The 130,301-nt window shown below is 41.2% G+C and overlaps 15 protein-coding genes, 2 long non-coding RNA genes, 3 other non-coding genes and 2 pseudogenes across 35 annotated transcripts; 11 read left to right on the top strand and 11 right to left on the bottom strand.

Moving 5' to 3' along the window:
• Positions 1–6,431: 6,431 nt before the first annotated feature.
• On the bottom strand, positions 6,432–12,811 carry LOC115744017 (annotated as a pseudogene).
• A 7,336-nt stretch (positions 12,812–20,147) lies between these two features.
• On the bottom strand, positions 20,148–20,967 carry LOC115744018. Its single transcript, XR_004015769.2, has 2 exons — positions 20,577–20,967; positions 20,148–20,449 (listed from the first exon to the last, which is right to left on the bottom strand). It is a non-coding gene; the product is annotated as an uncharacterized LOC115744018 (long non-coding RNA).
• A 613-nt stretch (positions 20,968–21,580) lies between these two features.
• On the bottom strand, positions 21,581–28,590 carry LOC125314806 (phytyl ester synthase 1, chloroplastic-like). Its single transcript, XM_048278008.1, has 13 exons — positions 27,701–28,590; positions 27,447–27,498; positions 27,245–27,300; positions 26,686–26,844; positions 26,476–26,580; positions 26,270–26,376; positions 25,958–26,079; positions 25,241–25,349; positions 24,348–24,481; positions 23,388–23,757; positions 22,600–22,713; positions 22,155–22,240; positions 21,581–22,011 (listed from the first exon to the last, which is right to left on the bottom strand). Exons 1-13 carry the CDS (start codon positions 28,143–28,145, stop codon positions 21,705–21,707), a joined length of 2,166 nt encoding a protein of 721 aa, XP_048133965.1. The 5' UTR covers positions 28,146–28,590; the 3' UTR covers positions 21,581–21,704.
• An 8,569-nt stretch (positions 28,591–37,159) lies between these two features.
• Positions 37,160–43,878, bottom strand: LOC125314823 (phytyl ester synthase 1, chloroplastic-like). The gene is made up of 14 exons (XM_048278063.1): positions 43,787–43,878; positions 43,146–43,751; positions 42,892–42,943; positions 42,690–42,745; positions 42,131–42,289; positions 41,921–42,025; positions 41,715–41,821; positions 41,403–41,524; positions 40,686–40,794; positions 39,766–39,899; positions 38,918–39,287; positions 38,130–38,243; positions 37,688–37,773; positions 37,160–37,544 (listed from the first exon to the last, which is right to left on the bottom strand). The coding sequence occupies exons 2-14, from the start codon at positions 43,585–43,587 to the stop codon at positions 37,238–37,240; spliced, it is 2,163 nt and encodes a 720-aa protein (XP_048134020.1). The 5' UTR covers positions 43,588–43,751; positions 43,787–43,878; the 3' UTR covers positions 37,160–37,237.
• A 2,331-nt stretch (positions 43,879–46,209) lies between these two features.
• Positions 46,210–59,062, bottom strand: LOC115743930 (WD repeat-containing protein 48). Of its 5 annotated transcripts, XM_048275292.1 has the most exons (20): positions 58,889–59,062; positions 57,136–57,141; positions 56,754–56,863; positions 56,034–56,189; positions 55,001–55,066; positions 54,792–54,881; positions 54,322–54,627; positions 53,915–54,012; positions 53,407–53,442; positions 51,975–52,095; positions 51,623–51,859; positions 50,773–50,868; positions 50,595–50,660; positions 50,379–50,417; positions 50,161–50,295; positions 49,542–49,903; positions 48,724–48,817; positions 48,086–48,268; positions 47,392–47,512; positions 46,210–46,800 (listed from the first exon to the last, which is right to left on the bottom strand). In XM_048275292.1, exons 3-19 carry the CDS (start codon positions 56,850–56,852, stop codon positions 47,414–47,416), a joined length of 2,283 nt encoding a protein of 760 aa, XP_048131249.1. In that variant the 5' UTR covers positions 56,853–56,863; positions 57,136–57,141; positions 58,889–59,062; the 3' UTR covers positions 46,210–46,800; positions 47,392–47,413. The 5 variants fall into 5 exon arrangements, with proteins under 5 accessions (XP_048131249.1, XP_048131252.1, XP_030534804.1 ...); XM_048275295.1 differs by lacking the exon at positions 57,136–57,141 and having other exon boundaries at positions 48,724–48,811; XM_030678944.2 differs by lacking the exon at positions 57,136–57,141 and having other exon boundaries at positions 58,889–59,061.
• Positions 59,063–62,324: 3,262 nt separating this feature from the next.
• On the bottom strand, positions 62,325–68,426 carry LOC115743927 (DEAD-box ATP-dependent RNA helicase 42). Of its 6 annotated transcripts, none has more exons than XR_007198158.1 (4): positions 68,285–68,421; positions 63,165–66,808; positions 62,939–63,131; positions 62,325–62,809 (listed from the first exon to the last, which is right to left on the bottom strand). XR_007198158.1 is itself a non-coding variant. In XM_048277672.1 (3 exons), exon 2 carries the CDS (start codon positions 66,788–66,790, stop codon positions 63,254–63,256), a length of 3,537 nt encoding a protein of 1,178 aa, XP_048133629.1. In that variant the 5' UTR covers positions 66,791–66,808; positions 68,285–68,421; the 3' UTR covers positions 62,325–62,809; positions 63,252–63,253. The 6 variants fall into 6 exon arrangements, 1 of the variants encoding a protein (XP_048133629.1); XR_007198161.1 differs by having other exon boundaries at positions 62,939–66,244; positions 66,293–66,808; XR_007198162.1 differs by having other exon boundaries at positions 62,939–66,233; positions 66,294–66,808.
• A 1,038-nt stretch (positions 68,427–69,464) lies between these two features.
• On the top strand, positions 69,465–71,766 carry LOC115743932. Its single transcript, XM_048285920.1, has 2 exons — positions 69,465–69,965; positions 70,720–71,766. The coding sequence occupies exons 1-2, from the start codon at positions 69,655–69,657 to the stop codon at positions 71,372–71,374; spliced, it is 966 nt and encodes a 321-aa protein (XP_048141877.1). The 5' UTR covers positions 69,465–69,654; the 3' UTR covers positions 71,375–71,766.
• Positions 71,767–74,041: 2,275 nt separating this feature from the next.
• On the top strand, positions 74,042–88,168 carry LOC115743931 (probable RNA helicase SDE3). 2 transcript variants are annotated; one of them, XM_048283546.1, is made up of 6 exons: positions 74,042–74,101; positions 84,680–85,437; positions 85,529–85,699; positions 86,122–87,576; positions 87,719–87,879; positions 87,960–88,168. In XM_048283546.1, exons 2-5 carry the CDS (start codon positions 84,712–84,714, stop codon positions 87,851–87,853), a joined length of 2,487 nt encoding a protein of 828 aa, XP_048139503.1. In that variant the 5' UTR covers positions 74,042–74,101; positions 84,680–84,711; the 3' UTR covers positions 87,854–87,879; positions 87,960–88,168. The 2 variants fall into 2 exon arrangements, with proteins under 2 accessions (XP_048139503.1, XP_048139494.1); XM_048283537.1 differs by lacking the exon at positions 74,042–74,101 and adding an exon at positions 83,665–83,974.
• Positions 76,266–77,389, top strand: LOC115743934 (putative defensin-like protein 184). The gene is made up of 2 exons (XM_030678953.2): positions 76,266–76,516; positions 77,010–77,389. The coding sequence occupies exons 1-2, from the start codon at positions 76,462–76,464 to the stop codon at positions 77,180–77,182; spliced, it is 228 nt and encodes a 75-aa protein (XP_030534813.1). The 5' UTR covers positions 76,266–76,461; the 3' UTR covers positions 77,183–77,389.
• LOC125316142 lies at positions 87,745–88,045 on the bottom strand. Its single transcript, XR_007199462.1, has 2 exons — positions 87,907–88,045; positions 87,745–87,857 (listed from the first exon to the last, which is right to left on the bottom strand). It is a non-coding gene; the product is annotated as an uncharacterized LOC125316142 (long non-coding RNA).
• LOC115743853 lies at positions 88,096–90,281 on the top strand (annotated as a pseudogene).
• Positions 90,282–90,357: 76 nt separating this feature from the next.
• On the bottom strand, positions 90,358–92,676 carry LOC115743933 (pre-rRNA-processing protein TSR2 homolog). Its single transcript, XM_030678952.2, has 4 exons — positions 92,440–92,676; positions 92,179–92,267; positions 91,952–92,065; positions 90,358–90,764 (listed from the first exon to the last, which is right to left on the bottom strand). The coding sequence occupies exons 1-4, from the start codon at positions 92,621–92,623 to the stop codon at positions 90,558–90,560; spliced, it is 594 nt and encodes a 197-aa protein (XP_030534812.1). The 5' UTR covers positions 92,624–92,676; the 3' UTR covers positions 90,358–90,557.
• Positions 90,405–109,605, top strand: LOC115732155 (uncharacterized N-acetyltransferase p20-like). Of its 3 annotated transcripts, none has more exons than XM_048285910.1 (2): positions 90,405–90,409; positions 99,295–100,090. In XM_048285910.1, exon 2 carries the CDS (start codon positions 99,303–99,305, stop codon positions 99,834–99,836), a length of 534 nt encoding a protein of 177 aa, XP_048141867.1. In that variant the 5' UTR covers positions 90,405–90,409; positions 99,295–99,302; the 3' UTR covers positions 99,837–100,090. The 3 variants fall into 3 exon arrangements, 2 of the variants coding, with proteins under 2 accessions (XP_048141867.1, XP_048141868.1); XR_007199821.1 differs by lacking the exon at positions 90,405–90,409 and having other exon boundaries at positions 99,235–99,886; positions 99,917–100,090; XM_048285911.1 differs by lacking the exon at positions 90,405–90,409 and adding an exon at positions 109,436–109,605 and having other exon boundaries at positions 99,235–99,882.
• On the bottom strand, positions 93,824–98,163 carry LOC115732154 (cysteine synthase-like). 4 transcript variants are annotated; one of them, XM_048285882.1, is made up of 12 exons: positions 97,829–98,163; positions 97,079–97,136; positions 96,862–96,971; positions 96,722–96,779; positions 96,341–96,604; positions 96,086–96,223; positions 95,937–95,988; positions 95,535–95,614; positions 95,367–95,426; positions 95,123–95,203; positions 94,831–94,921; positions 93,824–93,842 (listed from the first exon to the last, which is right to left on the bottom strand). In XM_048285882.1, the coding sequence occupies exons 2-11, from the start codon at positions 97,115–97,117 to the stop codon at positions 94,832–94,834; spliced, it is 972 nt and encodes a 323-aa protein (XP_048141839.1). In that variant the 5' UTR covers positions 97,118–97,136; positions 97,829–98,163; the 3' UTR covers positions 93,824–93,842; position 94,831. The 4 variants fall into 4 exon arrangements, with proteins under 4 accessions (XP_048141839.1, XP_030518680.2, XP_048141850.1 ...); XM_030662820.2 differs by lacking the exon at positions 93,824–93,842 and adding an exon at positions 94,494–94,711; XM_048285893.1 differs by lacking the exon at positions 93,824–93,842 and having other exon boundaries at positions 94,494–94,921; positions 96,461–96,604; positions 97,829–98,161.
• On the top strand, positions 98,895–99,058 carry LOC115732157. Its single transcript, XR_004014314.2, has one exon. It is a non-coding gene; the product is annotated as a U1 spliceosomal RNA (small nuclear RNA).
• On the bottom strand, positions 104,052–107,682 carry LOC125312567 (cysteine synthase-like). Its single transcript, XM_048285875.1, has 11 exons — positions 107,468–107,682; positions 106,719–106,776; positions 106,502–106,611; positions 106,362–106,419; positions 105,981–106,244; positions 105,726–105,863; positions 105,576–105,627; positions 105,063–105,142; positions 104,895–104,954; positions 104,651–104,731; positions 104,052–104,449 (listed from the first exon to the last, which is right to left on the bottom strand). The coding sequence occupies exons 2-11, from the start codon at positions 106,755–106,757 to the stop codon at positions 104,360–104,362; spliced, it is 972 nt and encodes a 323-aa protein (XP_048141832.1). The 5' UTR covers positions 106,758–106,776; positions 107,468–107,682; the 3' UTR covers positions 104,052–104,359.
• Positions 108,547–108,710, top strand: LOC125313630. The gene has a single exon (XR_007197289.1). It is a non-coding gene; the product is annotated as a U1 spliceosomal RNA (small nuclear RNA).
• Positions 108,759–109,405, top strand: LOC125312429 (uncharacterized N-acetyltransferase p20-like). The gene has a single exon (XM_048285913.1). It carries the CDS (start codon positions 108,822–108,824, stop codon positions 109,353–109,355), a length of 534 nt encoding a protein of 177 aa, XP_048141870.1. The 5' UTR covers positions 108,759–108,821; the 3' UTR covers positions 109,356–109,405.
• A 2,435-nt stretch (positions 109,606–112,040) lies between the features above and the next one.
• LOC115744020 lies at positions 112,041–112,204 on the top strand. The gene has a single exon (XR_004015770.1). It is a non-coding gene; the product is annotated as a U1 spliceosomal RNA (small nuclear RNA).
• Positions 112,205–112,336: 132 nt separating this feature from the next.
• On the top strand, positions 112,337–112,910 carry LOC115743982 (uncharacterized N-acetyltransferase p20-like). Its single transcript, XM_030679040.2, has one exon. The coding sequence runs from the start codon at positions 112,350–112,352 to the stop codon at positions 112,890–112,892; it is 543 nt and encodes a 180-aa protein (XP_030534900.1). The 5' UTR covers positions 112,337–112,349; the 3' UTR covers positions 112,893–112,910.
• A 3,473-nt stretch (positions 112,911–116,383) lies between these two features.
• Positions 116,384–125,929, top strand: LOC115743894 (5'-3' exoribonuclease 4). Its single transcript, XM_030678885.2, has 22 exons — positions 116,384–116,740; positions 117,506–117,608; positions 117,676–117,752; positions 117,832–118,023; positions 118,183–118,302; positions 118,421–118,483; positions 118,570–118,701; positions 118,779–118,943; positions 119,133–119,210; positions 119,657–119,743; positions 120,028–120,108; positions 120,922–121,017; positions 122,121–122,191; positions 122,566–122,694; positions 122,792–122,868; positions 122,965–123,005; positions 123,087–123,161; positions 123,669–123,820; positions 123,927–124,034; positions 124,108–124,183; positions 124,421–124,503; positions 124,795–125,929. The coding sequence occupies exons 1-22, from the start codon at positions 116,534–116,536 to the stop codon at positions 125,480–125,482; spliced, it is 2,901 nt and encodes a 966-aa protein (XP_030534745.1). The 5' UTR covers positions 116,384–116,533; the 3' UTR covers positions 125,483–125,929.
• Positions 125,930–126,344: 415 nt separating this feature from the next.
• LOC115743896 (rubredoxin) lies at positions 126,345–127,377 on the bottom strand. Its single transcript, XM_030678888.2, has one exon. It carries the CDS (start codon positions 127,168–127,170, stop codon positions 126,553–126,555), a length of 618 nt encoding a protein of 205 aa, XP_030534748.2. The 5' UTR covers positions 127,171–127,377; the 3' UTR covers positions 126,345–126,552.
• Between the last annotated feature and the right edge of the window lie 2,924 nt (positions 127,378–130,301).

The following is a 130,301-nucleotide window of genomic DNA, read 5'->3' as shown; positions in this document are numbered from 1 at the left end:
TTTCCTAGGCTTGAAGACGTCACCATCCGATTCTTGAAACAGACGTGACCACTACTAGTTTTTGTCGAAAGATTGTCGTTGTCCCGTCCAAAACCCCATAAACAAGACGACATATTAAAACTTAAGAGAGATGATGTCAGTTGGGTTGAAATTTTATCTCCTGTGACAATTAACAATCTCGTCTCGTAATTGTTAACGCCTAGCAGCCTCCCTCAGGCGGCCGACTGCAGCATGCACATGAAACTGAAAGTCACTACTATACGGAGAAATTTTAAATAAAGCCCTAAAGTGGGGCCGCTTTTTCATAAAAAAGCCCGGAACGAATTTTCTGTCAAGTAAGGCCCTAAAGTGTCAAATTTAACCTCGAATAAGACCCCGAGCTCACTGGCCAGCAAAAGTCAGCACAAATCTGACCCCAGGAAAAAAACAGGAGAAGCTAGAATTCGTACTATCCCAGTAATGGTTCAGAGGAACAGTGTCCCACAATTTAAATTTTCTGTCTATCGAATCACATGTTAATGCAGAAGAAAACTCCATACATGACCTTTAGGTTTCATTCTTATTTTAGTTTTTCTTGTGTTCTCAATTGAAATTACACACGCCCTCTACCAAAGAAGCTCTCAATGATCTTGTGACGACCCAGACCCGGGAAGTACGGAGAGATGGCAGGAAAGGTTGTGCATCAGCAGTACGCCAGTAAGGCTAAGCGCATGTCTCTTGTCCCATATCACTTAGAGGGGGAGTCTTGGGCTAGTTGATAAGGCTTGGGTTCTCTACTCTGTGTAACGCGTTTTAAAGCCATGAGGGTTCCGGCCCAAAGCGGACAACATTACACAGTGGGGACAAGAGACATGCGCTTTAAAACGCACTACATAGAGTAAAGAAGCTAAGCCATATCAACTAGTCCAAGACTCTCCTCTAAGCGATGTGGGACAAGAGACATGCGCTTAGCCTCACCCGCGCACTGCCGAGGCGCGACCTCCCCTAGTTTCATATGTCAAAATGCCCCGGTTAGGCTCAACCCTGCAAATTACTAATGCTAACTGGCAATACATTCAAAGTTGTTGATTTTCCTCATAAAAACTTATTGACCACATGAAACAAAACTAATGCTACCATATCATAGTCTCGTAATTACTGTTACGAATGTGAAAACTCCCTAAAAATTTTGTGAGCAAATTACTTATTCTAGTTACTTAACTATGACGAGCTAAAAAGGCATACTCATGTGTGATGCGGGAGCATCAGATTTTGCCGACAAGTTCATGTAGATGATGTTGATTCCACAAGAGAGTTGCCGATTCAATGGTCAAGTTACCGATATCATGATTGCCGATTGGCCTACCGTGTTACCAACTAATACGACACAACACGCCACATGTAATACGACACGACACGCCGCCACGTCTTGTCTCAAAAATAGAGAATTCTGGCACGTTGGGGCACGTTGTATATTAAATGTATATTTTTATATGTACATGATAAATTATCATTTTTATGATTATTTCAACCCAGTTAATTTGATTGAAATCCACATATAAATAAGTAATAATAAAAAAGCCTATAATGACTTTACAATAAAAACATTAACCAACCATTTGTTAGCATCATTCATTGTTTTGAATTGACAAATTCAACTACATTCCATTCCAATAATACAAAAAAAGTTGGAGAAAAAAACAATCAATCCACACTCCACCATTAAATTTAACATTTAACAATAAGTCCAACAAAAAAAAAAAAACAATCCTTGTTAAAAGATTATTTATGAAATAAGAAACATTCGTCTTTTCGGTTTTGATATATTTCCACTTTTACCCCCAAAAAATTGAAAATTTTCAAAATTGATGCCGCTTGTTTCGAAATAGCATGTCGGGATTCCCAACTCACATGTTGGTTTGTATCCAGTAGAGTTGACCACGTATCCAAAGTCCGACACACGTTGACCATAAGTCGGATGAGTGACAAAAACCAACACGCGTTCGACAATGACACGGATCCCTTGGGAGAGTGTCCGTACTTCCTAGATACCAATATACAAGTTTATTGTCGCAAGACTCCCTAGTCGGCTACCAAGGATGGTGAGCAGAATTTAAGTCCAAGTTTTATGAGTATTAAATGAGTTACAAGTTTCAAGAGGCAAAGTTCTTGTTTTCAAGTGTCTTAATGCATTTTGTAGTTCATAGGTCTTTATTGTGTTTTCCAGTTCCTATGTCATTAGTTAGGTAGTTTCCATGTCCTTAATACTTTGTCAATTTCTTATGTATTATTTCCTCTATATAAAAAGATGAAATTTCAAATGTGAGACAACGACTTGAATATTGAGAATAGATGAGAATTGTTTCTATGTGAGCAAATATCTACCCTAGCTCGTGTATCCTTGGAAGTTGGATTCTTCCTCAGTGGTGAGCCAAAAAAGCATTGTATCCACAATTGGTGATATTCTGTAGGCCCTGGTAGTGAGCTTCTCCCATCCAAAGTCATGTCTCCTCGGCTGGTGATATTTTGTAGGCCTTGGTGGCCAACTTCATCAATCCTCATCGTGATCCTTGATTGGTGATATTCTATATGCAAGGGGTCTTATCGCAATCTGTCTTGCATTTTCCATTTACCCGTAGAAAGCCATCCCATACATACTAACATAACCTCATTCATCCATCGGCATCACTCAAAACATCTCTTGCACGTTCCGTGTTCGCATCAAATTAGTATCGGAGCTCAAGGTTGAACTCGTTTTGAGTGATTCCTTATGTTAACCATTTCTTGTTTCATCTTATATTTTCATTAAAAAAAATGGTTGGTTGTCGTCAACGTGGACCAAACGTCGCGTCTCCTGCAGCTCGAGAAAGAGACCTACAAGATGTGGAGGTGAATGTTTTAAGGAGACAAGTGCAGCAACTGGAGGAGTGTTTGCAATGCCTCGGACTTCATAAACATGATGTTTTGTATCATGATTCAGAAGAAGCTCTCTCTAACGAAGAAGATGTCAACCTCTTTGCTGGAACTTGAAGTCATGCTTCAAGTAACGAAGAACTTCCTCGACCTCAACATCAAAGACTTCATAAAATTCATCAAGATTCTTATGTGAAGGTGGAAATTCCTTAATTCGAAGGGAAAATACACCCTGAAAAATTTATGGATTGACTACACATTGTCGAAAGAGTCTTTGACTACAATGAAATAGCAAATGATCGAAACGTGAAGCTAGTTGGCATCAAGCTCAAGCAACATGCTTCTATTTGGTGGGAGCACTTGAAAAGGCAAAGAGCTCGTGAAAGAAGAAGTCGCAACACAACTTGAGAGAAAATGAAGAGACAATTGAAAAGAAGATTCTTACCGGAGAACTACCGTCAAGATACATTCCCATGTTTCACATTTCAAAAAATAGGAGTTATTTGTGGAAGAATGTACAGCGAAACTTGATCACATCATGATGAGTTGTGTGATGTTTCAGAGCCAGAAGAGCAAACTGTTGTCCGCTACCTTGGTAGACTTCGATCAGAAATTGATAATGTTGTCCAACTACAATCTTATTGGACTTACAATGATGTTTGTCAACTTGCATTTAAGATGGAACGACAACTTAAAGAAGCGTGTGGTAGTAGCTCTCACAACAAAGAAGGCTATTCCAAAGGTGAGAGTACCTCTACTCTTAATACTAGGGTGACCGATTCAAAATTGCTTCCAAAGTATGATGGAGCATAAAGTTCCAATCTCCCTAACCCTTTCAATTTACACAAGTGTTTCAAGTGCTAAGGATTTGAACATATTGCCTCCTATTGTCCAAATCGCAACATTGTCTCTCTATTGAAAGTAGAGCTCGAAGAAGAGAAACATAAAGACTCGCCTAACTCCCACAAAGGTTCGGAAAAGGGAGAAGAAGTTGCATGTGCTGATCAAGGAGAGTCTCTAATCGTTTGTTGGATCTTGAATGCTACTCCAAGTGAAGAAGGCACATGGCTCCGCAATAACATTTTCACACTAAATACACTTCTCATGGAAAGGTGTGTAGTATTATCATTGATAGAGGGAGCTGTGAAAATGTAGTGACTAGCACAACAGTGGATAAATTGCACCTCAAGATGGAGAAACACCCACAATCTTATAAGCTTTCTTGGCTTCACGAGGGAAATGAGGGCTCCAGCAATCTAGTTTGTTGAGAGGCCGTCCTAGAATTGAAGCCATGACAAGATTTGAGAACAAATATTCTTAACCTGAGGAGATTGACGAGGGAGCATTGGACCTTGCCAATAAGTTCATGTCGAAGATGTCAATTGCACAAGAGAGTTATCAATTCAATGATCAAGTTACCGATATCATGATTGCCGATTGGCTACCGTGATATCGATATACAAGTTTATTGCTGATCACGAGACTCCCTATTCGGCTACCAAGAATGGTGAATAGAATTTAAGTCCAAATTTTATGAGTATTAAATAAGTTGTAGGTTTTGAGAGTAGTTCTAGTTTTCAAGTGTTTTAATACATTTTCTAGTTTCTAGGTCCTTATTGTCATTAGTTAGGTAGCTTCCATGTCTTTAATGCTTTGTCAATTTCTTACATATTGGTTCCCTTATATAAAGAGATGAAATCACAAATATAAGACAACGACTTGAATATTGAGAATATGTGAAATTTGTCTATGTGTGAGCAAATATCTATCTGCAACTTCTATATCCTTGGAAGTTGGATTTTTCCTCAATGGTGAGCCAAAGAAGCATTGTATCCACAGTTGGTAATTTTTTGTAAGCCTTGGTGGTGAGCTTCTCCTATCCGAAGTCCTGTCTCCTTGGCTAGTGATATTCTGAAGGCCTTGGTGGTGAACTACATCAATCTCGATTGAGATCCTTGGTTGATGATACTCTGTATGCCTTGGGTCAAATCGTAGTCTATCTTTCATTTTCCATTTACCCCATCGATATCCATTCCATACATACTGATATAACCTTATTCATCCATCGGCATCACTTAAAACATCTCTGTTCGTCCTGCGCATGCATCAATGCGTGTGCAAAAAATGAAAAATATTTTAATGGGTTAATATCACCAAAAATTCCAAGCGAAATTCGTATCACAAAAAATTCGGAACTAGTAACACTTAGTGCCACATTTACCACAAACTAATTTTTGTATCATAAAAAAAAATCTCAGACTAATGTAATTAGTTCACATAAGTTATTGACTATTTGATGTAATTAATTTTCATGTCATAAAAACAGAGGATTTATTGTATAGTTTCCTGTTTGAAAGTTGACCCAGTATATCTCAAAAGAAAGAGACATGAGCACTCAATTTCTTCTTCCTTCCTCCCATATATAACGCAATCAATTGAAATACAGAACTCGAGATTATATCAGCTTTTGGATACCATTCAGCCCATATAAATGTCCATTTTTTCCGTTTTCTCTGTGCGGTTATTGCAACAGGTGCAAAAGTCCGAAGTCTTTTGTGAAGGAGAGTCATGAGTTTTCACTTGGAGCTTATGCTGTCACATTTCTCGTCAGTAGTTGGTATAAGTTTATCACCTGCCGGAGGAAGCGGAAGGCGTTTATAACGAGTTACGGATCTTGGCCTTGTTCGTGCAGAGTCGTTCCTCATGTGAAGAGATCAAGCTCAGACACGAGCCAAAAGTATGTCAGTGATTTTGTATTTTCATTCAAGGGCTCGGTTTCAGTTAATAGTGCTCAGGTTTGTTCTCTATCTTCTGCAGCGACATGAATCCGAAGATGCGACTTGACGTTTATCGTCTCCAAACTTGCAACCGATTGTTCCCAAACAAAACCAATCTGTCATAATGTTGACCACTTCTGTCACAACATTAAGAACGATATGGCATGCTTTCTCTAGGAATGATAATTACTTTCAATTTCATCTGGTCAGTTCCATTGCTAGTTAGACGTTCATTGTTCCGATTTGGTTAACTTTCAGTAGAACTCAGAGGCGCGCGAAAACTAGAGGTTCCTTCTGACACTAAGAAATGGTAAGAAGGGAACACAAGAACAGCCTCGGTTACCACTTCCCAGCATATTCTGCTAACAACCTAGAGTTCTGCAAACTACTTGTCTGAGCTTTGCTTCCCACAATGCTCGTTTGCAACACAGTTCATATGGGGCAATCACATTATCAAGTGCACAAATATGCTAGTTTACTAGCTAAAAGTGGTAGCTGATCAAACCAAACCTCGCTTTCACAAAAACTGTCCTTTGTACCCGCTTGCAGCCTCCTGACTGTCGGTAGTGGTGACGCAGCTATACCTAACCCACATTTCTTTGCCTGATAAAGATTCCTTCTAGATCTGAAGAAAAGTTCAAAGGACCTTATTCCCTGATTTCAAGGAATATGATACCCATTGCCTAACATGCATTCAGATTTTCCTGCCTTGTTGCTTTAGGAAAACAAAGATTGTTTTCTTTAGGTTACTCCAAAGAGAGCTAACCATCTAAATCTCAACAAAATGTATTGCATTTTCCAACAACTGGAAAACAGATATACTCGAATGTGTTTATAGATGTCTATGTTTGGCTGAGACAAAGGCTGGCCACTCTGAAATGAAAAACATAAGGCGAAAACAATTTCGGCAACCACCACGAATTATCAAGGCTCAAATGCCGGAATTTCATGTAGAGGAGAATTTAACGCTTTATGTACGGTTCTATCAAATACACTTCGATAATTGTCCTCCTCTCGCTTCTTAAGCAAATAGGCCATGCAGCTTTCGACGCTTGATTTTACTTGCAAGTACAACTCGTTTGCGTTTTCTCTGTCCTTCAGTAATTCATATCGCCCCCTTGTCTCTATAGGCTTCCCGAACAGATAGTACAGGCGGCCAGGTATCTTCGGCAACATCCCTGGAATAGAATGTCGTTCATTTGCAACCTCTCCGCTCATACCCTCCCTAACAAACAAGACATAATTCATGTCAACCTCAAAAGAAAATTCAGAGCATGCTAAGTGAATGTATGAGTCCAAAGGTCAGCCATACAAAATCTATACATAGAATCTTTCGAAGGTCATGGTAGGGAGCTACCTCACTCGTATAGCATGGCGATTAATATCTCTGATGTAGTCATTGAGAACCGGGATCTTCATCTGATCATCGTAATCCAGTACCAACTTCCCATTGAGAGTAATAATCACATCACTGTTAGAATGGAATGCTGAAGTACATCATATAAACAAGTTCAAACTTGCTTTATGACTCTTTTAATTCAAACATAATAGACAGCAATGGTCAATGCAAAAGTTCGCAGGAAAAATGTAGCGAAACAGTATTTATTACAGTCAAATTCATACAAACACGCACATATTTAACTAAATTAGCCGAAAATAGTTGAAAGATCACACTCGAACTCCGACCAAGGTATAAAGCAGAATGGGTAGAGGGGTTGAGCAGTATGGGCAATAGTCACGAATCCCCAGAAGCAGATATTAAATGCTCTGCAAGTTTAGAATTCCTAATCTTTGCAGATGATCATGCTAAATACAAACTTTAATGCAGAGTTAGCAAGAGCTTACTTCTACAATATCTTCCTCTCCCACGGTTCCAAATGGTACTATTGTGGCGCCAAACCGTGCAGCCATTCTCACAAATTCTGGTTGTTCTGGCTAGAATAACTTGTATTCTTCACCCTAAAGATGAATTTGATAGCGCTGAGATTAACTTTTCAAGGCATTACTTCATTGAAAAGATGCACAAGCAAAAGCTTTGTACTGATTACAAGTAACTCTTCAATCAATATATGTGAAACCTCTGGAAACAAACAATCTAAGAGGTAAAGGCCAGACCAAATTACTCGTGCTCCCAAATAATGTACAACCAAGAATTTTTTCTCTCTGAAAATGAACTGTCAATTGGTGTTGAACGCCCTTAACTAGAAAAGGCGTACTTAACTACGCATATATTATCATCACTCAAGACTCGCTTAGCTTCTTATTTATCCCCCGACAATAGCATCGGCTAGACCGCTGCAACCACCAGTATTGCCACCATCACACCAACATCTGAGCTAATTGGCTACAGTATCTGACATTGCTAATGCAACCACTGCCCGGCTGCAATTTTTAATTCTCCTTCTCCACATGGATTTATATCTTCACTCATGGAACTTATGTTGCGGAAGATCCTTCTTACATTGTAGCCTCGAGACAACCTTTATTTGAGAATTTATTTTTCACAAAGATTTCTTGAATGATCACATTATGAATAAGACCATTTGGGTTGAAACAAAATCAAATACGATAGTTGCACTGGAAAGGAGAACTAATTGAACTGAAAGTAATGAACTTACACACCTTACGATGAAGAGCCTCGCGTGCACCACCAGGATAGAGTAGAACGTGAGACTTGGTCGAAAACAACTTGAAGAGGTTGCTTCCCGTTACAGGAACTGCTCCAAATACTTTCGTCCAATCCAGGAACCCAAATTCAGAAAATGGATTTTGAATTCTTCCAGAGAACACCATCGGGTGAGCTACCCCGCGCACCATAATGTTCTTCTCTCTCAAGAATTCTTCAACAAGTGAATAAATCTCAAGTCCCATCAACATGTGATAACCAACTAACAACACCGGTCCTTCAGAAGGAACCCCTGAAAGACCTCTCGCTATCTTCCCATCTTCCAACGTTGAGAATAATGCTGAACCAAATGCATTGCGAAATAGTCTGCATTTATCCGACCACAGCATCAGAATGATAGCCTTAGAGTTGGTAATAATAGATCATAAATTGTTATCAACAAGTGAAATTTAAATAAAGAATTTTAGGTATCAATGACATGCTTCTTTTGCAAATCACGGGACAAGATTGGCTTTTCCCTGAGATTTCAGTTATCAGCGGTTGATGAAATACTGCACTAATGCAGCAGACCAATTTTGAAAGAGATGTGGCAAAGTGAAATAGAAAGTGAAGTTGCAAATAATCAGATACCAAAAGCTTGACTTGATAACATTTGCTAAATAATTTAGGTCTTCAAACAGACTTAGAAGATATAGAAATATTAGTTGCAATTCAGAAAAATCTCATTCTATTCCAATCAGGTAAGAGCAATAAAAGACAAGCAGAAGTCTATATTTGCAGAATTACCCCATTATTTGATTGAATGCTAGTGTCTATTCTGACATGCTAGGAGGCAGGAAATCCAAGACATAATCATGCCTCTTCGTCCGACGGTATGTGTTGGTACCTTTGATGATGCTCAGCAAATTAATACCGTCTTCCTGCAATCTCAGTCTAATTACTCGTCGATAAACAGGCAACACCATAAAGAGACATTTATTGACAGAATATCCCAAAACTCGATGCTAACTTTATGAGCAGGGAGTGATATTTTGAAGAGCTATCAGTTTCATCATGACATGTATCCACAAATGAATAAATAGAACTGTGAAAGAGATTGTACAAATTGCAAGATGGCACTTATATTTTGCATATAGTCAACAGAAAACTCAATTTTCCTATGTTCCAAATTTCCAAAGGAGCTAAGCTTAAGATCTGTCATCAGCCGGAAGAATTACACGATGATGTTCTGCTTGCCAACATTATTTTCTAAGTAGACGAATGAATGTGGATGGTATTGCATGCCTTTGGACTTATAAGTGCCCATAAATGTCACAGTCAATTTGGTGCATTGTGACTCAAAGTCTCAAAATACCTCGAGCAGCACTAGAAATATTAGTAATTTTAGTACAACCAGTTCAATTCAATGATATGACAAACTCGAAACTAGTTGATTAAATAAGAGAGGCTGATGCATGATACACACTTAACTTTACTAAACATATTTCCATCTCAGAAAAAAAGTTGTAGTGATAACTTTTACTAGCCAAGCACTGTCAAAGCCTATCATGAGGATATCACCATATAAGTGCCAAAGTACATCTTAAAATGAGCCAGATTCATAGAAAAAGTCTTTTAGCTTAAAGTCTCTTAAAGGAAGCAACTCCTCTAGCTTTACAACATTATAGTGACATAGATTTCACCTACCAATAGAAGTATATGTCCATTGTCCTTGAAGAAACGACCTCTGCAGTTCTTCAATCACTTCATAAGCCTGTGGGCTTCATCCCGACTAGGAAGCATGTTATCTTTGCCACTGAATCAATAGAAGCCTCTGAGAAAATGCAACAAATTGTACCTACGCTTAAACCATAAACTATTGTCTCTCCAGTAGAAATTAATAATCACCTAACCAGTGCACGCATGCATGATGCATTTATCTTTAATTATGTTCATGCTTTTGTATATACATGCATGTTTTGAGGCTCATCCATGGAATATATACTCATGTGCTGATAGAAACTTCAAAACTATTCACGCAAAGAAACAGGAAAATGGCTGCTGCCCATTCTATGAAGCGAAACCATATTTCACACGACTGTTTATACTCACATCTATGAACTGAGAATTAGGCAGCTTATTTTATCCAGCTGTTGAGAAAGAGTCAGAATGACAATATCAACAAAACCCATCTTATAGGACTCATGAGGAGTAGTGCAAAAAGATATTGGCAATGGTTGCTCGTGTATAGGAGCAACCAAATAAAATGGAAGCCTAAGCAAAAACAATTTGCTACTCAATCTGACGATCATGTCATTATCTTGACAAAGCACAGAGGAGCAAAAACCTGGCAAGTAGAAGCACTTCGGCTTTGACAGCATGAAGACGAGAATTAGTATAAGAGGCAGCTGATTTAAGCAACTTCAGTTTCCAAAGAAGAGCTTCCTTGGTTATCATATCAGCCCAACCCTGAAACAGGGAATTGATTATTGGGTCTCGAGATAATCAAGAAACAGCCAGCCTAGTAGAAGGCCTGCTATACATCTATTGTAAAGCTTTGAGCAATTAGGTTAACGAGAAAAGAAAATAAGCACATCCGGCAGAAAACGACACTTACTGAGAGGCGAGGCAGCAAAGAAGTGAGGTTGGCAGACAATTGTTCGAGTGCCACTCTCGGTGGAAGCATGTTATCAATATTGGCTGTTGCAATCTTCAATGGATCACCTGATTCAGAAAGAAATCAAACTTTCTATGGAAAACTCTGAGAGCATTGTGACATATCATCATTTTACACAAAGACTTGAAAGAACCATATCATACCAACAACCAAGCTGAGAAGATAGGGGAGTGTGAAATGGAAATTGTCAGGCATAGCTTCTAATAACAGTAACAGTGGCTGCAGCTGTGAATGGCCAAATGATGTAGCTAACATGAAGGAGCAAACAACAGACTTCCTCAGAGTCTCAAAGAAGGCTTGTAATCCAGAAGAAATATACCCAATTCATGATTTGCTTGTCTATCTGAAAACAAACCTGGATTCACTAAGAAGACTACCAGGTCGATGGTAGGATTACGAGCAGCCACAGCAAGTGCAAGGCATCCACCAAAGGAATCCCCAACAAGATAAATAGGCTTATGTGGAGATGCGGCATGCTCTGCTTTGATGGTTTTCTCAATGAATTTCACCAGACCTAACAAGTATAATACAACAGATCACAATAACTCTGTGTCAAGTTCTCAGTTAGTATTGCATGCTATTTCATTTCTTATAACGTAAGTTGAGTATTTAGAAGAAGTCTTCACCCTTTAAATGGCTTGTAAACCCATATTTTAGCAGTGTGCGTCAACAATAACATCATATGTTTGAGAAAGAATGTCGAGGCTCGAGTATTGAATATAGCTGGAAAGAACAGATAAGGACAATATCCGTGCATATGGAACTAAATGGAGTGAAGAATGATCGTAAAATCACATGAATGCACCACCGCCCTTTGCATATTTACATCGCTCAAAAACATTCTGCTCCACCCTCAGTTGTTGTCAGCATGCACAGCAACTAAAAGGCTTTGAAAGGGAGATACCTTCAAATGGAGTCAGATCATAAACAGGGATATGCAAGCATCGAACTTCAAAAGCCCTGCAGTTTTAAGGTATTCACATTAAATTGCTTGGTCATAAGTACAGAAAAAAAAATCATAGAAACAAACGGGCTTCTCATGCATTATTCCTTTCCCCTGTCACGCAATTCAACCCCAAAATGCTGGAACATACGAACTCACCTCCCCAGTGCTTTATGGTGCAAGATGAGGCCCAATCCAGTGCCATCAATTCCTGCAGAAAGCGGCACTAATGTTTTAAAACATCGGCATATTCTACTTGAGTTCCACAAAATTAGGCTCTTATAGAATATAGCACCTGGGTATCAATTTATGCACGAGTACATTATATTCACTTCTTAAAAGCTACAAGCATATTGTTAAAACTAGAATTCGAGTCATATCCTTATAACCATGCAGTAAAACTTCCAGTCAAGCGAGAAGCCAGGAATTACCAGGCAAAAAAAGAAGAACTGGAGAATCATTCAAAGGCTGTCCACACTCAACAGGGCAAAACCAACGGGGCGGACCTCCGGCGGGCCTGATCATATCCCTTGCGGAGTCAAGATAGTCCTTCACACTCTTAGTTCCATACGCATCATCCCACAACACCTTCAAGCTGTCCAAAGCAACTGCATTTTTTGCTTCCTTCTCCACCTTTTTCTTCTTCTCTACCAACTCAATCTTTGAAACTGCATATCCATTTCCTCCGGTCAAAGGACCGACTTTCTCTTTCTCCTCAACAGGAGGAGCTCCATTCAACACAACCAATTCAGGGGATGATGACACTGTTGAGTCACCACCAACTGAACTGCTTGCTTGCACTATACACAGAGGCCTAGCTTGCCAATTCGACACCAAATAAGGTAACACCCGGAAAACAACTGATGATGTCATAGCAGTGATACAAAAATGACTGCACCCTTTTTTTTCCCTTCTCCAAACTCAGCAACTGAGAAAGTTTGATCCCCACCAAGAACTACACTTGTAAAAGAGCTCCAGAGTCCTATTATGTTTCTGAGGGGGCCTTGGGGAGTTCAGTCAGAAGGTCCCTCGGAACACTCCAAATCAAAAAGAATCCACACATTCCATTCTTTGGCCCAAAACAAGCAACAGAGAAACTGAGAAAACATCCAACCGGAAAAAAGAAAAATTGAAACTTGAGGTGCGCCCTCAAAGCAAAATGGTATTTTGATACTATCTAGGACGTACAATTCTAGAAATCTTTGTGGTTATACGGTAGACAGAACTGGAGCAAATAAATAGTGAGTGAAAATTAATGTGGAAAACAACGCAGCAACAAGAAAATTGAAAAGGGTGACGAGAAAGAGAGAGAGAGAGAGAAAGAAAAGTATATTGAGAGGGAAACCATTGTTTGGAAGTTAGCCGGGTCTGGTTCTTTCTTGTCGCACACCCGAGTGCTGACAGCCAAGGGTCCATCTCGCGATTAAGAAAAGGGAAATCTTTCGATGTTGCTTAGAAGGGGAAGCGCTTATCGACATGGTCCAGACATATCATGGAGATTAGATTCTCCACACGTGCAAGCGATGTCATGCTTGGATCCGTCGTTTGTGTCTTGACTAAATTAAGATTTGGCCTTTTAGTCTTAGAAAAAAATATCTAATGAGCAGATTTATCAACTTCTTGTGAGAACTTGAAACTCATGAAATGTTTCGAGTACGGAAAATAAAATGAGATTGAGGCTCTATTTATTTCATGGGAAACGAATGATTTGTAAAACATTTTTTTTTTCTGAAATTGATGCTTATAACGTTTGAGATAATTAGTTAATTCAAAAATATGTTATCAACAATACTTTATGTCTGGATATTTTTATGGATTGTAAAAATACTTTTCGTTTATTTATTTTTTTCAACAATACATGCTATCATTTTTAAGAAATTATATTTTTAATTATTTATTTTTCGTGGAACAAACGGAGCCTAAGTACTATAAATAAAATAAAGATGAGACTAAGGATAAGAATCCCATCTGTCGGAGAATATCTCAAGATTTGCCAATGAGTCATTGGGTCCTGACTAATCTAAAGTTGGTTTTTCCATCTTAATAAAAATAAAAATAGTAATGAGATCTTATCACCAATACTAAAGAGGGCCCAAACAAAAATAACAGCAAACAAGATATATGAACAAGAATTGAGACCGCCACTTTGAACTATCAATTGAACAAGAATTGCCGACCACAAACTGGTAAAGAACAAACGTAAGCTTGGCAAAACGCATCAACTTTGTCGAAATCGAAAGAGGAATGTAGGAAAAGAGCACTGAAGATGTCGTTTCCTTGGAAGATGTCGCCGTCTGACTCTTGAAATAAATGTAACTTCATTTAGATTTTGTCGAAAGATTGTCATTGTTCCCATCCAAAACCCATAAGGAAACGACATACAACAACGAAGAGAAACAGTATCAGTTGAAAACAAATTTTGTAACTAGTAGCAAATCAACAATCTTTGTTCTGTAATCGTTAACACTCAGAGCCGACGGTAGGCTGGCTGAATGTAGTATGCCCATGAATGTCATCGCCGCGATTTCTTATAAATTTGGGGCTTTATTTGCTTCCTTGTTTTGTGGCTCTGGAATTGCTCTATGTCCTCAGAAAGTCCTTGCAAAGAAAAGAAATAATCTCCGGGAGTTTTGAACCAAAACTAAGTAATAAGAGAACATTGAGATGCTATCATGGTTAATGTTGGAAAAACGTTTTGAGTGAGAGCATGAAAAGGAAACTTTCCTAATTCCTAATTATGTGCGTTTCGTGGTTGGAGTAGGATTTCTAAAAGGATTTTTTTTTTTGGATCCAACTATTGTTTATATATAAGAAGTATCTTGTTGTAAAAAGCGTCCAAGAGGTGACTTCTTGTGAATTACACGCTGTGGCAATCTAAAAATGTTGAACCCATTTGATCTTGTTTGAGATTTGTGAATTCCTTAAATGAATTGTTGGGCTAAATACTGTGAATTATTGAGTTTAGCCGGAGTTGAGAAACACTAAGGCTACATTTACTCGTTCGGATTTCTAGTTGGGATAGAATCGGATAGAATAGGATAAGAAATCCAAATATTTTATTATATCCTATATATTGTTTGGTGAACTGCTAATTTAAAATCAGATAAGCAGAGACAAGGCGCATCCGAGATCGACTCTATTTTACTGAAACATCAGAATGCTTTAGAAATTATTTAGTTATGAGTTCCGATGAGTGAGTTATAGTTGAGCAAAGGTTTATGCCATCTAGATTCAAGCACGACATCGACCAACTAGCCTTACTTGTTGTTTTGTCAAGTGAGTAAACAGGTGTTGAACAATCAAATTATTCAGCCTCTTTACACAAGTTAAAGGTGCACTCATGTAGGTCATCCAAGAGAGCAATCTTGAAAACTGATTATTAACCTCGAGTTCTTCATAACATGTTGAGATCCCTTTCAAACGTTGGAAAGGTTCAAGCGATTACACAACGAAGAACATGATCTCATACCACATTAATCAATAGATTAAAGAATAAGGTCATAGAGATATCTAGCTTCACGGTCGAAGATCCCAACCTGGCGCCGCCGGAGAGACGGCCACACTTGACGATCGACGCCGCCAAAGAAGCAGCCCGATGCAGAGGAGAGGCAGTGATTGTAGGAAAAACCCGGTTTCCATTATATCTGCTCTTTTGAGAAAACCTATCCAACTCTATCCTACCCTCCCCTAAGATTTTTTTATCTGGGTCATATCCCCTTTATCCTTTCATGGACAACTATTAAACAGAGGATAGGATTGAACATATTTAATTCTGACTTTTATCCTGACGACCAAACATAACCCGAGAGTGTTTGATTGACTTGAGTATAGTTGTAATATCCATTGTATTGTTTTATCTATAGTGGAATTTTGTGTTGCTCTCCCGAGGACATAGGTCATACCAACTGAACTACATAAATATGATGTTCAATTTATTTTCTTATTTTGTATATTTGATAAGTTATTTACCTACTTCTTACAACAATTAAAGTGAACAAATTCTGGATATACAGACTAAGTGAGAGGCGCCAAAAAGTAAACAAAGGCCTGCCCAAATTTTTGCTGTTATTGGATTGGTTTGGAGAACTCGAAAACAATAAGTATTCGCATTAGAAACAGCAATTTAAAGATGGTCCGGATGCGACTGGCATCGACAATACCTAATTTACCATTTTATTCTAAAGCCCCACTCGAGTATTCTTAGTCATATAACGTTTCATCTTACATATCTAGTGTATGCCAAATAGCATTCTGCACAATCGAAAGGAAAAACGGAATAAAACAGAAGAAAAAGGAGAAGCTAAACCGTAACAAGTAACACATCTGCTTAGCTACAAGATCAACCCAAATCGGTTGGTGATGATTATGTCTTGTTTGTCATGGAGGATTCATCGTTTGAATAATGAATTATGGGATTTTGATTGTTGTTTCATGCTACACTAGTTTACTATGTATCAACAGTCAATATGATATTGTGAGTGTCGGTGATGTCAAAATCAAAATGCATGATAGTGTCATGAGAACATTAACTGACATGTAAATATTCCATAATTGAAAAGAACCTGATTTTCTCAAGTGCTTTGCATTTAGCCGTGTGTTGGTATACTTTAAAAAAAATGAAGTTCTTAAGGTCATTCGAGCTTTCCTAGTAATAATAAGAAGAATCAAACATAGTGGCCTATAAGCTCCAGAGGAGATGGTGATGGATTTCGCTGTAAAGAGGTCAGATGCATCTGTGCAAGAATCTGAACTGTGGCACATGCATTTGGGGCACGCATGGGAAAAAAGCCTAAAGATTTTAAGTGAAAGGAATTTCTTGTACGGTTATTACTAATGTGTATTTTATATGTTTTATGGGGTCTTTCTTTATTTATGTTTCTATTTGTACCATGACGGTAGCTAATCGCTCTTATAAATGCATATCATACAATCCTAAATCGGGATTAAGCTACCATAAACACTTTTATTTCTCTCTGACTCAAGCATCAACAGTTATGTGGCCGAGAAACTAAATATATGCAGGTGTTATGACTTAAGTAAACAATCGAAAGTGCAATTATGTACAACCACAAACATTTCATAATAGATTCACTTTGATGTTAACGGGCCATCGCAGTTTCCTTTAGGGAAGAGTGCTAATATGATGGCAAGCGAGAGTCAATTTTACACTCCTTTTCTTCTCAATTGGATTCACACACTTCTCTAACAAAAGAAGCCCTTAATGCTCTGAAGTCAAACAAGAATCGATAATTTGCTTGTTGAAATGCTCCAAGTAGATTCACTCGTCCGCTGTACATGGGCATGACACGAGCATCAAGCAAAAACCCCAATTATAGAATTTGGAACACATCATGCATGGCAAGGGAAGATCGGCTTCTTGCGAATTAAGACGTCATTGTTGGATATGTATAGTTCCAACGAGACACTTCATAGGACAAGTCCAATTTGCCCGGTTAAGGAGGCTTAGGGTGCCAAGAGCAATTCCTCAAGAAATATTTAGTTATTCTTCTTTCATGGCATTATAGACAGTTTGAATAAGAATAACTACGACGACTTCCTGCGTCGAATACCAACCCGCCTTGTGCGGTCCGGTCTCATTTGGAAAGAGGCGGGATCTATTCAGTTGTTTTCCATTGATGCTCATGCCCAAGACGTTAACTATGCACTTGCTTACATTAAAAATCAGCTGTGTTGTCTGAACAGTTTTTTTTTTGTTTTTGGGGAGGGCCGGGGATTAGAAGGGAAAAGAAAGGTACATAATTTCAAGATAAAAACTCAATCCCCACAAAGCAAGTAAAAATGAAAATGAATCAAGTTGGTACAGCTTGCAGAGACTCGCTCATTCTACAAAAACGGATTTGTCGTAACATCAAAGTACAACCGGCGACCGATCACCGAATTTCGCATCATCATCTGAACAGTTGAACGGCTGCCTACTTGCACATCATCCCCAAAGTTGAGTAATATGCAGGTGCCGCAATAGGGATTCTGCATATGCTGTTATTTGCTCCGAGATTGTCCCATCCAAAGTTGTAGTTGTCTAAGCCACAAAATAAATACAATTAAGCTGATGAAGCTGTCCTATCCAAACTGCCCCTTGCTAATGTCCCAATACTTCCCATTCCGAGGTTACCTCAGATTATAGGCACAATTATCATTCATATATATGTAAGGAACACACAGAGGATGTTCACAAGGTAAGCCGACCATCACGTTGGTTATGGAAAGGAAATGAGGAAAGACACGAACTTGCTGAAAGTTTCGTTTTATTACATGAGAGAACTGCGTACATGACTTCAAGGTTTCATTTTCGTGATCTTTTGTCTTTGCTTTTTATTTTATGTTAAATTCCCACACTACCTGTACAAAAGGAGCTGTCAATACTCCAATGTCAAACAAGAGTAATTCACTGTTGAAATGCTCCAAGTAGATTCACTCCTCCGTCACGTATGGGCAAGAACATCAAGTTGTTGTAACTAGCAGTGTCACCTAAAAGGGAGTGTACATGTGATTTTAAAGAATATGATAAACTAATGTGAAATTTTGACTATCAAGTTCATAACCATGTTAAAGTCTTAACAGCAACAATGATATAATCAGATTCACAATAGTGATACAATCAGATTCCCGTGTGTGTAATAAACTATCATATGCAGTAAGTAAAAGTTGAGAGATAGAACAGTTTGCACACGATGTTTATAGTGGTTCGACTTAAATCAAACCTACGTCCACTTTCCACGCTAGTCATTAGATCAGAGGTGACAACAAGCGTCACTCGAGTTGATAGATCACACTATCTCACACATAATTACTTTAGCAAAATCTTTCAAGGATTGCAGTTTATAGCTCAAGAAAGACGAGTGTAGGATCGAACCTCTTTTCAGACTTTGGAATTCTAGGTTCTCTCTAGCTCTTCAGCTTCTTAGTTTCCTTTTACACTCCTCCTCTTCCAATCTACCGCTTGGACAGTCTTCAGAGGATCAATCTCTAATCAACCCATTAGAAAGAATAGCCAAAAGAGAATTGAGTATTGAGAGATGAGATCAAAATCTCCTATTGATTTAGCCCATACAACCAAATCTAGGTTTCCATAAACAGAGCTTTTCGTTTGGACATAATCCTTGTCTTTGCCAAGCAATCAGGATGTCTTGCACTAAGATTTGCTTTGCGAGACAAGCTTCATGATTGATACCTTCCAAAATCGAAATCCAGGCCACATCATTAGCGGTTATGATAGAAAAAATTTGCGTGTCAATCTGAGTCTAAATGGACTTCAAATATAGATCATATTGTCTGAGCTTGAATGCTCCTTGAATCTAAAGACATTAAATTCCTTGAAAATAGTTGTGTTCCAGTTTCTTAACATGAAAGTATCCATGCGATATTTAAGATAACATCTACTAAGATATTGCTTTAGAATATAGTTGCGTAATTCAACTCAAAGTTTGAAAGCATAAACGGCATTGAAATATGCTTCTTTTCCCTAGTATCACCAACAAACGAATGCTCGGATGCATTTATCAGATTCAAATGTATTAAGAATTATTTTGTAGCTTCTAAATCTATTGAAAGGTTTTTTTCAACCCAAGCAAAATCCATCATCAGAGACTTGGAACACATTTTCCGCAGCAAGGAAAAGATTGGCTCCTGCAACATGATATGTCATTGTCGGATAAATAATTCCCACAAGACAATTCATAGCATAGGTCCAAATCGCCTAGTTGAGGAGTCCTACGTCGCCAAAAATACTACTGCGATATTGGTTTGTTCGTTCTTCCACTGCATTATAGGCAGTTTGAAAAAAAACATTGTGAGGACTTCATGAACAGAAAACCGTTGGAAAGAAGCAAGATCTATAGGCGCTTTCCATTGATGCAAATGCCCATGAGATTAACCATGTACCTGGTCGTCTCAGAAATCAGAGCTGTTGTCTAGACAACTGATCTAGGATGGCAGCCCATTTGCACATCGTCCCCAAAGTCGAGTAACGTGTAGGTACCCTGATGGGCGTACCTCGAGGGCAAGCAATACAAGGTGCGTCTTTTAGTCTCATTGGCATGTTGTGTAAAGATGGACCTCTTCCCAGGCCTATAGCTACAGATATGGTGTTATTTTCTCCGAGCCTGCACCATATCGCATGTTGTAGTTGTCCAGGCTGCAACTGAACATTGTTTTGGAGAAGCATTTGACAGATCTAATATTCGTAATAGATAAAGTTATCTTATCCCACCTGCCCCTGTCTATAACTTCCGGCTCCAAGATAACTCGTATCATAGGCACAACTATCATTTATACTTATGTAAAGAACACAAAGGGGATCTTCACAAGGTAAGGACCGGTAAACCAGCGGTTTTACTTCTGTCGAAGTTTCCTTGGCTTAAGCAGAAACAAGCAGTGCATCCTTCACATTGCATCCGTGTCATCGCATAGCCAACCATCAGGGTGGTTATCTAATAACCATACCATATGCTAGTTTTTCGAATCTTCTGTCTCATCTATTCTAGGAATTCTTTTCACCGAAAGACAAAATGATTGAGGAAACTTGTTCGAGCTCTCTATAAGGGTGAAGTCCATCAGCTTTTAACGATCAACAAACAAATGTTAAGGAAAGTAGGAGTCCTTGACTGGATAGTCTTGCCAAATCTACCAGATAAGAATATGTAAATAGACAGGATAACTCACCTTTGAACATTCAGCAATCCGCACTTTCAACAAGGTGAGACAGAAGGCTTCTCATCAATCCTATTGCTACCCTCACCTGTGATTTGCTGATATTTATCCAACCCGAAAGAAGGGAAGAGTAGATGCTAAACCAGATGGAACCTCAGGTTTCATTCATGCCTGTGCCTTCCAGAGTGGATAACTCCAAATCTATCACGGATTCATATGTTTGGAATCGAGGTCCAAGTGTTCGGACAGTTAAATTTCTGGTAAATAAACTGAAACTTCTCCAGTGAAATTTATGAAGATGAGGAGATTATAATCAGCAAGTCAGCTTAGAAATTACTCTCAAGATAAGATCAGACTTAGAGGATTTCGTCCGCTTCGAGTTTATGTAAGACTTGTTTATTTGCCACAACAGTGGCTGCTTTGGCTTATGCCTTATTAAGAATTTTCCAATGAGGTAAGTAGCGCAAAGTTAAATGACCGAGACAGTAATCAAGCAGATACTTGTTTCAGAGATGCTATTATACCCAACAGACATTTCTTTGCCCTATAAAGATTCATTTTTCCAGGTCTGAAAAAAAATTTGAAGACTGTAATTCCATGATTTCAAGGATTACGATATCCATTGACTATAATGCTTTCAGATATTTCGGGCCCGTTGCTTTAGGAATATACAGATTGTCTTCTTCAGATACGCAAAGAGCGCTGACCATCTGAATATCCACGAAAGAAGACATTGTATTTTCCAACTGAAAATTAGATCTACAGGAATGGCGTTTACACATGTTTAATCAAGCAGATACTTGTTTCAGAGATGCTATTATACCCAACAGACATTTCTTTGCCCTATAAAGATTCATTTTTCCAGATCTGAAAAAAAATTTGAAGACTGTAATTCCATGATTTCAAGGATTACGATATCCATTGACTATAATGCTTTCAGATATTTCGGGGCCGTTGCTTTAGGAATATACAGATTGTCTTCTTCAGATACGCAAAGAGTGCTGACCATCTGAATATCCACGAAAGAAGAAATTGTATTTTCCAACTGAAAATTAGATCTACAGGAATGGCGTTTGCACATGTTTATGTTCAGCCGAGACATAGGCCAGGTCACTCTGAATGAAATGCATGAGGCCAAAACTATTTCCAGGGCTCAAATGCTGGAATGTCATCTAAAGGAGAATGTAACGCTTTATGTATGATTCTATCAAATATATTTCGATAAGGGTCTTCCTCTCGCTTCTTGAGCAAGTACGCTATGCAGCTTTCGACTCCGGATTTTACCTGCAGGTACAACTCATTTGCGTTTTCTCGGTCCTTCAGTGATTCATATCTCCCCCTCGTCTCTATGGGCTTCCCAAACAGATAGTACAAGCGGCCAGGTATTTTCGGCAAAATCCCTGGAATAAAAACCGCTTCATTCGCAACCTCTCCGCTCATACCCTCCCTAACAAAACAGGATATAATTCATGTCCACGTCAAAAAAATAAAATCTAGATTTCACAGTATGCTAATGATCTTATGATTTCAAAGGTCGTCCACACAAAATTTGCACAGATGATCATTTGAAGGTCATGGGTAGGGAGCTACCTCACTCGTAGAGCGTTTCGACTAGATTCTCTGATGTAGTCATTGACGAACGGAATCTTCATCAGATCTTTGTAATCAAGTACCAACTGCCCGTTTAAAGTACAATCACATCATCAGCTGAACGCAATGCTGAAGTACATCATATGCACGGGTCCATTTCTAGACTTGCCGTATGACTCTTCTAATTTGAAAATATGAGACAACAGCAGTCAATGCAAAAGTTCGCAAGAAAAATGCATCCAAACCATATTCAGTGCTGCCAAATTTATCAACCGTGCATGTATTTTTAACTAAACCAGCTGAAAATAGTTGACAGATTAAACTCGAACTCCAATGGTGTAAAGCAGAAGGAATAGAGTAGAATGCCACGCGAGCATCAAATTCGCAACTTTTGCAGAGTCAAGAGCTACAAACTAAACTTTAATGCAGAAATGGAAGAGCTTACTTCCGCTATGTCATCCTCTCCCACAGCTCCAAATGGTACTATTGTGGCACCAAAACGTGCAGCCATTCTCACAAATTCAGGTTGGTCCGGCCAGAATAACTTATATTCTTCACCCTACAAATGAACATGATGGTGCTAAGGTGAACTTTACGAGCATAATTTTACTGAAAACATGCACAAGCGAAAGCTTAGTAGTAATTACGAGCAGCTCTTTAATCATTACATATGAATCCTCCAGAAACACACGCTCTAAGAGGCAATGGCAAGACCAAGTTACGTGTGCTCCTAAATACTTTATTTAACGAACGACTAAAAATTTGCGTCTCTGGAATGGAACTGTCCATATATATCCTTGACATCTTGCATTTGGCGCCCTGAAGAGAGAATGCGTGCTTAACTACACAAAATGATTATCACTTAAGACTAAATTAGCTTCTTATCCACCCCATGTCACCACCATCGGCTAGACCACTGCCACCACCAGCAGTTGCCGCCGCCATCTGAGCAAACTGGCTTTGGTATCTGGCATCACTACCACAACCACTGCCCTGCTGCCATTTTGAATCTCCTTCTGCACATGGCTTTACATCTTCACTCATAAAACTTATGTTGCAGAAGATCCTTCTTACCTTGTAGACTCGACATATGTTCTATTTAAAAATTATCTTTCATAAGATTTCTTTGATGATTCCATTATTAGTAAGATCAATTGGGTTAAACCAGGATCAGATACAGTAGCTAGACTGCACGAGAGAACTAATGAAACTAAAAGAATGGTGCTTCTACACCTTATAATGGAGAGCCTCGCGTGCACCCCCTGGATAAAGAAGAACATGAGATTTGGTCGAAAACAATTTGAAGAGGTTGCTTGCCGTTACAGGAACTGCTCCAAATACTTTCATCCAATCAATTATACCAAACTCAGAAGATGGATTTTCCAGTTTTCCAGAGAACAACTCTGGATGAGCTACCCCACGCACAATAATGTTCTTCTCTCTCAAGAATCCTTCAACGACGGAATAAAGCTCAAGTCCCATCAACATGTGATAACCGACCAACAACACCGGTCCTTCTGAAGGAACCCCTGAAAGGCCTCTCACTATCTTCCCATCATCTAAAGTCGAGAATAATGCCGAACCAGATGCATTGCGCAATAGTCTGCATTTTCCAACCCCAGCATCAGACTAAGATTGACTAGTTGCAATTAATGGATCAGCATGTAAAATGAGCTTTTGTGGAAAAGAATGACCCATCCATGTTTGTGCTGGGCTTGATGAGGCCACTTATATCATTAGTATTGGTAATAACAGATCATATATTTCAATTAACAAATGACCTTCAAATTAAGAACTTCAGGTATCAAATGACTGGTGTTTCTTTTGCAAATCACAGGGCGAGAATGGCTTCACCCAGAGATTTGAGGCTTCAGTTGGTGATAAAATCATGCACTAATGCCGCAGATCAATTTTGAAAGAGATGTACCAAAAGAAATAGAAAGTGAAGAAGCAAATAATCAGATATGAAAAACATGACAAGCCTACTATCAAGCTTCAAACATCTGCTCAATAATTTGGATCTTCGTAAACAGACTTAGAAGATACATGAAAGTATAGGCTTAAATTCAGAAAGAACAGAGATATTAAGCCGCTAACAAAAATCTGTTTGAGATCAATCTAGAAACACGTCATTCTATTCCAATCAGGAAAGAGCCAAAAAAGACATGGAGAAGCATTTGTTTGCAGAATTACCCGACAACTTGAGTGAATGCTACTTTGTATTCTGACATACTAGGAGGCAGGAAATCCAAGACGTAATCATGCCTCCTTGTTCGACGGTATGTGTCGGTACCTTTGATGACGGTCAGCAAATTAATACCATCTTCCTGCAATCTCAGTGTAATTACTGTTCAAAAACTGGGCAGCACAATATAGAGAAATAAAGCAATCTGTAGATAAAATCTCCTGAAACTCAATGCTTAGTTTCAGGTAGAGTGACATTTTGAAGGCCGTTTCATCATGATATGCATTCAAAGAAAGCACTACCTCACCCAAATAAATAGATAACGTGTGAGAGAGATTATTGATTTTCATGAAATTGCAAGATCGCATTTATATTTTGCATAAAATCAACAGAAATTTTATTTTTCCTCCGATCCAAATCTCGAAAGGAGCTAAGCTTAAGATCTGTCATCAGCCCATATAATCACACAATAATGTTGACCAATAAAAGGTGATGATGTTTCACACCTTTGGGCTTATAAGTGCCGTGGTCAGATTGGTTCATTGTGATGACTCAAACTCTCAAAATATCTTGGGAAGCACTAGAAATGATAATTAATTCTATTACAAGAAGTTCATTCTGTGATATGCCAAACTCGAGATTAGTTGATTAAATAAGAGGGGCAGATGCGCAATACACACACTTAACTGGATTAAACATGCGATTTCCATATCAGCAAACAAGTTGTAGAGTAAATTTTCACTATCCAAGAACTGTCAAAGCCTATCATAAGGATCTCCCAATATAAATGCAATAATTGACAAATGAGCTCCGCTCACAAAAAAATCTTTTAGCATAAAGTCTCTCAAAACAAGTGGCTCCTCAAGGTTTACACAATTAAAATAACATGAGTCTCGCCTACCAATAGAAGTGAATGTCCATTGTCTTTGAAGTGACGAACTCTGCAGTTCTTCAATGAGTTCATAAGCCTTTGGGCTTCATCTCGACTAGGGAGCATGTTATCCTTGCCACTGAATCAACAGAAACTTTTGAGAAAATGCAATAATTTGTAACCATGCTTAAATCCAATCCGCTAATGTCTCTCCAGTGGAAAAACAACTCCCCATTCATAATCACATACCCATGTGCACACAAGCCTGATGAATTTATGTATAATTACGTGCAAGCTTGTGTATAGGCATGCATGTTGTGATGCTCATGCATGGTAGCATATACTAATGTGCTGATTGAAGCTTCAAAACTATTCCCATAGAAACAGGAAATGGCTGTAACCCACACTATGAAGCAATATCAAGCCAAACTAATGCCTGTTCCACTACAATATAAAAGACATGTAGTTGCTTACATAAACTAGAGGTAATTTACAGGACAGTGTATATGCATATCTTGAAGCTGAAAATTAGGCAGATTATTTTTTCCAGCAGTTGAGCAAAAGTCAGAATGATAATATCATCAAGACCCCATCTATAGGACTCATTAAGAGAAATGAAAAGAAGCAATTGGCAATACTTGCACAGATATTGGAGCTACAAAATAAAGCAGAAACCTAATCGAAAGTAATTTGCTACACAATCTAACAATCATGTCATCATCTTAACAAAGTTGGAGGAGCGAAAACCTGGCAAGGAGAAGCACTTCAGCATTCACAGCATGAAGACGAGAATTAGCATAAGAGGCAGCTGATTTAAGCAACTTCAGTTTCCAAAGAAGAGTTTCCTTGGGCATTATATCAGCCAAACCCTGAAACCAGGAATTGATTACTGGGTCTCGAGTTAATCAAGAAAGAGCCTAACAAAGAAAAAAACCAAGAAAATGTCGGGAAGACAAGCCTAGTAGAATGCTGCTATACATCTATTGCAAAATTTCGAGCAAATAAAGATAAATGAGGAAATATAATAAGCAAATCCCTGGCAGAGAAAACGTTACTTACTGAGAGGCGAGGCAGCAAAGAAGTGAGGTTGATGGACAATTTTTCAAGTGCCGCTCTCGGGGGAAGCATATCATCAATATTGACGGTTGCCATCTTCACAGGGTCACCTGATTCAGAAAGAAAAATCAAATCTTATTACGGACAACTCTGAGATCATTGAGACGAAACATCTTTTTCCACAAAGACTTGAAAGAATCATAGCATACCCATAATAAAGCTTAGAAGATAGGGGACCGTGAAATGGAGTCCGTCAGGCATAGCTTCCAATAAAGGTAACAGTGGCTGCAGCTGTGAACGCCCAAATGACGTAGCTAACATGATGGAGAAAACAACAGACTTCCTCAGTGTCTCAAAGAAGACTTTTATGCAGGAGAATATGCCCAATTCATGACTTGCTCGCTAATCTAAAAATTCACCTGGATTCGTTAATAAGACTACCAGGTCGATGGTAGCATTACGAGCAGCCACAGCAAGTGCCAGGCAACCTCCAAGGGAATCCCCAATAAGATAAATGGGCTTATGTGGAGATGAGGCATACTCAGCTTTAACAGTCTTCTCAATGAATATCACCAGATCTAACATGTACAAACACAACAGAGTGCAAAAGATCTTTATCAAGTTCTCGGTTAGTACTGCATGCTATTTTATTTCTCATAACATTAGTCGAGTATTTAGAAGAAAATCTTCTCGATTTAAAAGGCTTATAAACCCACATTTAGAAGTGTGCATCGTTAATAACATAATACGAGTTTGCGAAGAAACTGCAGGGATCGAGTATTGAATATAGCTTGAAGCAAAGGATGAGTATAATATCACATGTATGTGGGACTAAACGGAGTGAAAAGCGAGGAATGCAAGATGACGTGAATGCACCACCGGCCTTTGCATTTTTACGACACAGTTCAAAAACACTCCACTCCACCGTAAGTTGTTGTCATCATGCATTGCAATTAAAAGGATTTGAAACGGAGATACCTTCGAATGGAGTCTTATCATAAACAGGGATATGCAAGCATCGAACTTCAAAAGCCCTGCAGTTTTATGGTTTCTGCATTAAAATTCTTGGGCATAATAAGTACAAATTGAATCACAGAAACAAACACCGCTATTTTTGCAGCATTTCGTTCTCTCGCAATGTGGTTCACAACCCCGGTAAAGATGGTACATAGAAACTCACCTCCCCAGTGCTTTATGGTGCAAAATGAGGCCCAGTCCAGTGCCATCAAGCCCTGCAGGAAACAGTAGTTATCTATAAAAAAATTCGGCTATCCTAGTATTATTTTGCTTAAGATTCTCATAATTAGGCTCCACTATAAAATAGCACGGGGGTATCAATGGATGCACATTAATCACTTCTTAGGAGCTACAAGAATATTGTTGAAACTAGAATTCCAGCTCTGCACCCATTTCAAGCGAGAAGCTAGGCATTACCGGGGAAAAACAAAAGAACCGGAGAATTATTCAAAGGCTGTCCACACTCAACAGGGCAAAACCAACGGGGCGGACCTCCGTCAGGCCTAATCATATCCCTTGAGCAGTCAAGATAATCCTTCACACTACTTGTTCCATACGCATCATCCCACAACACGTCCAAGCTTTCCAAAACAGAGGTAGCTTTGGCTTCTTTCTCCACCTTCTTCTTCTTCTTCTTCATCACCTCAGTCTTAGAAGCTGCATACCCATTTCCTCCATTCAAAGGACCAATTTTCTCTCTCTCCTCCACAGGAGGACCTCCATTCAACACAACCAGTTCAGGAGATGATGACACCGTTGAGTCACCACCAACTGAACTCCTCGCTTGCACTCTACACAGCGGCCTAAATTCCGAATTCAACACCAAATAAGGCGACACCCGGAAACTAAGCAACGATGTCATAGCAGTGACGCAAATACTGCACCTTGTTTTTTTCACTTTTCCAAACTCAGCAACCTAGGAAGTTTGAACGTCACCATAGAACTACACTTGCCAAAGAGCTCAGGAGTCCTATGAAGCCACTGAAGGGCCAAGGGGAGTTCAGTCAGAAGGTTCCTCGAAACACTCTCAACCAAAAAGAATCACGCGTTCCATTCTTGGTCCAAAATAAAGCAACAGAAAAGAAAACTGGGAAAGCATCTAAAAAGGCAAAGAAAAAATTGAAACTTGAGGTGCACCCTCTAAGCAAAATGATATCTTAATACTGTCTAGAAGGCACAATTGCAGAAATGCTATGGTCAAAGGGTGGACAATGAGATGGAGCAAATAATGTGAAAATGAATGTGGAGTAGGATGCAGCAACGACAGAACTGAAAGGCGGTGACGAGAAAGAGAGAGAGAGAACAACAAAAGTACATTGAGAGGGAAACCACTGTTTGGAAGTTAGCTGAGTATGGCTCTTTGTTGGCACTTGCAACAAATCGGGTGGTCGTGGAGAGACAGAGAGAGGGAGAGAGAGTTTCCATATTTCCTCGTAAATATTGGAGAAAGTATATCTCAACAGCTAAGCAATTTCAAAGATTGCTCTTAATCAGATCAAGACTAGCTAAGGAATTTCTATACTCATGACAAGTGCTATGAGAGTTTCCAAAGTTGGCAAATACTTTTCCTTTTTTGTATATAGAATTTTATTTTTCTATGTATAAAATTCATAGTTAGGATAGATATTGTATTATATTTATTATAGCTAATATCTTTCCATAAAGTATTAGATATCCTATATTTTAAATACTTGCAAGAAATAAAGTAATATAATCTCATCCAATTCTTACATGGTAATCACCCATTTCCTTCGAGGAACTCCATGATAAACTTGTCGATTTCAAGCAATATCTAAAAAGGGAAGACAGTTAGGGTGAACCGACTATTATCGGGGTAAGTACATCACAAGTGCCATAATTTTTGTACGGCGCTTACTTAAGCGCCATAATTTTTTTTTCGCTCACTTGAGTGTTATAACTTTCAAAAATCAATCACTTGAGTTCTACTTCCTGCAAAAATTGTTCACTTAAGTGCCACTTCCAGCAAATCGTCCGATGTGGATTTTATTTTATTTTATTTTATTTTAATGACACGTGGATTTTTTTTTTGAATTTTTTAAATTTTCTCTGGAATTTTTTTTATTTATTATTTATTACCATATTTTTATTTTTTATTTTCTTTTTGAGGCCTTTTTCCCCTAGGCCGGCGAGGGCCATCAGAGACCCTTGTCGACCACCACTTGGTGGCCCAGGGGCTGGGGCCGGCTCGCCCCGGGCCGGTGAGGCTGCGATGGCCATGGGCGACGACTATCGCGGCCTCGACGACCGCAAGCGAGGGCGCGAAGCCCTCGCCAGATCTGAGCGAGGGCCCCCGCAGCCACACTTGCCACGGGCGAGGGGGCCCTCGCGATGGCCGTCGTGGCCTCGGTGGCCGCAGGCGAAGTCGTGACGACCGTCACCAAGTCCCGGCGAGGGCCGCATTGCCCATGGTTGGTGGGGCGGTGAGGGCCCTCGCCCAAATCTAACGAGGGCCTTCACGCCCGCGGCAACCGAGGCCTTGACAGCCATCGTGGCCTCGCCGACCCAGGGCGAGCCTTCCTTGACCCTTGGCCCGCCAAGTGGTGGCCAGCGAGGGTCGCCGGTGATCGTCGCCGGCCAAAGGCGCAAAAACAGTAAAGAAACAGCAAAGAAACAAAAAAAAATTGCAAAATAAAAAAAAAATCATGAAAAATTCTAGGTGTACATTAAAATATTCAAAAAAAAAATCATTTCGCCGGTGCCACGTTAACTTTCCTGTGTCCACATAAGCGATGCCACTTAAGTAATCAATTTTTGAAAGTTATGACACTTAAGTAATCGAAAAAAAAGTTATAGCACTCAAGTGAGTGCCGTACAGAAGTTATGGTACTTGCGGTGTACTTATCTCACTATTGTCATTGCAAATTTTATCAAGCAAGGTTCTTACAAGAACACCAATTAGCGCCCTATTTCGAATCGAGGTTCGAATTCCTACCAGCTACGCCACAACCTCATTGGAGAAGGCGCAACAATTATGATCATAACTAGCCCATTTAAAAAGCACGAGTCAAAGTGCCAATTATGTGAATGGGTAGGTCACTCAACCAAGCAATGCTATCAGGCCAAACAATATTTCTCCTCTCCTCCTATTGCAAATAGCACAATGTTATCTCGCCAAGCCGAAAAAGGATGGTTCATGGACTCTGGAGCATCTCATCACATCACTTCAAGCCTAGAAAATCTCTTTTTGCATTCCAACTATGAAGGCGCGGACGAAATCGTTGTTGGTGATGGCTCAAGTCTACAAATAACACACACAAGTTCAACTAAACTTTCCTCCTCCACTATTTCATATTCATTATCGGATGTTCTATGTGTTCCCGATATTAGTAAAAACCTAATATATGTTTCAAAGTTTTGCAAGACTAACTAATCATCCGTGGAATTTTTTTCCCGACCATTTTTTAGTGAACGATCTACGCACGGGGGCGATCGTCACACAAAGCCCGAATAACAATGATGTCTATAAACTTCCATCTTCCCTCCATGTGACTCATACACCACCCTCAACTATGATTGGTATTCGTTCATCCTCCAATGATTGGCATCGACATCTTGGTCATCCCTCTTATCAGATCTCAGAGTTTCTTTTCAAGACAAAGTTGATTCATTGTCTTTCCAAGTCTTGTTCCAGATTTTTGTGTGAGTCGTGTCAATGTAATAAAAGTCATAAATTTCCGTTTGGTGATTCTACATTGTTTAATCAACAACCTCTTGATCTCATTTACATTGATGTTTAAGGTCCCGCTCTAGTGAAATCAATAGATGGCTTTTCGTATTATGTTATTTTCATAGATCATTATACCAAATATATCTAGTTGTACCTAATCAAACAGAAATATGAGATTTTCTCTCTATTTCCAAATTCAAGAAGTTGATGAAAAATTACTTTCAAAATCCCATTGTATCAATTTATTCTGATGGTGGAGGAGAGTATCAAAAATTAAAAAAAAATTAAAAAAATTTTTCTTATCTTACAGGATTACACATTTACAAACACCTCCCTACACACCCCAACACAGTAGGATTGATGAGCGTCGTCATAGGCATGTTGTTGAAACTGGTCCCACACTGCTTCATCAAGCATCTCTTCCATCTTCGTTTTGGTCTCACGCTTTCTCAACCGCAACATTTCTTATAAATCGTCCGCCTACACAGGTCTTAGGACTCAAAAGTCCTTTTGAGTCTCTATTCAACTTATGTCCAAATTACTCGAAACTTCGAGTTTTTGGTTGTTTGTATTATCCTTAGCTTAAATCATATGCAAAACATAAACTTAAAAATCGATCGAAACCTTGTATCTTTCTTGGTTACTGTCTCAATCAAAGTGCTTACTAGTGTTATGATTCCCAGCAACACAAAGTTTTTGCCTCACGTCATGTGGTTTTTGATGAATTCGTTTTTCTTTACTCCAAACACACTAAATCGCTCAATCATACAAATTCTCAATCCCCATCTCTACCGCCTCAAATTACCCAGGCACCCTCTCATTTTTAATAGGGAATTCAGCCACCTCTTCCAACACCAGACAGCTAAATCAGCCAATACTTAATCAATCAAGTCCTTCAAGTTCATTGGTTGGATAAGTTCCAGATCAACATTCGAATGGCCTCACAAATTTGGTGGAAAATACCAATTTAACGTCCCCGAGCACAAATCCATCATCAGCTACCGAAGCTCCATCTATGCCTCCCGCAGACTCAAAACACTTCATTTGGCCCCTCAAATACAATTCCACCAATGCCCACACGTTCACATCCGATGATCACTCGCTCTCAGAATAATATTTATAAACCCAAAAAATTCCATTCAGCCTCCAAACATTCTCTACCTCCATCACTTGAACCAACTTGTGTTTCCTAGGCCTTAAAAGACCCAAAGTGGCGCGCTGCTATGTCGGAGGAATTTAATACAATTCTTCGAAATGGTACCTGGCAACTTGTTACACCCAAGCCTCATCATAATATCATTGGCTACAAGTGGATATTACGAATCAAGCGAAACTCAGATGGTAGCATAGCTCGATATAAGGCACGACTTGTTGCTAAGGGATTTCACCAGCAGCCAGGACTTGATTATGGTCATACGTTTAGTCCGGTTGTTACAACCCACCACAATACGGGTTGTTCTTTATCTAGCATTATCCAATAGTTGGCCTCTTCTACGGTTGGATGTCAATAATGCCTTCTTATATAGTACTCTTATGGAGGAAGTCTTTATGCAACAACCACTGGGATTTGTCGATCAATCATATCCTAATCACATAAGTCGATTGAAGAAGGCTATTTACGGTCTTAAACAAGCTCCTCGTGCGTGGTATCAAGCACTCGGTTTCTTTGTTATCTCATTTGGATTCATGCAATCCAAATCAGATTCCTCGCTCTTTATATACAGACATGATGGCATCATTACTTATTTCTTGGTTTATGTAGATGATCCGATCCTAACAGGAAGTGATACGAATTTTTTGCAAAAGTTCGTTAGTGCTCTTGCAGGTAAATTTTCATTAAAGGATTTAGGAGATTTACATTACTTCTTGGGAGTTGAGGTGATTCGCACAAAGTCTGGTCTCTTTCTCACACAACATAAATACATAAGGGATATTCTTGATCGAGCAACCATGTTAGGAGCTAAGGAGATTACCACCCTAATGGCTACCGAGAGCTCTCTCACTCTTGTTGATGGATCACCTCGTACGGATGTAACTAAATATAGGAAAATCGTTGGTGCTCTTCGATATCTTACATTTACAAGGCCTAATATTGCTTTTGTCGTCAACAAACTCTCTTAGTTTATGCACCAACCAACCGAGTTGCATCGGAGTGCTATTAAACATGTTTTACGTTATTTGAAAGGGACTATAAATCTAGACCTACACTTGCAAAGTAGTCCCTCTCCATCTCTCCATACCTTTTCTGATGCTAATTGGGCAGGCAATCGGGATGATCGTAAGTCTACAACTGCATTCATAGTTTATATTGGCAAAAATCCTATATCATGGTGCTCTCGAAAGCAATGATCTATTGCTCATTCATCAACCGAAGCCGAGTATCGTGCGGTTCCTGCTACAACATCTGAGCTCACATGGATTCAATCTCTACTGCATGAACTTGAATTATCTTCTTCGACCACACCCTAGCATCTATTGCGATAATATAGGTGTGTGCGCCAATCCTGTTTTTCACTACAAAATGAAACACATTGCCATTGATTACCACTTTGTTCGCGACATGGTTAACAAAGATATGTTACGCGTGGGTCACGTGTCTACCCATGATCAACTCGCGAATGCACTAACAAAACCTATTGCACGACAACGGTATACTCATTTACGGTCCAAGATTGGCATTCGCGATGGAACGCCTCTCTTGCAAGGGCGTATTGGAGAAAGTATATCTCAACAGCAAAGCAATTTCAAAGATTGCTCTCAATCAGATCAAGACCAACCAAGCAATTTCGATACTCATGGCAAATGCAAGGAGAGTTTCTAAAGTTGACAAATATTTTTCCTTCTTTATATATATGATTTTATTTTTCCATGTACAAAATTCATAGTTTATGATAGATATTATATTACATTTATTCTAGCTGATATCTTTTTATAAAGTATTAGCTATCCTGTACTTTAAATACTTGTAAGAAATAAAGTCATATAATCTCATCCAATTCTTACAGTAAACTCTAGAGGGAGGGAGGGATCGTTCCCCAATTTTTTCTGGTAAAGCTCTAGCGTGATCGACACGTGTCGTGGGCCTAATGAGCCGTGCAGTGTGTAATGAGCATCATTAAGTTGATTCTCCATGCATGCAGATAATCTCATGTTTGGAGATCTGCCATCTGAGCCTCGACTAAGTTAAGGTTTCGCCTTTTCGTTTGAGAAAATAAAAATAAAAAAAGCTTTATGCACAGAATGTCCGCTTCTTGGGTGAATTTGGAATTACCTTCACTTTTTTCACGCGAAAGTTTTTCAAGCAATGAAAATGACACCACATCTCAAGAATACTCGATGAGCCATCAGTCCTGAGTCCTGACTAATCTAAAGTTGACATTACCATCGTGAAACCTAAAACAAAAGACACAAAAAAATCAAACTCTTCTCAGTGGTGCTGAACGAGATTTAAGGACACTTGTTTGGCCTATCAATCGAACAAGAATTTGCTGCACCTAAACAGGTTCTCTTTTTCAAGTGAAGGCCAAATACATGTCCTGCAAATGTATGTTAGGAGAAGGCATGAACCTTGTCAAAGCCGAAAGAGGATTCTAGAAAGAGAGCAGCTACATGTTTTGCTCCATTTGTTTCTTTAAAAATGAATTATTTAGAACATATTTTCCTAAAAATTACCGCTCGTATCGCTTACAAAAATGAATGATTGAAAATAATTTTCATTGTTCACGAATGTGTTTGGACGTAAATTGTTGTTGATAGTTAAACAACTAATTATTTCAAGCGATACAAGCGATCGTTTTTAAGAATATATTTTTCAAATCATTCATTTTTCGCAGAACAAACATAACCCAAAACGAATAACATGAGAAGATTGAGATGCTATCATTGGAAAAATGAACAGATTTTCGATGTACAGTCTATGAAGCATCGACACTCTCCAAGGGCCTCCGTGTCGTGTCGAACAAGTATTGAACACTCCGACACTTTCTGAAATACGATCGACATGTGGTCTGCGCTCTAAACACACCAACTACACACAAGTTTAATATCCTAACACACCATTTCAACATGCACGGGTCAATTTTAAGCATTTTCAATAAATTATGGATCAAAATATAAATTTATAAAAACATATGTATAATCAAATCATATACTCAGCCACCCCAAAATTATTATATCAATCCAGCCCCAAAATAAATTAATCGTGAATCCTACACTAAAGCAAAAACAGCTCACCATTGACATTTCTGTATATACACGATAATTAAATTTATACTTAATATATTCATATGTATTAAGGATTATTTTATCACCGTCAAAATCTATTAAAAGGTATTTTCAGCTCAAGCAAAATCCATCATCAGAGACTTGGAACACAATTTCCGCAGCAAGGAAAAAGATTGGCTCCTGCAACATGATATGTCATTGTCGGATAAATAATTTCCACAAGACACTTCATAGCATAGGTCCAAATCGCCTAGTTGAGGAGTCCTACGTCGCCAAAAATACTACTTCGATATTGGGTTGTTCGTTCTTCCACAGCATTATAGGCAGTTTGAACAAAAACATTGTGAGGACTTCATGAACAGAAAACCGTTGGAAAGCCGCAAGATCTATAGGCGCTTTCCATTGATGCAAATGCCCATGAGGTTAACCATTGACCTGGTCGCCTTAGAAATCAGAGCCGTTGTCTAGACAACTGATCTAGGATGGCAGCCCATTTGCACATCATCCCCAAAATTGAGTAACGTGTAAGTACCCTGATGGGCGTACCACGAGGGCAAGCAATACAAAGCGCGTCTTTTAGTCTCATTCGCATATTGTGTAAAGAAGGACCTCTTGCCAAGCCTAAAGCTACGGATATGGTGTTATTTTCTCCCAGCCTGCGCCATATAGCATGTTGTGGTTGTCCAGGCCGCAACTGAACATTGTTTTGGAGAAGCCTTTGACAGATCTAATATTACTAATAGATAAAGGTATCTTATCCCACCTGCCCCTTTCTATAACTTTCGGCTCCAAGATAACCCGTATCATAGGCACAACTATCATTTATACTTATGTAAAGAACACAAAGGGGATCTTCACAAGGTAAGGACCGGTAAACCAGCGATTTTACTTCTATCGAAGTTTCCTCGGCTCAAGCAGAAACAAGCAGTGCATCCTTCACATTGTATCCGTGTAATCGCATAGCCAACCATCAGGGTGGTTATCTAATAACCATACCATATGCTAGTTTTTCGAATCTTCTGTCTCATCTATTCGAGGAATTCTTTTCACCGAAAGACAGAATGATTGAGGAATCTTGCTCGAGCTCTCTATAAAGGGTGAAGTCCATCAGCTTTTAACGGTCAGCAAAAACATATCAAGGAAAATAGGAGTCCTTGACTGGATAGTCTTGCCAAATATATCAGATAAGAATATGTAAATAGACAGGATTGCTCAACCTTTGAACGATTCAGCAATCTGCACTTTCAGCAAGGTGAGACAGAAGGCTTCTCATCAATCCTAATGCTACCCTCACCTGTGATTTGCTGATATTTATCCAACCAGAAAGAAGGGAAGAGTAGATGCTAAACCAGATGGAACCCCAGGTTTCATGCCTGTGCCTTCCAGAGTGGATAACTCCAAATCTATCACGGATTCATATGTTCGGAATCGAGGTCCAAGTGTGCAGACAGTTAAATTTCTGGTAAATAAACTGAAACTTCAATGGTGAAATTTATGAAGATGAGGAGATTATAATCAGCAAGTCAGCTTAGAAATTACTCTCAAGATAAGATCAGACTTAGAGGATTTCGTCCGCTTCGAGTTTATGTAAGACTTGTTTATTTGCCACAACAGTAGCTGCTTTGGCTTATGCCTTATTAAGAATTTTCCAATGAGGTAAGTAGCGCAAAGTTAAATGACCGAGACAGTAATCAAGCAGATACTTGGTTTCAGAGATGCTAATATACCCAACAGACATTTCTTTGCCCTATAAAGATTCATTTTTCCAGATCTGAAAAAAATTTTGAAGACTGTAATTCCATGAATTCAAGGATTATGATATCCATTGACTATAATGCTTTCAGATATTTCGGGCCCGTTGCTTTAGGAATATATAGATTGTCTTCTTCAGATACGCGAAGACTGCTGACCATCTGAATATCCACGAAAGAAGACATTGTATTTTCCAACTGGAAATTAGATCGACAGGAATGGCGTTTACAAATGTTTATGTTCAGCAGAGATAGGCCAGGTCACTCTAAATGAAATGCATGAGGCCAAAACTATTTCCAGGGCTCAAATGCTGGAATCTCATCTAAAGGAGAATGTAACGCTTTATGTATGGTTCTATCAAATATATTTCGATAAGGGTCTTCCTCTCGCTTCTTGAGCAAGTACGCTATGCAGCTTTCGACTCCGGATTTTACCTGCAGGTACAACTCGTTTGCGTTTTCTCGGTCCTTCAGCCGTTCATATCTCCCCCTCGTCTCTATGGGCTTCCCAAACAGATAGTACAAGCGGCCAGGTATCCTCGGCAAAATCCCTGGAATAAAAAGTGCTTCATTCGCGACCTCTCCGCTCATACCCTCCCTAACAAAACAGGATATAATTCATGTCAACATAAAAAAAATAAAATCTAGATTTCACAGTATGCTAATGATCTTATGATTTCAAAGGTTGTCTACAAAAAATTTGTACAGATGATCATTTGAAGGTCATGGGTAGGGAGCTACCTCACTCGTATAGCATTGTGACTAGATTCTCTGATGTAGTCATTGACGAACGGAATCTTCATCAGATCATTGTAATCAAGTACCAACTGCCCGTTCAAAGTACAATCACATCATCAGCAGAATGCAATGCTGAAGTACATCATATGCACGGGTCCATGTCTAGACTTGCCTTATGACTCTTCTAATTTGAAAATATGAGACAACAGTGGTCAATGCAAAAGTTCGCAAGAAAAATGCATCCAAACCATTCAGTGCAGCCAAATTTATCAACCGTGCATGTATTTTTAACTAAATCAGCTGAAATAGTCGAGAGATTAAACTCGAACTCCAATGGTGTAAAGCAGAAGGAATAGAGTAGAATGCCATGCGAGCATTGAATTCGCAACTTTTGCAGAGTCAAGAGCTAAACACTAAACTTTAATGCAGAAATGGAAGAGCTTACTTCCGCTATGTCATCCTCTCCCACAGCTCCAAATGGTACTATTGTGGCACCAAAACGTGCGGCCATTCTCACAAATTCTGGTTGGTCTGGCCAGAATAATTGGTATTCTTCGCCCTACAAATGAACATGATAGTGCTAAGGTGAACTTTACGAGCATAATTTTTCTGAAAATATGCACAAGCGAAAGCTTAGTAGTAATTACGAGCAACTCTTTAATCATTACATATGAATCCTCCAGAAACACACGCTCTAAGAGGCAATGGCAAGACCAAGTTACTTGTGCTCCTAAATACTTTATATAAAGAGGGGCTAAAAATTTGCGTCTCTGGAATGGAGCTGTCAATATATGTCCTTGACATCTTGCATTTGGCACCCTGAAGAGAGGACGCGTACTTAACTGCACAAAATGATTATCACTTAAGACTCAATTAGCTTCTTATCCACCCCACGTCACCACCATCGGCTAGACCACTGCCACCACCAGCAGTTGCTGCTGCCATCTGAGCAAACTGGCTTTGGTATCTGACATCGCTACCACAACCACTGCCCGGCTGCCATTTAGAATTTCCTTCTGCCATGGCTTTACATCTTCACTCATAAAACTTATTGTTGCAGAAGGTCCTTCTTACCTTGTAGCCTTGACACATGTTCTATTTAAAAATTGTCTTTCACAAGATTTCTTTGATGATTCCATTATTAGTAAGATCAATTGGGTTAAACCAGGATCAGATACATTATCTATACTGCACAAGAGAACTAATGAAACTGAAAGAATGGTGCTTACACACCTTATAATGGAGAGCCTCGCGTGCACCCCCAGGATAAAGTAGAACATGAGATTTGGTCGAAAACAATTTGAAGAGGTTGCTTGCCGTTACAGGAACTGCTCCAAATACTTTCATCCAATCAATTATACCAAACTCAGAAGATGGATTTTCCAGTTTTCCAGAGAACAACTCCGGATGAGCTACCCCACGCACAATAATGTTCTTCTCTCTCAAGAATTCTTCAACGAGCGAATAAAGCTCAAGTCCCATCAACATGTGATAACCGACCAGCAACACTGGTCCTTCTGAAGGAACCCCTGAAAGGCCTCTCACTATCTTCCCATCATCTAAAGTCGAGAATAATGCCGAACCAGATGCATTGCGCAATAGTCTGCATTTTCCGACCCCAGCATCAGACTAAGATTGACTAGTTGGAATTAATGGATCAGCAAATGACATTCGAATTAAGAACTTCAGGTATCAAATGACTGGTGTTTCTTTTGCAAATCACAGGGCGAGAATGGCTTCACCCAGAGATTTGAGGCGTCAGTTGGTGACAAAATTATGCACTAATGCTGCAGATCAATTTTGAAAGAGATGTACCAAAAGAAATAGAAAGTGAAGAAGCAAATAATCAGATATGAAAAACGTGACAAGCCTATTATCTAGCTTCAAACATCTCCTCAATAATTTGGATCTTCGTAAACAAACTTAGAAGAGACATGAAAGTATCGGCTTAAATTCAGAAAGAACAGAGATATTAAGCCGTTAACAAAAATCTGTTTGAGATCAATCTAGAAACAAGTCATTCTATTCCAATCAGGAAAGAGCCAAAAAAGACATGCAGAAGCATTTGTTTGCAGAATTACCCGACAACTTGATTGAATGCTACTTTGTATTCTGACATACTAGGAGGCAGGAAATCCAAGACGTAATCATGCCTCCTCGTTCGACGGTATGTGTTGGTACCTTTGATGACGGTCAGCAAATTAATACCATCTTCCTGCAATCTCAGTGTAATTACTGTTCAAAAACTGGGCAGCACAATATGGTGAAATAAAGCAATCTGTAGAAAAAATCTCCTGAAACTCAATGCTTAGTTTCAGGTGGAGTGACATTTTGAAGGCAGTTTCATCATGACATGCATTCAAAGAAAGCACTACCTCACCCAAATAAATAGATAACGTGTGAGAGAGATTATTGATTTTCATGAAATTGCAAGATCGCATTTATATTTTGCATAAAATCAACATAAAACTTATTTTTCCTCCGTTCCAAATCTCCAAAGGAGCTAAACTTAAGATCTGTCATCAGCCAATATAATCACACAATAATGTTCGGCTTTCCAATTCTCTTTGCTAAGTAGACCAATAAAAGGTGATGATATTGCATACCTTTGGACTTATAAGTGCCGCAGTCAAATTGGTTCATTGTGATGACTCAAACTCTCAAAATATCTTGGGAAGCACTAGAAATGGTAATTAATTCTATTACAAGAAGTTCATTCTGTGATATGCCAAACTCGAGATTAGTTGATTAAATAAGAGGGGCACATGCGCCATGGACACACTTAACTGGATTAAACATGCGATTTCCATATCAGCAAACAAGTTGTAGAGTAAATTTTCACTATCCATGAACTGTCAAAGCCTATCATAAGGATCTCCCAATATAAATGCAATAATTGACAAATGAGCTCCGCTCACAAAAAAATCTTTTAGCATAAAGTCTCTCAAAACAAGTGGCTCCTCAAGGTTTACACAATTAAAACAACATGAGTCTCGCCTACCAATAGAAGTGAATGTCCATTGTCTTTGAAGTGACGAACTCTGCAGTTCTTCAATGAGTTCATAAGCCTTTGGGCTTCATCACGACTAGGGAGCATGTTATCCTTGCCACTGAATCAACAGAAACTTTTGAGAAAATGCAATAATTTGTAACCATGCTTAAATCTAATCCGCTAATGTCTCTCCAGTGGAAAAACAACTCCCCATTCATAATCACATATCCATGTGCACACATGCCTGATGCATTTATGTATAATTGCGTGCAAGCTTGTGTATAGGCATGCATGTTGTGATGCTCATGCATGGTAGCATATACTAATGTGCCGATTGAAGCTTCAAAACTATTCCCATAGAAACAGGAAATGGCTGTAACCCATACAATGAAGCAATATCAAGCCAAACTAATGCCTGTGCCACTACAATATAAAAGACATGTAGTTGCTTACATAAACTAGAGGTAATTTACAGGACAGTGTATATGCATATCTTGAAGCTGAAAATTAGGCAGATTATTTTTTCCAGCAGTTGAGCAAAAGTCAGAATGACAATATCATCAAGACCCCATCTATAGGACTCATTAAGAGAAACGAAAAAAAGAAATTGGCAACACTTGCACAGATATTGGAGCTACAAAATAAAGCAGAAACCTAATCGAAAGTAATTTGCTACACAATCTAACAATCATGTCATCATCTTAACAAAGTTTGAGGAGCGAAAACCTGGCAAGGAGAAGCACTTCAGCATTCACAGCGTGAAGACGAGAATTAGCATAAGAGGCAGCTGATTTAAGCAACTTCAGTTTCCAAAGAAGAGTTTCCTTGGGCATTATATCAGCCAAACCCTGAAACCAGGAATTGATTACTGGGTCTCGAGTTAATCAAGAAAGAGCCTAACAAAGGAAACAACCAAGAAAATGTCGAGAAGACAAGCCTAGTAGAATGGTTCTATACATCTATTGCAAAATTTTGAGCAAATAAAGATAAATGAGGAAACATAATAAGCAAATCCCTGGCAGAGAAAACGTTACTTACTGAGAGGCGAGGCAGCAAAGAAGTGAGGTTGACGGACAATTTTTCAAGTGCCGCTCTCGGGGGAAGCATATCATCAATGTTGACAGTTGCCATCTTCACAGGGTCACCTGATTCAGAAAGAAAAATCAAATCTTATTACGGACAACTCTGAGATCATTGAGACGAAACATCTTTTTCCACAAAGACTTGAAAGAATCATAGCATACCCATAATAAAGCTTAGAAGATAGGGGACCGTGAAATGGAGTCCGTCAGGCATAGCTTCCAATAAAGGTAACAGTGGCTGCAGCTGTGAACGCCCAAATGACGTAGCTAACATGATGGAGAAAACAACAGACTTCCTCAGTGTCTCAAAGAAGACTTTTATGCAGGAGAATATGCCCAATTCAGGACTTGCTCACTAATCTAAAAATTCACCTGGATTCGTTATTAAGACTACCAGGTCGATGGTAGCATTACGAGCAGCCACAGCAAGTGCCAGGCAACCTCCAAGGGAATCCCCAACAAGATAAATGGGCTTATGTGGAGATGAGGCATACTCAGCTTTAACAGTCTTCTCAACGAATATCACCAGATCTAACATGTATAAACACAACAGAGTACAAAAGATCTTTATCAAGTTCTCAGTTAGTACTGCATGCTATTTTATTTCTCATAACATTAGTCGAGTATTTAGACGAAAATCTTCTCGATTTAAAAGGCTTATGAACCCACATTTAGAAGCGTGCATCATTAGTACCATAATACGAGTTTGCGAAGGAACTGCAGGGATCGAGTATTGAATATAGCTTGAAGCAAGGGATGAGTATAATATCACATGTATGTGGGACTAAACGAAGTGAAAAGCGAGGAATGCAAGATGACATGAATACACCGCCGGCCTTTGCATTTTTACGACACAGTTCAAAAACACTCCACTCCACCATAAGTTATTGTCATCATGCATTGCAATTAAAAGGATTTGAAATGGAGATACCTTCGAATGGAGTCTTATCATAAACAGGGATATGCAAGCATCGAACTTCAAAAGCCCTGCAGTTTTAAGGTTTCTGCATTAAAATTCTTGGGCATAATAAGTACAAATTGAATCACAGAAACAAACACCGCTATTTGTGCAGCATTTCGTTCCCTTGTAATGTGATTCACAACCCCGGAAAAGATGGTACATAGAAACTCACCTCCCCAGTGCTTTATGGTGCAAAATGAGGCCCAATCCAGTGCCATCAAGTCCTGCAGGAAACAGTACTTATCTATAAAAAAATTCGGCTATAGTAGTATTATTTTGCTTAAGATTCTCATTATTAGGCTCCAGTATAAAATTGTACGGGGGTATCAATGGATGCACATTAATCACTTCTTAGGAGCTACAAGAATATTGTTGAAACTAGAATTCCAGCTCTGCACCCATTTCAAGTGAGAAGCTAGGCATTACCGGGCAAAAACAAAAGAACAGGAGAATTATTCAAAGGCTGTCCACACTCAACAGGGCAAAACCAACGGGGCGGACCTCCGTCAGGCCTAATCATATCCCTTGAGCAGTCAAGATAATCCTTCACACTACTTGTTCCATACGCATCATCCCACAACACCTCCAAGCTTTCCAAAATAGAGGTAGCTTTGGCTTCTTTCTTCACCTTCTTCCTCTTCTTCATCACCTCAGTCTTAGAAGCTACATACCCATTCCCTCCATTCAAAGGATCAATTCTCTCTCTCTCCTCCACAGGAAGACCTCCATTCAATACAACCAGTTCAGGAGATGATGACACCGTTGAGTCACCACCAACTGTACTCCTCGCTTGCACTCTACACAGCGGCCTAAATTCCGAATTCAACACCAAATAAGGCGACACCCGGAAACTAAGCAACGATGTCATAGCAGTGACGCAAATACTGCACCTTGTTTTTTTTCACTTTTCCAAACTCAGCAACCTAGGAAGTTTGAACGTCACCATAGAACTACACTTGCCAAAGAGCTCAAGAGTCCTATGAAGCCACTGAAGGGCCTTGGGGAGTTCAGTCAGAAGGTTCCTCGAAACACCTTGGATAGTTCAGTCTGAAGGTTCCTCGAAACACTCTCAACCGAAAAGAATCACGCGTTCCATTCTTGGCCCAAAAGAAACAAGAGAAAAGAAAACTGAGAAAGCATCTAAAAAGGCAAAGAAAAAATTGAAACTTGAGGTGCACCCTCGAAGCAAAATGGCATCTTAATACTGTCTAGAAGGCACAATTGCAGAAATGCTATGGTCAGAGGGTGGACAATGAGGTGGAGCAAATAATGTGAAAATGAATGTGGCGTAGAATGCAGCAACGACAGAACTGTAAGGAGGTGATGAGAAAGAGAGAGAGAACAACAAAAGTACATTGAGAGAGAAACCACTGTTTGGAAGTTAGCTGAGTATGGCTCTTTGTTGGCAGTTGCAGCTAACCGGGTGGTCGTGGAGAGAGAGAGGGAGAGAGTTTTTCCATATTTCCTGGTAAACTCTGGAGGGAGGGAGGGAGGGAGGGAGCGTTTCCCAATTTTTTCTGGTAAAGCTCCAGCATGATCGACACGTGTCGCGGGCCTAATGAGCATCATTAATTTAATTCTCCACACATGCAGATAATCTCATGTCTGGATCAGTCATCTAAGTCTCGACTAAGTTAAGGTTTGGCCTTTTCGTTTGAGGAAAAATAAAAATAAAAATAAAAGCTTTAGGCACAGAACGTCCACTTCTTGGGTGAATTTGGAATTACATTCATCTTTTTCACGCTGAAGTTTTTCAAGCAATGAAAATGACACTACGTCTCAAGAATGCTCGATGAGCCATCAGTCCAGACTAATCTAAAGTTGACATTTCCATCGTGAAACCAAAAACAAAAGACACGAAAAAAAAAAATCAAAACCTTCTCAGTGGTGCTGAACGAGATTTAAGAACACTTGTTTGGCCTATCAATCGAACAAGAATTTGCCGCACCCAAACAGGTTCTGTTTTTCAATTAAAGGCCAAATACATGTCCTGCAAATGTATGTTAGGAGAAGGCCTGAACCTTGTCAAAGCCGAAAGAGGATTCTAGAAAGAAAGCAGCTACATGTTTTGCTCCATTTGTTTTGCAAAAAATGAATTATTTAGAACACATTTTTCTGAAAATTACCGCTCATATCACTTACAAAAATGAATGATCGAAAAATATTTTCATTGTTCACGAATGTATTTAGACGTAAATTATTGTTGATATTCAAATAACTAATTATTTCAAACGATGCAAGTGATCATTTTTAAGAAAATATTTTTCAAATTATTCATTTTTTTGCGAAACAAACATCCCCCAAAATGAATAACATGAGAAGATTGAGATGCTATCATTGGAAAAATGAACATATTTTGGATGTATAGTCTAAAAAGCATCGACACTCTCTAAGAGCCTCCGTGTCATGTCGAACAAGTGTTGAACACTCCGACACTCTCTGACATACGACCGACACGTGGTCTGCGCTTTAAACACACCAACAACACACGAGTCCAATATCCCGACACACCAATTCAACATGCGCGGAATCAATTTTAAGTATTTTCAATAAATTAGATATCAAAATGTAAATCTATAAAAATATATATAATTAAATCATATACCTAGCCACCCCGAAATTATTATACCAATCCAACCCTAAAATAAATTAATCGTGAATCATAAACAAAAGAAAAAGCAGCTCACCGCCGATATTTCTGTATATACATGATAATTAAACCTATATTTAATATATAATGTGTCACAACATGTCGAAATTTTTCATTTTTCGAAACATGTTCCCAAGTTAGCTCCAAGGAATCTCACGCGTAAAGCTGGCAGAGCTGAAAGCTATGTGAGATTCCAGGGTCCAGAATGTACGTGGATTTCCTTTCAAAGAAAAGAGAGTTGGGTTGCTTTCTTCGTGCACGGCTTTATTCAGACACCAGTTCGAGCAAACATCAAAGAGCCATGTAATGCAAGTAGAATCATGTCCCAACACAAACAGTAAAAGATACCCGTATAACTAAGGAATATTAAGAGAGAGAGAGAGAGAGAGAGAGAGAGAGAGAGAGTTGCTGGTCCATACCAAAACTGAAAATGAAACGGAAGATATTGTGTGCAGTTAGTTGCAATTCAAAGAAATACATCCACAATCCCAAAAGAAAAATATGTACCTCCTCCCGTCGTACGATTTTCGCTTGGTGAAGTATCAGCATCAGATCTAACAGGTGGCCCAGATGCGACTGGCGTCAACACTGCCTCATCTACGATTTTACAGAACACCAAAGAATATATACTTACGCTAACTCCCATTCCATCCTACAAATTTTATTAGTGGATACTCTGCACCGTCGAAAGGGGGGAAAAAACAAACAGAATAAAACAGAAGTCGAAGGAAAAGCCAAACCGTAACGAGAAGCTGATCTGCTTAGCAACAAGTTCGACACCGACTAGAGGGCCACACAATCAAAATAAACGTAAGACGACAGCAACAATGTCCCCCGGCCTTCACCGTGGAAACCAGACAAAATTTCCCCCATCCATAAATTACACCGGAACGCTCTGACACTCGATCTTGTCGTTCATGCTTACAGCACAAAGCAGCACCAGATACATCATGAAAGGTAAAAAAGAATACTAGTGATATGTTATATAAAATGTCCATCTCTCTATAAATGTAAGTTGTTTTATTTCAGGAACAAACTAAGAAAATCACAAGAAATTTCTATGGCTAGGGTTGCACCTAGCTACAAATCTGCAAAGCTTTTGCAATCCCTAATTTGGCTCCTCTCAATTTTCCTCCCTGTCCAGAGTTGAGAACCCTTGGGTAAAGGCGTGAAGATGCATCCCACGATAAAAAGTTATGATGGCACGTGAGCAGCTCAGATGAAGTCCACAATTGTAGTATGGGTAAAACAGTGACCATAGAGTTCTCGCGTGTTGAGAGGACTATGCCAAAGTCAGCAATCAATTGGTCCACAAATGTACAAAGACCCAGCACACCCCCGGCCATCTCAAGTTGGCAACGACCATCAAGCCCTTTCCACCAAATTTTACCCTGGAACATATTCCACTGCATATGCATAGCCACCCTGCAACTAATAAAAAGTAACAGAATAAGACAACTTCACCCACCCCATGTAGTAGTTACTACTCTAAATGATTATCAAGGACAACCATCAAGTTAAAAGAAGAAAATAAATTGGAAGTGCTGAGAGGATGAGAGGAGGTAGCTGGTATCTCCTTTATAGCTGTCCGTGGAAATCGTGCCAGTTTTATCCAACCCCGTCGTAAGCATATTCAAAGACGAAAACGGGACTTAAGAATGGTCAGACTTTAGAGAATACAACACATTCAAGTACTCCTCACTTCTTTTCTCAGGTGAAATAGCCTCCGATGCTGTATATATAATTATTCAAAGTACAGCATCCAAAAGTCCATGTTCTGTGTTTTGAGTGGAAATACAGGTTAAGCTGTTCATTAATACCACAGCGAGACTTCACTACAACTATCAAGTATTAGTCACGGCAAAAGAAGGATAACTGAAGACAGGCAAGAGCCAATCATTTTATCATATTTGTGGACCATAGGACTCCGAACACTGGCACCACAACCACAAGTGAGATATATTGTATGGCAAATAGGATCAGAAGATCCATTATTATGCCAAGCCTGAGGCCAGAACTCACCCTCTTGTATGATCAAACCAAATCATTTGCCTTGAACCACCCTGTAGTTAAGAACCAAGTCCTCAGGTTTCTTCCATACGTATGCTCTGACAGTGGCTAGGCTCATGTCTGGGGACAACACCTGGAGAGAGCGAAGATTGAGGCAGAAGTTTATACTCAATCACAATGTTAAATAGCAACGAATGCAATAATCGGATCAAAAGTTAGTGCAAAGTCAAGATGTCAGCAAGTTGACAAGATTCTATCATTATAAATCAACAAAGCACAAAAATTAAGGGTAAATCTTCAGAACTAGTGTTACAGAGCAACACCAAAATAAATTGTAATAATGATTGTCCACTTAACACATTCAAAATTCAAAGCAAAGAATGATATTCCCAGTCCACATAACACATTCTAAATTCAAAGCAAAGGACTTTCTTCCATCATCTCATGCGTGATTGCAAGAAGTTGCCCAAATTCAGGTACCCTTGATAGGGCAAGAAATGAGTGTGACATTTAAACATGCCTACATCTATGCAGTGACCAACGATAAATAGATCCTAAAAAGATAAGGTCCATGAAGCATCAGATAGCGCAATGTACCAATCCCACCTAACTTAGAATAGTGTTCCTAACAAAATCAACAAGCTTTAGAAGCAAAATGGAAATGAACAAAGGATGATTTCACTGCCGCAAGTATATATCCACTTGCCTGGTTATTGCACAAAATCTCTATAGAAGGCCTAAGCTTCTGCCATGGCTTCAATCCAGAACGGAAAGATATGTCGCCAGCTGATGAATGTGGCAAATGTCCTCCAGGAGGAAACACTCCTTCATTGTTCACATTGTCCAGTGGTTTCTCGAGAACCATCTTCTCGATTACATAATTGACAACCTTCATAAACAATAAGCAGAAGGTATCTCATTTCCATACAAGACATTACAGAAGATAGGCAAACATGGCATAACTGATCCAGAAAGAATCATTGCATTAGTTCAAAATCAAGTTGTGCCCTGCTGGGCCCAAGTTTATGAAAGTAGATCATAGGTCAGAGCTGCCATGCTAGGTCTCACCCTGCCTCCGACAGCCAGTTCGTCCAAAAGAGCAGCACATATGACTAAAGCATATTTAACAGGATGAAGCATCGCCAGAGGAAGACAGCCACATAATAAAGGTACCAAGTTATCCACAGTGAATACTGATTCACCTGGCTCAGAAGATTCCCACAGGTTTTGTATTTTTAAGTAACAAAGGGCACAAAATCTTCGCAGCATTACTCATTTGTCAGACCTGACTAGTGTTAATGCAACACAAAACTCAGTTCATCATGCTACATTCAATAAACTTACTTTATGTATCCTCAATATCCTAGGAGCACTTAGTTTCCCTTGAGTAAGGATCTGAACAGTTGCACCTTCACACGGTTGCAGGTAAAAGCTACACCTGTATGAATAGCATCAGACAAGCATTTGACACCACCTCAATATCAAAAGGGAAAAAAGAACATATCAGCACATCCATTAAGCACGCGCAGCTCTTCCATTTTCACTAATTTTTACTATGAAATTAGAACTACGATACTGTTCAACAAAGTCCCCCACCCCCCCCCTCCCCCAAAAAAAAAAAAAATTGAAGAGAGGTTTCCAAAATTGGGAATAAATAGAAAAATGAACTAGATAGCAAAAGTAACCTAGACAGCCCGAGGAGTAGATGCAGAACCTCTGAATAGGTATCACAGCTCTAGAAGATTATTAGCTTGGGAAGCTTGTGTAGGACAGCTTACGGTTGCCAAAATCTCCCAACCAAATTTAAAATGCATAAGTGGCACTAAAAACTTTAAATCGATTAAATACCCCTTCGTTTGGAGGTTGTAAACATCCATCAAAGTTTTCTTTTCCCATTAAATCCAACATAAGGAGCAAGAATCAACAAACCATGCAACAGCAAACAAGTAAACAGATTTCACATTGGCACAAAAAAGGCCTGCACATAATCTATATTAACAAATGCATGACTACTGGTAAGTAAATTGGTAAACATTTTACTAATGGCTAAAAATGGCAGCTAAATGCAAACTCGCAATTACTGTAAATCAATGGTGTCTTGTCAAGCAGGCAAAATTGATATACTAGTGGACGGCACATAATGATTGATGAAAGAAAGTTACTTGGTATTTTCTCTAGGAGGCAGGCGATTATTCAAGACACAGTCCAGACACCACCAAGGAAAGTCTTTTTCATCTTCAGTTCCATCTAGATCAGTAATTCTTTTTCTCCACGGACCTCCCTGAGAACCTTCAGTGATGATGGATGGAGGCGAGACAGTTGAAAATTCGAATGGAGGATACACTGAGGAATCATTTTCAGCATTTCCATCAACTTCGATTCTTGAATGGCTAAGACTCCTGGCAGCAACATCCCTACCAGGTAACATATCGCCATTTGCTGAAGCCTCAGGCCCTCTTTTTTGCCGTCTTTTGGTCAACCAATGAGCCAAGAGACCTTTAAGAGTTTCTCTACCTAAATTTACCTGTACAATTAAAATGTTTTATAAAGAAAGAGCAAGAGCCACAATTTTCAGACATTGCACCCCGCTTTCACTACCTCTTTGCTCTCAGAACAGAATCAGCAATGCTAAACCAGAAAGGACTCGCATTAAATGAGGACATCAACAATCTTCAGCCCAAAGAAGAAGGAGACTAATAGAGAAGCCACTATCACTGGACAATATACAAGCATAATATATAACATACAAGATAGAGATAAGGAAACCAGCACATATTTCACCTTATCATCTTCTGGCTTCCCAGATATGTTGAGATCTACCGAATACATCTCAGCAGAAAAACATTGTGGAGTGTCCAAATGGACAGACAAGCTACCCAGCCTGGTATCAATAGTGAACCACGGAGGAATGCTTACCTGACACATAACACACTAGTAACTAACCATCATCTTATAGTACGACGGAACTACAATCATAGTGGTAGCGATACGGTTCTTACCATCTCAAATAATTCTTCTTTTTTCTCCTCAAAGGATACCTAACATCAGAATATTAGATAAGAAGCATCAAAACCATGAATCATACTAAAACAGAAAATGTGAAATAAACAGTAAAAATGCAATGAAATTATAGAAAGCTAATGGTGAGAATAACATAAAAAGTATCAAGAAATTAAGCTAAATCAAACTATGGAGAAAAAAGCCACTAATCCAACCTTTCCATAATCCTCCACCACAATGCCTCTTGTAATCTCCCATAGTTTCACCGAACCCACTGAATCCTATCAGGAAAATAACAAAGCCCATTAGGACTACCCATTCAAGCAAACACATAACAAACAACTGCAGCGACTGTTAAAAAGGAAAGAACTGGATATTACAGACTATATTCACCTTGGTCAAAACATGCCTTCTGTTATTCAAAATTTCATGTTGCACTATTCCAGGATTACCACGGATGGTAAACTTTGGTTCTTTATATACAGGAGTCTGTACCATTAACCATTCGTTTGTCAGTAATTTATAAATCAGATAATCAGAGGCAGAACAATTGCCAGCAATGAGAGAAATGACAATGCAAGCAAAAAGGAGGAGATAAATTTCTGTCAACTTCTCGGAGGAAAAAAGCACGTATCCTTTCTTAACTTTACAACTTCTAGTTCTACATTAAATGTAATCCTGCTAATTTAATTCAAAATGACATACCCATGCAAACAAATACAAATGTTGTTGAAGGAAACAAAACCAATGAAATTGCATATACTACAGGAAAAGATAAGGAAGAAATATTCTTTCTGCGTTTTTCATAATCAAGCTTGCATAATCTTCTTCAATATCGATTTGAGTTTTAAATGACCGGTAAAATGGCCACAAATCGAGTATGAAGCACAAAAAAGAAAAATCTCCTTATGAATTAAGAGTTGATCATGACTGGTTGCAAATTATTTAAGTCTACAAGGTCACATTGCAACTAAACCCACCTATATGGAGAAGTTGTGCAAATAACCTAAAAGTTAGCAGGCACAGGAGACATCTCCACTCAAAAGTTGACATTCATAAGCATCAAAATGCAGAATGACTACAAAAAAACGACAGCTTAACTAAGAGTATGATATTTGCCAAATGGCAAAGAATGCATAAGAACTATAAGATCACAAAGTTGCAGTTGCTAGTTTTTGCAATCTCAGCCTCGAACAGAATCTTTGAATAATTAGCTAGGTTAGAAAGGAGGAGAATCATTTACAGGGGTAGATCCTTCTAGAGACACTCTTGCTCTTGAGAAGGACAAATTCCCAGCCAAGAATGAACCGCCTCTTTGAAAAACTTTTTGTGGGTTACGTCCTTCAATAGGCCATCTATGTACGGAAGAATCTGTTGTCGCTATCCATATACTGTCATCATGCAATGCCAATTGCAAGACAGGGTGTTCCTCCGTGCAAAGTAAAAGACTCTCTCTTGTTGCCAAGTCGGTCAAGTACAACTGCGGATAAAGACATCTAGTCATCACTATCACTATCAGAAATGCCAGCAGTGCATGCAAAGGAAAAGAAGATTTCATAATTGCAGTCAAAGATGCTTAAAGAAACTATACTCACCGACATGTCTCGGCCACCACTATAGACATGACTAAATGTCGGAGTGCTGGCAAGGGCCCAAACTGAATCGGTGTGCACAGCATAGGAATGAATACATCGCTGCTGACCAAGATCCCACAGTCTAGGAAAAGAAATGAATGATCAGATCAACATACCATTTACATAAACAAACCACCAAAAGTTTGCAATTTAAATATTTCTCTATGCTGAAGGTATCCCATAGATTCGCCTAATTATGCCAAAATATTATGGGGACACACTACAGTCACAGGTATAAGATCTGCAACACACCACCAGATGTCAACTGGGCTCTGCAACCAACCATTGGATGTGCCAACTGCCAACTATAAGAATGAGCTTGCTATTGTGCCTCTCTGTTTCAATTCAATCAGCTCGCTTTTGTGCACATCGGTTTCAACCCAAGTGAGCAAGCTCATGTGGAGGCAAAGGGGAGAGAAAGGATTTGGACAAAATCCTATACCATTTTACACCTGACCCCAAAAACAGCATAATACCAACCAAAGAAAAAAACTACTAAAGAAGGGAGCTAGCGCACTTATACCTCCCTTTCAATTTGATTCCATACACTTTTAATTAAACCATGATATATCATCTCCCCAAATCTCAAATTTTGACAGAGAAAAACTGCATTACTTTGCACATGTCAAGCTGCCAGAAGATTGAAAAACTATCAACTAGTGATTCTTGGACTACAAGAGAATCATAGTTTACAGAAATGTATCTTCTTCAAGACTAATTAAACTCAAAACAAGTATGTCTTGAAGAAATTTCGCGTTCGATCAAGGATAAAATGCAAAAGAACTACTTTAAGATGGTTTGAGAATGGGAGACAATACAGTAAGGATACTCCAATAAGAAGTGACTTCCCAGTAGACTCATGTTAACAAGGTTCAGGAGATCTGACTTGAATAAAAATCCTAAGTAAGACTTTGATTGGCAAGACATGATCCCAGCGACATAATAAAGTCACCTACCAGTTGATGTTTCCAAAGCACATAAGAAGAATTGTTTACAATAGTAGGCATTGGACACTGGCTTTACAAGCATGAGGTATATCTTTTCCATTATCAAAAAGGGGGAAGATGACAGATGCAAATAACACAAATGAATCGATTCCTCGAGAACAGACCAGAGGTTGCACTTTACAAATAAATGATACTACAAGGACAAAAGAACATACGGTTCACTCTTGCCACATAATAGCCAGTTAGGATACATAATGAAGTCCCCATCAACTATCTAGCCATGCCACTACTACCTCTCCCTACAGGAAAGCAAAATTCTGAAGCATATCCTAGAGTTCCAAAAGATGAAGTTGTCATAGCACCAACACCCTACATCCACATGAATCAACATATCACAGATTGACAGCTATGATATGGAAGAGATATAAAAGAAATCATATGCCCACCTGATCATAGAATCAGAGGATCCTGATAAGCAAAACCTGCAAATTTGAAATGCCAAGACTCAAACATAACACAATTCTAATGAGAATAAAACATTGAGAAGGCATCTGCATCCAACAAGAAGGGCCAAATTTGCAAGTATCCATGAATGATGAAATTATAGACCATTTCATATACAGCATGCCTTAATGAAGTTAAAACACACTATTGTGCACAACTACCATACAAACATCCTGCTCCAACCGCCAGTCCTCCGCAGAGAGAGAGAGAGAGAGAGAGAGAGAGAGGAAAAACAAAGAATTGTAAGTATCCTGAGCCTCCTATTATCCCTCAAGGATAATGATTGCCAAAAATGTGAAGCAAAGCACCTACGTCATTCCTAACTCTCCATTCCCACACGACCTTCTTTCCGATAACCTGGTAACCTAACACAAATCCTAATGTGCAAAATAAGATGCAAATATCTCATGTAACATCTGCATAAAGAAGTCAACACGGCATAAAACTAACCGGCCAGAAGAGTCAAGAAGTAGAGCTCTAATATTATCTGTGTGCCCTTTAAGCTTCATAGTCTTAGAACCGCTTCTTGGATCCCAAACACGCACCACCTGAAGGAAAATTATATGATATCCGTCAGTGCAAAATTTTGTCTTTAGACGCAATGAAAACTTTTGTTTCTGCTGAAATACAGTACAAGCACTTAAAATGGGAACGAGCAAAAGAATCATGTGTATGGAAATAAAATGCAGCAATTTATAATACAAGCAGTATTAGTGATTAAAAAACAAAATTCAAAAGGCAGATGCTGAAGTTTGAGTGCCACTTGAATAGGCCCTCCTATAATATCCAACTACTATCAACTCTAAAACCTCCATTAAAGGATCATGACAAATTCTCAGTCACAGACAAAAATATACCTTTTCAGTTCCACCAGAAACAAGAAGCGTTCCACTCCCATTCATAGCAAGTGCATAAACCGACTCCTTATGTCCTTTAGCCGCAGTTGGAACATAGCTGGGAGACTGACTGGGGTGAGTAGAAATGCTGTTGCTTGAACTGATGCTACGTAAACCACTAACAGGTAGAGAACTCCCACTAGCACTGATGCCATTGGAACAATCATCATCCATCTGATCACTAGACTTAGAGGCTGGGGCAAGTGCAGCTTCAAGATCCCAGATGAAGACCTCCCCACCAAGGCCACCAGAGGCAACAACATTGCTCTAAAATGCATGACACTACAGAACAATCAGAAACTGGCTTCCCTAAAATATAAGCAGTAAGGACCAATGCTAACTTGAACTTGTTCCGTCAAAAATTATAGGGCTGCAAGTCTGGGAACCTTTCATCATTTAGTTTATCACAGAGATATTGTCAAGGAAATTACATTGTTTTCTGCTGTAGCAAGACAAGTGACGTAGTCAGAGTGATGACGAAGAGTCCCCGTACAAGCTCCCTCAGACAAGCCATTCCAGGTCTGTTGTTTTCAAAATGACAAAGAAAAATCCATAAAGATAAGACTGATGAAAGAACTTAAAAAATCACTCAATATCATATGCATATTACAGGGATAACAATTAATCAACTAGATATTACCTTTAGAGTTGTGTCTGAAGAACAAGAGACAAGGGTGTTATCACCTGCAAGGACAGCATCATTAACCTGCAAAACCAGTACTTACTGATGTTATATTGGTTTTGCAAAAACATGGAGTCAAATTTACTGATACATTCTAATATGTCTCGTATAAATCTTTGGGGGCACAAGATGTCCAAGCACTATGTAAAAATTCAATTGCACCAAAGAATTCTTTTGGGTACAAGTTGGGGTAGTGAGTCCCAAGTTAATTGATAGAGAACAATGGCAATAACCACTGTACACTTACAAAAGGTGTGCCAAATGAGGATATGCTGTTTCTTTTCTTTCACAGGAATTTCTCAAGTGATTGGGGTCTATTAGGATTTTAACATGTTTCCATTTCCTTGTTGGTAGTGGATATGTGTTTTACTCGTTTTATTAGGATATACAAAATTTCCTATTTCCAAACTAGGAATGTAGGATGAGTAGTCCCACAACAAAGAATAAATCTTTAAAATTCACACCAAAAGCTTCCTAAGCATCACACCTAGGGTTCTTAAGCATCACATCAAGGGAAGAATAGAATCACACAATTCCGAAGCAACAAAATTGCCAACTCCAAACAATCATCGACTCTATTCAAAGTAAAGAATTACAAACATATATAAAGACTCTCTAAGTACTGCTCGAAGTAAAAATAAGAAAACTAATACATCCTAATAAAACCTGGAAAAACATACCAACTACCAACTAGGAAAAGGAAACATTAATCCAATTCCAATTAAGAAAGGGAAACTTATTACAATCCTAATAGACCCCAATCGCTTAAGAAGGTTCTTGATTATTCAGAAAATAAACAGCAAATCTTTATTTTGCACGCCTCCTGTAAGTCTTCAAAGGTTGTTGCAATTGTTCCCCATCATTAATGCAGAATCAGTTGATGAACACTCCATCCAGAATAATCACCCCAGGAACGAGCAACACATTTTCCTAGAGAAACCAGGAAACTGTTGCAACTAATAAAGAAAGGCAAAAAAAAAAAAAACCTCACCCAATCGACATGTGACTCAAATGTAGCCGAGCAAGTAGCTGTGCTTTCGTCCAATGCCCATCTCTTCAAGGTACCATCACGGCTCCCAGTAAAAAGGTAATCACCCCTATCTGATGTTGACTTCCATAAGGCCAAACAATTTATACCTGCACAATGCTGCATACAGGGAAACAACGACAAAGATAAGGTTTTACAGTTGTTTGCTATAACTGAGTGAACAAAACTTACTTCGTATCACCAACAGAATTTTAATTTTAGCATATCATTTAAATGCATCGCTTTGTTACTAAGGGGGAAGAACCGCCCAAATCAAATGCAAGACGATACAGTTGTCTGCAAACTAGACAATTGTGATTGTAAAAATAGTCGGGCACACAAAAAAGTTTGCTACAGTAACATTGGAAGGCAAAGATTGAAACTAGGCATGTGCTCAGCATGACATTTCTTGCTACAGTTGAAAAATTAATATAGCAAGTGAACAGTACTACTAGTAACTCGTATCAATAAACAAAGCTCTTTGAATTCCTAAAACACTCCTTCTGAAGATGTTTACATTATGCCAACTGATACCTTTACATTGAATTTCTACAATCATAAACTAAAATTTCCATCAACTAGACGAATATGAGTCCAACCTAAGCAAAGCACAGAAATAGTCGAATTTGAGAAAATAAAGCCCTAGAATGTATATCAAATAAAAGAAAGGATTGATTCTCTCACCTTTGTGTCATCGACATAATTCAATACATATGTAAACCTCTTCTCTTTGCGAGGGCGTGTTGAACTGGCCGTGTTTCCTGCACTACCCACACGGTGCATCGCAGGATCCTCTGCAATTGAAATACGCAAATTATTAAATGGAAATTATCTTTATAGTATCTTCTAGGGCAAGCTTTTCTTCTGGTCTCCAATATAACTATAATAAAATTCAAGGAGGAATCCTGGGATTTTCTCAATCGAATCTGAGTTATGCATGAGAAATTTGGTTAAGAACTCTCCAATAATTGACTTCTTCAGCCATCCCCTAGACTGATACCTTGGTATTATCTTTGACATACTTCAATATTCTTTATTTATAGAGAGTTGAGAAGAGCACAACAACCTGGACCTATAGTTATCCAGGCTAACCATTCTACCACTAAAATCTGGTCTATCCAAAGAAGATTCCAACAAACATAATGCCGTAGAGAAGAGAGGCCTGGAATGGAAAAGAACCACCCAAGGTTGATTTTTTCTGTAGGCACTAGGCAGGCTACAGACATACATTGCCATATAAAATGCTTTCAAAGGGCAAGATTCACTCACTAATACTAATCGAATTGTCCTTCCAAGAAAATAAACAAATCATCAACCATCTTAATTTGCATACACAGTAAGTTCACTTCATCCTACTTATTTGCTCAATGGAACTTTCAGAATGGAGCCAGATTATACAGAATAATACTATGAGCATGAATTGAAGATTTGAAACAACAGTACCCAAAGCAGATTTCTCAAAGCTACAGACAATCATCTAGGAAAGTTGATAAGAGACGAATAGGAGAATACTCAAAAGAGAGATTAATAAATAAAATTAAAAAAACCATTCATGTGACATAACAAAGATGGTTAAAGCCAGGCACAAAGGACAACAATTTAGATTTTGAGGCTGTCGCTGTCTTCATGGACCTATTGCTCATCGAATATTCTGTTCACTCAATACGTACATAGCTGCATACACAGGTTTCACATATTTGGTGCCTAGGGGAAGTATGTCCCGAATATTTCAGTGATTTAGTGCTATTTCAGCAAGACGTACGAGGTGCATGGTGAGGAAAAGGAAAGATTTTCATCTCCATGTAGCTCAGCTTCACAATTTCCATACACTTAGTAACATAAGGAAAGGGAGCAACTTCTGGAAAAGTACTATGCACAAATGAACAAAAAACTAGTCTTCCTACTTACCCAAAAAAAAAAAAAAAATGGGAGACAATTTTTCCTGTACTTGTTTGAAATCACACAAAACGTAATCAAAGTATCGACAATTAAAAAATGTTTACAACAATGACACGCACAGACTCACAAACACACACGCAGACCAGCAGCATCATTTTCCACAATAAAGGCATGCATCAGGAACTTGGGAGATTATGCTTAGCATTCTTGATAGGTTCACGCAAAACCAGAAAAGAACACACTCGCTACAGATTTAGCATGCAAAAACACACGAACTAGAGCTCCACTTCGATGAATTTACCATGACGGGAGACAATTTCGTCGTCTTCAGCGACCGAAGCCATAAAAGGCCAGAGAAGAGAAAACTATCTTAGTCTACCTCACAGACCCCAACTCTCCAAACTCAAAACCGGAATCAAAATCACGCTACCCTCCGCTCAATATCTTTCTCTGCTCATACACAATCTCTCCAATCTAAACTTCCAACCGCAGCATTCCCCCACTCTCAGCTACCAGAAAACACCAGAACAGTCTATCCACGGGTCTCACTCTCACTGCTCGCGTCAAGTCCACATTTCGCCATCACAACTCCCGAAACAATCAAAAGCAAATCGAATCAATCCCCAAAACCAGGAAAGCTCTAGTCAACTCGTCCCCACACCCCCACCCCCACCCTCACTCCGCGACCCCGGGCACGACCGCTCAGAAACCAAATTGATCTACGCACAATCAGGCAAAGCCGATCCTACAATCGAAGCCCCCCACTCGACAGAACTGAGCTAAAAACACGATTCGCGCGACAATCGTCAGATCAAAAACGCCGACTCTCGACCGGAAAACAGGAACACCGAGGGCGGCACAGAGCCGGAAGGAAGGAAGGAAGGAAGGAAGGCGCAGATGCGGGGAGCAGAAACCCTAACCTCAGGCGGAACAACGACGCAGGAGCTCCTTTGTGACCGTTTTGTTGGTACCGCTGTAGTTGCAATTGCCTCCGATATTGGTGCGCGAGCGAGAAGAGAGAGAAGCAGCTGAGTTTGACACAGGAGACGAGAGAGAGAGATGGGCGTGAATGTGTATCGGATTTATCGTGGGCGTGTCCCTTTGACTCGGTTTTTTGGGGAGTTTTAACGTCGAGCCCCGTCTCGTCTTTTCACCTTGGACCCGGATGGTTATTGATTCGGTGCTCGCGGGTGTAGACTACGCACCTTGCACCCGCTTGGGTGATCTTCCTCTCCCATTCACTCACCCGGCAAAAGTTCCGCCTAGGACGCCCTCGCCTCGCCTCGCCTCGCCTCGCCGGCCGTCGCCGAGGCCCGAAACCGGCAAAGACAAATAAAGAAAAAGAAAAAAAATTAGCAAATTTTTTCAATTAAAATTATACCGGATGACTACATTGGCAAATTATCAAAAGGTTTAGGATTGAATTGGCCGAAAAGAAAAGTCCAAGATCGAATGACTGCCCTACAATAAGTTTAGAACTGTCGGGACCATTTTATACGTTCTCAAAAAATCACTGTCATCTTATTAAATAGCAAGGATTAGACATTCTTTTCGAAATAAATTAAACTTTTCTTCTTTCAATTTGTTTTAGACATTGCCGGAGGAATGGGCAGTTTTAATGGATTTTCCTTTTTCAAAATCTTTTGCTCAATAACTGGGGATGGGGCGGCGAATGTCCCTTTTCTTTCTTTTGGATATTCCTTCTCCCACGAAGCAAAACACGCTTATTGCGCCGGCTATACGAACTTACACGCTAAAAAAATAATATCTCCGCGTTTGTTCTGCGAAAAAAATTAAGTAATTTAAAAATACATTTTTCTAAAAATGGTCGCCTGTCTCGCTACTCAAATGAACAAAGGAAAAATATTTTCGTTGCCCATGAGAATGTTTAGACAGATTATTTTTCGAAAGTTGTTTTATCAAAATCGTTCATTATTCGCGAAACAAATGAAGCTAAACACACGGCGCTCGATTGTATAGGGGAAAAAGTCGCATGTCATTTCCGAGAGAAATACGCCCGACCCAATTATCCAGGTTTTACCTCGACTCCGTGCTTGATTCATGAGATTAATCGGGGGGGTGTTCGATAAAACCCGCCATTTTGTTTAAGCTGTTAAATTCAAAAGTGGATTTTTCTCATGATTTAAACAAAACTCATCTTTGAAATTCAAATAAGTGACACATTAACAACCCTTGACTTTTATTCTATTATCATTTTCAAATTAGGGAAAAAAAAGGGAGAAGAAGGCACTGAATTGTCGCCGTCCCTTTCTCCATGACACGTCGTCTTCGTTATCTAAGAGCATCGGGCGCATTAATAGTTTTAAGCGTGAATTGAAACATCTACTGCATAGGATTAGCATCAATACACTTATTTCCGTCCAATACTTCCAGCTTTTTTTCTTTTTTTTGTTACAAGAACATTATCAGATCGAAACCGGGAAAATTACTTTCTTTTTTTTTTTTTGCCAATTGAGTCCTAAACTTTTTTTTATTTGCATGCGTGACACGATCGGCACGGACATTCACAGACGTCGATTTTTTTTTCTTACTATTTTCTTTATCTTTTCCTTTTCTTTTTCCTTTTTTCTTTTCTTTTTTTGTCTTTTCCTCCCTTCTTCCTTCACCCAGTGCGGTCGGCGATGGTCGTTGGAGCTCGCCAACCACTAGGTGAGCGCCGCAACCCTTGCCCACCTCGCCCGGATCCGGGCAAAAGCAACCTCGCCACCTGTGGACAAAGGTGGCCTCGCCGGCGAGGCCATGGCCACCTTTGCTCACGGTTGTGCCTAGAGAAGGTATGGGTGAGGCCACCTTGTTTGGGCAAGGACGAGGGCCGCGACCTAGCCTAGTGGCGGGTGAGCTCTAGCGGCCCTCGCCGGCCATAGTGTGTGAAAGAACGAAAAGAAAAATAATATAAAATTAATTAATTAAATTCGAAAAAAAGATAAAAAAAAATTATTCATTTCGTCTTTGGCCGTTTCACATAGGACGGCCAACATCCATGTTAGCAATTTTCGGTCAATGAATGAACTAAATTGACAAAATTACAATAGATTTAGGCTTTTTTTGGCAATTTTCTCAACCACTACAAGACTCATCCTTTGTAACCAAAGTCAGAGATCGCTAGATGGTATAGTACCCTTCAGCCCTGAAGGCCCTTACGACTAGGGTAGACCGACGCCGGTCCGTCGGACTTTACATATCCAATAGCAACACCGATTAACAATTTAGATACACGGAATATGTAGGTTCCACAATTAAGAAATTGTGCATCTTGAAAATTGACTTGGACTGTTTGTTGGCATAGCTGAATGAGGCTGGAAAGCCTGCTTTTTCAAGTGGGAGAAAATGAAACTCGCCTCCTGAATTGCTCTGCTCCTTTGAATGAGTTCACGAAGGCTTTTCAAGAAGAGACTGTCCAATTTTCTGGCATCTTCGTTTCATTTTCTTTCTTCAGAGACGAACTTCATCAAAAAGACAGGAGGTAAGATGAGGAATTTCAACAGGAGTTGGGCGAAAAAAATCCAAGGCCAAGATCTATTTCTTCGTATTAAAATAGCTAAATCATTGTCAGCGTATGACCATAAAATAAGCTAAACTGAACGTGTTGAGCGAGAGCAAAAGGAGACCAAGCTGGACGTGCGAAGACCCACATATCTTGAAAGTTCTCTCTTTTATGCTGAGCGCGGTATTGGCTAATGCCCAACCAATAAACATGGCAATGACCCTCTTGCCCATTGCGATAATAGCTACTAAATCATCAATGAATGATTCCCGGAGCATCATCACTCTGAGGACCAAGTCCCAATTATGTCTTTAAATAAAGGTCTGGTCGGCCCGAATTATGTGGCTCTGCTCTAGCTCATCACTTGCGAATACCGCCTTATCCCGAATAGCGGGGAAAGAAAGAATCGGAACAATACTAGAATGATGATGGACAGAAGAAAAAAGAAATTCAAACAATGATGCTAGCAAGCCTAGCATAGCATAGCCAAGAAAAGAAATGACTTTTAGGCACGGTGGGAGTAGTCACTGATGGTGAATCATCCAAGCTCGAAAGTTTCTCAGGGCCCTGTCCTCCCCAGCACAAGAAAAGCAACATCTTAGGCTCCAGCCGCTATAATTACAGGGCCAACCGGCTGGGCCAGCCATCTGTAGCACAACCCGCATTGAATAACATCTTTTTCATTCCTTCTCCTGGAAAGTTGGCAACTACACTAACTAAAGGCTGTGATGATATCTTGTACAGATTATCAAATCATCGCACGGGGTACTATTTTCATCTTCTATGGTCAGACCTCTCAATTCAAAGCACGATAAACAAATCAGCAAAAGAACTTAATGACAAGGATATGCAACTGTGGTTCACAATATATCTTGCTATTGCTCGATCTCAGCTTAAGTATGCTACTATTCTAATGATACAACAGTAGACGTCAAAAAGGAGAATGATACATTGGGCAACGTCTGTACAGTCGTAATCTCCTCCAGCTCAAAAGAGCAAAGAAGGCTGGGTAAAATCATGATGCTGGTACACAGTGAGAACTGGCGACACACTAGCAGAAGAATCCTTCTTAGTCACCTCCAGCGTACCTGCACCATAAAAAGGAGAGGGGCCCATATCCGGGCACAGAACTGACAGATCTTTTCCTTCAAAAGAAGTATCAACCGATGGTTACAGAGAAACGCCCCTACTCATTCAAGAAGCACAACCCTCAAACAAGTAACATGCAAATGCCCATTCTCCTCACTGGTACCGGTAGAGTGGCTGGCATGCACATTCATATCTTCATAATTTAAGATGCACAACACCTCTGAGCAGGCAACCAGTGTCCTCAAATCTGCAAAAGAATGACCGAGTAATGATAAATCAAAGTATGGGGGAACAATAACACATACAACGACAAAAGTTAGATTGCTACAAGCTCTAAATGCTTTCAATCAAATAAGTGTTGAAAAAGAAGTCGCACCATGGAACTAATCAATCTCTCAATCCCAACAGGAATTGCGCTTGGCAGGGACTGGCACACGCCATCACAGACTTACATCCCATGCTCCGCAAGATAAACAAACAAAAAGGGAATCAAAAGGGGAAAAGAATCACAAGATCCCCTAAGTACAACTCATAAGCCAAAGAAGAAATTCAACTAAATAGAAATGGGAGACATAATGTTCCAGAAAACCAGGTCATTTTCCTGTCTCTTCTTCCAAAGGAGCTTTATATCATTGTAAATTAAAATAGCCAAAAACACATTAAGACATAGCTGTCTATTGTATCCTTACACTTAAATAACTGAATATCTGCCTGGTTGGGCTCCACCAGGAAGTGATAGTGCTGCATTTGTGACGTCCTCCAAAACACGTTTCAATTCTGCTTTAGCTCTCTTGACAGATTGTTCGGTAGGACCTTCAATGAACAAGTAGAGCTTCCGCTCACCATGAGCTGGTATTTTGCCAGGAGGGAAATACTGACCCCTGGTGGTAATGGCTGCACCAGTCCATTCCGAAATAGGGCCCAAGGTTTCCTTGTGGGTGACTTTCCACCGAGCATTCTGAGGAAAATCATTTATCTCCAACTCAGCCTCATAGTGCTCGGGCATGGCATCAGCTTGAATCTTCGCCAAATTATGCTGTAGATTGATGGCAGCTGCTATAGCTGCTGCACGGGCAGCCCCGTCAGTGGGCAAAACGGGCAGAGTCCCAGGTAGAACTGCAGAAGTTGTGGAGCCAAGAATACTGGGAAGGGCAGCAGGAAGTGCATTTGGTATCTGACCGACTGTGCTAGGAGTCACATTTGAAGCTGTGCTGGCTCTGGAAGCCGCAGCAAGGGCAGCTAATTGAAGGGCAGCCTGCTGTGAGATGTCGCCACCTGCCTTCCGGACCCCATCATCATCATCATCCGAATCAGACTTGTCTTCATCAAAGCCATATTCTTTGGCCTGTGCCTTTTTGGCTGCTCGCCTAACTTCATCCTCCTCTTCATTGAACTTAAAACCACTTCCTCCATAACCAGTCCCGTGAGCTTGCTCAAGCCCCTGATTCACTTTAGCCATGAAAGCATCAGCAAGGGCTTTTAGATCATCAGGAACTACTTGTTCAGAAAGTTCCAAGGCCTTGACAAGATCTGGCGCATATCTAGCCTCATCCTCTGATATGAATGTTATAGCACAGCCTTTACGACCAGCTCGACCTGTCCGACCAACTCGGTGGACATAATCTTCGTAATGATTAGGAACATCAAAATTAATAACCAGTTCAAGCTCCTTCACATCGAGTCCCCTGGCAGCAATGCTAGTAGCAATCAGTAAATTGCATACATTGCTCTTAAAATCATGTATCGTAGACTCCCTGTCTGTTTGATCTTTGGCCCCATGAAGTGAAAGACACGGATACCCATGTCTTAGCATATCTCTAAACAAATCATCGCATTTCGCCTGGGTATGAACAAATATTAAGATCTTCCCCTTATCATACCATTCGCCAAGCAATTCTAACAGTCTAAGGAACCTTTCACTTTCCGGTCTCACCTCGATTAACTGGGTTATGTCTTTGTTCACAACACTCCTGCCACCAACCTGAATTTCTACAGGTTTGTTCAAGACTCTACGGGCCAGAATCTCAACCTGACGAGGAAAAGTGGCAGAAAACAGAACAGTTTGACGGTCTGGACGGATATTTTGGACAATTCTTGTGATCTGAGGTTCAAAACCCATGTCAAACATTCTATCTGCTTCATCCATGACCAAGTATGTGACCCTACGCAGATTTGTTATCTTCCCCCCACTAGTGCAAAGAATGTCAATCATCCTACCTGGGGTACAGACAACAATCTCAGTACCGCGCTTTAACTCACTAATTTGCTGGGCAACACCAGAACCTCCATAAACAGGCACACATCTGACACCAATTCCTTTGGCGAACTTCTTTATATCACTGTGTATCTGCTGGACAAGCTCTCTTGTAGGTGCCATAACCAGACCGATCGGCCCATCTCCGGCTACAACTGGTGGCTGGTCCTTGATGTGCCTCAACATTGGCAGCACAAATGCAAGGGTTTTGCCTGAACCAGTTTTTGCAACACCTATGCAGTCTCGACCGCTCATGATTACAGGGAGAGCCTGAGCTTGAATTGGCATTGGCTTCTCATAATTAAGCTTTTTTATAGTCTCCAGAATTTTACTAGTAAGTCCTGTCTGGTGCCATGTTTTAACTGGCCTTGGCACATCTTTTCCATGAAGCTTCAATTCCAGCTGTTTTCTGGACACAGCTACCTCTTCAGCACTCATCCTAGAAATCTCCTTTACTTCAATGTAGAAGTTCTTGCGAAATGGTTTATAATCAATCTTAGAATGGTCAACTATGGACAGTTTTTCAACTTTTGTCTTCTTGACCCTTTTCATGAACTCGTCATCATCTTCATCTTCTGAAGGACCTCCTTCATTCTCAAGATCTCCAAAGTCAGACTCAGAATCCTCCCCCTGGATAATTCTTCCCATAGACTTACTTAGACCATTCCTTGCCTGTTTTCCATTACTCATATTATTTTCCTTATCTCTTCTCTTCATGTCTGCATTATCGTCAGCAGCAGTTGAAGTAGACACTCCATTATTCAGCTTCTCCACTTCAGGCAACACCAAATCATTCATGAAGGCATCCAATGGATCGATTTCCTCATCTCCACCAGCACCATTTTCCCTTTCTTCTAAAGCTGGAGCAGTTTCTCCATTCTCAGAATCCACCACCATAGCATCCCCAGCTTCATTATCAGTAAGTTTATCTTCGTCCACATCCATATCTGGTTTCACCGTGGGAGCAGCCTCCTCATCATCAGATTCTCCTTCAAGAGTCCAGGCCTTCCCAGACTTTTCTTCTTCCACATTCACTTCACCGCGCTTTTCCCTTTCCATCTCTTCCTTCTTTCTCCTCAGCTCCTGCCACTCTTGAACTCTTCTCCTCCTCTTTTCCATCTCCTCATCCAATTTCTTTTGTTCATCCTCTAATTCTTCTTCTTGAGTGGACTTATCGTCTTTCTTCTCTGAATCATCCTCATCAGTCCTCCTCCTTGGGCTATCTTCATTGTTATCACGGCGCTTACTTCCCCTGCTCCTACCCTTTTCACGATCTCTTTCTTCAGAATTTTCATCATCATCTCTCCTTCGACGCTTCTTGTCGTGCTCCAGGGAATCATTTTCACTATAATCACTATCAACTTCCCGAATCTTTTCCCTTTCTCGTATCCTTCTCTCCCTCTCCCTCTCCCTCTCCATCTCCCTCTCCTTCTCTCTCTCCTTCTCCTTCTCCTTCTCCTTCTCCTTCTCCTTCGCCCTCTCCTTCTCCCTATCGCGTTCCCTCTTCTCTCTTTCTCTACTTCTCTCCCTATCTTTCCTCTCGCGTTCCCTCTTCTCCTTTTCTCTCTCCCTCTCCCTCTCCTTCTCCCTTGCTCTCTCTCTCTTCTCCTTCTCCTTCTCCTTCTCCTTCTCTCTATCCTCTCTTTCTCTATCCCTTTCCCTATCCCTCTTCTTTTCTCTAGATTTCTCCTTCTCACGGTCACGACTTCTTACTCTATCCTTTTCCCTTTCTCTATACTTATCCTTCTCTCGCTCGCTTTCTCTCTCGTGCCTCTCATCAGAATCACTACTCTTCTCCCTTTCAAAACGACGACTGTCGCGCTCTTTCTTTTCCCTCTCCTTGTCTCGATGTCTCTCCCCATTCCTCTCCCTGTCTCTTTCCCGATCATGATCATGATCTCGATGAGCTTTCTTTGATTCTGCCTCCTTCCTGTCTGAATCATCCTTCCTAGATTTATGTTTTACATCCTCCATCACTTATCCCTGCAAAAATGAATCATAAGACATTGTAACCATGACCAGATTTAGTTGTTTGAAAACACCAAAAGAGTCATAGACAACAATTAGAAGTTCAAGATTGACCACACTGATGTCATTAGTTACTAGCTCTTGAGAAAGGAAGTACAACACCAACCAAACTTGATAATTGCTATTCAATCGGAGAGCACATAAAAGGTGCATTGTCCATACATCAAATTGTGTAAGGGGCTCGTGTACTGGTGGTAACATGCGAAATATGAAGCTGAACTCAGGTTAAAAATATGTATGTTAAAATTTGAACAAAGTACCAAGCTGAACTACACCATCGACCAGAGAGCAATGATGTTTGACTGGAGCACCATAATGTAAAATGCACTAGATTTCTAGGAGGGGAAAACCCCAAGCCTTAAAAATTTCAAGTGAACACTTTCTCACAAAATTATTGTGAGCAGCTACAAGATTCAAGCCTTAACCTGAATATCATTGAGAAAATAAAGATATTGCACCTGAGGGCTAATGAAGAGAGGAAAATTGGGAAGATTAAAATACTGACATTCAAAGGAAAAATGCAAACAAAAAAGAGAAATGGGCTTTCTTCATTCTCAAGATTATTGGAATTTGAAATGGTTCGAATAAACCCTAAGATGAGAGGCAATAATCAATTGATACAGGCGATTCAAGTAAACCCTAAAATCAGACACATCCAACAGTCAAAGCAATGCACACCTCAGATTGAGCACATGTAACTTTTACGATGTGGAAAACTGAAGCTCTAGTCAAATTTAAAACCCACGATTTCACACTATTAGATTTACAAGATTTTCACTTCAAGCCCTAAACTAAGTGCCACGGAGCAGATAGAGAAGCTCTACCAAAGAGTTAACGAATAGTAGAGCATAGAAAAACAGGAAGATAATAGTATGGAGTTGAGGATAGCCTTCAAAAGAGGAATTGAGTGAAATGCCATGGTTTCCCCTCATTCTCTTGGGTCTGACAAGCAATCTTTCACTTGTAGGCTTGTCCTCCCTATCCATAAAATTTAACCTCCCGGGGTAAACCCATCGCCTAGTGCCTGGGATAAAACTAGGGCTGTGCCTGAGATGCCACCCAGAAATGACAACCAGATGAAACAGCGAGCCACTAAACTGCTAGACGAGACGAAAACACCGTCTAATTGCAGCAAACCGCAGAATCAGACACAACGACGAAACAAGCGATTCAGCCACACAACCACATCGTAGGCCTTTCGAAACCGTAACCCGCAGCTCAAACTTAATCACGCCCGCCAATCAAGTTCTCATCAGACGCTCCCGGAGCCTCATTATATAGATTCCGCTCGATCGAGCGAGATTCGCGGAGGTTGGCGCGCCCTAAGCAGACGGACCTCGCACACCACGGATCGCATCCGTAAAAGCTAACGACAATAGCAGAGCGCGCACAAAATCGAGAGATGAACAGTTCGAGGATCGAAGACTCACGAGCTTACGCATGAAAAGCCGAAAGCACAGAGCGCGAGCGAGCGAGAGCCAAATCAATCTCCGGGTGCTGGTGCTCTGGTTCAGTCGCGAGGAGGGAAAGAGGGCACGAAACTGAAGAAGAGAGTCGAACGAGATTGGAGAAAGAATCCCTACGTTCGGAAAGATTATCAGACCGGACCGCCTATTTCAGTATTTCCAATGTTTTTTTATTTTCTCTTTTCGGCGATCAACTTTTTCGAAATTACTTAACGTCGGCACCAAACTTTTTTTTCTTTTCAATTGAGTCCTATTCTTTTTTCGGTTGAATTTATCCTATCATCAAATATTTCAACTTAAGAATTGAAAATTAATTTTCCTAAATTAATCGCTTATAAAAATAGAATGAATAAAAAATATTTTTATTATTCACAAAAATTATTAGGTATACTGTGTTGTTGATGATGAGCTAATTTTTCTAAACGATTAACCAATAAATTTTTAAAAAAATATTTTTCAAAATTTTAAGTTTCTCGAGAAACAAATGCATTTTAAGATTAACATAAATATTATATCAATGCCGATTCGCTAAGATGAAATATATGTACATATACATATATATATGTAAATTCGAAAGAAATATAAAAAGAGGGAAGACTGAGAGTAAGTTTTGGGAGAGATGCGACTAATTTTGTTTGAAATCAGTCACGCATGGAGGGAACATTTCCCTTGCTTTCAAATCTGATGATGAGAGTCATTGGCGCTATCTAATATGGCGAGTACCCTGACTTTGTTTGGATCCATGGGTTTTTCATCCCAAATTTAAGGTGAAGATCGAAAGATTTGGACTTTTTTGTTTTGTCGTTTCATGCGTGAATCGATGTTGATAGTCGAGCCTAGTGAGAATTCAACTACCGTCGAATGAATTTTTTTTCTCTATTTGCGTCGTCGAATGGATTTTTTTTTTTTAAGAAAAATAATTGCCTTACTTTTGAAAGTTGTCACCGGTGACACGGAATGTTAACATTGCGTTGGATGATCATGTCAGCATACCCATGCATGCAGTCATTCTAGCCAAAGGATCAATTTGAAAAGTAAAATATTATTGAATGGTTAAACTGAAAATACCAGAAACGAATTTAATCTCAAAATTTCACTCACGACTCCAGAGAAAACGTATTTTCCGTTCGAAAATAAGGAAAGACCAAACAACGTTTGTCCCCCCCAAAAACACGAACGAGGCGGTTCTTCGCCACTTCGATTCGATTCAATCCCACTCCTCGACGGCCCACCAAATCCCACCCAATTCCAATCCGACACGCATAATCAAGAACCCCAAATCGGATCGCGAAGCAACGAAATCCCTAGAAAAATCTCCCAAACCGGCACATCGAGCTCGAAGCCATGCCTTCCCAGAGAGGCATAGTCATCACAGTCCCTGTCCTCGTGCTCTCGGTCCTCGGAGCTGCCATTTTCCTCTTCTTCCTCTTCTTCTCTCTCTCCTCCTGCTCTTGCCCCGGCCCCTTCCCCGCCGCCTCCTCCGGCTCCGCCGTGCCCGTTGGCGGCGGAGCTAGGGGCGGGATCAGGCCGACGGAGGCGGATATAGAGTGGGTGAAGGGTCAGATCCGAGCTAACGGGTTGCATATGCAGGACAACGTGCTCCGCAAGGGGATCAACCCTCGCACCAGAGCTCAACAGCTCGAAGATCTTAACCAGTAATTGCTTCTTTTCTCTGTTATTATGTGCGAATGAAATGCTTTCATCGTGCTTTTAGTTTTGTGTAATGCTGTTGCAGTGTGCTAAATGATTGCTCGTGTGAATGCGAGTGGCAGTTCATGTTCTGTGCTACCATCTCATAGCTAGAGTGACTTAAGTCTTAAAAAATACGATCCATAGTTGATATTTTTATCACACGGGTATGTCACTTGAAGTTTGAATAGTGGTGCGTAGTGAGTGTCATGTCGGATTTTATGTCTCTCGTGGTGATTATTTTGCAACTGCAGATGTAATCTCGGGTCGTGCCATAATTTCCTGTCTTGAATTTGCAGCCTGAGTGTGTACCGCCTTTTGCTGAGATTTGTAGAACTGAGTCGGCAGCTTATATTCTGTCGCAGTTGGTTGCTATTTCTTTATGCTTTGGCACTAGAATTGACTTTCTACTATATATATTCTTCCTTGATCTTGTATCCGGACAGAGATTGATGTATTAGATCGTTGTGTTCTTGTTAGCATTACTTAACTCGATGAAAGATTAGATGAGTTTTTATCTGAAACTTTGAAGTAGATTGCTCTCTTATGCATAGCTTTGTAATCTTCGCAGAGTATGTCACACGTACCATTGTAGTGTAATTATGCATTTTTCACCAAGTAATCTATTGCACGTGGTGGATAAGTTACCATACATTTTCTTTTATTTGTAATTTAAACATCAAGCTTTCAAAGATATGAACATTGTCTTCCTGTTTCCAGATTCAAGGGCATATCTCATTACGAAGAGCCAGATTCAAGCAACCATACTGCCCTTCCTTGTCCTGGGGAGCTTCTTGTTGAAGAGCATCATAGCTATTATGGTGAGCCTTGGGCAGGGGGTCGAGATGTGTTTGAATTTCTCGCGGATGCTGTGCACCTTAAACCTGACTCGCGTGTTCTTGAGATTGGTTGTGGGACACTCCGAGTTGGCTTGCATTTCATTACTTACTTAGATCCTGACCACTTTCACTGCCTAGAGAGGGATGAGCTTTCTTTAATGGCTGCATTCAGATACGAGCTGCCCTCACGTGGTTTGTTGCATAAACGCCCTTTGATTGTGCGGGGTGAGGATATGGACTTCACCAAGTTTGGTTCTGGAAGTACGTACGATCTGATATATGCTAGTGCTGTGTTCCTGCACATGCCTGATAAGCTTGTATGGGTTGGACTGGAGAGATTGGTGGGCAAGTTGAAACCTCGTGAAGGACGCATCTTTGTCTCACACAACATAAAATTCTGCTCACGATTGGGAGGTGAGGAGTGTACAAGGAGACTCACAAGTTTAGGTCTTGAGTATGTTGGGAAGCATGCACATGACAGCTTGCTCTTTAACCACTATGAGATTTGGTTTGAGTTCAAAAGGTTTAAGGAGTAGAATATTGGCACTGTAGAACATTTAAAGCAAGAATCAAGCGTGCAGCATCCGCCCATTTTTGCAGGGTATTGCTGTATTACTCTTTGACAAGATAACGTACAAATGCTACATCAGAAGTAAACAGCAATTGCAGCTTGACAGTTGAGGAATTGTACCATAAATTTGATTGTGCCTTGTAGTTTCAATTCTTTGTCTCTTTCTCTCTGATATTTGATGTTACAGTCAAAGGAAATTGATGGAATTTGTCAGGCTGTATGTATCAGATGCTGATTTATCATTTCATTGATCTGCCACACTTGTGTTCTTTCCAGCTATGAGCTCTTTAATTCCACATATGCTGTAGCGACTGTATCATGTGAAATGAGTTATTGAACTCTGCTTTGCAGTTTCAATTTGGTCTCTTTCTATTCCAACTCTTGATATCACAGTGGAAATTTATGAATAAGTATCAAATTAAGATTTTGTCATTTAAATATGCGGCATATTTCTCCTATTGGCCAATGAGACATGAGTTTTAGGACTCTTATAATCAGTGAACCTTCGAGGCATCCCTAGTATATGCCAGTTTGTTGTATCGGAATACCGAACAATCTCATTTGTCTTTTTCTTTTGTAGTTTTGGGTTGCGAGAATTGAGACTATCTATTCTGAATCATATTAGTTTTAGGCTTATTATTGCAAGCCTACAAGACATATCCCGACTTCTGGCGATATGACCATCCTCCATAAATAAGCATTTTGCATACAGATAAGCACATCTCCAGATCCCCTGATTCAATCTCTCTATGGACCAGGAATACCACTTCCTTTTTACAGTCCGCAGATCAGGCTGTTCACCTGGATTTCCTCTTGTATGAATTCGCGACCTTTCCAAGATCAGAAATCTCTCTCTCTCTCCCTCTCTCTATACTGAAGAGCTCGCCTACTTATGCAGTTTGCAAGAGAACTAGGAATCTACCTTACACAGTAGTAGTTCAGGCTGGTCCCAGTTGTCTCTGCAATAGGATCGATCAGAGCTGATCCCTGCTGTCTCTACTCTCTAATCACTAGTTAAGTAAGTTGTTTCCAAGAAGAAATTGCTGGAGAGTAATTAGCTACGAATTTCGATTATGTCATGATGATTTCGTCCTAGAAACAGGCTGACTTAAAACAGCGAAACCTTTAAAGAGGATACATGCTTAGCCTATTCCTGATGGACCTATGGAAAACTCACACTCAGATCAAACGATGCGGTCTGTCCTGTCTCCATTTTCATTAAAAAATTAAACATTTCCAGTCTACAAGGCTTTTCTGGGTTTATACCTAATAAGTCATCCACTATCACCCTCTTTAGTGTAGTTTGCAGATTAATGTACTCATAATGCACATACACAGATAATCTTACTTTCTTGCTCCACTAAGTGAAAGCTTGCTCTTTAAGCATTTGCCATGCAAGAATGACAGCATATAATGACACAATCTCCTCTGAGAAGTATAACTAAAGGCGTGTTGATTAAATGTCCTACAAAGTTCGGCATCTCCCAGCATTAGCAGAAATGGCTATATACTTCACTTTATGCTTCCTCCTCTTGCTTGTCCTCTCGTGTGATACCTAATTCTTAACTTTCACTAAAACTTTGGGCCAGATTGTTTGATGCTTCCTCTTGGACTTGATATTTGAGCATGTATCTACTTCTTGCATTACCCAGTGCACGAAAGATGACGGCTTTAGCTTTTAGATTACTGCTGTCTTGGTAACTTTATGCATGAGGTCTGTAAATGTTGGGAAAAACATCAGTATAAATTTACAGGCAAATCATGTGCACTTGTGTAGAATTGAAGGTTACTGTCTTCTAGCAGGAAAAAGAAGATAAGATCCATATTTTCTGCCATATTAGAAAGCTCATCTTCTTTTGATTTTGGCCTTCCTGTACATAAGCAGTGAGAAACAATCTGCTCTCGAATTAACCCCAGTATCCATAAAAAGATTATAGCTGTTTCGGAGATTTTGGTGACAAAGTTCTCAAAGTCAAAAGCGCCAATTTTTCTTAACATGTAACTGGTGAAGATTAAATGGGTTTTTTCTCATGGTTTGAACTGTATGATGCCCACAGATGAGAAAATCTTTCCCTTAGCAGAAGCAAAAGATTGCTACAAAGTTGGGACCTTCAAACTTCGTGCATTATTGTGAGTTCTTTAATCTGCAAACTCCAGTGCTGACGTGATGAGAAAAGGGTTCCCCTAGCAGAAGCAAATGATTGCTACAAAGTTTGGACCTGCAAAGGTGGCAATATGTGCCGGGAGGAAAACCCCATCTCTCTGGTCAAATCCCGCCACGCCTGTGGTGGCCCTCCAGTGCTGACGTGGCAACAGCTGGTCACTGTCCGAATTCAGCCGTTAGAAAATTTTTTGTTTTTGTTAGTGGAGAAAACTTTTCGTTCTGTCAGACGAAGAAAGCATGAAACAATTCATTCAAATTGCCCCTACAAGTTGCTCCTCCGTATTCTGTAGTCTCCATCAGTCAATGACCAAAATAGATTAACAATTTGAGCGCTTTATCATCACAAGACAGTGAGAGAGTAAAAAGAGGAGAGAGAATTACTAAAGGCCATTGACCGTGATTAACTTGCTTTCACTGTTTCTGCCTTCTGCAGGAAGTTCAGACCTGTGTATTTTCGTTAAAATGCTCAGGTCTCAAGTGTTCAATCTGAAAGTCCCTTCTTGACGCCTTCATTTTGTCTGATCAAAGGTGGGTATTCTTGTACTTATCTTGTTATGTCCATCAAAAGTTTGATTTTTTTTTCCAATCTCGTAGGCATTCTTGTGTTTAGGTGCTCGATCCGACCTCATTGTACTTCTAGTTTGGTGTAGTGCAGTTGCAGGGTGCTAAGTGATTGTTTGTGTCGATGCAGGTGGCAATCCATGTTCTGCAATACCATTTCATAAGCTAAATTAACTTAAATCTTTAACCAATATGATCAAGCAACCATACTGCCCTTCCTTGTGCTGGGGAGCTTCTTGTCGAAGAGCATCATAGCTACTATGGTGAGCCTTGGGCAGGGGGTTGAGACGTGCTAGACTTTCTCACGGAGGCTGTGCACCTTAAGCCTGACTCGGTGTTCTCGAGATTGGTTGTGGGACGCTCCGAGTCGGCTTGCATTTCGTTACTTAGATCCTGACCACTTTCACTGTCTGGAGAGGGATGGGCTTTCTTTATTGGCTGCATTCAGATACGAGCTTCCCTCTTGAATATTGGGGGTTCGCTTACCTTATTTTGGGACTGTAGAACATCCGAAGCAAGAATGAAGCGTGCAGCATCCACCCATTTTGGCCGTGTATTGCTGAATCACTCTTCGACAAATCCTAAGAGAGGTTTCAGCATCCTGCGGATGATGTACAAATGCTAGATTGGAAGTAAAAAGCTTTTGCAGCTTGACAATTGATGATTTGTACCATAAATCCAATTGTGCTTTGAAGTTTCAATTCTCGGTGTCATTCTCTCTGATCTTTGATGTGACGCTGGAAGGAAGTCGATGGAATTTGTCAGGCTGTTGCCACTATGTATCAGATGCTGATTTATCATTTCCTTGATCTGGTTCACTTATATGCTGCCCAGCTATGAGCTCTTTAAATTCCACATATGCTGTAGTTTCTATATCATGCCAAGTGAGTTTTTGAATTCTGCCCTGTAGTTTTTGATTCTCTCTTTCTATTCCAAGTCTTGATATCACAGTGGATTTTGCCATTTAAATATGCAGCACATTCATCCTATCTGCCTGATGAAACCTGTAAATCCCAATTCAATGTGGTTTATACATGTCAATGAGTTCTAGGACTCCTATAATCAGTAAGCCGACAAGGCGTCCCTGGAATGTGCCATTTGGTTGAATGAGAATGCTGAACCATGTCATCTGTCCTTTCCTTTACAGTTTTGGGAAGTGAGACCATCTAATCTGGATCGTATTATTTAGGCTTGTAGCTACAAGCCTACAAGACATTCCCGAGCTACAAGCCTACAAGACATTCCCGACTTCTGCCGATGTGACCACCCTCTGTACTTTTGTTATCTAAGTTAAAAGATTGTACGAGCACTTTACAGCATACAGTTAGGTACATCTGCAGATCCCCTGATTCAATCTCTCTACGGAACCAGGAATATCACTTCCTTTTTGCAGTCTGCAGCTCAGGCAGTGCATCTGAATTTCTTCTTGGATGAATTCAAGACCATTCTAAGACCAGATATCTCTCTTCCTCTCTACTAAAAAGCTTCCATGCCTCTGCAGTTCGCAAGAGAACCAGAAATCTACCCGCAAAAGGCTGGTCCCAGTTGTCTCTGCTGTAGGTTCCATGAGAGCTGATCCCTATCGTCTCTTATATCTACTTGCTGGTTAACTTGTTTCCAGGAAGATATTGGTTTATGATGAACTGAAGCCAATTTCACATCAAGAAACCGCAGGCTCGATAATGTCATCTTACTTTTAGCACCTATGATCCATTGGTGGGCATTAGGTGTTGCTTCTTTCTTCTCCATCAGTCGCGCACTTGTATTTTTTCAATAGGATAGAACTTGATTCCATCTAGAAGAAACCATCCATTGGACACAGCTAACGTCATTAGTTAGGAATCCCGGTTATGTCATGATGATTTCGTCATAGAACTAGGCTAATAAGTTCTCCGAAAACAGAGAAACTCTTTAAAGAGGATACATGCCCAGCCCATTCCTGATGGGACTCATAGAAAATTCACACTTAGCTCAAAAGATTTAAAACAAAAGACACGGTCTGTCCTCTCTCCATTTTCACTGAAGATTAAACATCTCGAAATCTAGAATACTTTTCTGACTTCATATGCATTAACAAATCATCCACTATCAACCTCTTTATTGCAGTGTTCTACTTTGCAGATTAAAGAACTCATAATAATGCACATACACAGATTATCCATATCCATTGATAGTGTCATACCCCACTAAGTGAAAAGCTTGCTCTTTAAGCATTTACCATTGCGAGATTGGCAGTATATAATGGCACCATCTCCTCTGAGAAGCACAACAGAACGTGTGTTCCTCAAAAGTGTGTTGGAGTTCGGCATCTCTCGGTATTAGCAGAAATGGCTAAATACTTCACTTTGTGCTTCCTCCTCCTTTTGCTCGTGTTCCCGTGTGGTACAAACTTTTACCTTCTGCCAAAACTTTGGGCTAGATAGTTCGAAGCGTTCCTCTTGTACTTGATATTTGACCATGTATCTACCTTTTTGCATTGCACAGTGCAAGAAAGATGACAGCTTTAGCTTGTAGATTACTACTGTCTTAGTAACTCTATGCATGAGATCTGCAAATATAGGGGAAAAATCAGTACAATTTTACAGGCAATTCTTGTACACTTGTGCAGAATGGAAGGGTGCTGTCTTTCTAGCAGCAAACAGGAGATGAGATCAATACTATTTCCAGTATTAGAGAGCTAATCTTCTTTCGAGTTCTAGCCTTCCTGTTCATAAGCAGTGATAGGAAGTTTGCTCTTGAATTAACACCAGTATCAATGGATAACTGTTTCGGAGACAAAGTTCTCAAAATCAAAAGTCCAAGTTCTAGCAACGTGCAACTTAGTGTACATAAAATGGTTCTTTGTCTCATGATCTGGACGGTTTAATGCCCACAGATGAGAAAAGGGTTCCCTTAGCAGAAGCAAAAGCTTGCTACAAAGTTTGGACCTGCAAAGGCGGCGACAGATGCTGGGAGGATTGCAGGAACCGGTTCAATGGACGAGGCATGTGTGATCTTTATACCGCGCCTCCTGTTCCAAAGCAATGTTTCTGTGCTTACAAGTGCTGAATTCCGAAATGTATTGGACAGCAGTACAATCACTTGTGTCTAAGCAAAAGGGTTGGTGTGTCCAATTTGTATTAGACAGCAGTGCATATGTAAAAGAGTTGGTGCGTTTCAACTTCTCAAGTCCTGAAATGCTTCATTGCCATCTTGTTTTTGTGTCTTGTTCACCCACTTGGGGATAAATGTAGGAATGATGAATTTCTTCCAAGTTGCAAGTTAGTTGTCTCAGAGCAAGTATAAAGGAATGCAAGTTAGTCACTCGAGAAGGATTAAGTGGTGGCAGAGTATTGACACTAGCCTATACAATTATAAAGGAATGAAATAATTCAATTGCCATAGCATGAGAAAATTCTCTATTTAATTACACTATCCATACATAATCCACGAAAGGCACACAAAACAGATGTAATCATAAGGAGAAAAATCAACAAAGTTATGGGCAGAAGGACACAAGGGGCGCAACTAACAACAGTTTTATTTTCATATTTTGCTATTTTTCTATTCCAGGGAACAGGTTTGGAACAAAAATCCATTTGGTAACAAAGTTTTATTTTTCTATTTTCTGGATAAATTTTTTGCCCGAAAACAAGTTTGGAACAGAAATAAAAAGTAGAAATTTCGTATTTTTCTATTTATGGAACAGAAAAAGGAATAACAATTCTTTCCATTCCTCACTCATTCTCTCTCGTGTCCTTGCCACCGGTTGCCCGCCATCGGTCTCTGATCCCCAGCCACCATCCGCTGGTTGCCTCTCTCGTGTCCCTACCGCCAGCGGCCTTTCGCCATCCACCGATCTTCGGCTCCCATTCGCCTTTCACAGTTCGCCATCCGTCGGTCGACGATCGTAAAAATTTTATGTTGTTATCAAATAAATTTCTGTTTTCAAAAATAGAAATTATGTGTTATTATCAAAGTTGTGTCACTTCTTAGAAACTTGTTTAGGGAATCCGGCAAGAGATAGAGTAGACAATGTCATTTGGGCCCGTGGGCCCGGAATCGGCCCGTTGATCGGGCCCACGGTTTCATAACCGTGGGAACCGGGAAAAAAAAAAAGGGGCCCGTTGGGGCCGTGGGGCGACTAGAGAGAGTCGTTGGGCTCTCTGCAGTCTGCCCCGGCCCCGGACCCACCCCTCCTTCCCTCCCCCCCGCCCCCCCCCAAACCAACGGCTCTTTGGGCCGTTGTTGGCAACGGCTAAAGAGCCGTTAGGAAAAAAAATAATTAAAAATAATTCTTGCCTATAAATACATATGCTCCCTCTTTCATTTTTGTCACAAATTCTCCGAACAATCTCTCAAATTCTCCCAAATTCTCTCAAATCGCTCAAATTCTCCCAATTCTCTCAATCCCGACTCAATTCTCTCAATCGAATTTCCGATCAATTCTCTCAAAAATGGCAAGTGGAAGCAGAAATGCCGACAATGGCAAAATGACTATGGGAGATTCCGAGCATCCTATTCCCGAATATGATCCTCGTGAGTATGCATGTTGGGAAGACGACGACGATAATATCAACTATATCCCGATTCCGAACGTCGAGCACATCCCAACACAAGAAAGTCTTCATCCTCCCACTGGTGTCGAAGAAACGTCAACGGCAAATGAGCTGGAACGGAAGGGCCGAGATAACACATTCGACTTGTGGCTACACTTCGACAAGGTACGTGATGAAGGCGAAGGTAAGTATAATATAAAATGTAAATATTGTTCGCAAACATATAAATTTACGAAAGGAGACGGGTACGGAACATTCCGTCGGCATTTGACGAAAAAACATCCAACGCAAGTGGGGATCGACAATACGCAACAACAAATTTCCGGGTACGCCACTTCTAATCCTCATCCTATATTTCGTTACACTGATGCATTTTATAAACAAACATTAGCTGAATATGTCGCCCTTGATCATGCTCCGTTTAATACTAGTGAAAATTTTAATATGAAATATTTGATAAATACTGCGTTGGTTCCGCAAGCGCCAACTATTCCAAAAAATACTCTTAAACGCGAACTTTTTCATCTTTATAAAAAAGGAAAAAAATATTTAGCAAAATTTTTTGCGGAATTCAATGAACGTATGCATATAGGTAGCGATATTTGGAGTGATCCTTGGCAAATTCATTCTTATATGGGTGTCACGTGTCATTGGATAGGTGACAATTGGACGATGCAAAAAAGACTTATTGCATTCCGAGTTTTTGATTAAAGACATTTGGCTCATAATATTTATAGAATAATTAGGCAAGTTTTAGAATAATATAATTTGATAAATAAAGTATTTTCAATTGGTTTTGATAATGCCGCCGCAAATACCGCTTCTATTCCCGAATTAGAAAATATTTGCAAATCCACTTTTGGCGGACAATTTTTTCACATTAGATGTGCTTGTCATGTTTTAAATTTATGTATATAAGATGGTTTACGAACTCTTGACACTTCTCTCGCCCCAATAAAGGGTGCAATTAAATTTTTATGGAGTCGTCTCCATTTTATGAAATCATGGGGAAAATTTTGTAAACAAAATGGGAGAAGGGCAAGAAGATTTCCAAAAGATATTCCGACTCGTTGGAATTCTACGTACGAGTTGCTTCGGCAAACTTTTGATTATAAAGATTTATTATGTATGTTTATTTCACAAAATATTCCCTAAATTACTTTACTTCCTCAACATTGGGACGTTTGCAAAAAAATTTTAGATTGTTTGAAATTTTTTAATGATGCTACTAAGACTTTATCTGTTATTTATTAATCCTACTACGCATTTATTTTTAATAAAGTGTGTTAATATTGGTAGTGTTTTTAGTGAATATGAAAATGATACCGAATTAGCTCGAACTATTTTAGTAATGCGAGAAAAATGGTTGCACTATTATTTGCAAATTCCTCTTGTCTATTTAGTTGGTATTATTTTTTATCCACGTATTAAATTAGACGGTTTACTAGATTATTTGAACGTGTATTATCATGATTGTTTACATTTGGAAGATTCAATAGATATTTCAAATATAGTAGGACATGTTAAAGAATCTATAGTAGCATTATATGGAGAATTTTGTAGTAGATATGGTTTAAGTGATTCCGGATCTTTACAATCTACTGTCTCACGTAGTGAATGTGGTAGTTCATTTAGTAGAGGATATAGGGTGCGTTTGGGACCACTTTAGGTAAATGCAAAGTCATTTTCCCAAGGATATTTGAGCGAAGGTGTATTTGGTGAAAGCTAATGGTGTTTGGATAACCCATTTTCATGTATATTTTGCAAAGCAACTTTGAAATAATAAAATAAAAAATAAACCGAAGGCAAGCATGGCGGGGGAAGCACGGAGGCAGCCAATTGTTGGCCGGAAGCGACCGCCAGCCACGCGAAGCCACAGAGCTTGTCGCAACTCCCGTCGAAGCTCGGCGAAGCCCGGACGATGAAGGTCAAAGAAGTTTTGCGAAGCCCGGGCGACGAAGGTCAGAGAAGTTTCGTGAAACCCATCGCCGACATCGGGACCCCAGGCGAGGGCCATCGGGGTATATCGACCTTGAGGGATGAGATGGCGGGGGTCACGCGACCTCGGGTGAGGCGATGCCGCGGATGCGCGACGCCAAGTGAGGCGACGCCGGGGATGCGCGACGCCAAGTGAGGGACGCCGAGGTCGCAGATCTGCGGTCAAAGAACCAGATCTGGGTCGCTCGATCTCGATCTCGATCTCAACCTCAACTCATAGCAAATCAGACAAAGACAACGGCTCCGGCTAAGATAGCGGCTTGACGGCCACCGTGGCCCTCGATCTCAACCCAAGTTTTGGGTGTTGGGAAGAAGATGACCTCGCCTTGAATGAGAACCAGTGAGTAGAAGAACACGCTTGGGCATTGGGAAGAAAACGAATGATTTTTTAGGGCAAAAGTGGAACAAATAATTATCCGTGGGGGCAATTTGGGAAAAAAAATCAATACTTACCTTGAAACCAGCCTTCCGAAAATGCTCAAAGTCCAAGGCAGGTCTCCACCTGCTTTGGGCTTTCAGCTTTGGCTAATGGTAGCATTTTCCCAAAGTGGCCCAAAAAAGAGTTACCAAACACCTAAACTTTTTCCCAAAGGACTTTAGAGGTCTAAAGTCCCTTGGGAAAGCTATTCCCAAACGCACCCATAATATGCTTAAAAGTAGGCAAAAAAAACAAAAAAGGGGCAACAAGTAGTATTTCCGAATTAGAAAAATATTTAACCACTCAATTTGAGTTTCGTGATGCAGAACATAGTACAGATTTCGAAATCCTGAAGTGGTGGAAGAGTCACCAAATTGATTATCCAGTTCTCGCCCTCATCGCTCATCAGATATTAACAACCCATTTTTCAACGGTTGCGGTTGAACAAGCATTTAGTGCTGGAGGATTAATTTTGGACTCTCGCCGTTCAAGATTAAGCTCGGACTCTGTGGAAGCTCAAGCTTGTGTCGACGATTGGACGAGGGCGAAATATCGACACCAAGAGTTAGATCGTGAACATGAATTTTTTAGCCATGATGTTGGAGATACCACTGCCATGGGTACCACAACGGGTAGCGACGATTGACGATGAGGTAAGTTGGGGTTCTCAAAGGTAAAAGAACTACATGTGATTTGATTCTTCTATTCTATCCCCAAGAAGATATGTAGGCGCTTAATGATAATTCATTAAGTTCAAGCCCATTCCTCCTCTATCTTTTTTTCCCCATATTTTATTACAATGTACAATTTAATTGTATTTTATAATTTATAATTTATTATATTTATTTTATTATTTTAAAAATTAATATTAAAAAAGGAACCGGAATGAACCGCCGGTTCCGGTTCGGAACCGGAATCGGAATTTCCAACAGCCAGTTCCGGTTCCACCTTTTCGTGAAATCGGAACCGCCGGTTCCTGACCTGGAACCGGCAGTTCCACAGAACCGGCCGTGTATAAGATAGAGCTCGGGAAGAGAATGGTTGTCATTTTTTTTTTTTGTTAAAGTAATCTGAGAATGGTTGTCATTTGCACCCTCCAAATGCCAAAAGTTGTGTATGACGTTCACTTTAGTGTCAAAAGTTCTTCTTGGATCACCGAAAGTGCCATTTTAAAAAAACATGATCACTTAAGTGTTAACTCCGATATGCTTGATCGAAAATCTAATATTGCATTTTTAATTAATATCTAAACTCAACGTGGTTCTTTGGAGGTCCAATTAGCAATAAAAAAAGCTAAAAGTTTAAAAAAATTTAAAAAATAAATAATACAAACTTGATTTGATTAAAATATTTAAAATGAAATTTAAAAAAAAAGATATTTGCAGTGAAAGTCTTAATACTTGTCACAAAAGCGCAATTGAGTTCTAAAACTTTCAAAAAGTACAATCAAGCCCTAAAACTTATCAAATTAGTGTAATAGCGTTCTTCCGTTGTCTCCGTCCATTTAGATTACGAAAATTGATGACGTGGCTTTTTTAAAACATTTTCTCTCTCCTACGTGGGCGATCACATGGTCAAAACAAAGTCGTTTTGGTCCAAATCGAATTTTTAATAAAGATATTATTCATATCGTTATAAAAATTAGCTAAATTAAGGGGAAAAAAAAAGGATGATTGAGAACCGGGCCATTGTCGGCGACCCTAGTCGGCCATCCTCCACCCTCGTCGGAGATGGTGGAGCGGCGGCGTTGAGAGTTGTGCAAGCCCTCCCTGCCTAGTTCTCCACCCTTTTCCTTAACCATTTTAAAATTTAAATTTATTCAAATTTGTATTCTAAAAAAATTAATTTTTTATCTTATTTGTAAATTTAATTTGTTTTATTTTTTATCTTATTTTTAAGTTTAGAAGTTCACGTGGACTATATTTTTTAAAAAACATATGTCACATCATATTAGAAATTTAATTATAAATGCCATGTAAATAATTTGGCCTGAATTTCTTCGATTTGACACCGAAATAATCCAACGAGAACTTTTAGCACTAAAATGAGCGTCATACACAACTTTTAGCATTTCTGATATCCTTTTGCCCAAGATAATAAGTAATCTATTGATTGTATGTATTAATTATTAATCGCCATGCATTAAAATGAGCAAATTAACACTAGACTTCTTTTGGCAGAGAACTTGAATAAGATTTTGGAGAGATAATGAAGGAAGGAAAAAACAAACGAATATAAAGTGAGAACTATACTGTGAAAAGTGGTAAGAGCAAAGCAGTGTGCAAGAACCGCTTGAGAAGGAGGGCAACCGAGGAAAGGTGGAGGAATCAGGATTTCATTTCCTTGTTCATGAAGTCTTTATTGTTGTACCATCTAAGCAAGACATGCCAATTATAAATAAATGTGATTGGGACGGATTATTATAGGTAATATCCTGCCACGTCTGCAATGGGGGCCCCAGCGCTGACGTGGCAATAGCTGACCACTGTCCAGCTGTCCTATCAGAAAATTTTCGTTTTTACAAAAAAGGGAAACAAACTGTTTTTTTGGGCTCTGTCAAATGGAGAAAGCATGAAACGATCCATCCATTCCATCCCGCCCTTACAAATTCCTCCTCCGGTCAATGACCAGAGTCAATTTAACAATTCTGAGCGCTTTGTCATCCTTCGGTGAGAGACGAAAGAGAGAAGAGAGAGAGAGAATTATTAAAGACCACTGACCGTGATTGACTTGCTTTCACTGTTTCTGCCTTCTCCGAGAAGTTCATACCTGCGTGTTTTCGTTAAAAAGCTCAGATTTTTAGCGTTCAATCCGACTCCATTGTCTCCGTCTGGACACTACTCTGAAAAAGTTCATTCTTGACGCCTTCATTTTGTCTGATCAACGGTGGGTTTTTGTTAGTTTCTTGTTATGTCGAGCAAAGTTTGATTTTTATGCAGATTTCTTAGGTTTGATTTGCCTTTCAACGTAGTGCATGCAGTTCTGGTTTTTTTTTTTTTTTTAATCAGAATAGTTCTGGTTGATTGTTTATACTTTGCCTTTTGATTATGCCGAGCATCGCAGTAGCTGGAGGCAAATCTGTGTCTCGTAGGGAACAAATTATAGCTTTGATGGCTTTAAAGGGTCCTTTTTGGAACGTGGACTTACAGTGATTCTGGGCTTTCTTTGGGTAAAAAATGCGCTTGATTAGCAAATACATAACCCCCCATTCGAATGCTGTGAAGGTCCAACCCAGATGGTTTTCATTTTGGTGTTCGAATTCTGATTTGGTACTGTGGAGTGTGGACATGGTACTAGATACGGCGCATGCAAGATTTGTTTAGTTGATATTGCTCATTGAGCAAACGCTTAGTTATCATCAATTAGTTGTGTTTCTGTATTCATTGGCATCTGCATTTATGAACTGATTGCATTGGCTATGTTTCTATATGTCATAAAAGTATCTGAAGCTCGAAATCGTGGGCATACCTGTTTATTTGGTTTATCTTTCTGGGGTTCTGTATAGAATTTTATTTTGTAAGGGCAAAAAGTGGTAGCTGGAACTGCCCCACTTGGTAGAATGCTCGCTCACCATTCTTGGCGTGTGATCAGGATCTCTTGTAGTGTCAAAAGTTTGGTCGCCAATGGGAACTATCGGAGAGTATAACCAATGTGCAAGTGATTATGAACCAGATGAAGAGGGGCCGGTACTTATATCAGATCCATTTCCTTTGATAGATGAGAAGCCTCAACATGTTCTCGTAGGAGAAACTTCCAAGTGTTCAATTACCATACAGAATACCAGTAGTGACCAGGTGGAACTTTGGGGGATCAGGATTTTCTCGTCGAATCCTGCAGACTCGTTTATGTTGTCTCTCCTGGAACCCCCATCTCTCAATTCAGACGACAGACATGTTCGAGCATTTCGTCAAGGTTCTGAATTGCAGGATAGAGTATTGCAATCACATCAGACTCTAACTATTTGGTTATCCTGCAAGCCGAAGGATATGGGCTTGCAGCAAGCCATCGTCCATTTTGATGTGGAGGATGCTAGGATTGAACGCGTAGTCTTTTTATTGGCTGAGGACAAGATCTCTCAGTCTCTGGCTCCAAATGGGTCATACTCAAGAACTCCAAGAAGGAGACAATTCAACATGGAAAACTGTGAGTTTGCGGTCCCGTCGCGTCCTGCGAGGGGAAAAACCCAAAGATCTAGGTCTCACGTGCTTCCGGAGTACCCCATCCCGAAGAAGTTCAGGGAGTTGTTTATGAATAACCGGGTCCCTGATGTTCTTGATGAAGGTTTGACAACTGAGAACTACTCAGCTTACTTCAATGCATTAGTTATTATTGAAGAGCTACACTTGGAGGTAACAATGATAGTAGTCAAGAAGTGTTGAACAAGTATTCTTTATTCTTATGATAAAAAATTACGATAGCACTCCTATTTTTTCATCTCAGAAAGAAATGAGGTGCCATAACATGGAGTGTGTCCAAATGACAAGGAAGCGCGCTGGTCTTCTATCTTTGGTGGTTCCTGGGCTTGCAGAGAAGAGGCCTTCAGTTTTACAAGGGGATGTTGTCTTGGTGAAGCTTGCCTATAAAGTTGCGGATCGTACTATTCCCTATGAGGTCCGTTGATCATCTTGTATAGTATCTTTCAAACTGTCAATGCATTAAAATTTTTTGCATTTTTCATTTATAATTCATACCTTGTACTATTGCCAGAGGATGAAAGTTCACCTCACTGGGGAAGAGAGAAAGTGGAGGTGCGATACCAAATAATTACCCTGTGTGGGAGCTTTGAATTTTTCCCTGCTCAGGGAAGAGAAAATAGATGCTCTATTTTCTTTTAGCGTCTTAAAGGTTTTTCTCTAAAAGCTGTCGAAGCATAAAACCTGATTAGCTGTTAATATTACAAGTTCCGGAGAGCATCGATGCTCTTGTGCCTTTTATTGCTATATTTTCAGTTGAAATTACTCTCCTTGACAGATACCTTGGTATCCAGTGACTTACATGTATTGAAAATTACTGATTGATGGGGCACTATTCAGGGCTACATTCAACGCGTCGAAGCTGATGAAGTGCTCTTAAGATTTGCGGATGAATTTCATGACCGTCATCTTAACAAAAACTTTTACAGTGTTCAATTCGCTTGTAGCCGGGTAAACATGAGGCGGTTGTATCAAGCCATTGAAGCTGCGGCACTTCTAGGAAATGAAATTCTGTTTCCAACAGTTTCAACTGGCAGAGGGTTGATTGAAGGAGCACACTTTGTGCCTTTTATGTCTAATTTGAACGAGGAGCAACGGCGTTGCATTCAGATGATTCTTGGTTGCAAAGGCGCTCCTCCCTATGTGATTTTCGGGCCTCCAGGAACCGGTAAAACAATGACCTTGGTCGAAGCGATTTTACAGGTATACAAAACGCGGAGAAGTTCAAGGGTTCTTATTTGTGCTGCTTCCAACAGCGCTGCAGATCACATACTGGAAAAACTAATCAGAAATGAGGTTGCCCAAGTCAAAGAGAGCGAGATCTTCCGGCTGAATGCTACCAGTCGTCCTTACCACGATCTTCAGGCCGAACATATCCGCTATTGCTATTTTGTGGAGTCTGTCTTCAGATGTCCTCCTCTTGAGGCTTTAATGCGCTATAGGATCATCATATGTACTTATACAAGCTCATCCCTTCTTCGTGCAGAAGGCGTAGAACGTAATCACTTTTCCCATATTTTTTTGGATGAGGCTGCGCAAGCTTCAGAGCCTGAATGCATGGTTCCCATTGCCAACCTTTGTCAGAAAGAAACGGTGGTTGTTTTAGCTGGAGATCCGAAGCAACTAGGCCCCGTTATACTTTCCAAAGATGCCGAGGCTCGTGGATTGGGAAAATCTTTCCTAGAGAGGCTCTTTGAACACGAAATCTACCTGAATAAGGACATCGGATTTGTGACAAAACTGGTGAGAAACTACCGGTGCCACCCTGCCATTTTAGATCTTCCATCAAAGCTCTTCTATGAAGGGAAATTATTAGCATGCAAAGAAAACTCCTCTTCTGTGATCCCATCTTCCGATCTGCTACCAAACAAGGAGTTCCCCGTTCTGTTTATTGGCATACAAGGCTGTGATGAGAGAGAGGGTAATAACCCGTCATGGTTCAATCGAATCGAAGCGAGTAAAGTTGTTGATTTCATCCAAAAGTTGAGAGAAAGTTTGAGTATGAGCGAAGCCGACATTGGGGTGATAACACCATATCAGCAGCAAGTGGTGAAAATCAAGAAGGTGCTCGAAACGTACGATATGACAGGTGTCAAGGTGGGGAGTGTCGAACAGTTTCAGGGTCAAGAGAGAGAGGTCATCATAGTTTCCACTGTCCGATCGACACTGAAGCATACTGAGTTTGACAGAGCTCATTGTCTTGGATTTTTAAGCAACCCAAGGAGATTCAATGTCGCAGTAACCCGTGCCCGGTCTCTGCTTGTCATCATCGGGAACCCTCACGTTGTGAGCAAGGTAACTGCACCTGACCCATTTGGAATCTTTGAAGGTTATGCACTGTGCATTGCTTGTGCTGACAACATATTACCGCAACAAGGGTCGACATTTTGCGCACGCGCAATGTTCATGACTGACTGTGATTCTTTGCTTTATCTAGGACCCGCATTGGGAAAAGCTTTTGCAGTATTGCGTCGACAATAATTCCTACCAAGGCTGTCCTCTCCCCGAAGGAGCGGATGATGACGACGACGACGAGTCTTTCGTTGGGCAGAAACCTAGCGACGAATGTTGAAGAACTCTCATATTTCAGGACCTGTAGAGATCTGTTGTGTAATTCCTGAAGACTATCATATCAACTGATGAAGCTGAACTTTGGGATGTCTGGAGCTGATTTCTCTGCCTTTTGCTTGCACCATATGTTAAATATTTCTCTCCATGTACTTCTGATTGGTTAAACAACAAGTTCATCTTTTGTGTTGTTACTTCCAATTTGGCCCCGGACCATGCTTCCTTATGGGGTTGATAAATTCAAGAATGTCGACTTTCAGTAATTTAAATTCGATCTAGTTTCTGCACTTACTGGTTGAAGGTCATGTCTTTTATCTGATACTGTTGTATTTTTCTGATCCGACTCTTTAGAATTTCCGCATAGGATTGCAATATTCGACAGTAAGGATAGAAAATTTTATGTGAAAATGTCCAAAATATGAATGACATGATAAAAAGATTGTTTTCTTTTGGCCCAATAATCGTTCTCTATTGGATATGCAGTAGGGTTGAGCAAGACGGACTCACCGAACCGGCTAGTTCGGTCCGATTCCTGGTTTCATAAAATTGAAACTGGTGATTTTGATCCGGTTTTCGGTTCTCGAGGAAACTGGTCCGGTCCAGTTTTCGGTCTTGGAAATTGAAAATCGGTCTTTCCGGTCCGACTTTCAATTTTTTGGTGAGATTGGATTAGACTGAAAACCGATCACCCTATTACGTAGTTGTTGCAAATGCATGTCACCGTTTCTCTCCTGAACGCCACCTGTTGCATGTTTGCGTGCCGTCCTTAAATCCACCGCAAAGCCTCTCCGAGTGCCCAAAAGATAGTAGAAAAACGCTTTTAACTCCTGCTAAATTATCCGAGTCCTCCTCCGGTCCTCTGACCACCGACTACTCACCTCCGAAACGAGCCAAGAACAGCCGCACAGGAGGGCTCAACAGCGACGGGAGCCGGTCAGATACGGCGACGAGTTCACAGCCATCGAGGGCGAGCTTGCAGACAAGCCAGTGGCAACGAAGGACGCCACTCTGATGCAGACGGCAGAGAAACTGACGCTTGGCCAGGTCCAGGAGGGTGCGGCAGCATCGGTGATGCAGTCAGCGGCCACACGGAACAAGGATGCCGGCGTGGTTGGGCATAATAGCATGAACGAAATAGTGGCAGAGCAGGGAGTGAAAGTCGCCGCCTCCGATCTTCCGGGTTGGCACGTCATCACCGAGTCCAATGGGGGACAGGTATGGTTTCAAGAGGACTGATTTGGAAATTGAAATCAAGTTGTTTGGAAACTCAAATGCTAGAACAATGGCATATGAAACCATATGGGCACACGATAAAAGTTCAATTCACGAACTAATTTATGAGATGTCACGAATGTCATTGACGCGATCGAGATCATGTCCAAATTTTTTGCTAAATAATTTAGTGCCTACGGTTTTGTAACTTGTCGTTCGTTTGTTGCGGCTCAGTCCTAGGCCAATGCTCGCAGCAGGCTCCTCTGGAGTCTGGTCCCCTTGATTGTGCCTGAAAACAAAACCGAACCGAGCGGTGACAATGACAGCACCAGCGGTGGTTCGATCACAATTGGAGAAGCCCTGGAAGCCACCACTCCGACGGTCGGAGACAAGCCTGTGGAGCAGATTGATGCAGCCGCTATACAAGCTGCAGAAGTTAGAGCAACGGGTCGCCCCACCATTACTCCTGGGGGAGTTGCAGCTGCCGCTCAGTCGGCCGCAACTGTCAATGCTAGGACGAATCGGGCTGAGGAGAAGATGAAATTGGCAGATGTTTTATCGGTAATCGATTCGATATAACTCTTGCAGTTTTCAGCATTTGGTTAGGAATTGGCATTCTGGCATAGAGGTTGCGAAAGACGTATGTTCCTCTGAAGACACCAACCAATGTAGGAGCAAATTCTCCTAGTGACATAATGACTCGGTAACGAAATGCTATGGCCGTTCTATTCTATACAGGACGCTTCATTGAAATTGCCTTCGGATAAGCTGGCAACGCGTGCTGATGCGGAAGGGGTCACAGCAGCTGAGATAAGGAACGACCCCGTTCCTGACCATTTACCCTGCAGGGGTTGCCGCAACAGTGGCAGCAGCGGCCCGAATCAACATTAGCGACAATAACTGGAATGACAAAGATAAAAGTCCCCGACATATAAGTCCATGGATCTCCTATCCCATATACAGTGGGATCTCCCGGCATGGATGTCCAAAATGTAGAAGAGAACAGCTCAGTTTTTCCCTGAAATTGCCCCAGAATGGCAAACTATGTACACTGTTTCCCTTTGTTCTGTATTGGAAGTGGTTCCCGTTTCATACGGTCCGGGTCCCTTCCCGAAAGCATGTGGTGCACAGTTCCATCAATGGATCAATGATGAAGCTGTAGCGTTATATTAAGTTCATGGAAAACAAAACTAACTTTCATTTTCATCTTCTCCTCCTCCTCCTTGACCATTTATATCAAGTATCATCGACAATTGTAGCTTCATTCCTGAAGATTGAAAAGGGGAGAAGAATCAGTGAAAATGAATTGAGGGGGAGAGAGCTTCCAAGTGGAGGATAAAAAATTCCGGTTTGTGCTGGCACCAGTTTGCGCCGTAGAATCTCTCCAATGTTAATAAGAAACATCAACCCTTAATGATCACTTTTGAACTTGGCAAGAAGAGAAGTAGCAACAAACTACACCATACATACTCGCAGAACCTTAGACAAGGTCGGTGTTACAACTTTTTAGCCCTACTTTTTCTTGAACTAACCACTGTCCATCCATCTGAATCAGCTGTCTGAGGTGGCCTCCCCTCGTCTCCAGCTTTGTTGACTGCAGTTGGGCTCGGCTGAGCTTTTGGTGCATCCACCATCATGTATGGCGAATCGTCCATCATGTCTTCACTATCGCTGTCTTCTTCTTCTTCTTCTCCTTCAACAACCTATAAAGACAACAAGTAGTATCAAGAAGAATTTGTGACTTATGTAACAACTCTTGTAAGTTCGATATATACAGTGGTCTCCAATGCGAGATGAACATCCGTCAATAGGAAGATGCACTTTACACAGATCATTTTCGGCGTCCTATGCAATACATAGTGTGATCATGCAGATGATGTTTCCTAGAATATAACACACATCACCTTGTTGAGTGTATTCCTAGGTCATAACCTGCACATGATAAGATAGACTTCAAGTATAGCCTAGAGAGATGCATCGGCATGAACGAGAATATCAGTTACGTAGTCTTCAAATGTCAAGCCTTCAATGAGGACTTCATCTTGAAGACACTGAATTACATATCGTGCTAAAATGACCAAAATATATGGAATGGCGATACAAGAAGACATTTTGCTGGTCAAAACCTCAAAACAAAGAATGGATTTCTAGCATCAACAACAGAGAAGGGGGAAAAACCGAAATGCATGCCACCCAGGAGAGTCTAAGCATCACAATAAAACATAAACAGCCCTACTGTGGCTCCTCCTCACTCTCTTCTAGAATATTCCCAACTTGAAAATTAAAGACAAGCAAGCAGAAACCAGTTCAAGTTCCCTCAAGGATTTCTCAAAGTCTCAACCAAGACAGGATTGTAGATGGCTCAACGACTGCATTTTAGCACACTGAGCAGAAACTCAATGTCAATCACAGCTATAGCGGCGACCAAAGGCGACTAAAAAAGTTCTGCTCAAAACAAGCATGAAGTATGAAGCTATACACAATCTCCTTGCAAAAGATGAAGTTGGTCATAAGAGAGAGCAAAACACATCCCCGAAGATTCATCTTTTTAGTTCATCCTCTCTATGATCTGATCAAAGTAAAATTCCACGTGAAAACTGCATCCGCTGTTCTCTTAAGTTTTTCGTCCCAGAGGCTTGGTGAATATATATGTGCCTTGCTGAAAATAAGGTAGGAGCTACATTACTTGCTTCGCCGAGGCACTTTATGCTTCAGAATGACAATTTAATCACTTCCCCTTCGGAGATGCTATTGACAATGAGTAACCCAGTTTCTTCAAACATTTTCCCAACAAGTACAATGCTCCCCATCATCAAGCAATCGCCCATCACCTCGAACGAGAAAAACGAGGAGCCTGCAGCATCCAGGCAAAGATTCTCACAAGAATTACCTGCTTGATATGCGCAGGTGCTACCCTCTTCAAAGAAGCCTCCCTTAGTTTCTCAATAGCTGTGAAGTTCCCTTCCAGACATTCTTCATGCATGATCAATAACTTCTCCGCTACCTGCAGAGTAACGTAGACTAAGCATAACGATAACATGTTTTACCAGCTATGGCCGGCCGCGCAATCATATTTGCACCGACACCGCAGTCAATCAGGGGAGAAGAAAGGCATACCTCCTCGACACTGCCATCTTCGGCCACAGTGTTCAGAGAAATCATGGCGTCGTGCAGAAGATCTTCCAAATCGTCAAAGTAAAGCGGTTCTAATCGGATCAAAAAGAACAAGCAAATTAGACCAACGGCGCGGAAATTGAAGCTCAATCCCCAAATTCACGAAGAACAATCCCAACAAACACTCGAGCTAAGTGTTCACCAAACGAAATACACCACGGACTAATCAAAATACGTATGATGCATCGTAATCGGTGCGCGTACCTTTCGATTGCGTGAACCAGGCGAAGATCTCGTGACCGAGCTCATCGGCCCTCTGCCGCGAGTTGGGGCCGCCCCACTCGTTGTCGACCGCCATCTGAAGAGCCGACCACCTGGAGAGCGTCAGCGCTATGCCTTCCCTGAAGATCGGCGCAGCCTGTTCCGGCAGCTGCCTCGGAGGTTCCATCTCTCTTCCTCTCTCTCTCTCTCTCTCTCTCTCTCTCTACGCTTGAGATGGTCCGAGGACGGCGCGAAGATGGAGGAGGAGTTTGGAGAGCTTAGCCGATCGGTGGACGCGGTCAAGGGGTGGGTATGAGAACCGAGCGAACCCGGTTCGGCTTCCCAGGCCTCGTTCGGTTCTTAAACAAATCGATACTTATTAAAAAAACCGGCCATCCATTTGAGCGATTTATACGCTTTTTAACCATGAAGTTTTTCACTCATACCGAGTTGCCCGGTCCTACCCGAGTGACTTTGCAAAGTTTACTTGACGAGCAATGTCACGTTTACTAAAAGAATCTTGTCGGAACTCTATTTTGCAATATAGGATGCTTAGGGGCTGCATGATAACACTTCTATTTTCGGATTTCTCTGCCATAAGTTAATCCGGCAGAGAAATTCGTTTGGTAAAAACTTTGCCAAAGTAGAAATCCGTTTGGTAAAAAAATTAACTTCCGGTAGGATTTTTAACTTCTGGCAAGATTTTTAACTTCCGGCAAGATTTTTGGCCAACTTTGAGAAGCAATTTTTTTTTACTTCTCCACCTTAGAATTACTTCTTTGATCACACCGACCACCGACGGCCGCCCCATCGCCGACCACCGCCGCCGCCGCCGGTCGCCGCCGCCCGCCGCCGCCGCCCGCCGCCCGGTCGCCGCCGTCGCCGGTCGAAGTAAAAATTTGTTTCGGTTATCAAACGCATTTCTCAGTCAGAAATCAACTTATGAAGCAGAAATAGAAAAAACTACTTTTGCTAAAAAGCAGAAGCTGAAAAATTCACTTCTTGCCAGAATGACTTCTGGAACCGAGAAGTGTTATCATGCACTACCTTAAACAATCCGATCGTTCATGACTCGGGTTTTTTTCGCTTATTCCATCACCCAATTACATTTTATTGCATCACTCACTAAATTTTTTTTTCATGAGGCTTCTTAGAGTCCGCTTGTTTGAAGGAAAAATTATTGTCGGAAAATTGTTTTCCGACTTTCCAGTATAGAAACTAATCCATGTACGGAAAATATTAGTTTTCCATGAATTGCAAATAAAAAATTTAGATCGAAGGAAAGCAACTTTTCCTTCTTACAAAAAAGAAAACGCCTTCTCTAAAAGTACCAAACAAATGAAAACAAACTATTGAAAACAATTGGAAATGTTTTCCTTAATCACGAGGTTTTAGTGTATTTATTTCGGAAAATACGTTATGATAAAAAAGATGCTTTTTGGGAAATATTTCTAAAAAAAAAAGGTTTTATTGATAAATATTTTGCCGATGTGGATAATTATTGTCACAAGACTTCTTAGGTGTAGCATTTCTTTTGTTGGCATGTTCCCAAAATAAATAATTTTGGTCCATCTTCTATCCACACATATCGAGCTTTATCGACATGAAAAATTTAGGAGTGATCGGTTGCCGGACTTGAGGGACCGATTCCCAATTTTCGAAATCGGGGATCGGACCGAAGGTGCTTGGAATCGAACCGATCGGTCCAGTGAAACCGATTGCATGTGTTTAAAACACATTTTTATATTTTAAATGTGTAGAAATATCTTTAATAATTAAAAGTTTAAATAGTCCCTTCGTAATAATTATCTTATCGTCGAGTTTCATATACACAGAAAGGATCAATATCTTGATTTTCATAAGTCCAAGCAAACTTGGAAAGGCTAAGTTCATCCACGGGATTATTATGCAGAGCAAGTCCATGGAACTACATGACTTCTTTACTCCAACTGCCTGTGCCAACACGGTTATGAATTACAGAGCGATGAATCCGAAGCTCAGGTTTCACCAGTACGAGGTTTTTTTTCGGGTTTTATGGCGTCGAAAGTTTGAAAATAGAACCGGACCGAAGCATGTAATGGAATAAATTTCATAGGAAATTACAGACATGTTATTTAGATGCTGAAGTCTCTAAGATTGCAAGAAGGGATGGGGGGAGATCATATGTAACGTCTCATCGACAAATAAGTTCCAGAAAACATCTTAACATGCTGAATCTCGAACAAAAGCAAGTCATTCCTTCCTGGGGGTGAGATTGGAGTTGTTGCATTGTGCTCGGAACGGCATCAGCACGTGGAAACCCGTAGCCGACATTTCAGTAAAGTCGAGATCTCCATAAATAGGCAACCCATTTATTTCACTGCTAACACCGGACCGATTTGTGGCTACTGTCGCTCTAATCGAAAGTCATGTTTTGAGCCTCGTCCCTGATCGAATCGAAAAGGGCGGTCGAAAGATAACGCTCTCCGAAACTAGGGAAAACAACCTGCAGAGAGGGAGAAAGTCGGGGCCAGAATAACGGCATGAGAGGCAACACTGTGCATGCGGAAATTGAAGGTGGGAACTAGGAGGAGAGCAAAGTGCCAGATCAAAGACAGAACACCGAATCATCAAGGAAGAAACGATAGTATCTCCTTTTACCGTATGGCATTGCAGATGAACAAAATGCAAAGAAGTCAATACTTACAACGATCAGTTTTCCTGCATATTCTGGCTGCTTTCCCAACTTTATTGCAGCCGCAGCAGCAGCCCCTGAAGAGATCCCTACCTACTCGAAGACAAAGTGGAAGATTGCCAAAGGTGAGAACGCAAAAAGCCGGTTGGTAAAAGTAAGGTCCATCACATCAATATGGTCTGAAATTTTCTCATGAAAGGTCACTTTGTGCGTCCGGAGAAAGAAGACAGGTTACGACAGAGTTGAAAGTCCGTACCAATAGACCCTCTTTCAGGGCAAGAAGCTTACTAGTCTCAATAGCTTCCTCACTTGATATCTGGAGCCACAAAATGTCGCATAATTTAATCACTTAAGGAAAGTATCCTCAACTCGACAGCAAGGAGGATAGTCTAACCAAATTTTCAGCCTAATGTTCGGAACTTACTTGGAGGACTTTGTCGAGCAAGCTGACGTCCAAAACTGGTGGGATGATACCAGCACCAATTCCTTGTATCAAGTGCTTGCCTATGATATGTTTGAGACATCAAATAATTGACCAAAAGCAGTTGATACATATCAAAAAGTCAGTAGCATAGATCAGGACAGGAGGATGAAAGAAGAAGTGAAATTTGTCTCCCACATAGCGCAATGCCATTTCTTTGTGCTTTTTGCCCGTGCTACTGTCGTTCCTGAGGATATAACAGTCACCCACCCCGCCCCGCAAAAAAGAAAGAAGGAAAAGGAAAGAACTCGCTCCTAACTCAGTGATATCTAAAGTTGTACTGCACAGAGTTCCAACAACAGCAAAGACGAGTCAGAGAGGAGAGAAAATAAATCACGCACTAACCTGGATTTCCACCATTCAGGACTGCACTTTCAACTGGCTCGACACCATACACCTGGATGTAAACAAACGAGAGAGTAAACAAAGACATAGTTTAGCAGCCATTTATCTCTCTGAAGCTAACTGAACACACGATTGGAATTCAAGCAGACCTTGATCTCCGGGTTTTTTTCCTTGAGGAATTTGCCCGCGCCAGTCACAGTTCCTCCTGTCCCTATTCCTGAAACGAAGGCATCGACCTTTCCTCCCGAGTCCTTCCATATCTCTGGGCCAGTAGTTTCATAATGAATCTACAGACACAATCGCAAACCAACTCTTCAATCCTTCGAATTGTGGGCACATAGATGCATGTACAGATTAATTAAAAAGAATCAGGCAGAAGAAAATCAACAATTAAAATAAAGAACCTTTGGATTCGCAGGATTCTCTAACTGCATGAGCATGTGACTATTCGGTGTCCTGTCCCGGATCTCCTCAGCCTTTTGAAGGACCCCATCTACTCCCTTGGCCGGATCCGTGAGATATACCTCAGCTCCAAAAGCTCGCATCAAAATCCTTCTCTCAATACTATATGAAGCCGGCATGACAAGGATAAGTTTGTAGCCCTTAATGGCAGCAATAAAAGCCAAACCAATGCCGGTGTTGCCGCCGGTGACTTCGATAAGGACGGTCTTCAATCGCCATACAATCCATCAAAAACAATTTCTCATAATCAGTAAGTGAAACATAGGCAACAGCCGTGTAGATGTTCGGAATGAACTTTTAGCCCCACGGAATATTCTATTCACCTTTCCTGGAGTTATCAGGCCTTTTTCCTCAGCATCTTGGATCATGCTAAGTGCAATCCTGCGTAAAATATCCACGAATATCTATCAGAGTGTGCTAATTGATGCAAGCCAGCAGTAACACAGGGGTAATTGTTGCTTGCCTATCTTTAACGCTAGAACAAGGCTCCATATTCTCAAGCTTCGCGGCGATGCGAGCTACACAGCCTTCCACAACATTATTGAGATAAACCATTGGAGTATTGCCTATTAACTTCACGATACAATGAGAAACACGTTAATAGGATAGCACACGACCAACCGGAACTTTGTGACAGAATCATAATGACATTGGGAAGATGGCATTCATAGAGAGTTTACCTCGGTGACATCTCTCTTGATAGCACACTGTCCCTCCATGTCGTGTTTTCACAACAATCTAGAAGCCAACAAGAAAACACATTGCAAGATAAGTCTTCCGCACGAAAAGTCAATTGAGATGCGACAACCAAGGGACTGATCTTGATTGTCATTCCACAAATGCATTTTGTATTATGTATGTAGCTCATTCCATGAAACAGTAGCCGAGGCCATGCTTCTACTAAACCACATCACTCCAGCACGAAGGGCAAGCAAATGATATAGGCCGAAGCCAACTTGCAGCAACAATTGGAACACTTGAATCAGCTCAATCATAGGCGTAAAAGGGGAACAAACGACATGGACAAAATTCATCAGGTGTCAACTTTGACGAAAGAGCCGTGAAAACACACGATTCCCTGACTTTTACATCCTCCTCTAGGAGAATATCTACACCTATTTCGCCTGAGCATTTAAGAAACTAAAAGACTTTGACAAGCAACTGACTACGCACACATATCATTACTTCTTTCTTCTGAAGGTATAATCTTCTCATCCTCAGTGTCTGGCAACAAAGCACCAACATAAGCTGGGCAGGATTTTCACCAACACCCACATGCGTCACTATAATCTTCTTTTTCAAAAGACAAATCTGGAAAAAAGCTCCAAAAACTCTCACAAACTTCAAAGAGCACCCATAAACAAGAGCAGAAGCAGCAAAAGCGGCAGCAATCAAAACATTGCGATTCGCTGTTTTATTCAGGAACTCACCAGGGATCAGAAAACGCAGTATGCCTCGCCAATCGCTCTGCGGGGGAAAGCAATTCGAGCAATGCAAGTTCAAATAGAGGAACTTGGATTGAACCCAGGAAGGAAGATAAGGCGGAGAGTGGCGAGGAGGAGAAAAATTGGAGCACTTGAAGGGCAGAGAGTTGAAGAAGCCAAACTAGAACTTGCTTCTGCAATTAAATAAGAGGGAAGATAACCAAAGGAGCAAGTTGAGGATTCATTTGACATTTACAAATTTGAAGCTTTCGTGCTTTGTCCGCTGCTTCGTCGCCACCATCTTCCACTTCTTCTTTGTGGGCCGAGTCGGCCCCCGATTCAAAGGCTTTCGGACTCGGGTTTCTCTCTCTGTCACACACACAAAGATATGCAGAGCATTTTTTCGTTTTTGGTCAGAAAGATGTGCAGAGCATTGTTCAGTTAGCTTCTGTGAATATAAAGTCACTGTCTGTGTATTATTTATGTGAGAAAAGTTCAAAATTGATGATTTTCACTCACTCAGCTCATCAGTCTGACATCTGAGCTGCGCACTAAACAACAGCCAGCTAAGAACAAGAGTCTCTGCTCCCGAGAAGAAGCCAGAAGACTCCAAGAGCAACATCAGTAGTGTTTGATTCTCTTTTGGCTTGGAATTTGACTCCGTCAATCAACCAAGGTCCGTTCGTCATGGAGAGGAAGTTGACTGCTCCGCAGACACCCATCTAGAACTATTCGAACTGTTCAGACAAACTGCTCAAATTCAGGTGATCAAAATACCCAGAGGAGTTTAGAGTGGAACACCCTCAATTTCCATGCTCGTTCCGGCTTTTTTTTAAATCTTTACCATTCTCTCTCTTCACCTCAAGTTGGAATCAGCCGAAAAAGCTACCACTGCGAACCACAAGAAGTACAATCACGAATCTCTTCGCAAGTCCCCCGTTCGGAAGAAACACCCTTTTGACCGAGTCGTCCACTCGCTCTCTCTCTCTCTCTCTTTGTCCCACACAGATTGGCTACTGAATCAGCGAGAGAGTTTGACCTGTATAAAATCAAGGCCTGGGCAACCAGCAACTCACTTACCTGGACGGGGTCAATGGGCGGTCAAGAAGGTTCATGGCCTGGGCCTAGTGACCTCCATTGCACTTTGGGGAGGGGTGCTAGCCCAAGGTCGGCCCAAGTGGCCGAGCCTACGTCATAATTTGTGGCAGCGGGGGCCTGCGTTCGCGCGGCCCCTACCCAATTCCAAAGTCAAATCTGTTCTCTACGTAAAGTCGCGTCAGATCCTTACGGATTCTTCCAGTTTCCTGGAAGCTTCGATTTGCGGATTTTTAGGAATAATAAAAGAAGCGGGTTCTCTCTTCTGCCACTGTCGGGTATGTAAAGACTGTATTTTGCTAGAGAAGCGGGTTCTCTCTTCTGCCACTGTCGGGTATGTAAAGACTGTATTTTGCTAGAGAAATCGTAGTTCTTAGGTGTTGTGATGGAGACAGTAGACCCATCGGCCGTGAGCCTCCGTCCCTTCAGGATATCCGACGCCGACGACTTCCTTTCATTCGCAGGTGACGACCAGGTCACGAGGTTCCTGAGATGGAAGACGCTGGCCTCGAGAGAGGAGGCCCTGGCCGCCATCAGGGACGTCTGCATGCCACACCCTTGGCGCCGCGCCGTGTGCATCGGGGACCGCTGCGTCGGGTTCATCTCTGTCTGGCCCGGGTCGGGGGACGACAGTTGCCGGGCGGACTTCGGGTACGGCCTGGCCAGGGAGTGGTGGGGGAAGGGCGTGGCGACCCGAGCGGTGAGACTGGCGCTCTCCCAGGTGTTCGGGGATTTCCCTGATGTCTTGAGGATTCAAGCCTTTGTCGGGGTGGACAACAAGGCTTCCCAGAGGGTGTTGGAGAAGGCCGGGTTCACAAGGGATGGGTTGCTGAGGAAGTATGCCTATTTGAAGGGGACTTTGCAGGATTTGTACTTGTACAGTTTCTTGTCCACAGACGTCGTCCCTGCAGACAGATGAGTGCCGCCGATCCGATGGCCTTTCGGGTCGAGTCTCGAAGGCGTATTGAAGTCGGAAAATTTTCGCCTTGCTGCCAAAAGCTAATAATAGGCTGATCTAAATAAAATTTTCAAGTCACTAAGTTAGCTAAATTCATCATGTACGAGAATCAGCTCCAGAATAGTCATGTTCATCGAGATCTCAATGTTACTTCTTCATGGAGTACGAAATGGAACTGCCATCAGCTTTATGCATATGAAAGAACTCGTTCGTTTTTTTTTTTTTTTCATTTTTTCATCATTTTTGGGCGTTGGAAGAACTTCTGAAGATGGTGTGGCGAATTCAATCGACAGAAAGCATGGCAAGTGGAGGAAGTAAAAAGAGTAAATCCGAACTATTAATCGTCGCCTTTCCACTTCGCCGAATGCCAGAATGTTATACTTACAAGACGATCTTTAACATTCAGTATAAGTATGATCGAATGGCCGCTTGCTGCTGAAGAAGATTATGAACAGGTAGAAGTGGCTTTTAGTCATTTGAAAAAACAGGGAAACAGAGTAGTTTTATTCAACAGAAGGTCCACATCAAGCTGCAGAAAAACTCAAGTAAGCCACATTGGCAAAACAAGAAGACACGCTGCTTACGTAGCTAAGTTTCTGCCAACTCGCTCGTAAAATGCATGATGTGCTGCTCATGATGTCCAAGAAACGCAAATTAACTCACCACAAATGAGCTCTCCAGAATTTTTTCTGGCCTCTTTGCAAAGCATCGATTGCGGCTACAGCAGCTGCACCGGACGATATTCCGACCTGCAAAGCGCAACGGATAAAACAACAGAGAAGCCCCCTTAAAAACCACGCAGCAGAAGCTCTTTAATAGCTGCTGGGAAATCACTCATCAGTAGAGTCAGAAGCTTGATATACAATGCTATATACAGACAGATGAGCAATAGGTCTCCGTCTTCTATGAAATTTGAATCTCCAAGGGCTTTTTCCATCCAAGGTGAACTTCTGGTGCCGGGCCTAGAACATTGTGATGGAAAAAAAATTGGAGGGAAATACCAGCAGTAGCTGTTTTAGCATTTAGTGCAAATATTCCATCAATGCTGCTGAAAATTGTGACCATAAGCTTTTTCATCCAATGTGACATATCCGAGATAAGAAGACCTAAGCTTCATTTACTATGTTCGAGCGACCAAATTGAAGTATGATAGAAGGAATCAAAGTGTTTTGACACCACATGAGAATTTGATGATTCTGGCTATACCATTGCCAAACGTTCAACAAATTTGTTATTAGCCTAAGCTTGCATACTCTCAAAGACACTTGACATTTCTTGAGCCTATAAAATATAGTTTGAGTTATTCAAAACGGTCTTAATAGATAATGAGACTTCCAATTTATCCATTACGTGCACTTTGCCAATAGAAATCGAAAGAACAGTTATAGAAATGTGAAGAAACCGGCACATCGAAATACCTCACGAACAGATCAGCCAATTTCTAGTCGACGATCATCGTTCGATCTGGTCAATGGTCCATTGTCAATGATGATGTGGTTGTCCCGACATGGCAAGACGACGTCGTCGGGGTGATGCGGAGATGATGTCGTAGCGGTGTGAGGCGACTTCAACGGGCGTCGTCGACAACGCGCAGGGACGTCCGGCCATGTGAGCAACGCGTGGCCGAGTGTATTAAATACAACAACACCAGCCCTCACGTCGAGTCATCGTGATCAAGGATTGCTTATTTATGTTTATTTGTTTTTCTGTTATAGAATCCTAAACTATAAGGATCGTCAATTTTTTGTTTTACGTGGGATCCTAGTTTGTAGGGGTTTGTTTCTTCAGATATTCTAGTTAGTGAGATATGTTAGTGGGTTTTTGTTATTGCTATTCTGTTGCTATTTTCTTGCTAAGTGGTTTTGGATGTTATGCCTATTTAATAGGTTTTTTGATCTCATGAATAAAAAGTAACTTGAGATAGAGCAGAAACTCTCTCTACCGTCTTCTTCTCCAAAGCTTATCAAATTATTTTGTGGCCATTGAACCATTTGTTGTTGCTTGCTCGTTCAACAATTTGGTATCAGAGCCTTCTTCCGGGCGTTCGGTGAGCATCTCTGTTGTCAAGATGGGTGATCTTCAAGTCGTTGGCGGAATCAAGAAACTCAACAACCCGAGCTACAATTCTTGGTCCACCTGCATGATGTCTTATATGCAAGGCCGGGATTTGTGGGAGGTTGTGAATGGAAACGATGTGAGACAACTGGAGGCTGAAGATGCGAATGGGACATTGCGAAAATGGAAGATTAAAGCGGGCAAAGCCATGTTTGTTTTGAAGACGACGATTGAAGAGGATGTGGTGGAGCATATACGAGATGTGGATACTCCCAAGGAAGCTTGGGATACGTTTGCCAAGCTGTTCTCTAAGAAGAACGACATGAAGCTCCAACTTTTAGAAAGTGAGTTGTTGTCGGTGACGCAGTGCGACATGACGGTCGCACAGTACTTTCACAAAGTGAAGACGCTATACCGAGAGATCACCGAGTTGGATCCGGAGGCTCCTATTGGCGATACCAGGATGAAGCGAATCATCATCCATGGTTTGAAGCCAGAATTCAAGAGTTTTGTCGCTGCCATACAAGGATGGCAAATTCAGCCGTCGCTTGTCGAGTTCGAAGATTTGCTAGCTGGTCAAGAAGCCTTAGCTAAGCAAATGGGAGGAGTCTCATTGAAGAATGAAGAAGAGGCACTCTATGCCTACAAAGGCAAGTGGAATTCCAAGCAGCATGCTTACGGTGGATCTAAAAAGAATGATGACAAGGTGAGAAGTCATCAAGGTGAAGACAAGGTGAGAAGTCATCAAGGTGAAGGGAGCGTTCGCTCATGGAATGGTTCTAAGAACCGTGGCAATGGCCAAAAATTTGAAGGGAAGTGCTACAACTGCCGGAAGAAGGGTCATATGGCGTAGGATTGTTGGTCAAAAAAGAAGGCCGTCAAGAGTAATGTTGCTACTTCCAAAAGCGAAGAAGGATGGGATGCTGAGGCTTTCCTCGCTGTAGATGAGGAGGAGTTAGCCCTTACGGCAACAACATTCAATCAAATCGATTATGAGAATGATTGGATCGTTGACTCGGGCTGCTCAAACCATATGACCGGTGATAAAGAGAAGCTGCAGAACTTGTCGGAGTACAAGGGAAGTCGGGTGGTGGTGACGGCAAATAACTCAAAGTTACCGATAGCTCACATCGGTAGTACGACCGTCTCTCCTCAATGTAGTGATGCCGAGGTGCCACTCCAAAATGTCTATCACGTTCAGTGTATGAAGAAAAATCTTCTCTCGGTAGCACAATTAACATCGTCTGGCCATTTTGTCCTATTTGGTCCACGAGATGTGAAAATATATCGAAACCTTGAGATTACTGAAGAGCCGGTAATGAAGGGACGAAGAACGGAGTCTGTCTATGTGATGTCTGCGGAAACCGCATGTGTGGACAAGACGAGAAGGAATGAGACGGCAGACTTGTGGCACATGCGGCTAAGTCACGTTAGCTATTCTAAGCTAGATGTGATGATGAAGAAGTCAATGTTGACGGGACTTCCACAACTTGAAGTGAGAACATACAGTGTTTGTGCAGGCTGTCAATATGGAAAAGCGCACCAACCGCCGTACGAAGAGTCAAAATTCAAAGCGAAGGAACCATTAGAGTTGATTCACTCTGATGTGTTCGGACCAATTAAGCAAGCTTCCATTGGTGGAATGAAGTACATGGTGACCTTCATTGACGACGTCTCGAGGTACGTATGGATCTACTTTATGAAGGAAAAATCTGAAACTCTTTTAAAGTTCAAAGAGTTCGAGAAGGTAGCAAAAGCGGAGATTGATAAAAGAATCCGTTGTAGAAATATCCTCAATAATTAAAATTTTAAATAGTCTCTTCGTAAAAATTACCATATCGTCGAGTCTCATATACACAGAAAGGATCAATATCTTGATTTTCGCAAGTCCAAGCAAACTTGGAAAGGCTAAGCTCATCGACGGGATTATTATGCAGAGCAAGTCCATGGAACTACATGAGTTCTCTCCTCCAACTGCCTGTGCCAACATGATCATGAATTACAGCGCGATGAATCAGAAGCTCAGGTTTCACCTGTACGAGGTTTTTTTTTTTTTTTCGGTTTTACAGCGTCGAAAGTTTGAAAATAGAACCGGACCGAAGCATGTAATGGAATCAATTTCATAGGAAATTGCAGACATGTTATTTAGATGCTGAAGTCTCTAAGATTGCAAGAAGGGATGGGGTGAGATCATATGTAACGTCTCATCGACAAATAAGTTCCAGAAAACATCTTAACATGCTGAATCTCGAACAAAAGCAAGTCATTCCTTCCTGGGGGGGAGATTGGAGTTGTTACATTGTGCTCGGAATGGCATCAGCACGTGGAAAGCCATAGCCGACATTTCAGTAGACAAGTCGAGATCTCCATGAATAGGCGACCCATTTATTTCACTGCCAACATCGGACCGATTTGTGGCTACTGTCGCTCTAATTGAAAGTCATGTTTTGAGCCTCGTCCCTGATTGAATCGAAAAGGGTGGTCGAAAGATAACGCTCCCCGAAACTAGGGAAAACAACCTGCAGAGAAGGAGAAAGTCAGGGCCAGAATAACGGCGTGAGAGGCAACACTGTGCATGCGGAAATTGAAGGTGGGAACTAGGAGGAGAGCAAAGTGTCGGATCAAAGACAGAACACCGAATCATCAAGGAAGAAACGATAGTATCTCTTTTTAGCATATGGCGTTGCAGATGAACAAAATGCAAAGAAGTCAATACTTACAACGATCAGTTTTCCTGCATATTCTGGCTGCTTTCCCAACTTTATTGCAGCCGCAGCAGCAGCCCCTGAAGAGATCCCTACCTACTCGAAGACAAAGTGGAAGATTGCCAAAGGTGAGAACGCAAAAAGCCGGTTGGTATAAGTAAGGGCCATCACATCAATATGGTCTGAAATTTTCTCATGAAAGGTCACTTTGTGCTTCCGGAGAAAGAAGACAGGTTACGACAGAGTTGAAAGTCCGTACCAATAGACCCTCTTTCAGGGCAAGAAGCTTAGTAGTCTCAATAGCTTCCTCACTTGATATCTAGAGCCACAAAATGTCGCATAATTTAATCACTTAAGGAAAGTATCCTCAAATCGACAGCAAGGTGGATAGTCTAACCAAATTTTCAGCCTAATGTTCGGAACTTACTTGGAGGACTTCGTCGAGCAAGCTGACGTCCAAAACTGGTGGGATGATGCCAGCACCAATTCCTTGTATCAAGTGCTTGCCTATGATATGTTTCAGACATCAAATAATCGACCAAAAGCAGTTGATACATATCAAAATGTCAGTAGCATAGATCAGGACAGGAGGATGAAAGAAGAGGTGAAATTTGTCTCCCACATAGCGCAATGCCATCAAATAATCGACCAAAAGCTGTTGATACATATCAAAAAGTCAGTAGCATAGATCAGGACAGGAGGATGAAAGAAGAGGTGAAATTTGTCTCCCACATAGTGCAATGCCATTTCTTCGTGCTTTTTGCCCATGCTACCGTAGTTACTGAGGAGATAACAGTCACCCACCCCGCCCCGCAAAAAAGAAAGAAGGAAAAGGAAAGAACTCGCTCCTAACTCAAGTGATATCTAAAGTTGTACTGCACAGAGTTCCAACAACAGCAAAGACGAGTCAGAGAGGAGAGAAAATAAATCACGCACTAACCTGGATTTCCACCATTCAGGACTGCACTTTCAACTGGCTCGACACCATACACCTGGATGTAAACAAACGAGAGAGTAAACAAAGACATAGATTTAGCGGCCATTTATCTCTCTGAAGCTAACTGAACACACGATTGGAATTCAAGCAGACCTTGATCTCCGGGCTTTTTTCCTTGAGGAATTTGCCCGCGCCAGTCACAGTTCCTCCTGTCCCTATTCCTGAAACGAAGGCATCAACCTTTCCTCCCGAGTCCTTCCATATCTCTGGGCCAGTAGTTTCATAATGAATCTACAGACACAATTGCAAACCAACTCTTCAATCCTTCGAATTGTGGGGACATAGATGCATGTACAGATTAATTAAAAAGAATCAGGCAGAAGAAAATCAACAATTAAAATAAAGAACCTTTGGATTCGCAGGATTCTCGAACTGCATGAGCATGTGACTATTCGGTGTCCTGTCCCGGATCTCCTCAGCCTTTTGAAGGACCCCATCTACTCCCTTGGCCGGATCCGTGAGATATACCTCAGCTCCAAAAGCTCGCATCAAAATCCTTCTCTCAATACTATATGAAGCCGGCATGACAAGGATAAGTTTGTAGCCCTTAATGGCAGCAATAAAAGCCAAACCAATGCCGGTGTTGCCGCTGGTGACTTCGATAAGGACGGTCTTCAATCGCCATACAATCCATCAAAAACAATTTCTCATGATCAGTAAGTGAAACATAGGCAACAGCCGTGTAGATGTTCGGAATGAACTTTTAGCCTCACGGAATATTCTATTCACCTTTCCTGGAGTTATCAGGCCTTTTTCCTCAGCATCTTGGATCATGCTAAGTGCGATCCTGCGTAAAATATCCACGAATATCTATCAGAGTGTGCTAATTGATGCAAGCCAGCAGTAACACAGGGGTAATTGTTGCTTGCCTATCTTTAACGCTAGAACAAGGCTCCATATTCTCAAGCTTTGCGGCGATGCGAGCTACACAGCCTTCCACAACATTATTGAGATAAACCATTGGAGTATTGCCTATTAACTTCACGATACAATGAGAAACACGTTAATAGGATAGCACACGACCAACCGGAACTTTGTGACAGAATCATAATGACATTGGGAAGATGGCACTCATAGAGAGTTTACCTCGGTGACATCTCTCTTGATAGCACACTGTCCCTCCATGTCGTGTTTTCGCAACAATCTAGAAGCCAACAAGAAAACACATTGCAAGATAAGTCTTCCGCACGAAAAGTCAATTGAGATGCGACAACCAAGGGACTGATCTTAATTGTCATTCCACAAATGCATTTTGTATTATGTATGCAGCTCATTCCATGAAACAGTAGCCGAGGCCATGCTTCTACTAAACCACATCACTCCAGCACGAAGGGCAAGCAAATGATATAGGCCAAAGCCAACTTGCAGCAACAATTGGAACACTTGAATCAGCTCAATCATAGGCGTAAAAGGGGAACAAACGACATGGACGAAATTCATCGGGTGTCAACTTTGACGAAAGAGCAGTGAAAACACACGATTCCCTGACTTTTACATCCTCCTCTAGGAGAATATCTACACCTATTTCGCCTGAGCATTTAAGAAACTAAAAGACTTTGACAAGCAACTGACTACGCACACATATCATTACTACTTTCTTCTGAAGGTATAATCTTCTCATCCTCAGTGTCTGGCAACAAAGCACCAACATAAGCTGGGCAGGATTTTAACCAACACCCACAGGCTTCACTACAATCTTCTTTTTCAAAAGACAAATCTGGAAAAAAGCTCCAAAAACTCTCACAAACTCAAAGAGCACCCATAAACAAGAGCAGAAGCAGCAAAAGCGGCAGCAATAAAAACATTGCGATTCGCTGTTTTATTCAAGAACTCACCAGGGATCAGAAAACGCAGTATGCCTCGCCAATCGCTCTGCGGGGGAAAGCAATTCGAGCAATGCAAGTTCAAATAGAGGAACTTGGATTGAACCCAGGAAGGAAGATAAGGCGGAGAGTGGCGAGGAGGAGAAAAATTGGAGCACTTGAAGGGCAGAGAGTTGAAGAAGCCAAACTAGAACTTGCTTCTGCAATTAAATAAGAGGAAAGATAACCAAAGGAGCAAGTTGAGGATTCATTTGACATTTACAAATTTGAAACTTCCGTGCTTTGTCCGCTGCTTCGTCGCCGCCACCTTCCACTTCTTCTTTGTGGGCCGAGTCGGCCCCCGATTCAAAGGCTTTCGGACTCGGGTTTCTCTCTCTCTCTCTCTCTCTCTCACAAAGATATGCAGAGCATTTTTTCGTTTTTGGGCAGAAAGATGTGCAGAGCATTGTTCAGTTAGCTTTTGTTAATATAAAGTCACTGTCTGTGTATTATTTATGTGAGAAAAGTTCAAAATTGATGATTTTCACTCAACTCAGCTCATCAGTCTGACATCTGAGCTGCGCACTAAACAACAGCCAGCTAAGAACAGGAGTCTCTGCTCCCGAGAAGAAGCCAGAAGACTCCAAGAGCAACATCAGCAGTGTTTGATCCTCCGTTCGTCATGGAGAGGAAGTTGACTGCTGCGCAGACACCCATCTAGAACTATTCGAACTGTTCAGACAAACCGCTCAAGTTCAGGCGATCAAATACCCAGAGGAGTTTCGAATGGAACACCCTCAATTTCCATGCTCGTTCCGGCCTTTTTTTTTTTTTTTTTAAATCTTTACCATTCTCTCAATCAGCCGAAAAAGCTACCACTGCGAACCACAACAAGTACAATCACGAATCTCTTCGCAAGTCCCCTGTTCGGAAGAAACACCCTTTTGATTCTTCTCGCCTTAGACCTCCCAATGAGTCCCCTGTTCGGAAGAAACACCCTTTTGACCGAGTCGTCCACTCGCTCTCTCTCTCTCTTGTCCCACACAGATTGGCTACTCAATCAGCGAGAGAGTTTGACCAGTACAAGAGAAAGGCCCGGGCGAAAGTACAAATCACTTACCTGGACGGGGTCAATGGGCGATCAAGCAAGCTCATGGCCTGGGCCTAGTGACCTCCATTGCACTTTGGGGAGGGGTGCTAGCCCAAGGTCGGCCCAAGTGGCCGAGCCTACGTCATAATTTGTGGCAGCGGGGGCCTGCGTTCGCGCGGCCCCTACCCAATTCCAAAGTCAAATCTACTCTCTACGTAAAGTCCGGGTCTCTTCTGCCACTATCAGATATGCAAAGACTGTATTTTGCTAGAGAAATCGTAGTTCTTAGGTGTTGTGATGGAGACAGTAGACCCAGCGGCCGTGAGCCTCCGTCCCTTCAGGATATCCGACGCCGACGACTTCCTTTCATTCGCAGGTGACGACCAGGTCACGAGGTTCTTGAGATGGAAGACGCTGGCCTCGAGAGAGGAGGCTCTGGCCACCATCAGGGACGTCTGCATGCCACACCCTTGGCGCCGCGCCGTGTGCGTCGGGGACCGCTGCGTCGGGTTCATCTCTGTCTGGCCCGGGTCGGGGGACGACAGTTGCCGGGCGGACTTCGGGTACGGCCTGGCCAGGGAGTGGTGGGGGAAGGGCGTGGCGACCCGAGCGGTGAGACTGGCGCTCTCCCAGGTGTTCGGGGATTTCCCTGATGTCTTGAGGATTCAAGCCTTTGTCGGGGTGGACAACAAGGCTTCCCAGAGGGTGTTGGAGAAGGCCGGGTTCACAAGAGATGGATTGCTGAGAAATTACGCCTATTTGAAGGGGACTTTGCAGGATTTGTACTTGTACAGTTTCTTGTCCACAGACGTCGTCCCTGCAGACAGATGAGTGCCGCCGATCCGATGGCCGTTCGGGTCGAGTCTCGAAGGCGTATTGAAGTCGAAAAATTTTCACCTTGCTGCCAAAAGCTAATAGGCTGATCTAATACATTTTTCAAGTCACTAAGTTAGCTACATTCATCATGTACGAGAATCAGCTCCAGAATAGTCATGTCCATCGCGATCTCAATGTTACTTCTTCATGGAGTACGAAATGGAACTGCCATCAGCTTTATGCATATGAAAGAACTCGTTCGTTTTTTTTTTTTTTTTTTCCATTTTTTCATCATTTTTGGGCGTTGGAAGAACTTCCGAAGATGGTGTGGCGAATTCAATCGACAGAAAGCATGGCAAGTGGAGGAAGTAAAAAGAGTAAATCCGAACTATTAATCGTCGCCTTTCCACTTCGCCGAATGCCAGAATGTTATACTTACAAGACGATCTTTAACATTCAGTATAAGTATGATCGAATGGCCGCTTGCTGCTGAAGAAGATTATGAACAGGTAGAAGTGGCTTTTAGTCATTTGAAAAAACAGGGAAACAGAGTAGTTTTATTCAACAGAAGGTCCACATCAAGCTGCAGAAAAACTCAAGTAAGCCACATTGGCAAAACAAGAAGACACGCTGCTTACATAGCTAAGTTTCTGCCAACTCGCTCGTAAAATGCATGATGTTCTGCTCATGATGTCCAAGAAACGCAAATTAACTCACCACAACTGAGCTCTCCAGAATTTTTTCTGGCCTCTTTGCAAGCACTGATTGCGGCTACAGCAGCTGCACCGGACAATATTCCGACCTGCAAAGCGCAACGGATAAAATCACAGCGAAGCCCCCTTAAAAACCACGCAGCAGAAGCTCTTTAATAGCTGCTGGGAAATCACTCATCAGTAGAGTCAGAAGCTTGATATACAATGCTATATACAGACAGATGAGCAATAGGTTTCTGTCTTCTATGAAATTTGAATCTCCAAGGGCTTTTTCCATCCAAGGTGAACTTCTGGTGCCGGGCCCAGAACATTGTGATGGAAAACAATTGGAGGGAAATACCAGCAGTAGCTGTTTTAGCATTTGGAGCAAATCTTCCGTCAATGCTGCTGAAAATTGTGACCATAAGCTTTTTCATCCAATGCGGAATATCTGAGATAAGAAGACCCTAAGCTTCATTTACTATGTTCGAGCGACCAAATTGAAGTATGATAGAAGGAATCAAAGTGTTTTGACACCAAATGAGAATTTGATGATTCTTGCTATACCATTACCAAACGTTCAACAAATTTGTTACTAGCCTCGCCGGATGTCTTGTTAGGCTCATTAAAATCACTAGTGACATAGCGCCAAAGCTTGCATCCTCTCCAAAGAACTAGACATTTCTTGAGCCCATAAAATATAGTTTGTGTTATTCAAAACGGTCTCGATAGGTAACGAGACTTCCAATTTATCCATTACGTGCACTTTGCCAATAGAAATCAAAAGAACAGTTACAGAAATGTGAAGAAACCGGCACATCGAAATACCTCACGAACAGATCAGTCAATTTCTAGTCGACGATCATCGTTCGATCTGGTCAATGGTCCATTGTCAATGATGATGTGGTTGTCCTGACATGGCAAGACGACGTCAGGGTGATGTGGAGATGACGTCGCAGCAGTGTGAGGCGACATCAACAGTCGTCAGCAACGTGTAGGGACGTCTGGCCATGTGAGCAACGCGCGGCCGAGTGGAGTAGAGAGCTTACGCTGCAAGCGAGGAGTTTCGCAACGGCATTTGGCTTTTCTGTCTTGTCGGAGGACAGGGTACCTCTGGCTGTGGCGTTTCATGTCAAAATGGCCAACGAGATGCGTGGGAAACACACTTACAAGCGGGCTTCAGTGGATCCATGATGCAGCGGCGCGCGTGGCGGCTGCCCAGGTCCGTTGGCGACCAAATTTCACGATTTGTTTCGTCCGAGGGCGGTGAGTCCAATGGTCATGTTCATTTTTTGAGACAAACAGCGGAAATAGTCTGGACAACAATCATGATCAATCAAGGAAGATGATATACAATCTTAGAGAATAAAGGGAATCGAGAGAACATCTCTTGACAGTCACCACCATCTTCTACTTCATCTCTCTCACAACAATATGCAGAGCAGCATTCATTTTGTGTGAGGAATGTTCAATGCATGCTTTTCCCCTCACTCGTCAGTCTGACCTCTGGGCTGCGCCCCGAACAACAAAGCTCACAAGAAGAAACAAGGAAGGACCCAACAGCAAGAGCAACATAAATAGGGTTCGGCAATCCTTGCTACTCGGAATTCTGACTTCTTCTGTGGTGTAAGTTGGTCGGCCTTAAGGATTTGTCCTGGAGAGGAGGATGGCTGCCCGCAGACATCTAGTGTAAGAACTGTATGACCTGTTCGATCGAACAAGCTGATCAAAATTACCCCAAGAGGAGTTTGGAACGGGGAACGTCTTTCGTTCCAATGCTCTTCTCCCGTTTCTTTTTCCTTCACCCTTTTCTCTCTTCCTCAATGGTGAATCGGCCAAAAGAGCAAATCACTGCGAAGCACAACGGTACGAATCACGACTGACTCTCGGCAAAGTTTGACCGGCTCCTCCATCCATATCTTTCTCCTCTTTGTCCCACATAGAGCGACCGGGGAATCGGCGAGAGAGTTTGACCAGTACAAGAGAAAGGCCCGGGCGAAAGGGCAAATCACTTACCTGGACGGGGTCAATGGGCGATCAAGCAAGCTCATGGCCTGGGCCTAGTGACCTCCATTGCACTTTGGGGAGGGGTGCTAGCCCAAGGTCGGCCCAAGTGGTCGAGCCTACGTCATAATTTGTGGCAGCGGGGGCCTGCGTTCGCGCGGCCCCTGTCCAATTCCGAAGTGAAAGATCTTTCATTCATTGGACATGGGTAAGGGTGCTTCGTTCATGTCGCTAACCCACTTTCGGGGCAGCTTCGTTTTGCTGATTTAGGAATAATAAAAAGTAGTGGGTTTCCTCCAGAGAAGAAGATCGTATGAGCTCTTTTGCGATGGACCCAGACCCGTCGGCCGTAAGTCTCCGTCCCTTCGGATTGTCTGACGCCGACGACTTCCTTTCGTTCGCAGGCGATGACCAGGTCACCAGGTTCGGCAGATGGGAGACGCTGACCTCGATAGAGGAGGCCCTCGCCGCCATCAGGGACGTCTGCATACCGCACCCTTGGCGCCGCGCCGTCTGCGTCGGGGACCGCTGCGTTGGGTTCGTCTCCGCCTGGCCCGGGTCGGGGGACGACAGGTGCCGGGCGGACTTCGGGTACGGCCTGGCCAGGGACTGGTGGGGGAAGGGCGTGGCGACCCGAGCGGTGAGGATGGCGCTGCCCCAGGTGTTCGTGGACTTCCCTGATGTGTTGAGGATTCAGGCCTTTGTCGGGGTGGACAACAAGGCTTCCCAGAGGGTGTTGGAGAAGGCCGGGTTCACAAGAGATGGATTGCTGAGAAATTACGCCTATCTGAAGGGGACTTTGCAGGATTTGTACTTGTACAATTTCTTGTCCACCGATGTCGTCCCTGCAGACTGATGAGTACCGATCCGATTGATCCGATTCGCCCTTTCGGATCGGGTGCACTTAAGTATTAAAATTTCTACCTTGATGGCCAAAAGATAATTTATCAATGGGTTATCTACATTTATGTATGAGGAATTAGCTCTGGTATGGTCATGTTCACTCAAGATCTGTATGTTAACTTCTCCGTGTAAGCATGAATGGAACTGCTCTCGGCTTTTGTACTTGTGGCTAATTCCATTACAGAGAGCATAGGATTTGGAAAAACTGATTCGACGTAGGCCTGAACTGAACATCTTGTCTAAGAAAATATAGCGCTCTGCGGCCAGCCTGGGTAGTTGCCGGCTGCAATTTTTTCTTGATGTGTCAAATAAACCAAATCAAAGCACGTCAACACCATCGAGAGGAAATTAGTCGAGGTTCATAGAGCATGTTCTCTGCCTCTTGCTTCCCAGAAGACGAATAATGCTCTCCGAAGCTCAGGAAGACCGCCTGAGCAGGGTTAATATCGAGGGTAAGTATGATCGAATGGCTGCTTGCTGCTGAAGAAGAGCATGAACAGCTAGAAATGGTTTTTTTATCATGTAGAGAAGGAAACAGGAGTAGTTTCATTCAACAGAAAGTCGACATCGAGCTGAAGAAAACTTCGAAGTAAGCCACGCTCGCAGAACAAGAAGATATGCTTGCTTACACAGCTATGTTATCGCGAAGTCACTTGTAAAATGCATGATATTCTGCTAATGATGTCCGATGAAAGCAAATTAACTCGCGGTATAGTAATCATGCACCAGAGATGGAGACAAACAAGAGAAGCATAGTCATAACCCAAACACAAGGTATGATTCCACATCGAAGGCCTTCAAATGGCGGAGAACGAAAAGAAAAAAGTACGCAATTTAAAGTTAAGTCAGTGTAATATCACTACTGGTTACAAATGGGATCCCAAAAGCAATGTCGAAGATCATGACTTACCAGGTTTGCCACCCGATAATACTGCGCTTTCCGCCGGTTCTACAGCATAGAGCTGGATGCAACACACAAGAAATAAATGAGGAACGTGAGAAATGGTTTAAGTTGCCAAGAAATGTTATCTAGCGCGATAGAAATGCACACCTTGATCTGAGGGTTCTGCAACTTGAGATACAGTTTCTTGTCCATGGACATCGTTCCTGCGGACCGACTAGTACTGATCCTATTGGCCTTTAGGGTCGAGTCACGAAGGTGTAATAAAGTGTCATTTTGCCTTGCCAAAAGCTAATGGACTGATCTACATTACGAAGTACTTGGTACTACAATCATTGGGGGAACAATATCTACACCTGAAGATGCTTAAGTGTCTTCTCGATTGCTCGTTTGAGAACTAATACTATCTTTGGCCCCAGAACTGAATCTGTACGAACCAGAATAGAAGCGCTTGCCCTGCCCAAGTTGAGGTCTGGTATGGTCATGTCCATCAAGATCTGGATGTTTACATCTTCATGGACTGTGAAATGGAACCCCTATCAGCTTTATGCATATGGCTAATTCGATCACAGAAAGCAAAGCATGGCAATTGGAGGAAGCAAAAGAGCAAATCCGAACTATTAATTGCCGCCGTTCCCCTTACAAGACGATTACAGAAGCTCACACGAAAGTTTACATGATCGGAAGAGTACAGTACCGATATAACACTCCGCGTGCAGCCTGAGCAGTTTGATTTTCACCAGCTCTATCAATGTGTTGAGAGCGATTTCCTAAGTATGTCTCCAACTTATCGGCAGATGAAAACCGATTTTCTTGTGAAGCAGACACCACGTCTGTGATGGCGAGGGCGAGTTCTCCCGTCCGTGGTCTAAAACTCATCTCATTCGACCGGTCGGCTTGTGCAAGATTCGCATCTTGGAGCAAACGCCATGCCATCGCATTCGTAATCATGTGTTACCCTTGGACCTCCTCACCCAGCCCCAAATTTTCATGTCACGGAACAATCAAGTAGTATTGCCCATAAGTGGGAAATCCCTCCTTGTTCGCCAATTCAACTAACACGAGTTGCAGAAACGGCAGGCACTATTTGCTTAATGGATAATTCCTGGTGCCCAAACCATCTGTTGGATCACTGAAAAACCTACAGGAAACCCCTGCAAACTTTAGCAACCCTCTAAAATCTTTTTCAGGCAATGGCTGGAGACCGACGCTTTCGCTACGAGTTGTAGAGTAGAGCGTCGGCATGCCCATCTCCTTAAAAACGCCCGTCGGAACATCTTGTGCATCAAAAGTTCGGCTCGTTCTCATGTCCGAATGGCAGATTAGGGAGGCGTTGACATTGACATTATCTAGTGTTCATGCTGTAGATTTCATCGGAGATGTCAAAAGTCAATGTCAGATCTCGTTATTTTGATGGCCACATTTCGAAAATCACGCGGGAATAATACCTCTCCATATGAAGCGATCCCACTTTGTGTTACCATTTGTGATATCCATGAATGAAATTCACTTCAGGTTTTGTTTGCTTTGACCCGTCTTATATTGAGACTCGTGATTTTATCATTGGACATAAATGTAGGCACTTTCTCGGTTAATCGGTCATCCAATTTTGTATTGACACTCGTGATTTTATCATTGGACGTATAGGTAGGTACTTTCTCGGAAGACCATTCATCGAATTAATGTCTCAACCGAGCACGCTAATTATCATTGGTCGTTACGTCTGATGTTAAAAGATGTCTCTTATGAGTTGATTCAGCTTCTAAGTACATGTAAATTACGTCCGATGTTAAAAGATGTCTTGCAACTTTGTTTTATTCTCCCCTTCGCTGTCTTGGAGCTTGTCGAGAGAGTCATTTCTTATCCGAGCTCTCTTGCTCAAGTGATACTTCCCGTCCTTATCGTACGAGGTTGCTACAAGAGATTAAAAATGAATGGTACAATCTCAACTAATTTTGTCGGATGTCTCCAAAATGACTTTAGCCCCACTCGAATTCGGCTTCCGTGGAGTCTAGACGAGCCGTTTTTATTTCGGTTTTCGAGATATCACTTTACAATGGATAAAAAGCATTCCTTTATCGTGAGCATACTTTCAAAGGTACATCGGCGTCGTTTCGTAATAAGCTCGGTTTAGCCAAAGTTTTAGCTAAGGTAGTTGTGTACTTGACTTTGCAATTCTTTTTCCTTAATCGATAGGATTTCGAGTTTTTCTGCTTGAATTAGATATGTTATATCCTGTAATAAGACATTGCAAGCACGATAGTTCTTGAAAAGAGAAAGTTGTGTCTAAAGCTTAATCGGCACGTAAAGTGGAATTAGACATTTATTGTCCTTTTTAGTTATTTGAAATTACGCAATACAGGTTCGCGATGGGAGGAATTCTGACAGATTATAGGTACATCACGAGCTTGGTATGAGATAGGTTAAAAGGACAATATTTCGACCGAGTTAATTCAAAATTATCCGATCCAAGATTATCCAGGTGCCAGCAGCCAAACAGACCAAATCACCGTCCTCGGCCCGCACCAACTTTGACGTTTGACCCACCCACACGCCAACTCGCGGAGCGAGCCCTCGCGCCATCACCGCCCAGGGCAGATCTCGAACCGTCTCAAATCCTCTCTCTCTCTCTCTCTCTCTCTCTCCCCGAGTTGACTCACCAGAGCAAGGCCCATTCATTTCGAAGACGCATCATGGGCGTTCCCGCTTTCTACCGGTGGCTCGCCGATCGGTACGCGAGTTCGATCGCGGAGGTCGTGGAAGAAGAGCCGTTCGTCGACTCGAACGGCGTCGCGCGGCCAATCGACCCTTCCAGGCCCAACCCTAACGGAATGGAGTTCGACAACCTGTACCTCGACATGAATGGGATCATCCATCCTTGCTTTCACCCCGAGGGCAGGGTACGTATTGTGTTTCTCCTCGCGCGCCTGTGTTTTCGAGTTCTTGTGAATTTTGGTGGTCTTGAGCTGGAATTGCGAACGGTTTTCTTTTGGAGGTCAACTAGATGTTAAGATGAATGGCCTGGTTGATTCTTCTTTGAGAGGCTACTAGGTGAATGTTGGAAATGGAGTCTTTTTTTAAAATTTGGTCAGTCTTCCACATATACGCGCATTAGGTGTGCGTGCGAGTTTTTTTGTGGAATATACTGGGTGATATTGGCTTTGCATGGAAATATTGCTTGGGATGCTTATGATTTAGGTGAGACATTGGAGTATGTTTGGTTTGTGCTTGCAGATAGATGCTTCTGCGTGGTTCTGACGATTTTGGCTCGTCTTTGTATTTCAACTGATGAAATATGAGAGAGAGAGAGAGAGTAGTTGGGTCTGAGGACTGCAAACATTTATGCTTCGGGGATGTGAAGGGTTTGGCAGTAGCCACATTCACTAGGAATTGTTATTTAGCTTTGCGAGGATTCTTCTGTAATAAGTAAAGCAGGTTGTAGCAACGACCAACCTAAGGTGGGAACTAGCGGGAGCTAATGCCCCTGGGTACATGGTGTAAGTTATAGTAAGTTTATGCTAACATATATGAAGCTTGGCCTAAAATTTCTTTTTTTTTTTTGCCCCCCGAGTTAATGACTTTGCAAATTTTTTTGTCTCAACGTATCATCTGTGTTTTACTTCCTCATAGAATATCTCCGACTTTAACTTTATCTGATTGTGCAGCCTCCTCCTGCTAGCTATGATGACGTCTTTAAGGCAATATTTGATTATACTGATCATGTCTACTCATTGGTTCGTCCTAGAAAGCTTCTTTACCTGGCAATTGGTAAGCTTCGGTATTGTATTACCCTCCTCATTGACCACACAGATTAATCTAACTGAAAAATATGCAGATGGAGTCGCACCAAGAGCTAAAATGAACCAACAGCGGTCGCGGCGTTTTAGGGCCGCAAAAGATGCAGCTGATGCGGTAATGTTTCTCAAGTTGCCTTATAATTCTTGATGATCACATTATTTTCAAGATTTTGACCTCTACTTCAATCAAGCAGGAAGCTGAAGAGGAACGGTTGAGGAAAGAATTTGAGGCTGAGGGACAAATTCTTGCTCCCAAGGAAAAGCCAGAAACATGCGACTCAAATGTCATTACTCCTGGAACTCAATTCATGGCAGTTCTTTCTGTTGCACTTCAATATTATATACAAGTGAGATTAAATCGTTATCCTGGCTGGCAGCAGACAAAGGTTTGGGCGACATCTTATTTAGTATCAGCTTTCTTAGTACCTTTGACATTGGACAATTCCTGGCCCATGGAGTAATTCATCTCTATTGGGGAAAACTCTGTTTTCAGGATTCTTTCTCTCTATATTTATTTATGCGGCTGCATTGGATGATTCTTGAAGGTTCTTCTTTCTGATGCAAATGTTCCTGGGGAAGGAGAGCACAAGATTATGTCATATATACGATTGCAAAGGAACCTTCCTGGTTTTAATCCGAACACTCGGCACTGTCTTTATGGCCTGGTAAATATTTTTTTTACACTGCCTCTGTACTCGTAGCTATCCCTCTTCTGAGCTGGTTACTTTAGAGTCCTCTTGAGTTACCATGTGTTGATTATCTGATCTGGTTCACTGTAATCAGGATGCTGACCTGATTATGCTCTCGTTAGCGACACATGAGATTCACTTTTCAATACTCAGAGAGGTATATAGATTTATCCAATTTCATTATGCGTTTGTGGGATTCAGCGGGATCTCATTTTCTGTTTTTTATTTTTAATAAATCTGCAGGTGGTCACTTTCCCAGGACAACAGGAAAAATGTTTTCAGTGCGGCCAAGTTGGTCATCTGGCTGCTGAATGTCGTGGCACGGCTGGCAATGAAATGGCAAATGATATTCCCATCCACAAGAAGAAATATCAGGTTTGTTGGACTCTGATTTATATGTTCAGTCTCTTCCTCCTCTCTTTTCTTTTGCCTAACTGTTTGTAATGTGGCAGTTCCTCAACATTTGGGTACTCCGGGAGTACTTGCAGCATGATCTGGACATTCCGGACCCTCCGTTTGAGATTGATTTTGAAAGGATAGTGGATGATTTTGTATTCCTATGTTTCTTCGTTGGCAACGACTTCCTTCCACATATGCCTACATTGGAGATTAGGGAGGTATGTCACATCTAGGTCCTTTGATCACTATTCTGAGTGGCAGCAATCATGACCTAAGATGTTAACAGCTTTTTGCCTAAATAGAGACACGATTTCATCCTAACCTGATGGTTTTGCTTGGGTTTATTCTGTGTGCTCTATAATTATGTGGATTTAGAATGCTCATTGTGCATCTATCTGTTTCTTCAGGGTGCTATCAATTTACTAATGTTGGTTTATAGGAGGGAGTTCACTGCCATGGGAGGTTACCTTACTGAAGCAGGCGAGGTAGTTTTCATTGTGCATCCTTTGATATGCAGTTTCCAGTTGGGTAAATATTGTGGTTGGATGATGAATTCGTCGTTTGGTTGCTCTACTACAAGTTCTTTGCGTTTTGTGTTCTTGTTTGTTGAAGAGCTTATTTCTTCTTTAAAATGTGGTTGCCACAAGGCTTTTCTTGTAATTTTTAGCTTCCATTCAGTATGATTTTGGAAAGACATTTTCTTTTTTGGGCGGTTGCTTCTGTTTTTGTTATAGCTCTTGTGAATAAACATCTCAAAACAGTTAGTACATGCAGAGTCTATTTTTTCGTGATTTCTTTTTTGGTTTTGGTAGAAAAGCCAATGCAATTTAGTTTGTGATGGTTGTGTGAATCCATTAGTCTTTTCATTTCTTGTAAAATTTAATGTATTGATAGTATTTGATGAGAAGTTTAATATCTTTTTCGTGTTCAGGTCTTGTTAGACAGAGTAGAACATTTTATCCAGTCTGTTGCTGTTCACGAAGATCAAATTTTTCAGAAGCGGGCTCGTATACAGCAGGTACTGTTAATATCCTTGGTCATTTATGAATGCTATAAATTCAATCATCTTTGTAATGCAGCATGTGATGGAGAATTTGAAGAACGATGCAAATGCTTTCAGTTCCTTTTGGTGTTATTCGCGGAACAAGTGGAGTGGAAATAGCTTTCTTGTTCCTAATTCCATTGAAAATAGTCGTTCAGGGCTCATAATCAATTGAAAACCGTGACACTTTTAGTACGGACTAGTGAGTGCAAATGCTGTTATTCAGTCCTAATTGACTTTATGCTTGACATTCTCTCTAGGCACTGGAGAATAATGAAGAAATGAGATCTAGATCAAGAAGAGAGTCGTCAGACAAATTACAAAGTCCAGCTGTTGACAAGGTATGCAAAGAGTTGGTTTTCACCTTAACGTGTGGTACGTGAATATTTTCTGTTTCACAGTTTCAGCTGATTAAGGAAATTGAAATGTGGCAAGTCATGATTTTTGTAATGAATAACATTGATGAAGTTTTGTTTGGGCGGGGACTATTATTGAGTTTAAATTAGTTCTTTGATTGGAGGCTCGGATTTAATGAAGGGATTAGGTGAAAAGATGTGCATTTAACATGTTGAATGTACTAATCTTTACGTGGCTCCTTGTATATCTTCCTGGCTTTGGTTACTCCCAACTCTGTGTTCAGTAGATGTTAGCATTCTTTAATTCTTGCTCTGTCTAACCAAAAGTATAACCTTATATAATGAGTGATATTTTATGGAGTCCAGTGTGTACCGTACATGAGCTTGAATGGTATTGATGCTACTCTCTTTTGGGGGGCCATAGTATTTTTTCTATGTTCATCTTTGCTTGCGTGCCTTTGTTTTTATTTTTTCTTTTCTTTTCTGGGATAAAGCAGATGGGAGAAGTTAAGTTTCACATGTTGTGCTAGTGAACTGTGATTCTTTTTTTCTGCATATTCTCAAGTCAACACGTTCTGAATAAAGATGCTAATTTTTAAATGTTTTGAAGAGAATGATCTATCTTTTACATGTTCTGAGTAGTCAGAGAAATTGAGAAATTTGACTTTTTGGTATGTTTCTTGTGGATGAGTTATATCCATTGTCAGTTACATTATTAATATCTCAATGGAAAACATGAGAAGCTTTACATGCTGAATAATCAATTCTTGAATTTGATACACTATTATTTGAAGTCAGGTTAGATTAGGGGAGCCTGGATACAAGGAAAGGTATTATGCAGAGAAATTTCACGTGTCAACGCCGAATGAGATAGAGAGAGTTAAGAAGGAAACAGTAAGTGTTTTGTTGTATCTTGAAGCTTTCAGTTTGCTTTCTTTAATATCAGTGTTATTTCTCATAATTGATTTGGTTTTATTTCGCCTTGGTCGTCTTGGTAACATAGAATTTATATGTTTTGAAGTGTCCTGTGCTTATTTCACTTGATATTAATATTTGTAATTGTTTTTGGCATGGAATTAGTTTGTGGATGGTAGAGCAGTCTTCAGACTCTGAATCTCTTAATAGCAGTACCTTTACATTTAGATGTTTATTTGGACTGCAACTCTGTGTGAATGTGGAAGTTACGTAGCTTTGAGCAGCTGTTATGAACCAAGAGGGAAGTTGTTCTTTTTACGTCAATTTCCATATACAAGTGTTCTTTTTCATGGAGATTGTTTTGCTTGGTGATTTCTTTGGAAAAAGGATCTGAATAGCATTTGGTCAGCTGCATTTGAACTTTGAATGAGGCTAATTTATTTTCTGCTTATCTTAGGCAACTTTAAGTATGACAGATATTCTGGACGAAATGTTGTAGGGCATTTGCTTTTCTTTCTATCTTTGGGTGAAAGGGTAGCGGTCAACTAAGCTGCAATGTTCTGACTCTAAGGATTTTAGGAACGGCTGGAACATTCTGGCTCCATCATTTGTTCAAAAGGGTTTTTGGTGAACTAAGCTGGTGCTATCTGAGCAAATAGATGTTTTGAAGTATTTCAAGTAGTTGCTTATGTATTTGAGTTTGGTCTTTGCTTGGTTCAAATCCATATGCCACTGGGTGCCAAATTTGAGGGTGATAGAAAAGAGTGGGAGCTTCCTTGTGGCTTGATCTTTTCGTGAGTATAATACTCGCTGGGATTTTTCATGTTTGCAGTACGTATCTTTAGCATTGTAAATATATGTCATGGACTTATCGGTTAGATGACTTCTCGTAGTCAGATGCTTCAGTTTCATTCCAGTTCCTTATTCCAGATTGTGTGGCCTCCTCAGTGCATTTGCCCTGAGATAACTGTTAATTTATCTTGTTCGTGAAGTTCTAGATTGCTAGTATTTTCCTACCTCTCTGACTATTACGACTGCAGCTTTGTATCGAGGTTAATGGTTGATGGCATTCTGCTTTGTAGGTTTTGAAATATGTTGAAGGTTTATGTTGGGTCTGTTGGTATTATTACCAAGGTGTTCGATCCTGGCAATGGTGAGTTTTACCAATAAGGTCTGCATTGAGCAATACTGATCCATCTTGACATGCCTTCTAATAGCACTTATCTGATCCCATTGCCTTAGAACGTGCTTATAAACTGTGCATGGTGGACAATACTCTGAAGACCTACTGCTGGGATATTGAGCGAAAATCTTGTTATTTTGTTTAGTCAGATGAATCCTGCATGCTCCATTTCCTGGGTAGCTTTACTCGAAATGTATATAGGCCTACGACACTATGATTTCCCTACTGTCATTGCTACTGTTAATATCAGTTGCTATTTGGATTGTCATGCTACGCTAGTTGTTTATTAGCTTTTTAATTATTTTGTATCTGAATTATTGTAAGTTGTAAGCATACTCGCTCAGGTACTATCCATTCCATTATGCTCCCTTTGCTTCTGATCTCAAGGATTTAGCTGGTCTGGAGATCACATTCTTCGTGGGCGAGCCTTTTAAGCCATTTGATCAGCTCATGGGAACCTTACCATCTGCAAGGTTTCTTTGTTTGCTCTTGATAATATTGAGGACCGTTCTATTAGCCCTTTTTGTACTTCAAATTTTCTGCTTAGACAACTCATATCTGGTGTTGCAGCGCAAGTGCTCTGCCAGAACAGTACAGGAAATTGATGACGGATCCTTCCTCACCAATCCTCGACTTTTATCCTTCAGGTATACTAACCAGGAGCAGGTGATGCTTATCAATGCAACTCTCTCTATCTCTTTCTCTCTCTGTCTCTCAACTTTTCCTTGTTATTATGTTGACAGATTTTGAGATTGACATGAATGGAAAGAAATTTGCATGGCAGGTATGGTCTAACTTGTCCTGACATTGTTCTTGTTGTGGCTATCTTGTGCGAATAATGGAAAGTATATTTTTCTTGAATCAGGGTGTTGCCAAATTGCCGTTCATCGACGAGAAGAAATTGCTCACTGAAACGAGGAAACTAGAAGTTTTTTTAACAGTGAGAAAGTTCTTATCTTGAATTTTATTTTTCTTAACCTGACTGGACTGTTGTAGCTCATTTCTATCTTTTTGTAACTTGAGATTTTCTTCCGTGTATTGACATTTATTCAACATGCTCTTTTGCAAGACTTATATTGGATCAAATGAGTTTCTTTAATTACTGCCCATTCTGAGTTTTTGGTTCAGGGCGCTTCCATGCTTCACTGTTCTTTAATATTCTGGCAAGGATATTTTCCTACTTATTTGGAGACCATTACTTAATCAATACTGAGCTTAGCTTAGGGTTTGAGGCAAGGAGTATCATGTTCTTTGGAGGTGGAATTTGTAGGCTGACTTTGTTGAACTCCAAGAGTCATCCATGCCGTTTCCGCCTTTTGATTTTCTTTTTGTCCAACGTCAGCTCGTGATTTTCTTATGTGGCATTGTTATCTGCAACTCCTCTGTAAATTGAATTATCCTTCTCCTGATGCTCGAGAACGCTCACAGTTTGACTTGGTTTATATAGGAGGAGGAGCAACTTCGGAATAGTGTGAAGTTCGATTTGCTCTATGTTCATGAGGTTCATCCTTTGTCTCTGCAAGTTTATTCGTACTACCAACTAAGCTATCATCTAGGGCCATATGAAAGATATCCTGTACCGATTGACACAAATGTTAGGTCAGTAAGCCTCTTTCTTACATGGAAGTTTATGAGTATATTTTACGAGGCTTCCATTGTTTAACTTTTTATTCTGCTACATACATTTTTTGCCAATCTTTCACAGCGGTGGAATGAACGGATACCTCTGGCTAACTGAGAGGAATGCACTGACCAATGTAGTAGTTCCTTCACCTCTCCATGGATTGGAGGATATTGTGAACAATCAAGTATTGTAAGTTGCTTTTTTGCTTTTGTAATTCTTGGGCAATAAACTCGAATTATTCACAATCCCTTTTGCTTCGCAGTAATGTTACTTATCTCAATCCTGTAAAGTGCAAGCACATCCCCAGGCCGCCTGTTGGTGCTGTCATTCCTCCCAAGGTACATGATGCCCTTAATAATAAAAAATAATGGGAAAAACGTTATGTGCATTATGTAGGGCTCTGTGTTTGATTTTACTTGAGGCTTTTTCCCTTTCTACATTTTCGTGATATATCAATACGGCTGAAAAGCGCAGGTCATTTCATGTGGGAAAACCTTTTTCAGGTCAATGTTTAGGTCTCTTTATATTGGATGTTGTGACGAGAAAATGGATGGCTCACTTGTTCGCTTTTGTAGGTTTTAGGACCTTTGGATATCAAGCCATTCCCTGTGTTATGGCATGATGATAACAGTGGTAGGCGCCAGCAGGGAAGAGAAAGGTGAGAGTGAATTCTGATGTTCTTGCTGTCTCAGTTAATATCTCTATCCATTGTTATTTCTGCTGCTGCATTGGTGGTTTGTATCACTTTAGAGGCTTGTGGTGCAAATATGTTTTGCAGTTGAGAATGAACTTGAAACCAGGGACATTTGGAAAATCTTTTTTGGTTACTCCTGCAGGTTTTGAGTGTGTTTGTGGATTCTTTGGAGAACCTTTTCCCCTGTTCTTTCTATTTGGAGACGACTCTCTCTTTTCTCCCCCCAGTCTAAATGCGGTGCTTGTAATCTTGTAGGCCATCAGTACCTGGAGCAATGGTCGGTCCAATGCTGGGAGAAGCAGCTCATCGTCTTGTCAAAAGTACACTAAATATCAAGTCCAACAACAGTCAATCCTCCGGTATCTTGGAACCACCACGCAATCATAACTTTCTGGGATATTGCGCATTTAATAGACCGAGACCAGCTGGTCCCTCTGGGTACGAAAGGGGCTTCAGTGAAGATCCCCACCACTACTATGGGGACTACAACTACAATCAAGGCATAGTTGGGAATTCGAGATATCCACCTTCATCAAATGGTTGGCAAGGAAGCAAACAGTCTGCGAGGACAATGGATAGATCTCAAAATCAAGAGCAGCATAGGATTTTAAGGAATGGAATGTCTGCTTTGGCAGTTGAAGATAGTGTCAGAATTAAACAGAATGTCCCGATGTCACTAAGGACCCCCAATCCTGGGCATTCTTTACTCACACCCGATCAGGCTATGCAAAATGTGGGCCCCCCGCCACCCCCACCCACCAAATGGATCAGCAAAGTGAGTTCTGGAAATGGAGTTCATAGGGAACAAGGAGCTGTTGCTGGAGGAGTATCGGAGAAGCAGGTAAAAACGGTCTATCAGGTGAAGACACGGGTGTCAAATGAGACGTCAGGTATGGAAAACCAGCCATCTTGTCAAAACGCATCTGATCTTCCTCCTCCATAGAGCTCCTTGGTATCTCAATGGTTTATCTCTAATGAAACGACAGTGTTTCACGAAACATGTCTAAACCAGCAAGATCTGTGGAGTTCTTCAGCTTAATGGGATATCGAGCCGCTCAAGCTCCAGTTCTCATACCGATTGCTGGCGGGTAATTCTGAGAAAATTACCTGCTGATTGATTCCTTTGGGGCAATTGTGGATACAGAAACTTAACCAACCTCTACTTATTCTTCAAGAGGTCTATATTTATAATCTGCACTCTACTGTGGAGGAGGCGTTCCTGCTCACAACGGAACCTAGATTTATTGGCTGTTGGACCACACTTATGTGTCATATCCGCAGGAGATGGTCATCTGTAGGATTTATTTAATTCTCCGGTGTTGTAAAATGCTGTGATCTATTATTCATCTTCAGAGATAGTGGTTCTAGGGAAATTATCAGTTGTAGATCATCCATGGTGTTGTTAGAAAATCGGGATCGATGGGTATCTGTTGATGGACCATGGTCGATGCTTATGTCTCTTCCACTTGGCTTTGCCTAAATGCCACGGGAACTTTGCAATACGCTTTAATCCCTGGAAGCCCAAGCAGAGACTTCATGACCAGCGGCTGTCCCCCACTATATTTGATCTTTGCTAGGCTCTTTCTCTGAGATTGTCATCTTAGCTGTTAAGAGCCATCTAGCCAAGACATTAACCGATGTCGGTGGTGCAAAGGTTTTTTCGGGCCGGATGGAGATTGGCCCTCAAGTGCAAAGGCACGCTTTCTACCACTCGAAACGAGTGGTTTGCTGCTGCAGATTTTGCATCCTCTGTACTTGGCAATCCTCAAATCGAAGGAGATGTTGCAGGATCGACAAGATGGTAATTATTACAGAGTTGAGCTAACTCTAACTTCGAACAGCTATATAACAGTGCTATTAGCACAACTGCCCAACTCTTATTGGCGTCTCTTCTCCACAACTTTAACTTCTTTTTAAAATTCTATTTTGCACAAACATACAATGATTTCTCTTACCCAAGAGAAAAAAGAAAGAAAAGCAGGCACTGCTCAACCCGAATTCAATTTTTTGAACTTATTGCAAGAAGTAACCGGACAAGAACAGGACGAAGAAGAAGAGCAAGCTGCCGTAGATGAGCACCGCCTTCTGGCCGGAGGTGAGGGCGTTCCCGCCGAGCCCGTACTGCTGGTTCTGCGCGAACCCGGCGATCTCGACGCTCTTGCTCTGGAAGAAGCTCTTGGCCGCCCCGCACGTCGGGCACCTCCAGTCCTCCGGCATCTGCGCGAAGGGCATGCCCGGCGGGATCGGGTACGATGGGTCCCCAACCGACTCGTCGTACTTGTACCCGCACGACCTGCACTCGTAGATCCCCGTGTTCAGCACCGCGAACTTCTCCTCCAGGCGCCGCTTGTCGAAGCCCTGGTCGTCGGGGGGCGGGCCTTCTTGCTCCAGGGCGGGCGGGGACGGCGGGGTGGTCGGGGCGGGCGGCTCTTGGCTGGAGGTGGGCTTGTCTTCTTTGGAGACGTCGATGGAGCGGAGTTGGGATGGCGGGTTCAGCCTAGCCGCGAGGTGGTGGAGCTTTCTGGGGGTGCAGGGGGTGGCGAGGGAGTGGTGGTGGTGGTGGTGGGTGACAACTCTGGGGTTTGTGGAGAGGTGGAAGGAGAAGGTGGGTCTGGTGGTTGCGGAAGCCATTGATGAGCCGAGTCTAGTGTTCTTGTTGGTGTTCACTGAGGAGTTCTTGATGTTGGGCTTGCACAGGAGGTGGAGGAGGAGAGAGAGAGGGAGAGAGAGAATCCATGGAAGAAGAGCAGAGCAGGAGTTCTGTGGTTGGATAAGGAGGGACGAGCCTGCGACATTTGCGAGCCATCCACTCCCCCCGACATTTCTGCATTTCCTTTTTTTTTTTTTTTTTTGTCTTTTTTCCACTTTGCCAAGAAAACAATGGGAGAAAAATGAAGAAAAACATGAAGAACTTAAGATAGTTCAGCCCATCCATTTGCCGTTTGGAAAAAACAAAGGCGGATTTGACATCGTCTTATATAGTAAAGAAGGGGATAAGTACATCAGGGAAATCCTGAAAAATTATGACGAAAGCTTAATTGAAGCCCTAAATTAATTTCTCTCTCCTAAGTTGGCATTTTTAATTATTTTACTTTTCAAATCTTATTTAAATTAAATTAAAAGACTATGAAAATGCTAGAATTTAATTTTAAAATGCTAAATCTAGAACGAAAAAAAAAAAAAAAAAAAGGTGGCACGGGGTAAGGGCCCTCGCCGATGGGGCGCGATCGCCACCGCCCATCACCGGAGGAGCCGATGGAGGTTGCGAGGGTAGCCAATTCTCGCCAACCCTAGGCAAAGGCCTGCTATTAGGGATGAGCAAGATGGATTGATCGAATCGGAAACCGCTCGGACCGGCGGTCCGGTTCTTAGTTCTAGGGGACGGCGGTCGAGCTCTCAATTCTAGAGAATACGGGGTTGGATAGGACCGATCAAATTATTTTTTATTTTTTTAATTATAAACATAATTATCTATCACTTCTCACCCATCGTCATTGACTTTAGTTGTTAATCCCCCACAATTTCAAATAGACAAATATCAAAGCTCTAGTCGCAACAAGAGCAAGGTTAGCTGTCCACCATTTTTTGGTCCCTTAAAATTTTCATTGTGCCTCTCTCTCTGTCTCTCTCTCTCTCGATATGATTTTTCCTTTTTGCTTGCGACTGTGTTTCGGTTCCTTCCTTTTCATCTCTCACCACCATGCTGCCTGCGAATTCCGAAATTTGTAAAGATGTCGGACACGGGATGGGAAGAATTAAGATTGCATTGGGATGGTAGTAAGACTGCTTCTCTGTTGCTTTGCTGAAGAACTTTGGCTTGTGCGTGACGAATCAGATTTGTTTCTTCTGCTAAAAGGTTTTATCCCAACAATGTCTTTTGGTGCTGTCCGAGGCTTTGATAAGAGTTGTGGACGGATGGAAAAAGGAACGTCGTGCTCAAAGAGAAATACGCTCGCTAATGATTCCTCTGTTGACGAGTTGGTCACACGGCGTCGAATTAGGCAAATGAGCGTTGCTTATCGTTCATCTGCTTAAAGCATGTTTGGATATTGGTCATGATACTGTGCATCATAGAGGAACAACGACCGGTTTCGAAAATTGGGAATCGATCCTTCTGGTCCGGTTTTCGATTCTTGAGTGAGACTGAACCGAACCGTGAACCAATCATCCTTACCCGTGATTCTCGCAAGGCTCGAGCGAGGCTCACATGGATTTGGGCGATGTCGACCCCAACAAGGCCTCAACCAGCTATGGGTTTTCTCAACCTAGATATGGGCGAGCCTTGCCTGGCCAAGTGAGGGTTGCTAGCCCCAGGGGAGTGCCAGCATCGCCCAGATCTGGGCAAGCCTCGCCAACCCTTGCCTGGGGCCGGCACCCAAGCAAGGGCTAGCCTCCCTCTCCTAGGGCATACAACCTCTGTTGGCCCCTCTGACAATGGGCGTTGGGCCCTGCCTTCTCTTTTTGCAGTTGCAGCTTTTTCAAAATTAAACTTTATTTTTTTTTTTTCAGTTTTTTAATTTTTTTTAATAATATTTCCATTAATTTGAAAATGTTGCGTCATAATTTTTCATTAGACAAACTGGCCGTGTTAACGGAAAGACTTGATCGCATCAATTTAACAACTTTTGTAAGTTTCAGGATTCAATCACATTTTAACAATAAATTTTAGGACTTTTCTACTGCTCATATCTCAAAAAACTACAAATAAAGGTAATATGGGCTCCGGCCATCTCCAGCACGATTGCCTGAGCCTAAATTCTGCCTATGGCTTCAATCACGGGCTTGTCACTAATCGTGGACCATGGCCCTAACCAGGGGTGAGCATGGGCCGGGTCCGGACCTAGACCCCGAAACCGACCCTGTTATAACTGGTTCTCAATTTTTAGAACCGAGAACCGACCCTGTTTGTCTTGGAACCTGTTTTGGAACCGACCCTGTTTTTCGGTCCGGTTCGAGGGTCTACTCGAAAACATGTTTTTTTTAATCAAAATAATATGAGTATTGATGAAATAAGCAATAAAAATTACAACCCACCAAAAGCAACAGTCCAAAATATAATAGATAATATGACAAGATGGAAAGAAACAGAGGACTAAGAGGAGGTGAGGGAAGTGAGGCAACCAAAGGGCAAACGACGATGGGCTAGACACTAGGGTTTCTTTTTTTAAAAAAATAACTAAAAACCGATTCTAAAATCGGTCCGAGTGGGTCTTCACCTAGAACAGGAAACCGAACGGGTTTCAACCGGTTCCCAAAAATTAGAACCGATTCTTGGGCTGGTTTGAGCAGGAACCGATTCCCGACCCTATTTTTCGGATGGGCCGATCCGGATTTAGGGTAAACCCGGTCCGGTTGCACACCCCTAGCCCTAACCCCATCATCACATGAATTGTCCTACGTTGATTCATATTTTTTTGTTGAGATGACCTGTCACAGCCGACCATAATCGTTCTTGTGATTCATATCAATTATTTTGATCTGCGCGTTGAGTAATGTAAATCGTAAAAAAAAAAAATGTATGAACTTGTGTGAAGTTGCATCGGCGTATAAAGCTAGCATGTCGGGTAAGATAGGGTAGGGTAGGGTCGGATCGGATCGGATCGGGTCATGTTTGGGTTAATAATGTGATTCGCGCTTTTACCTCGTGCGATGCCAATGGGACACGTTCAATTTCACCGACCCAACGGGATCGTCATTCCAAAGGTTAATCAATACACTGAGCTTAATTGCAGCCTTCGTATTAGCCGGCTTGGTGGTTGGAA

Source organism: Rhodamnia argentea, chromosome 1 (genome assembly GCF_020921035.1).
Source record: "Rhodamnia argentea isolate NSW1041297 chromosome 1, ASM2092103v1, whole genome shotgun sequence".
Classification (NCBI taxonomy): Eukaryota; Viridiplantae; Streptophyta; class Magnoliopsida; order Myrtales; family Myrtaceae; genus Rhodamnia; species Rhodamnia argentea.
Note: the sequence above shows the minus strand (reverse complement) of the source record. Positions and strands in the feature narration are given on the sequence as shown.

Excerpts from the sequence above, each read along its gene's own strand:
- LOC115743932 (XM_048285920.1), top strand. The coding sequence starts at position 69,655 with ATGCCTTCCCAGAGAGGCATAGTCATCACAGTCCCTGTCCTCGTGCTC. Across the intron at positions 69,966-70,719 it reads CAGCTCGAAGATCTTAACCA|ATTCAAGGGCATATCTCATT; the intron begins GTAATTGCTTCT and ends TCCTGTTTCCAG.
- LOC115743982 (XM_030679040.2), top strand. The coding sequence starts at position 112,350 with ATGAGCTCTTTTGCGATGGACCCAGACCCGTCGGCCGTAAGTCTCCGT.
- LOC115732155 (XM_048285911.1), top strand. The coding sequence starts at position 99,303 with ATGGAGACAGTAGACCCATCGGCCGTGAGCCTCCGTCCCTTCAGGATA.
- LOC115743927 (XM_048277672.1), bottom strand. The coding sequence starts at position 66,790 with ATGGAGGATGTAAAACATAAATCTAGGAAGGATGATTCAGACAGGAAG.
- LOC125312567 (XM_048285875.1), bottom strand. The coding sequence starts at position 106,757 with ATGGAGGGACAGTGTGCTATCAAGAGAGATGTCACCGAG. Across the intron at positions 106,420-106,501 it reads TGTTCTAGCGTTAAAGATAG|GATCGCACTTAGCATGATCC; the intron begins GCAAGCAACAAT and ends TATTTTACGCAG. Across the intron at positions 105,143-105,575 it reads CCTGAATGGTGGAAATCCAG|GCAAGCACTTGATACAAGGA; the intron begins GTTAGTGCGTGA and ends AACATATCATAG.
- LOC125314823 (XM_048278063.1), bottom strand. The coding sequence starts at position 43,587 with ATGACATCGTTGCTTAGTTTCCGGGTGTCGCCTTATTTGGTGTTGAAT. Across the intron at positions 38,244-38,917 it reads GCGAGGCTCTCCATTATAAG|GGCGAAGAATACCAATTATT; the intron begins GTGTGTAAGCAC and ends GTTCATTTGTAG. Across the intron at positions 37,774-38,129 it reads GAGAGGATGACATAGCGGAA|TTGGTACTTGATTACAATGA; the intron begins GTAAGCTCTTCC and ends TTGAACGGGCAG.
- LOC115743933 (XM_030678952.2), bottom strand. The coding sequence starts at position 92,623 with ATGGAACCTCCGAGGCAGCTGCCGGAACAGGCTGCGCCGATCTTCAGG. Across the intron at positions 92,268-92,439 it reads CTGGTTCACGCAATCGAAAG|AACCGCTTTACTTTGACGAT; the intron begins GTACGCGCACCG and ends TGATCCGATTAG. Across the intron at positions 90,765-91,951 it reads CACCTGCGCATATCAAGCAG|GTTGTTGAAGGAGAAGAAGA; the intron begins GTAATTCTTGTG and ends TTGTCTTTATAG.
- LOC115743896 (XM_030678888.2), bottom strand. The coding sequence starts at position 127,170 with ATGGCTTCCGCAACCACCAGACCCACCTTCTCCTTCCACCTCTCCACA.
- LOC115743930 (XM_048275292.1), bottom strand. The coding sequence starts at position 56,852 with ATGCACCGTGTGGGTAGTGCAGGAAACACGGCCAGTTCAACACGCCCT. Across the intron at positions 55,067-56,033 it reads TTGAGTCACATGTCGATTGG|GTTAATGATGCTGTCCTTGC; the intron begins GTGAGGTTTTTT and ends CTGGTTTTGCAG. Across the intron at positions 50,296-50,378 it reads AAGAAGAATTATTTGAGATG|GTAAGCATTCCTCCGTGGTT; the intron begins GTAAGAACCGTA and ends GTTATGTGTCAG.
- LOC125312429 (XM_048285913.1), top strand. The coding sequence starts at position 108,822 with ATGGAGACAGTAGACCCAGCGGCCGTGAGCCTCCGTCCCTTCAGGATA.
- LOC115743934 (XM_030678953.2), top strand. The coding sequence starts at position 76,462 with ATGGCTAAATACTTCACTTTGTGCTTCCTCCTCCTTTTGCTCGTGTTC. Across the intron at positions 76,517-77,009 it reads TTTGCTCGTGTTCCCGTGTG|ATGAGAAAAGGGTTCCCTTA; the intron begins GTACAAACTTTT and ends TAATGCCCACAG.
- LOC115732154 (XM_048285882.1), bottom strand. The coding sequence starts at position 97,117 with ATGGAGGGACAGTGTGCTATCAAGAGAGATGTCACCGAG. Across the intron at positions 95,615-95,936 it reads CCTGAATGGTGGAAATCCAG|GCAAGCACTTGATACAAGGA; the intron begins GTTAGTGCGTGA and ends AACATATCATAG. Across the intron at positions 95,427-95,534 it reads TGCTCGACAAAGTCCTCCAA|ATATCAAGTGAGGAAGCTAT; the intron begins GTAAGTTCCGAA and ends TTGTGGCTCCAG.
- LOC125314806 (XM_048278008.1), bottom strand. The coding sequence starts at position 28,145 with ATGACATCGTTGCTTAGTTTCCGGGTGTCGCCTTATTTGGTGTTGAAT. Across the intron at positions 22,714-23,387 it reads GCGAGGCTCTCCATTATAAG|GGTGAAGAATATAAGTTATT; the intron begins GTGTAGAAGCAC and ends GTTCATTTGTAG. Across the intron at positions 22,241-22,599 it reads GAGAGGATGACATAGCGGAA|TTGGTACTTGATTACAAAGA; the intron begins GTAAGCTCTTCC and ends TTAAACGGGCAG.
- LOC115743894 (XM_030678885.2), top strand. The coding sequence starts at position 116,534 with ATGGGCGTTCCCGCTTTCTACCGGTGGCTCGCCGATCGGTACGCGAGT. Across the intron at positions 118,944-119,132 it reads CTACATTGGAGATTAGGGAG|GGTGCTATCAATTTACTAAT; the intron begins GTATGTCACATC and ends CTGTTTCTTCAG. Across the intron at positions 119,744-120,027 it reads AGCGGGCTCGTATACAGCAG|GCACTGGAGAATAATGAAGA; the intron begins GTACTGTTAATA and ends CATTCTCTCTAG.
- LOC115743931 (XM_048283546.1), top strand. The coding sequence starts at position 84,712 with ATGGGAACTATCGGAGAGTATAACCAATGTGCAAGTGATTATGAACCA. Across the intron at positions 85,700-86,121 it reads ATCGTACTATTCCCTATGAG|GGCTACATTCAACGCGTCGA; the intron begins GTCCGTTGATCA and ends GGCACTATTCAG. Across the intron at positions 87,577-87,718 it reads ACCCTCACGTTGTGAGCAAG|GACCCGCATTGGGAAAAGCT; the intron begins GTAACTGCACCT and ends TGCTTTATCTAG.